Raw genomic sequence first — 144179 nt, 5'->3', positions numbered from 1 at the left:
TGGGACATTCGGTCTTTCATGTTGCATTAGTGGCTCTTTTACTCCACTTTTACTATATTTCAAACAAGTTTTACATTTTGAAACATAATCCTGAACATCTCGAGACAAACCAGGCCAATAGAAAAGTTTTCTTGTCCTAGCTTTAGACTTCTCAATACCAAAATGGCCTACGTGTAATTTTGATAACATTTTGTGACGTAACGTTTGTGGAACAACAAGTCGACAATCATGAAAAATTAAGCCTTTATGAACATACAAATTATCATCAAGATTGAAGAATGCTTTTATGTCTGGATATGTGATAGATTTTTTATCCTCTGGCCAACCATCACCACAAAAATCAATGATTTTAGATAAAACCAAATCTTTAGAAGAAGCATTTCTTAATTCAAGGAGTCGTTCCTTAGAGCTAGGTAAGTCAAGTTCAAGAGAATGTACAATCTCTTCCATTTCAGGATCATCTTTGACATTAGATTTGTTAAATGATCTAGATAAAAGATCAGCAATAAACATAAACTTTCCTGGAAGGTATTCTACAGTGAAGTTATACTTTAGCAGTTTTAGCTTCAGTCTTTGAAGCCTAGAAGGCACTTTGTAAATATCCTTATTATGGATGGCTACTAACGGTTTATGATCACTTTTTACAACAATATGCCTCCCAAATACAAAATGATGAAATGTTGATAAGCTGTATGATATAGCTAAATATTCTTTCTCAATCTGAGCCCAACGAGACTCAGTTTCTGTGAGACTTCTGGAACAAAATGCAATTGGTTTGCCTTGCTGCATAAGATAAGCACCAATGCCATTTTGACTAGCATCGGTTTGTATTTCTAAAGACAACTTAGGGTCAAATATAGACAAAGTAGTTATTTTCGATACTAAATTCTTGATTCTTGAAAATATAAGAGACAGATCTTTTGTACAGTTAAACTCTACATTATTTTTAATAAGGTTTCTTAATGGAAATAGTAGCTCAGACAACTTGGGTAACAATTTTGAGAGATAATTTAACATACCCAGTATCCTTAGGAGCTCTTTTTTGTTAGTTGTACTTTTGATCGTTGAACTTTATACCAAATTTTTTGGCTCTACTAATAACTTCCTTGAGGATTTTATCATGTTCTTTCTCATCTACTCCCCTAATTATAAAATCATCAAAATATATTCCTATTGGCAAATCACCAAAAATTTTCTCATTAATCCTTTAGAAAACTTCTGGACTGATATTAAGGCCAAATGGTAATCGATTGAAAACATATTTTCCAAAAGGAGTGATGAATGTACACAACTTTCTACTCTCCTTATCAAGAGGAACATGATAAAACCCTTCTTTTAAATCCAACACAGTAAAAATATTTTTATCTCTTAACTTTAAACTAAGTTCCTCAACAGTAGGGATCGGATGTCTTGTTCTATCTTGGAAATTATATCCCTGTTTTCAAGATCATCTAGGGCCTTCTTTAATTTTGGTTTTAATGTTTCTGGCACCCTTCTGCAGTTATTAGAATATAGAACTGCATTTTGTGTTAGTACTATCTTGTATTTGTATGGTACTTTTCCAGTACCCTCAAAAACCCCAGAATTTTTTGTTAAAAAATTATTTTTATTATTAACTTCAACAACTTGTTTTATTAATTCAAGCTTGAAACATGTGTTTAATGGCAAGATAGGCATACTGTCACAATCAACAACAATAAATTTAATTTTAGAAAATTTTCTTTTTACGTTACAATCTAATATTACATACCCCGTAGCTTTTATTTTATTACTACCATATGTATTCAACGATAGTCTATTTTTTACTATTTTATTCCCAGCTCCTATCTTCCTAACAAACTTTATGGGCAAACAGTTACAATTCGCACCCGTATCTATCTTAAAAGTGATGAACTCGTTATCTATTAATACATTCTCAGTCCAAATATCTATCTTTATTCTTATTCTTAAACTTCACCTGGTCAAGTGTCACTGAATCTAAATATGGTGTGTCTGATTCTCCATCGTTACTGCTATTCTCTGACCCACTCTTCTCAACCTCATACATTTTCTTCTTATTTCTAATCTTTTCCTTACGTTTAAATTGCTGCCTGCTTTTGCAGCCCACTGCGAAATGATTTGGCTTTTTACATACTAAACAGGTCTTCCCGAAGGCAGGACAGTTTCTGTGTTGTCTTGCATTTGAAGCATTCGTATGCACTGCTACTGCTATAAGATTGATGATGCTTCTTGATTGCATCCACTTGTGTTGCATTTCCTCTTATATTCTGAACTTGCTTCTGAGGATCTACATATGTTTTCTGCCTGACTAATAGTCAAATTTTTCACTCTGAAGAGCGTTTCTTGTACATCTGCATTTAATATACAAGCTACTATTCTATCTCTTACCAGAGAATCATGCAATGTTGCGAACTTGCATGGCTTTGCTAACTTTTTTATTGCCGTAAGAAAGTCATCAAAGCCTTCCCCTTCTTGCTGACAGCGTGTGTTAAACTTAAATCTATCAAATGTCTCATTTTCAAAGGGCATGCAGTGATTTTCAAACTTTTCTATGACCTTGTCATATTTTTCTTCATCTCCAACATTATCAAATTTAAAGGTTTGAAATACCTCTTGAGCATCTTCACCAGCAATATTCAATAATATAGCGAGCGATCTTCATTTCATCATGTTTACTGTCATAGCCAGATGCTTTCATGTATATTTTGAAACTATTTATAAAGTTTGTAAAATTTTGACTTGTATTTTGATCAAACACTAAAGCTTTTGGTGGCTTAAATGTTACATTTTCTTTATATAATTATTAAATTAATGCTCTACGTGAAATCTTCGCGTTTCTACACGGTCTCGGCAAGCTTCTATCAGGGTGTGGCAGAGTTCATTGACCTCTAGCTACTGTTATTCATTTGTGTCTTATTTTAGTATAGTCTTATTTCCACCTTTTATCTTCTTGGCGTGATTTCACCTGACACCATCTTACATGTTTTATAACTTGTTAAATTATAGTCAGGACTTTTTGAATGCTATTTTATTAAGGAAACATACATCATTTACAAGATGAAAGATAAGCACAGGAGTGCCACTGACGTTTCTACTTGACGTCCGTCCTGCTGTCACCTAATGTTCGTGTGTAGTTGATATAGGAGACCATACACTAGCCATCTAATGCTATCTTATGTAACATTGACAAAGTTTTAATATTTTTTCTTTTTCTTCTTTGTTCATGTGATCCGTTCTAATTTTATTAAGGTCTAATGGTGTATTGTATGAGTCAATATTATTTAGGTTACTTGAAATGATTCTGAAAAATCTAATGATATGGTACTGTCAGATTTATTTAATATTGTTGCTAGAGCATATCCATTTCTTGCAGTAGTAAGACATTGTGGAATTTCGCAGTTATAAAAATGATAAGGTACAATAATATCTCCATGAGTGACACTTGTTTTTATTTTAACTTATTGTGATCTAGAAGATACAGTTACAAGATTAAGGTCAACGTTAACTTCGTGATAATGTAGTTTTATTTTACTAGGAGTGATAAGAAATCCTTCTTGGAAATTTAGCTTGTAATATCTTTAAATTATCTAATCCAATAAGTCCATCGAAAACATTATGAAATTTTAATTTTATTGGATGAAATAATAAAGACAGTAATTTATATTTATATCATAAAACTTTGGTTTCAGAAATGTTGAAGTACCAAATATTCAGTGCTTCAGATATCCATTTTAGCCCAATTCGACGGTCTGATAAAATCATGTCATGAACTGCATCGATATTTTCACACACAGAAACTGGCCTTCCCGATTGGTCACCATCATCAACAGAAAATTTACCTCTTTTGAAGATTGCAGTCCAATTTTTCACGGTCGCATACGAAGGACATTGATCACCAAGGGTATATCTTCGTAAATCTGCCTACCTCTGAACCCTTTTAAATACAGGTACTTGATGATAGCTAGTGAGTCCAATTTTTTGATTTTCATAATTTCGGTGGTTATCTTTTTTCTTTTAATTTATTGCGTAACTCTGTTTTACTTTTTTGACGTCAAACTTTACACTGACACTTCTAATAAGTTATTGTTCGTTGTTATGGTAACGTAATATTTTGTTTATGCATGGAACTAGTCTAGGCTAACTAGATATCAATACATCCCCGTATATATCTTAATTACAAATATATATAAAATCACAATTTTTTTTTGGTATGCTATCCAACTAAGCTAAAATTTATACAAAATATACCCTTTTCGCAATCTTTTTCGGTATACCATCCAACTGAGCTAAAAATACTTTTATTAATTTTTATTAGGAACGCTTATAAAATTGTACCGCAACGTATTAAAATTGCCTCAACTTAAATCCTTTAACTATAAGTATATTTCAAAATTATTTACATAATTCAAATGAATATATCTTAATATGTTAATATAATGACAAAAAATGACTTGCTTGTGCATTTTTTAAGCCATAACAATTAAAAAGTTAATATACAATTTCAAATTTGACGAGAGAGCCATTTTTTCAGTCCTTCAATATCAACACTGCCATTTTTATGATATGCATAACTTTCTGCAATGTCCACTTGTAATGATAAGGCACCAAAGTCAAAATCTTCGTCGGAATCTCCCAATAGAGAAGCTTTTTTAACTTTTGGATCCACGGACTCTAGCTGACTTGATTTTGTGGTTCGGAGAGTATTTCTAAAAATATTTATATTTCAAATTTCAGAACATATGATAACTCGAAAAAAAAATTTTATGAATTATTTAATACCAAGCTCCTCGATGGATCATGTATTTCAAAAGTATTTAACCAGATTGGTTTGAGATTCATTCAAGAAAAAAATATAAGAAACTTGTCCTTCATATCTCTATTATAATATGAAGTTGCTTCTCAGTGTACCCTTGCTAATTATCGTCTCCCTTGGTTATATTGATGAGTCCACAGTTAATTTATCCACATAGACATCAGTGGGGAATCCACTGCATGCCTAAGAATAATACGTATTATGTTAAAAATCTACTTTTTATTTGTTTTCAATATTTTCTATTCATATAGGTAAATAACAAACTGAGCCACATAATCCCATAATCGGTATCAAAATACGGAAATACTTAATTTCAAATTACTGCATGCATGAGTATATGGGTAATTCTCATGAAATACCAAAATTCTTGTCCATGGAGTTTATATAAAAATCCAACAAAGAAATGGATGTTACTAATATTTTTATACAATCCACATAACTATACCTAGAATTTTCACATAAGATTTTAGAGCCGTATAAATAAATAAATAAAAATGCATAGCCATAATGTTTGTAGCATCATTCCCTCACTGTGTCTCAAGTACCAATTTATTTACTTTTATTTACGAAAAAAGCACAAAAATCATTCGAATCATATTCAAGTAGGTTGGATTGAAAATATTTTAAATTTATGAGAAAACCCGAAATTAACGTTATAAAGTAAAAAACGTGTTAAAAATATGAATATTTATATTATTGTATATGTTTCACAAAATAAATCATCTCCTGACACTATTACTGGCAGTTGAATTATGAACACATTTTAAATAAAATACGAACGCAACCATTAGTTTTTGAAAGTTGGCACTAATGTCAATTTATCAAAATGGCAAATTTTCTGTGATTGTGTTCGGGTGCGCTGCAAAAAGATTTTATTAATTTTATGGTTAATTTAAATTTTTGATCGTCATTTCTTCGCATTCTAAAGTTGCAATTGCGGATATTAGTGCAGGCATTCATGCTCAAAATGGTGTCAAACCCCGAATTCTTTAATGCAGCTCTGATTTTGCTGAAAATTTAGAATTCAGCTCATCTTACCTTCCATATCAAGATCTATATGGTCGCAAGGTGTGCAAATTGTTTTTAAGGTGTGAACACCACCCCTTATCGAAAAAAACCAATATTATAGTTTTTCCTACTTTTTTCAATCCAAATGTTTTTCGTTTAATAGGTAAAGCTGAAAATGACCTCTGCCTATACTGTAGCTCGGAGATAGATAATGCAGAGCACACAATTTTCAGATGTCCTGCGTGGGTGGATATTAGAAACTTGTCTGAAATAACAGTAAGAGCTGAGTTACGTCCAGAAAATATAGTGCAGATCATGATGGAAGCAGATTTTAAATGGAAAGCTGTTGAGAGTATGGTGGAAAAAATTCTAAAAAGAAAGGAACAGGACAGTAGACAAAGAGGTCCAAACACACAGCAACATTAGAAGATAATAGATAGACCCGAACTCCTCATCCCTGCATGCAGCAGGGGAAGGGAGACGTAGGGAGCAAAACAGAAAAGAAGGAATCACAAGAAAGGCAGCTCATCATTATGAAGAAATATTTGTTAATGGTGCCATAATGATTAATGAGCGGAGTTCAGATAATAGCAAAAAAAATGTTTTTCGTTTATGCAACATAAATATCTTAACATATTGTATAGTAGAAAATTTATATATTTTGAAGTATCAACCCTTAAAAATCTTTAAAAACTACCCTTTCTGATGAAAAAATCTTTTAACGATTTAGAACATTGGCATTTCATTTTACTGTGAAGAATTTATAGCATTTTAATAAAATTTAATTGGTTATTAATTTTTATTATTCAACCCTTAAAAACTACCCCTTTGCAGATAATGAAATAAAAATAAATCTAATGATTGCCTACTTTTAGATTTTGCATCATTCTTTTTGGTATTGAAGTTTCTTGTCTCTACTTAAAGTAATTTTTAATTGTCTATACCCTATCAACCCTAAGAACCACTCCTTTGATAAAAAATTTAATGACTGCTAATGTTTTGATTTTGAATACTTTCGGTATTCAAGTGTATTTTCCAAACACGAAGTGATTTTTCATTCAATTTTGACAGTTGTCTCCAGAGCAAGTTTCACATACAGCATTACAATATAAGCCAAGCTTCCTGCAGCCACATGAAGCTCCACAAGTCATTTCACACACACAGAAATTTCAAATTCTTATTTTTTATATAGCTCCATTAATTTTGAAGCTATCACATCCTTCAAAAAACCATTTTAAAGGTAATTTTCAGGGCTACAAGCCTATGTATGTTGGAAGGGCTTGAGACTCTCCACGTTTTATTAATAAAGAGTTAAAGGGCTGTAGATAAGCAATCCTCGCACTATAGTGACAGGTTAATTTGGTTACAAATATTTTATGCTACTAAAAAAATAAAAAAGCAAAATAATCCTCATAAAAAATGGTTTAATTTGACTGTCTTTTTAAGCTCTTTAAAAAGTGTTTTATGACTTTTTGTTGAAAAATGTACCCTTTTCCCGTTATTTGAGGTTAAATGCTCAATTACGTAAAGCAAACGCTATTCAAGTACTTATAATTTGCTTAGGTAGAACATTAAGATATTAAAATATAGCTTAATTTCTTTGTTTTTTTTTATAAGCTTAATTTTTGTTCATTACATTTTTTTACATAGTTATATGAAAAAAATATTGAAAAATGCGTTTTTTTGACGAAAAATCGTACTTTTAAATTGCGAATAACTCAAAAACATTTTATATTTGCTGATCTTTCGATTTCTGTGTTTAGTTTGGGTGAAAAATTTTCCATCTGCGGAAAGGGGTGGCATCCCTACCGGGGGAGTTGCACACTTCGGCACCATGTAGATCTTGCTTTTTGGATACACACCTATCATCTGTCAAAATTTCAAATAAATCGGTGCTGCATTAAAGAATTCGGAGGGGAAATGCTTGAATACCTGGCCTATATAGCTTTATTTGGGAGTGCAGCAGATGATAGAAAACGAACGGAATCTTTCGCAGCGTAAAAACTCCTGATGAACTCACACAAGAATTACGTAAAATAGGATTTTAGATTAGTCGCAGTGGGACGTATCTTCGTTTGATTCCCAGAAAATCTAATTATGCAGAGGAACGAAGATATATATCGACAGTCTCTGTTAAGCTCATTCGGACTCAAACTCAAACACCACAAGAGCCACTTAGATAGCAAGTTCGCTGAAACATCAATTCATTATTTAGAGAACATAGCATTCACACTTGGACCAGATCAAGTATTTTTCATCTCTCAAGATGATAAAGCTCGAGTCCCTATTGGCGTAACTGCGGCAAATGGCAAGCACCTCTTCTAATGCACATGGAATATAGAATCAAATTGCCTGACCGCGATTGGGTAATCGCTGAGCTTCATAAATTAATACCATCTGTTTATGCTGGTATCAAAATCACTTCCAGTATGCTAGTACAACCGCAAGCCGTTGGATATTCTGGACCAACATACATCGCTATTCGAAGTGGAAAGCATAGTTCATCTACTGCTAATACGGATGTCGATACGCTTCTCGAACTTGAAGAGTTTCGACCATTAGCTAAAACTGACCATAGTCTAGTAAAATAAGTGGTAATCATGACAATTGATGGAGGGCCAGATGAAAATCCGCTTTATCAAAAAGTCGTAGGGTTTGCTATACAACACTTTAAGGGACATGATCTCGATACATTGTTTTTAGCTACCAATGCTCCTGGAAGAAGTGCGTATAACAGAGTAGAGCGCAGAATGGCTTCTCTTAGTCGAGAACTGGCTGGTTTAATATTGTCTAATGACCATTTTGGGTCTCATTTCGAAGAACGTGGCATTACAATTGATGAACATTTAGAAAGATCTAATTTCGAATTTACAGGAAATGTATTATCTGAAGTGTGGTGTTCAATGGAGATTGATGGCTATAATGTTACTGTAAAATATGTTCGGGCTAGTGAACAAGATGTTCATGATTTTCCAGACATTAAATGGTATTCAGAACATGTGTGTGAAAGCCAATACTTGCTTCAAATTGTAAATTGTAGAAATACAGAATGCTGTCGTCCAAGAAATGGCCTATTCAAATTACTAGACAACAGGTTTCTTCCACCACCTGTAAAAATAAAACAAACAGTTGATGACTTGGTTTTGGATGAAGAAGAGCTCTACGCTAAGTGCTTCACTCAAAGATTTGCTGCAAATGCCCTACGATTATTTTTGTCGGTAAAATTGAGGCTATCAAGTCAAACATGCAAAACTTGTAGTCTTTAACATGCCTCCATCAAGTCACTAAATAAATAAAAAAGTAAACAAGCACACTGATGGGAAAGTTAGACCTGTAAGAGTCCTTACTCGTCGTGCTAATGAACTGATGTGCAATATTCAAAATTTAGAGCACCGTTATGTTGAATGGCTTGATGAGAACGACGTAGACATTCCAAAATCGGATGAAAGTGAGTAGACTCACAACACTGAGCAGCAATCCAATGTCATCGAAAACTTAGAATCATGGATTTGGGTTTTGTGGACTGAAGACTGTTAATCTGAATTTAATATGTGTACCAAAAATTTAAAATAAGTTTGTTATGTTCGTAAGATTGTAATATTTTTGTCCCTTACTCTATGTTGAATGCTGTATCAGTAAAATTTAATCTCTATCCTAAATCTATTTTCTTATTTTAAAAATTATAATTGTAACAGTATAATTATAATATAAAAAAAATACATTTATAATTGAAAAATATTTACGTAAACATGGGGGGAGGGGTAAGAGCTTTGCTTACTTTTGCTGACAAGGAGGAGGAAGGGGGGTTTAATAACTGTAATAAATCTGCTTACATAATATTTGAACGTTCCCTTACACCACATACAGGAGTATTATATTTATGTGAAAATGATACTGTAAAACCCTACACATTTTGTTCTCTTTCTGAAAATAATAGACACGATACAATGGCAGTATGGGCACACTTATTACCAGTTTTTGAGTGGCTTAGAAATCGCAATCCAAACATTCACATAATACACATACTAAGTGATAGTCCTGTCAACCAGTACAAGAACAAGTTGACGTTTCATCTAGTATACGAGTATCAATATTATTGATTTGTTTCCAGGTGCGACATTTTTTGCGTGGAATTATGCGGAACCAGGCCACGGCAAAGGTGCTCCTGATGGCGTCTATGGCACATTAAAAAGAACAGCTGATAAAGCAGTGGCTGAGGGCAAGGTTATCGTAAATTTGAAATCTCTCAAAGAAATTTTGTTAGCAAAATGTTCTGCAATAAAATTATTTGAAGTCAACCATCATTACTGCATTTTGTGGAGCCCAGAAAATTCAATTTGTCTTCAGTAATGATGTCTTAGAATTTAGAAGTCTTTCATGTTGTGAATGCGCAGAAAACTGTGAACATTATCACATGGGATATTACAAATCTTCAAAACGTTGCATTGAGAAACTGTCCTTTGAATTAAAAACACGAAACAAATCTTATTATGATGGACATTAGTCAAATAATGTTATTAGTACGAACAGTAATATCACTTATAATATTGGTGATTAGGTACTTTTATCAAATGGGATGAAAATATTATCACTTTCTGAGGAAGGCGCTTTAGTAAAATGTATGGAAATTAGAGATGAACAGTTGTTTGTCTGGCATGACATTCTGAGGAAGATTGAGTCTCCAAAATTAATCAGTAAGTGTTGTTATTTTATAAAATACTTAAACTAGTTTGAAATATCTGATTAAGACTTTATTTGTAACTTTGAGAGTGAATCGTTTAAGATTACAAATTTTAAAAGTAGGTAATTTCACTCTTGTAATAGTAATACTAAATAAGAAGTATTTTTTGTTTGAAGGAAAACCAGTTAAGTTATAAATTTTATTTTGTTAATGTTGATACTAAACATTTATTTTATCTATGAGACTAAAGTTTAAAATAAGAAGTTTTTCTGTTGTTAAAAATGCTGTTAGATGAATCTTAAGTTAGCAAGGATTTTTTTATCATTGTTATTTAATTAAGTGCCATAATAAATAAAAACGAGTTTAAAGCGTTTAAAGCGTTATGCCAAAGTGCTGCAATAATTTTGTGATTTGTTGGAATTACTCTTTGATCTTACTTATTGTTTAAGAACAAAATTTCATTTAATAAAAAGATTTCTTTGAAAGAAAACAAATTTTAATTAATATTTAAAAAACTTCATTGACTTGCCTTTAATAATCATTCCCTCACTTTGATTTTTTTAGTGTCCTCATAACTTTCTTAAAACATGATAATTTTTGGGACCAATACATAATTAAATTCTAGTAACAGTACTATCAAATTCACATAAAATAAATATCAAATAATTTCTATTTTTTTCATTTTAAGATAGCGGAATTTCGTGAAAATTACTCATACCTGTGTATTCAATCACAACAGATACGCGCAAAGAGAGCCTTGCGTTTGCTCTTCAGAAGTTATTCTGTTGGCCATGCATTTTGTTTTCGGATAAAATATCAGTCTGGAAGTCATTCAAGAAGGGATATTCAGATTTGAATAATTTGCATACCGCAGTACAATGTCATTCAAGTTCTGAATCACATTTACTGGCATGGTGAAAATTAGTCATTTGGCTCAACCCGCATAGATTCCAGTCTAAGCAAAGCACGTAAACTAGAAATTTCAAAACACGAAGAGAAGATGAAAAATAATATGGAGGTGCAAAAGCGATTAATTGCAATGGAACCGTATGTTTGCTTGGAAAGCAAGAGATTGGATTTCGGGGCCACGTTGAAAGTTCCAGCTAATGCAACCGGGGCAATTATATAAAAATGTTTAACACAATTGCTGAATTTGTCGAAAAGTTATACAATGACTTAGGAAAATGCAACAGTCTTTACGGATTTGTCAAGTAACATTCAAAACGACATGATTAAGTGCACTGGAGATACCATTTCAAATGAAATAAAAAATCGAATTAAGGAAGCAACTTTTGTTACGATTTCAATAGATAAGTTATCCGATGTTTCGAATTTGTCTCAGCTGTCAGTCGTTTTTCGGTAAGAAGCCTGTCAATTTAAATATAAATAGTCGTTTTATCTAGTGTGTTTTTGTTTTTTACAGATATATTCATAAAAATCACTGTTCCAAGACTTTTATTGGATTTTTCTATGTTAGATAGAACAGCAAATGTCTTATCAAAATTAGCAGTGGATATTCTAAAAGAGTTCGGCTGTTCGGAAAAACTGATTGCGCAAACATATGATGGGGCATCCGTTATGTCAGGACATCTTAATGGAGTACAGGCTAAGTTGAAGAATGAAGTTCCTGAAGTTCTTTTCATACATTGTTATAGTATAGACACAATTTGGTGTTGTCTCAGTCGGTCTCATATATCAAACAATTTAAAATATATTTTTTTACACTAAATGGACTTGTAACATTTTTTATTACGTCAACTGCATGAACCAGTTTGTTGGATACTATGGTTAAAAAACGACTGCCTAAAGCTGCTCCAACTCATTGGGAGTTACTCTACTCGCTTACTGGAAACCGTATTTCAACATTAAGAAGATTTAATAAGTTTATTTGAACATATTTTGGATGATGATGCAAACAATTGGGATCAAATAAAATTAAGCGAATCCTTTTTAAACAACACCAGATGTAGATTTTTTGAACATTTTTGGAAGTATTCATGTGAAACTAAAAAAGTCGATACTGTAGGGTGAAAACGGCGTAGAAACCACGATGACGATGAATTCAAAGTCTCATGTCAAAAGTTATTTTTTGAAGTAATAGATTGTTTGATTGTACAAATTAACGACAGGTTTCAAGATCTAAAGGCATTAATTTTCTTACAACTTGTGGAACAATCAAAATTTGAAGAGTTTGCAAAGTGTTGTCCAGACATTCGGCTAAACGGTCTGAAATTAGTTTATCAAAAGCATTTTGATTTTGTCCGCTTGAGTCAGTATTATATAAAACTAAAATTCTCAAATCTAATAAGATTCCCGAGCATTTGGGGGAACTAGGAGAAGACGAGTATAACATAAAAATGCCTGAAGTATATAAACTGTACAGTTAACTAACCTAACCATGACTCTACCATCTACTTCCGCCTCTGTCGAAAGAAGTTTCTCGGCTTTAAAGCGGATTATTACTTACGTACGCAATACCATGGGTGAAGATAGATTGCTAAATTTTGAGACAAAACTATAAGAATAGATTTTAATTTTAAATAAAACTTATTTTCATAGAGGGGGCTGTTTGTTTTTTAACGATTTTAAACGATATTTAAGTGAAAATTGGATCCACTGCCGAAGAAAAATGCGCCTCCTATGGGCTCGCGCTTTTATATATTATTATTACCTCGTAATGCATGCCTAAAGCAAAAATCCACGCAACGCTACTGATAGTCAAAATAAAACTATTGTTAAATCTCTAATAGTGCGTCCAATATATTAAAATATATAATTTTTTCTATCCATCTCTGAAATTATTTCGAACTTGAATAATTCGAAAATATCTTTCTGCCTTCCTTGAAATTCAACTCATTAATAATGACCCCAATATTAAGTATAAGAATTCAATGACTCATACTAATCCAATTGTGACAGAAAAAAAATATATAAAAAATAGGCTCATCGCTAAAAGCACAAATAAAAAAACTTGTTACCACGAATTGAACTCAATCACAGAAACCTAATCTGCAATGATAATCACTGTCTACCTATTCTTGCTATAATTGGATATTGTACGGACACATTCTATAATTGTGAAGAATATTAAGGGTCAATTTTTGCTAAATTTATTGTTAACATGGTTTTTCACGAGTAACAATGAGGGGATTCTAGAAAAGCTAAAAGCACATAATTTTGCTTTTCTTCTATAGTAACAGTTTTTGTTCTTTCGTGTTTTGCAACCTGCTGATACAGCACAAAATTAGACATTAATTTTTGAAACGTTCATGAATTTGGGTGTCTCCATTTCTCTTGTAACAAACCATTCGTATTTGTTGAGTAGGTAGAACAGATTTGAAAAAAAAGTAGCTTATGCTCCAACATAAAAAAACTGATTTTATATTTTTTTAAAATATAAACAAACAGGAAAATGTTCCATTCTACTCGTTCTGTTCCCCAAATAGATAGAAAATACAAATTTACTCGAAAAATACAAAATTGCTTGAAATAAAAGGAAATTGATAATTTATATAGCAAAGTTTAAAAGATATTTGAAAAACTTAGTAGCGAATAGAAAGGATCATATAATCATATCACCATAAATTTTACTAAATTTACTTATATTTGTTGTAGAATATAGACATGTAGAGGACGATTTAGAATAAATGCCGAGATTTTATTGAATTCTTCGTTGGAGTGGGATATCGACAACAAAATAATTTCCCGAATGTTAGAATTAAAATAGAAGTGACTATGAAGCCACAATTTCTCATACTTTCTACTGATTCTCAAACACACAAATCTCTTGAACAGTTAATATATATGATATATAATAATATAATAATATGACAACTTTTATTCATCCATAGTCTACCTGAAGTTTTGTACAATAGGGCAATTGTAATATTGTTGATATCACATTATTCTAGGATGTTACAATTATTGGGAGTTTTAATGGGGCAGTGTTTCAGTTATTAGTGAATAAGAATAATATTTTTATATTATTAGATAATAATAAATTATTTTTAATTTGAAAAATGTATTCATGGAATTTGAAGAAAATTAAAAAATATTTCATGACGTATCCAAAAAAACGTATGTTGGCTTTGTCATGGAGATATGAGCCACTCTGTAAATATCAGCATATTTTCCCAATAAGGAGCATGTTGTTGTCTATGATGTTATTAAAATGGTTTGGGATAATTCGGTAGTGGTACATTATTTTAGTTTTAACAGAGATTATTATTATGAAAAAGACTTATGCACTACTCAACTTAGAGCTATCATCATCTCCTGGATATAATATATCAAAAGGATTGGGCTTAGTTCAAGGTGTTTTTGGGTAATCCCAGTACTTAGCTAGTTTCTCCTGGTGTTTGTTGAGAATATTATGAATGATTGGTATAGCTAAGACCACGAGAAGAACTAAGTTGCCCTCAGTTTCTGGAAACAGTTTTGCCAACAATGTATAACAGCTTCTCTTTGGCTGCTATCCAGTCGACGCTTCTCTTGTGATTTTTGAAGGTGACTATAATGAGGACCAATACTTTTCTATCTTCTGTTTTGATGGTATAGGTTAATTGGTACTGTTCTCAGGTGTACCTCCAAGTTTACTGTATAGTAGTAGTAGAAGTTGCTTCCTTTTGGTGCACTTAATGTATCTCAATGAACTCTTGGATTTCACTTGCAGCTTCTGCTAAAGCACATTAACATACGTAGATGTTGTTAATGTTATGGATGTTTTGTGTGAATACCTAGTTTCTTAAATATTTTCCTAATGTAGTTTATCAAGCGTTTAGAGGGTTGTGCACAATACTTATACTCCGTTAGGCGTCCTAGCTCACTCCTTAAAGGTATCAATGGAACGTTCTAGGTGCTATTGGCTGCAGAGCTTTTGTTGATGTTATTGGTACAGATCTTTGTCATGTATATTTGCTGATTATGTAGATGAAATACTGCAATGGCTCCACGATAAATTAGTGAATAAAGCCACATGAGCATATTGTAGTCCTTGCAGAGACTTTCTATTAAAGAGTTTATTCCTGCAATGATATTGTTGTCAAAATCGGGAATAGTGTGATTGTCTGTAATAACTTCTTCCTCTTCTTTGACAGTGCCTGGAGATTATCTAGAAGGACTTCTCGTATCTGCTGCAAGAAAGGTGCAGGAAGAAAATTGTTCTTCACAATACTTCACATTTAACAGAGAATATTATAAAATACCAAAGTGTATCAATGTACTTCATCAGGGAAATGATTAATCGAGCATTGTGATATTACCCATTTTCTATAAAATATTAAGTTCATGTGATTTAACCCTTTCGCTGAGGCGCGCTCGAGGCGACGTTAATTCCCTCAGTGCTGCGTTAATATCCACACTAAAGTGTCAGTTTTTCAAAATTTTAATCTAATTTTTGTTTAGTCTTTATATTTTATTTAATTTGTATATATTTTTTTGTTAGTGTTATTCTATTTAATTAAATAAATTATTTAATAATTCATATATCACGATTACAACACTATCAAATCAAAACAATAATTACCTTTTATTTTAACACCATATTCACAAAATTATTTTATTTAGTTATTTTTACTACAGGTACCATGCACGACTATTGCCAAGTTCTGATATTATTATAAATACCCTTTCATCAGGTGCTAACAAACAAACTAATCATCCCTCGTTAGGTCTGGATACTATTTACCCAAAATAATCGTTTTATTGCTGCTTTGGCGCCGCCCAGTTACCTATCTTAATCTAAAAATTTGAAAATGGCAGTTGGGTCATATAGCGATTGGGTCATTCTCATCAAAAATAGTGTAAAAACCATTATTCTACAATATCCATCAACAGTAGCGAGATGTGGAAACCATTCGCATAAATGCGTCATCCTCAGAGGTGACATGTAAATAAAATCACACTTTTATGCATGCGGCACCCGCAGCGAAAGGGTTAAAAACAATCTTCAAAATGACAATAAACATAATATTGAGTTTATTGTATTTTGAATACAAATAATATTGACAAAATACAACTCAATATTTGCACTGTCATATTTCTTAATACAAATCACTAAGTAAAATTACACACTAGTTAAAAGATTTATTTTATAAATCTGAAAGTGTTTCTGATTCATATACTTACAATTCTTTTTCAAAAATTGATTTCACAGCTGATCCTCCTTTTGCAAATGTAAAGTCTTGTTTATTGCAGAGTATAAGTATATTTGGTTTATTCTTAACTATAACAGGATCAACGATGATATTGTACAAAAACTCAGCTGCATCTCTGATATCTTGAGTAATGGTATTAGAATCAACTACAAACACAATTCCTTTTGCAATGTCTTTGTATTGTGAAAAAAATCTATCCCTTAAACGTTCGTGGCCAGGAATATCAATAACTTTCAGAGCATCCTAGATTAAACCAAAGTTGAGGTAATGATAAATATTAGAAAATTCATTTTACTTACGCCATTGAAAATGTAATTTGATATATTTTCCTTTATAGAGGTATGCGTTTGTATATGCTTATTATGAATTAGTTGAGAAAATAATAAAGTTTTTCCACTATCGCAAATACCAGTTAAGAGAATTCCACGCCTTGTGCTCTTCCTTCTTTTATAAAGTGCAATAAGAACTAAAAATAGTGTTATCCCATTGAATTCAAGTACAAACTCAGTGCATATGTTTCTAATGACTTACCTAAAGTAATAACTATGACAAAAACAGCAATAAATATTTGTGTATAATCTGTGCCTCCTAATTTAACTGGTAGTTTGTCCACCATGATTTAAATTTGTTTTACACTATGTATGTGAAGAAAGAAAACTTCTAAGTGAAAAATAGTTAACAATAACCTCAAAATAATAAAATGTCAATATTATAGCATGTTGGCATCTTCAAGTAAACTAAGGTTAGTTTTGGCATTCCTTGTTAATATTTTCAAACGTATGTTCCCTATCATGAGATCATAAGACAGAGTTAAATTATAAATTGAATAAAGTGAAATAATTTATGTAAATTATAAATAGGTTACAGGGATAGAGTTCTTTTTAGTTTTAATAAATGGGTTGTAAAACAATATTATTGCGGATAAATTTGCATGATTGCGATATAATCTTAACGGAGGCACTACTCAAAATGTTATACTTCTTTAATTTTCATTAATTGAACGATATTATCTAATTTAAATTCTAAAATCAATCTATAAAACTGTTTAAAAGGATAACACTGTTTTTCAGTATTACAAAAGTGGAAACATATCTATGCATAAAAGTAAATTGCAAAATTTAGCTTATAGACTAAAATCGTTGAAGCATGACATAAATGAAAGTCTATTTCTTCACAATAGCTTGGGAATCTAGCTCAAAGAGTGAATTAATCTGATATCGAGACTTTTAGCCATCGAACTCGATAAATAAATGGAATTAACATGTCAATGCGCGAAGGCAAGCAAAAGTGTGTCCAAAAATGTAAGAGAGAAATCACATGATGTTAGGATCTCCGTATTTCTCTAGAGCGTTCTGGTGAAAGGCGTTATTTCCCAAGATTTCATACGATTTTGAATTTGTGAGGACTTTGAAGATTTATTAAACTGTATTGTATATACATAATTGCAATAATGTGCATGACACAAACAAGGTTCTTTCTTTCCATATGTAAGTCTGTTTTCAATATTGTTTGTCACAAATATTTCTAACCTTGAAAATGTTTCTGTAGTTTCCCTTTTGAACGTCCAGAAATTTTAAAACTTGATTGAAATCCTTTTTAACATACAAATTCTCACAGGATCAATTAGAGCTTTATTTCTCATGTATCCAATCGAGGGGTGTTTAGAATAATAATCCAAATTCACAATTTAAATGGTCGCTAAGGCAATAATTATTTCAAAATTCAATCAAAGCAAATTTAAGTGCAGATTGTTGCAAGTTTGGTCAATATTGAACTCTGGCGTTTGAATTTAGGTCAATTGAAAGAACCAATGTACAAAAAACCGACGATTTTGAAAAAAAAGAAGATATTAATATCATTAAATTTTTGGAAGTAGAAAATCTCTCGAATTTCAAGAAAATATATTTCAGGTTATATATTTCATACTTTAATATAAACATCCACGTGCAATGACTCTGTCACTATTTTCTTACATAGACAACAAAAAAATTTACGAATCATGTCTATAGTTCCTCTGCTGAAATCATAAAAAAATTACAAGTTTTGTAAATAGGGGAGGTTTGCTTCATGCTGCAAACATTGTTTTTAATATTATTAGTTTTTTCGAAAAACAATTTAGATCATTAATAAATAGGGGAGAGATATTTAAAAAAAAGGTATAAATTTAAAAAATATATTAGTAAATATAACTATCAAATACTTTTCATATAATATAGTCAGACTATTTATTCCAGTACACCCAATAAATTACCAATTTCTTTCAGAGGAACTACATGAAATTCAAATTGTTAGAAAAGTTACTCATACTTTTTTAAAATGTAGAATGCACCATTATTCCAAATTGTTGAATAATGAAATTCATGGAAAATCGTCTACCATTAGACAAAAAATGACAAATTAATTTTATTCCAAAATTGCTAAAACTTTTTTTTAACTAAGTTACTTTATGCAGTAAGTGGGACTTTGGATATATTAGACTAAAATTTCAAGGTAATTTTCAGTTGTATATGTAATTTTTATTTGAAATAAAATGCTTCAATTTCTTAAGGCCTTGTGTATTCAAATCATATATGATGCCTGTAATTCACCAATATATTATTTTTAAATACTTGTTCTTAATTACATGATTTGACTTTGTATACTTAATTACGTTATTTTTTCCAAATATACTTTTAAAAATTCCAAAATGTAGTTTTTATTATAGTAGCGACATAAAAGCAGGAAAGCCATTTTATTGAATTAACTATCAAGTGAATAAATAGTAGTAATAATATTTCTCATATGTGCTACTCAATTTATCATTTAGTTTTTAACCATTTTGAAATTTATATTAGAAACCATAGGTTTTCATGAGTTTTAAGAATCATTCCTTATCATTATGTTATGCTTGTCAAAAACTAGGCCATCTAGTTGGTTTCTGTAAAATTAAGTTAAGATATAATAAAAATAATGAAAACAAAACTAAAATTGGAGAAAAACCAAAAAGTAAACAAAAAGCATGCAAAATTTGTAGAAAGATAAATCACAATTTTTTCTTCAGAGATACAATAATGCATCTAAAGCTGGAAAATCTATAGAGAACAAAGTGTCATTTTTGGCAGAATACAGAGATTTTGATGATTTTGTGAAAAATTCATTCATAATGGATTTATGAAACACTTTACATATGACTAATAATATGCAAGAATATATGTATGCCATTGGTCAAAATGAAGAACAAAATTTATTTAAAAACAACAAACTGTATATCATGAAAGACAATAAAAAGGCCTAAAATGGCACGACAGGCCTATCCCAGCTAGCACGCTAACATCTGAAAGATGTCACATTTGAAATTACTTTTCTGACATTTTGACGATTTTTTGGCGTACGAATGACGTTCTTTTAACCTTATATTGTTAAGTTAAATGACGTCATGTTTAGACGTTTAATGGACGTCAGTTATATATTAGAATGACATTTTTATGATATCTAATAAAAAAACAATTATTAAGTTGAAAAATGTATTACAAAAAAACTTATACATAAAATATTTATAAAATATAAATAATTATATATAATATAATTATAAATTATATATAAAAAACTATATATATATATATATATATATATATATATATATATATATATATATATATATATATATATATATATATATATATATATATAATTGAAAAATCTTTCAGTATGATTGTATGATTTAAAATAAAGATTTGAGAAATATAAAATATTATCACAACAAAATACTTAAAAACAGCTTACACACATAACTTACAAACATTCCTTATACAGAACCAAATAGGATAATAATATGTAGGACATAAGTATTAAAAAGTACATTAAAAAAATTTACAATTCTTCAAGTATGATTTAAAAAAAACATGTATAAAATATAAAATATTATCAAAACCAAATACTTTAAAACATAACACAAAATATAAATCTTTGTGAGTATTCTAAACCTGATGAATAGAGACATGTTGAAATATTGAAAGTTTTCCAGCTGTTGTCAAAATCAGCTTTAAATAATAAAAGTTTATTGAAACTTTTTGTTTTGGTTGTCCAGCGCACACGCGTTTTGTGTAGCGTCAGCCATTTTTCCAACAGGACACTGATGCTTTTTTATTTTTAAAATTCAACGAGGCAATACATTCGGAAAATAAAATTCAAACCCACTTCCTTGTCTTAGTAACTACAAATTTTATATATAAAATATTTGTAAATTCTTTCACATATTTTTTACTTAAATTTAATAATTGAAATTTATCACTTATAAATGCTCATGAACCACACAACTAGGGGAGACCAGGGTTGGAAGTCACTCCAGTGAAACAAGAATTATACAAGCTATTTAAAAGAATGTGGATTAAATGTCTTGAAACCTGAATAATACATATAAAGAACAAGGAAGGAACACTCTAGCTATATATATAGACGATGCAATTTTGATATATGACAAAGAAAAATGGAAAAGATGTTGAAAACCTGATGAAAAATCTCAGAAACAAAAGTGAGATGATCGAAAGCAAAGAAGCAGGTGAATACCTTGAAATTAATATAACAAGAAATTCAGAATACTTGATGTTGAATAAAGCACCGTATACTCAGGCAGTATTCGAAAAATTTAACATGACAATTCTAAGCCAATGAAAACACCAATCCTAAGTGACAAAACTGGAGACACAACAAAAAATAAGGAATTTCTATATAGAGAAGTCTTAGGAAGTTTACTTTACCTGACTAATAAAAATAGAGCAGACCCTACACCTATGCTGTGAACAAGGAATATGGAAAACCTACCCATCTCGATCTAACAAATGTATAAATATAGAAGAAATTTTTCAATTCCATTGCAAAGTATTTAAACGCCTTTGCAAACTATGGACTGAAGTATAAACAATGGCGGTACCAGGGCTTTCACAAGGGGGGGGGGGTCATTAGTATTAGGACGAGTCCTCCCCCAAAGACATGGCATTTTAAGCCTTTTACTCACAAAATATCAGTTAATTACGTTGTTTTTGACATTCATATTAATTAGTTTATGTCAGATTCTTCTACTTCTTAGTCTTGAATTTCCTGAGCATTTTATTTTTGTTTTATTAGGTATTGTTTTGATATTCGAAATATCCACGGTGTAAAATAATTCGTACTTTTACATATTCCTACTTACGCCCTTTCATAAGAAACAAAAAACCAAGTTTAAGGGGGGGTCATGACCCCCCTGGATCCGCGCTTGAGTATAAAATAAATACAGATGTGAGAGTCAACTGCCTATTGCTCAGATTTTGCTGGTGATGCCAAAGATCGAGAGAGCACTAGCGGCTATGTAATATATTATTGTAAAGCCCCCGTACATTAATACTCTAGAAAGCTGCCAATAGTCGCAACGGGTTTTCTTTGATGATTCTGTCTCTGAGTGATGTTTTTTCTGCCGCGCTTTCCAGTACTATGTGGAGAGTTGAGAGATTTAGAATCACTTCTAGTACAGCTGCTGGGCAAGATTTGTCAGAATATGCTAGCACAGAAAATAATATTGCTGATTTATTTACAAAACTTCTCGATTGTAATAAATTCCAAAAATTTCGAGCAAGATGTACTGTCCTCATTAAATGTAAAATTTAAAAAAGAAGAACAAGTTGTTTTGACAAGATAAATGTCGTTTGTAAAATCGGCGAAAGAAAATTTAATACTAAGGTATTTTTATTCTGAAAAACCTAAAAATATTAAAACCTCTGTCACCTATCAATTACGCTACTCAAGAGAAATATAGTAGACCATATATTTGAATATTAAATATTTAGTAGACAGGCATTAGAGGGGAATGGATAAGTTATAAAAAAGACAAATGAAACAACTCGTCAGTTGATCATACTGATCCACCAGACTGGAGAGACCCAAGGAATCTCCACAGAGAAGAGGGTTGTCTACTTTCATGAGCCCTACACAATCCACTTTTGGGACGCCACAAATTACAGCAGTGTAGCCATCCTAGGAGAGCTTTCGTCTTGGTTTCATTGACAAGAGCAATAACATATTTGCCACTCCACAATTGAAGATAGCATTTTGCTGCTAAGTGTTTTTCTGTTATTGAATTATTTATTTGAATGTGTTTTATGTCCTATAGGGTGTGTGATCTTCTTCTTACAATATTCTATATTTTTTCCACAATTTAAGTATTACATACATATGTTCAAGATAAAATATTCCCTCATCTAAGTTGCTTGTCTGCTTTTTGTTACATTGACAAAATTGCTTCCAGTTATGTTTATCGAATACATTCCAGTAAATATTTCCGCAATCTTTTGAATTAATATATTGGTCGGCTTTAATTTTTTTGGTTCCGTTTCTCATGTTGCATATGTTTTCACAATTTTAAGAAGCACTCACATTTTATTTACCTTATAAAGTGAGATTTACATGAAAGAAACCACATTATTTATTGTCATGCTGTTTGTTCAAATTTGACTATAAAGTGTAATTTGTGACGTCAGATGACAGTCTGACAGATTTGGTTAAGTAGACTGTCCTATTTTCTGAGTAGATAGAAAAGACTGTCAGAATAATGATTAGTTTTATAGAAAAATCGTATATGGGTAGCTTTGTTTATATTTGTATTATTAAATAGTAAATACTAGAAAATAATTTGCACTCCCGGAAAGTGAAAAAAATTAGAAAAAAACGTGCTCTTGAAAACGTATACCTCTGGTAGAAAAATTGTATTTGATTAAAGCAAGAAGTACATAGTTTTATTTGAATTAGTATCATCTAATAATATTAAATTTTCTATCTGCACCCCTCTCAAAAGCGAGAAAAAAATGATTTTCTAAAGACGGATCAACATTAAAATATAATCTAGCATTCAATCAGATTCTTATTTTTTATAGCAAAATTGCAAAAGTGGTAACAATTGAATGAATATCTATAAATTTATACGTGAATGGAGAAAATTGATGAAATCAAATGTTCTGATAGCATAAAATAAAGCACAGTATTTAAGTTATTCAATATATCAATCAACTGCATAATTGTCTGATTATCTAATCATAATTTTTATTCATATCAAAAAGTGCTGCGGTGACAATAAAAGCCATTGTGAAATTGGTTATTGCAGTGTCCAAAATGATAGTCAAAAGATATTACTTGAGCTGAGTTAAAGATAAAGATTAGAAAAGAATAAACAATCAGGTCCATCAGCTCTACATTGTATTTCAACTCAATTTTACCAACTTTAGTTAATCATTTACTAATATAGTATATTTATTTAAGAATAAATACAATAAAGTAATGCAGTATCTCTAAAGAATCGGTCATTCATAGCTCCAGGAGTTCAATCACAGCTACAAAGAAACGCTATGAAGTAACCATTTGCTACTAAACATATATCCCTATCGTGATAATAAAGGTGAGGGTAGAAAAGTATAGCCACATTTAACTGTAGTAGCGTATTAAATATATTGTCAATAAATGACTTAATGAGCCGTCAATAATACCCTTTTTCAGAAATGTTTTTTCTTTATTTTTCAATTTCAATCGAAAAAAAACTTTACTTCCGCACCTTTCTGAGTTACATTTTTGATTTCATTATATAGTATAAAGTCTTATAAAGAAAACGGCTTAAAATCAGGTGCTAGTTTTTGCTGGTTTTAAAAATAAACGAGTTTGAAATTTTTTTGACAAAAATAGGAAAAAATCGGATTTTGTGTTAATATTATTTTTTTATTGTTATAGGTTCACCTGGCTGCTCGGGGGTGAAAATGTTGACTCGTAAATACCTCTTGGATTAATGAAAAAATTAAATATTTAGAAAATTATTTACTCGTGTGTTACGGGAACACAGAAGAACATAAAAATGTGATAAAAAATAAGTTTTCGTATTTTAAATGTGATTTGATAAAGAGGTGGTCTCGGGCGCACAGAATACTTGAAAACTTTTTGGCGGCCAATAATTCTTGGTTGGAAGGAACATTTGAGATCTCCGTAGACACGCATCAAAGGCCAGGATGACCTACCAAATCTTTTACCGAATCTAACGAAAGAACAAAGAGAAGAAAAACTGAAGATGTCCGCGCATCTTACGACGAAGTAATTGTTCACGTGGCACAAGTAATTTTACAAACAGAAGGAAAAAGAAACGCGTCTACTGTTTTAAAAGACATTACAAATTCTTCTGCTTCTGCCAGTGATTGTAAAAACAGACATTCAAAGTCTAAAGAAATAGAACCCCTTACTCCTCTGCAAGCACTGACAATGTTTGTTGAAGCCGATTTGACCAGAAGACAGTACGAAATTATTCGAGCAACGAACAAAAGAATCTATCCACATTATGAATTATTATTGGCCAAAGAAGATTGCTACCCACCCAAGGAGTCATTACGAGTGACGTCTACCTGCGCAGAAGAAAACCTACAATCTTTGTTGGATCACACTGTAACAAGATTATCCCTCTTCTTAGAAGAAGTCTTACTCACACTTGATACCGTTGAAAGGAACTCGTTACTGTTAATCTGCAAATGGGATTGTGACGGCTCTCAACAAGCCCAGTTTAAACAAAGACTCTCAAACAAAGATGAATCTGGTGCTAATATTTTTATAAGCTCATTTGTGCCCCTACGAATTGTTTGTGGTGAGGATAAAAGTAAAATCGTGTGGCAAAATCCAACTCCATCTTCACCTAGATATTACCGACCAATAAGATTTAGATTCGTAAAAGAATCTACGGACATCACAAAAGAAGAAATCAATTATGTAAAGAATAGTGTAAACTCATTAAACTTGACGAAAGTTGACCTCAATGGAGAAAATTTTTTTTTCAATATAGTTTTAAAATGATTATGGTTGACGGAAAAGTTTGCAATGCAGCTACAGACATCAAATCGACCAGCAGATGTTATATATGTGGAGCTACATCAAAAGATTTTAATGATTTAACAAAAAAAAAATGATGTATGCCCTGAAGCTCTTAAATTTGGCCTTTCCGTATTACATGCAAGAATCCGGATATTCGAAAGTGTGCTGCATTTAGCATATAAATTGCCCGTGAAAAATTTCGCGAGAGACGAACCGAAGAAGAAAAAAATCTAGAAAAGCAAAAAAAACTTGATATTCAGCAAAGATTTAGAGAGGAGACAGGTCTCTTAGTCGATATGCCAAAAAGTAACTTCGGAAACACAAACGATGGAAATACCAGCAGAAGATTCTTCGAGAACCCTGAATTGGCTGCAGAAATCACTGGGATAAGTTATGACTTGATTATTAGATTAAAAGTGATATTAGAAGCCATATCAAGCGGCCATACGATTGACGTAGCAAAATATGATAAATACGCCATGGAAACTGCGAAACTATATGTTGAGTTATATGGCTGGCATCCTATGACTCCAACGATGCATAAGGTCTTAATTCATGGAGCTTCATTAATAGAAAATTCGTTGTTGCCGATAGGGCAACTTTCGGAAGAAGCTGCTGAGACCCGCAATAAACATTTTAGGTCTTATCGCCTAAACTTTGCTCGAGGGAAGAATGCAACTTAGATATTTATCATAGGTTACTTTCAACATCCGACCCATTTATTAGTTCCATGAGAAAGACCAAAAAAACCGCTTCAAAATTATTTTTGCCTGAGACAATGCAGCTATTAATTCCTGCTGAGCCAAACCGACCAATGGAAATTGATGAAAGCGGCTAAAATTTAAATGTAGATGAATAAGTCTCCAATGTATGATTGATTATTTTTAGTGATTATCTATTTAGCTTATGTAACTTCAATATTGTATAACGAATGTAAAGATCCTTTTAATAATATAATATATTCACTTACTTATTAGAACAAAATAAACTTTGTTTTATTTAATAATACATACCTGAACGTATTACTAAAACGTAGACAGATGTCCCTCCTTAGGGAAAGCCATGATTATGTCATATGTATTTTCAATATAATATTAAAAAACACTTTGAAATCAACTACGATCTCGAATAAAATATTTTTTGATAAAAAATCACAAGTAGGTGCGCCTAACCACCGTGCACCAACAAATAATTTCGAGTTATTCCAAACACATAATTCTTTTTATGTAACTATTTTGTAATATAAATATCACATAAAATAATTTTGGCCGCCTAAATCCTGAAAAACGATCTATGTGCGCCGGTCAAGGATAAAGAATCAGATTAGTAGAAAAAAAATGATTATCAGAAATTCTCGAGCGCGTCAGATTAAGGTATGGTGAGTTAATAACATCCTAAAAAGTGTATATTCCACTAATCAGACAGTTTGGAATTTATGTAAAGAGAGGGGAGGGCGACAAAGTTGAAAAAAAAACGTCATCTCGACATTTTCAAGCGTAGTTCAATTTTTTTTTATTTTAAAGGAAATAAATTAAAGATGACGAAAAATATATAATCTGACGATTTCCACTAGTCGTAGTAATAAAAATTCATCGATAACGTTTAATACGCACAGCGGCGTGATGCCTATATTCCTCTTTCCTATTCCTATCTCACTTTTTCTCTATCCTATTACTCTCTAATTCTGTCCCCACTCTGTTTTCTGACCACACAGCTCATTCGTGACATAATATTATTTACAACAACTTTTTTGTTTATTTTGTTATTTAGATATAACTTATGTGCATTAAAGTTCAAAAATATTAACTATGAGTAATAATAGCATATTTGTGTATTTTGTTGTGAAACTACTTGGCAAAAAATAATTAAATTAATTTTAAAAATACTACAAAAATGTATAAATATCTTAGAATATTGTTGAAACAAACCGGTTTTCCGAAAATACCGGACAAAATAAGATAATCTCGAACTTTCGATAGAATCCTCATTAAATAGAGTATATCATGCACAGTGCTGGAAAATATTTACAGCTGTAAAAATACCACAAAACGTTAAGTATTTAGAACAGTAAAATATCATATAAGTAATATTCCTATATGAACAGTTGAATAAGTGTAAGGTGTTAAGGGGAGTTTACACAGTGCCAGTTGCTGGGCTGGTCAGTAAACAGTAGCTGTACTTGGCGAGTGGGGACCAAAATATGCAGTTGCTCACCCGTTTACACCTAGTTAAGTAGCTGTACGGTATCAAAATTCTGCGAGGCAGTGAGCTTGCGGGTCACAAACAAAATATGTCGAAAGTAAAAATTGCGATACGCAAGGTAATACAATCTTTTTCCTTAATTTTGTGCGATGAGTTGATTAAAGAAATGGAAAGTGATCTGAAAAGAAAAAGAAAAAGACGGATTTGGGTCAGAAATTGGTTGCAAAATAAATCCTCAGGAGCTACAAGCATGATTATGAAAGAGCTATATTATCAGGACCCTCGTGAATATCAAGCTGTTATGCGATTGACGCCTTCACAGTTCGAAATTCTTTTAAATTTAATTGCTACAGGTATTCAACGCAGTGACACATTTATGCGTAAAGCTATCCCAGCTAGAGTGAAACTAGAAATAACCTTGACTTTTCTGGCCTTTGGAATGACATTCAGGATGTTGTCAGTATTATATAGGGTATCGAAGGCATCCATATCGAAAATGATACCAGAAGTTTGCGATGCTATAAGTGATAGCTTAAAAGATTATATTAAGGTAAGTATAGGCTGTACTGTTTATGTTTATATATTTACTAAAAAAACAAAAGCTTACAAAAACGCAAATATTACAAAAATAACGTAGCTTCCATGAAACATTTTGGTTCCGATAAATATAACTATATGGAAAATGATTATTTAAACTTGTGACGAATTCTTGGTTTTAAGGAATATTAGCATTTAATATTGCTTGGGCTACCAAGTCATCAGTATCATTTGCCATTGATGACATCTCTTCCATAGTATTGCTTGTGTGTACTGTCTGATGTGAGTACTGTGAATATAAATGAGGAGGCGATTGAGAAGTACTGCAAAATGAGTGTTCGCTTGCAGTTGGTGTTGGTGTAGTACACGATGTGGAAGGTGTAGACGCATGTGGATTATATAGGTTTTTCAGTCTGGATTTTGTTAAGACTTGCTGCATTTCAGCATTCGCGTTTAGCATATCCGGCACAGATAGTTGCTTTAATTGAACCGCAATGTGTTTGCCTATTATGTCGCACTCGTTTTCCTTTTCTTCAAGTGGTAATCGTAAACTCTTATGAAGTCTTTCAGCTCGTTGATTGCTGCATGTATGGTACTTTCTTTTGGAACTACATTTCTCTTTATTCCTTTTTTTGGGGATAGGTTCCTCTTTTTTGCTGTTGGCGTTCTGGCAATGCCTATAGTATCATCCTTGTTTATGTCCTCATCAGTTTGTGACATATCCACGCTATCTTCAGTAAAATCATGGGTTTCCTGCAATGAAAATGTATTTCTATTTACAGATACCAAATCAAGACGAGTGGCAAGATATACAGCTAGGATTTAATGAAAGATGGGACTTTCCAGGGTGTTGTGGTGCCATAGATGGAAAACACATTATAATTCAAGCACCACCGAATTCTGGCAGTGAATACTATAATTACAAGGGAACTAATAGCTTCTTGCCCTAGTGGGTCATAATTACTGTTTTCCAAAACAGTTCTTTACATCCACTTTTAGAAAACGACTCATTACTACCCCAAGGGTCAGTATTGGTTGGAGATGATGCATTTCCACTCAAACCATACTTGTTAAAGCCCTATTCAAGTACGCCAACAATTGCGGAAAAAATATTTAATTACAGATTAAGCAGAGCGAGACGCATTGTGGAGAACGGATTTGGTATTCTGGCAGCTCGTTTCCGGATTTTGGGAAAACCAATTCAAGTCGACGAACAAACGGCAATAAAGATTGTCAAATCTACATGCACATTACACAACTAGTTACGAATGACTATACCAAATACTTATACACCTCCAGGAAGTGCAGATTACGAAGATAATATAAATTTGACTATAATTCAAGGACAGTGGAGATCAGAAATTAATGAATTACCAAGTATAAGACGTTCCCGAATAAATAACAGGTCGAAAGCAATTGCTGAGAAGTTGAGAAATAAATACAGAGATTATTTTAGTGGGGAAGGAGCAGTTGATTGGAAAACGTATATGATAAAATAAAAAAATATTGAAATAAAATAGTATGTATACCCACCAAATTGCTTGTTGTTTCTTTCTCCTTTAAATTAATAACTTTCATAATGTAGTCCATAATGTCGAACCATTTTATAGAAGGCTTATAAATGTCGTCTGTACCACTACCACTTTTCTTACTTTTCTCAATTTTTATGAGTTCTTGGTTATATGTTGAACGCAAATTTTTAATTTTTTTAGTTACATCTTTCTCAGTGAATCCTGGGATATTCATTTCTTTAGCAATATGCTGTAACGAAGTTCTCCGTGCATCTCTATTTTTATATTCCGAATCGAACAAATTCCATAAATTTTCTTGGTCTCGATACAGGTTAACGAATTTCACGTTTTCTTGGCCGCTCCAACGTTCCGCTATTTTAAGAAGTGAGGCGAGCGCGCCGTCGCGTCGCGTCTACTGTCTAGCAAGGTACTGTACTCGCCGTTTAAATTAAACGAATAGGATGCGAGCTACTGGCTTAATGTCTCGTGGGGGAAGGCAAGTGGCCAGTTAAATCAAAAAATCTTGGAGTTACTCGCATTCAGTAGCTGCCCATCCTTGAAGAGACAGTAGCTCGGCGGATCCATTTAAACGGTAACAATAGCTGGCATACAGTTACTTGCCGTCTCAACTGACCCGTTAGCTCGCACCGTGTAAACTCGCCTTTAGACTAAGTGAAACAAATCGTTCTCTATCTCCTCTGAGCGCTTCAGTTAGTTCTGCGCATCTTTTGCGCGCATGAAGCATGCGCAGTATAGATAAGTGTCCTGATCCAGGAAATAAATATTGTCGGCACCGTAACGTAGAGAGGCTTTTTCCCTTAGGAATGGTCTATATAGGAGTATTACATATATGTAAAATAGTGAAACGTACGTGACAATGCATTGGAAGTTTCCGTATATAGCTCATTTTTTTATACCTTTAAATCACATGCAACTGTTGATTCCACATCTATTGAGGCTGCTGGTACATCGACAGACGAGTAAGTGCTAATATGACTTCATAAAGTTACAGAAACGCAATCTCAGGATGAGTCAGAAGAGGATAATAGATGATTAATAGATCAATCAATTATATAAAATAATGTTTCATTGGCATTTTCTTCAAAATGATTTTATAATAAATACATGTATTCTACATGTATTTATTATATACAACCACTTTTTTATTTGTATGCTATTTCCTGAGCTTATTTTTTTAATTATCAGATTAGGCCAATCCCTCCAAATAATCGTCAGATTATGAGATAGCACGTCTAAGACATAAAGATAAGACACAAATATCTTAATCTGATGCGCTGGACTATTTCAAAATGGCGAATTTTTTAGGAATATTCTATAAACGGCCACGAGTTGTGTCACATCCAAATCGTCAGATTATTATTTGAGAGCTTTGTTTAAGTTCACTCAACATCCCCATATAAAATCTGACGTGGTCGATTAATTTTTTTCCTCATTTTCAACCCTTACGTATCACCACACCTATCATGAGAACGATCGGATTAACGTTATTAAAAATACATAGGATATGGATGCTATCAATATCCGACCCGTATGTCGATGCAACAGTTTTTTTTCACATTTTGAAAATCTGTAGCTACTCCTACCGCCGATGAAAAGGTATGTATACATTATATGACATTTTTTTCATTTTATTATCTGAGCTTCGCAACACATTAAGCCTCTATGACGATCGAGTAAATCCCCACTTTGATATTATTAGATGATACAAATTCAAATAAAACTATATACTTCTTGATATAATGCAAATTATGTAATAGTATTTTTCTAGTAGTACAAATAAAAACGAAACCATTGTGTGATTTTGAAATAAAATAAATCATTATTCTGCCAGGGTCTTTTCGGTGTCTACCAGTGTAGAAATGATCATATATGACATTCATATCATGATCGCGTTAACCCGCTCATAGTTTCCGAAAAGTCCTTTAGTAACACTTAATTTGACACATTTTGCTTTGTTTCTAGAGCTTACAGTTCCGCTACTTGTACCATTAAACACTGCAATTATTTTCTGTAAATTAATTCATTAAAATACCACCTAATTGTTTTATCACTTTTCTTCTTATTACCATACTAAAATAGGTAGAATATGTTTTAGAGAAATTTTTTTAATGTAAAGACTATAATTATAAAATTAATAATTTATATATTCTAAAATAATCAAACGTGATCTAGTGAGGCTGTGAAATTGACATTTATGGAGATCTTATTTGTGTTGCGACAATGTTTCTATATTTTCAAAGTATTTGACGCCATTGTACCTTTTTGAATAAGTAAGGTTTATAATTATATTTATAATACAAACATGGAAAATGCAGCAGATAGTGGTGAATCTGACCGAATATGTTTTCAAACGGATTTAAAAATAATTTTAGGTGGTGAATATTAATAATTGCTGATTAGGTATATTTACATAAAGAAATTTATTTTTAGATGGAACGAAGAAGATGATGGAGCTAATGGAAATAGAAAAAGACAAAATAACTGAATTAGAACAAGGTATTGCAAAAAATATTGATAGTTTGACTAGTACTCGCAATTTCATAAAAAATTTTAAAGAATTTATTAACAAAAACCTTGCTGATATTGGAAACAGAACCAATTTTTCAAATATATTTGAAGAATGTAAAACAAATATTATATCATCAGCTCAAATCCTCTATAAAATTGTTATGGACTTGAACTATGCTATATCTTCAGCAGAAGCTACAATTAGTGAGTTAGTTGATATAGCAAATGATAATGAGCAAGTATATAATTTAGAGGTTCAATGTTATAAGCATAAAGAGAAGCAATTAGCAACCGAGTTGGAAAAGATGAAACAAATTCATATTCTAGATACCAATGGTAAGGAAGCTCTAGCTAAAGAAAATATTTGCTTAAAATTAGAATTAGAGCAATTGAATCTTGAAGTGGAATCATATGAACAGAAATTAATGGATATTCCTAGGTTTGCAGAAAATAACATTGAACAAAATCAAGTAATTGACAAGTTAATTGAGGAATGTAACTGGTATGACAATGAAATATTAGGTCTTACTAGATCGCTTGATAGTATAATTTCTCAAAATAAAGAAAATGAGGTAAATGTTTCTACAAACATAGTAATTTGTAAAACAAAAATCGATGAATTAGAAAAGGAGTTACAGCATGTAGTAGAAGAACTGAAACAACTGAAAACAAATGAAAAAAACTCTAATAATGAAATTTCAACATATAAGGATTCCATAAAAAATTCTGAAATCAGTTTGGTAACTTTATCAAGTAAGTACGAAGAATTAAATGAAATGACAAAGGGAGTACAAGAAAGCTTTGATGAAAAAATGTTATCCTATAAAGAGACATTGAGCAAAAAAGAATATTTAATGAAGTGTAACCAAGAAATTGGGCTTAAATTGTCTCAAAAAATAGAAGCAAGAAAAGTTGAAATTGAACATTTCAACACAGAAATAAATATGTTTGAGGATATTCTTACCGGTTTAGTGGAAAAAGATATTTATAAACAAATAGAAGTAAAACAAGATAATTTGCATGAATTAAACTTGGAACTTGAGAAAGCAAAGGATACGTATAAACAATGTTTACTTGAAAAACAAGAGTTTTTGCAGGCCAAAATAATTGAAAATGAAAAAGAGAATAGTATATTGGCAAATTATACCACCAACATGGAAACAGAATTGAAAGAACTACAGGATAAAATAAAGCATTTAAAAGAAGAGAAACCTCAATGTCAAAAAATTTTGAGTGATTTAAAGAGTCAGTATGAAAAAAAGAGGGTCGGTAAAACAGAGGTACAGCCAAAGAAACGTAGGTGGGATAGTGATAGTACTATAGATGATGAAAATTGGATTTGTTAATATCATTTCTAATCATTCACTAAAGGACCTCTTCAATTTGTTTTTCTTTTGTTCTAATCAAACTTGTTTTTTTCAATGTAAGGAAAATTTCGAAAATCCATTTATCATTTAAATGTTAATTTATTAATAAATCTATTGGTTTTGTTATATAATTCAATGAAATCTCATTTAATTTATGAAGTTGCTACTTTACTCATTGTTAAGCATTCACTGCATTAATGCTGATTGATGATTATGAATAAAATTAAATATTGAAGTAAAAACTAATTAGGTACTAAGAAATATATTTCTATTACATCTTTTAATCTCTTTAAGTTACAATTATTGAAAAAACTAAATAATGATAAAACAATTTCTATGACATCCATAGAAAAAATCCTCAAGGTTCAGAACATGTATAAAAAACACCTTTTGAAAACTTAATGTTTAACATTATTATCATACCAAGTGACTCTTCTAAGTGTACCGTTTATTAAAATGTTTGATTTACTGGGATTATAGAAAAATAAAGCATTAGGGTTTACTACTGTTAACGAATTGTAATGATTTTTTTTAAGAATTAAGCACAAACCCTTTTACACTCGAATAATTGTAGTGTTTGAGACAGACTTGCCTTGGCAGCTGATTTCACAGGCTTGCACTTCTAAAAAGGAAGAAGTCCTGATACATTGACGTTCTGCGCGTCTGCAGGTAAACTCGATGCTCATGAGCCAAGTCTGTCTGTCGAGTAGATGCTGCAAAAACTGCTTTCGGTCAGATCGACGACCTTTGTGGTCAACTCTGGATCTCCTGTAAGTCAAATTGCTCTTTTCTACCTTGAGTCGAGCATCCTCAGGGTATGCTTGTGAGCCGAGCTCCAAATGTGCGGGTAATATTTCAAAGATGGAGGAATCTGGGCCTTGTAGAGGATTAAAGCTGTTGTGGGGTTTATAGCTTTTTGGTCTTCAGCTCCAAGTTTTCGTGCCTTAGCTAATTCGGCCACGTGACTATGCTAGGATATATTGCTCCCAACCTCAACACCCAGCAGGCGCATTTGCGGTCATGGTAATATTTCATGTTCAGACAGAACCAAATCCTGAAGTGCCAGCCTTCTTTGTAAAAACAGCAGCCTGGTCTGTGCTGCATTAAACTCAATCAGATTGTTTCCACCCTACTCTGGGACACTTCACACTGTTTATTAAGTTTATTGATATGCTTATTTTATTTGAATAATATAAAAGTAAAATTTTGAAGAAATCTATTCTCTACTGCGTAAGCCTTTGCTGGGTACTTTAACACTATGATGTAGAAGAGAACTTCAAGGATAATAGGTTTGCTAGAGGTAGGACGAGGGGAGGGTATACTAAAGAGAGTCACAGTAGTACTATTGATGGAACTGTTAAAAGAGGATGTTGACACAGGAATCACATCAGTCAAACATCAGAATATATGGTCAAACAGAAGTGATTGCATGATATCTACAGCGATTTGGCCAAGGATCAATGGGGAGATTACACAAAAGATAATAAGAATCATGGAATAGATAGGAAGGTGGTTAGCTAGTTAACTTAGTGCAAATTGTAGAAAATAAAGGGTTACACAAAGAGGCTCAGGCTTCCGAGTGAACCACAACCAATCTAGATCGAGTTTGCCTGTACTAACCTAAACCAACCTGGTATTATTTTAAAAATTTGAGAAAGAACAGAATCTATTGTTCTTTTAGACACTTTTGGTATGTGCTGCTGCTAGGAACAGATCTGTTGAATATTCTAGTTGTTTTCACACAAGACTTTAAATTGAGACTCTAAAGTGGCTTTTGTATGTTATACCACCTGAGTAGTAGTTTTTATAGTTTCTGGTCAAATATTATGATCAGGAGAACTACTACTCTGTAGTGTGGCTGGTTGGGGCTCAGATTTATAGTTTCCTTGTCAGGTGCTGTATTATTTTCTGTCTATCTCATTTTTTTGTAATTATTTCCTCCTTTTCTACATGTTTACCTCTACAATTCCTTATATTTGTTCCTAAAGTTCTAGATCCGGATTTAACTGTTTCCTCTATGGCGCGGTTGTGGTAATAATATACCAAAGTATCCTCTTTTTAATACATATTACGAGCTTTCGAATAAATATTTATAATCAGTGTGTCGTTTTTGTGGGTTACTTGGTCATAGAATCTTTTTTTCTTTCACTTCTATTCCTTCGTTGGCACGTATAAATTTATCACCAACAGATGTACTTATTCATTCTGTATTCTTATGTAGGAGAGTCTTCTACTAACAGCCTCGAATTCTTTGTTTCCCCGATGGCGATTTTCACTTATCAGAAGAGCAGTTTCTATTCTCTCGAGTAATAGAGAGCATATCTTTTTCCGTTTAATTTTTCCTCCTTTCTTCTATCTCGTTTCTTGAAATCCTTCAATCTCCATTTTGTATCTTGCTATTTGTCTCAATATTTCTTCCATTTATCCTGATGACAGCATTTTTCGGATATTAAAAGTGACCATCTTTTTCTCGTATGATTTCTAGAAGATTAATTGAAATTTATTATTTCAAGAGATCGCTTTGAATAATATAATTTGGTCGTTAAATTTTCATTCTAGTAATTAGTAGTTTTACTATAGTTCTGGATTCTAATATGAATATTTTTAATTAATGCTCTGGACATTTAATTACGTTTAATTTGGATGTTTATGATTAATAACTTGCAATAAATGTAGTGTTTTAAAGTGATGAGTGATTCTTTAAAAAAATCCAGATACATGTCACCATTTAAATGTCCAGGTAGAATGTGATTACTTATAACTTTTTACCTAAAGTTGCTGCCCAAATATTAACTTTAAATGAGTGTTGGTTACGTGGTTGGCTACCCTTTTGACTTGTGGATTCTAATCACACTAGTAGTGTGCATTATGGAAGCTAAACATAATTCGTCGCGGAAAGGTGACCCTGTTTCTAAAAAGAATAATTTAAAAAATGGATAGAGGGCTATCGTTTTTTGTAATGTTTGAAAAAAATCCACTCTAACCGGTATATCGTGCGGGAAGAGCTCTTGGACTGCTTTATAGTGATAAGGATGTAGCTCCTACTCTGTAAGTACTTGAAGAAGACGTATTTGTTTTTTTTAACATATTCTTTACTCTTAACTATTGAATCTTGATTAACTAACTCGAGTAATAGAGAGTATATCCTTTTCCGTTTATTTTTTCCCTCTTTCTTCTATCTTGTTTCTTGACCTTCTTCAATCTCCAATTTGTATCTTGCTAGTTCTCTCAATATTCCTTCCATTTCTCCTGCTGGCAGCATTTTTCGGATATTCAAGAGCCCATTTTTTTCTCGTTTGATTTCTAAAATATTAATTGAAATTTCTCTCTTTAAGAGATCGTTTTATATGGTAATTTAATTCGGTTGTTAAATTTTCATTCTAGTAATTTATGTGTGCGTTTTATTTTGATGTTAAAATTAATAACTTGCATTAAATTTAGTTTTTTAAAGTTTCAGTGCCACATTTTTTTCGGCGTGAATTTAAGTTTACATGTTTAGAGAATCATCGCTTAAGTATGAAATAGTCAAATCTCAGTTTCAAAGGTAAGTTGTTGGGTTGTGTACTGGGTGAGCAATTGAGACCGCCGTCGGCCATATCTTCAGGAAAAAAAAATTATAACAAAATGGGCCCCGAGAAACACGTGTAAACTATTTTTAGAATTTCATATATAAAATTCAAAAAGCAAATTTTTTGAAAATTTACACAATTAAGTGGCACTTATCTACGTATCCCGTACATTTTTTATTTCACAAGTTTTAGTCTCTTCAAATAAGATGTGGGGAGAGTGGGAACCTTTTTGTGAAAAAATGTAAGGCTGGTTCTGCTTAGTTGATTTTTATAAACTTGATGTTGTTGTTAATTCTATATAAATTCTAAGCAATTTAAGTAGCAATATGAACGCTAAAGGGCGTTATTTTATATAGAAAGAAAATAAATGGCGTGAATAATTAAGTAAATAAAACTATTCCCGAAGACAATTCTCCAAATTAATTCAAATTGCTTTAAACATTGAAAAAACTTTCTGCAATAATGTAGGTTATTTAAAAAAATGTAACCCCGTCATTAGGATAGATTTGAAACTCAAAAATAATTGGTGTTTGTTTGGTTAGGTAACTTAACGTAAAGATTCTGGTTAGATAAACAATCGAAAGTGTCCCATATCAATGGGTGAACGTGGAAGGAGAAGATTTGGTGGAAAATATTGAGAAGCCGGAGATTAGTAGTGTGAAGATTTTTCAACTGGCAATGATGGAATTTCTAAGAGAAGAACTGGCTTTATCGGGGATAGATGATGATTTGGTGTGATGTTTGAGTTGAACGGATTTGGGTATGACTTTATAGTCATGAAAAGCTTTGAGAAATGTGAGGTCATAGAGAAGACGGTGTTTACGAATTAGGAGTGTGTTTTATCTGCTTCCCCGTAGAGGCAGATAAAATGTTCGGAAAGATTTCCCCGGTCAGGATTATGAACAAAAGGACTAGGTTTACGGGTTGAACCGCGCTGGTATTTTAAAAATTCTCGACGTTTTGGCTCCCACTTTAGAGCCATTATCAAAAGAAGTGTGGGGATAGGGTGGTTATTCGTTCATTGGTAAGAAGTGATCCGATTCCGTGGTCTTAATCGACAACTCAAAGGTGCTCCCATGGAAACGAAACCATATATTTTAGGGGGTAAGGCATTGTAACTTTTCAATTTTTTGCATCTGATGGCGAAATAAAAAGTAGTTCTTCCCGAGATCGAATTAACTCATTATTTTGTTTTTGATAAGGATTCGTAGGGTCTTGTTTATTTTTTTAAGTTGTCTCATCATTTAATAATTTCATCATTTTATCATTATAATCTTCTGATTTCATAATAACCGTTTTATTAGATTTACATGTCCTCAAAATTTTGAAATTTCTCTTGTGATTGAAAAATTCTTTGGTTTTAGTTAAATTTTGAGGTTTGATATTGCTCTGTTGTTTGTTTTTCAATTTATTTTTAAAATTAGTGATAATATTACAAGTATCGGATCTTGTTTTATATTGAATTTCGTTATTTAGATGATTGATGTTACATTCAATATTACATAAGATATTTGTCACAGGTAATTCTTTATCACTAGAAATATTTTGTACAAAATTGGGACCTAAAGATAAAACTTCATTCACTTCATCTGGTATGAATTTATTTCATTTGTGTATTTATCAGTAGGTTGTTGTTTTAATATTAGGTTATCAATTTTCTTAATATATTTCTCTTTGCATTTATTAAAAGTGATTAAGACATTTGATTCTGTAATACATACTAGCAAGCGACTATTTGTAAATTTTATATGGGATGATTTTAAATTTAGAAATGTAGGTACCAACTTATCTTTTTTGCATTTGAGTAGAAAAATTCTTTAGTTTTCCTGTTTTGCAATTTTGTGAAGGATATTTTCGTTCTGTATGGCTTCACTTCTATATGCAAGTTCAATGTTATGGTACTTAGGCATTATTTCATCCATGCCGGTATAAGTTTCTTTAATTTCTTATTTCTTAGACCTTTATATGATAATTTATATTAAATTAATATTTATAAAATTAAAAAAAAATGATTCTAAAACAGAAGAGACCTAAAATCAAGACGATTTAGAAACATAAACATATACAAAAGGTATAAGAAATTAAAGAAATTTATACCGGCATGGATGAAATAATTCCTACCTACCATAACATTGAACTTGCATATGGAACTGAAACACGTGAAAATGCTAATGTAACCTTTAAGTATCACACGACTATGAGTCTTATCACCTTTAAGAGGGTATGGTTTTGAAAAATCTACACCGCACACGTTAAAAGGACACACTGGAGTAACCCTATAAGGTGGTAGAGATCCCATAAGCTGATTAATTGTGACAGGTTTCCTACGAAAACACGTTATGCACTTTCTAAGTACATATCTAACTTCGTTTCTACCGTTAAGAATCCAAAATTTTTCAATTATCTGGGAAAGCGTAAATTGGTTTCCACCATGTAAATATTACAAATGATAATTTTTTATAAGTAGAGTGGTAAATTTATGCTTCTAAGGTAAGATAATAGAATATTTCTGTCTGAAGCTCAGTTGTGAGTGCTTTAATCTGCCATTAAGCAACCCAACTTCATCTAACATTGCGTGTAATCTAAAAAGCTTACCAGATTTATGGCTTTGTCTACCTAACTTTAATACAGTAGGACAGTTTGAAAATTCCAATTCTTGATGCAATTTTCAAGCATTAAGATTCTTGCAAAATCTTAGAAGATAGGCGATTACTCTGATTAGCTAACTGTAGGTAGATTATAAATTAAAAATATAGCCACTTCTTACCTGTTTTACGAGGATACTCAATTTTCCCACCAATAAACCTTCTCTCGCGAAAATTAATTCCAATAGGAAAACTTCATAAGCGGGAATCTTCACATTTATTCCTTGATTACTAAACTACAGGAATAGGCCTTTTCTCCATATTTTTCTCACATTTAGCAATTTCAACGCTTCCAAATGCATCCAATTATTTTCCAAATTTGATGTTTTATCCTCAGGATAACCCAATAATTAATGTATTGTTGGCTTTTTAAAACCCACTCTATTAAATATTCCTTCCAATTCCTTTATATAAACAGGATTAAAAAGTACCAGAGCAAATTTTCTTTTTTTCAATTTTGAGTTTGGAAAAAAGGGTTTTCACATAGAGATTTCTTAAACCTATGGTGGTTAATGGTCTCGATGTTAAGTGGAAAGTGAATTGAATGATGTACCAGGAAATGGAGATTGGCCATCTTATGTTGGATACAATGGAAAAAAGGACTTACTGAGATCTAATAATTTGGGAGGTGATGTAATCGAATATTTACAGTTAACAAAAGAATGTATGCGACAAAACTATTTCCAGTACAACAACGAATTCTACAAACAAGATAAAGAAACAGCAATGAGAAACTGTCTATCCCCGCTTATGACTGAACTGTTCATGAATCATTTTGAAAAACTAATTAAGGCGGCTACAAACGTAACTGCAAGTTTGACAAGCATGCATGATCAAGCTTTTTGTGCAAGCAAATTTGAGCGTCTGAAGGAAAAATGTGCATAAAAGCTAATACCTGAACATGAATCAACTGAATGGCGGGTATGAAAGCAATTTACACAAATTCCCAATTTTTGTAATTCCGAGTTACGATCTTTTAATGGTAACGCTAGCAATTTAAAGCAAAGGTTGCATGTGAATTCATTTAACAGAATGTGCAAGCAACTTATGAAAACTGAGTTTTCTGTTTACGAGTATTGTCCATGCCCACATGGCTGTGTTTGCTGAGATGGATTTTTCGAAGCTGTTTAGTTTAATATTTATTATTTATTTTTTAAAAAAGTCATAAAATCCTGATAACTCGGTTCATCTTTTTTATTGTGTTCCAGCTGAACCGGCAGACTTCGTACTGCATCAATTAATAAATAAAAGACCTAAACTTTTGTATAAAATAAACTTAAAACAATCAAAAGGAATCACTTTTTTGTTAAAACAAATTCTCGGTATGAATGAAGTTTTATTATTATTTTCTATTAATTACAAATGATGTTGCTTACTTATAAAACAGAGTTTTCCTGATATACTGGTTATTTATAAGGTTTCAATTTGATATTGACAGTGACACACAGTTATGTTACACTCTGTTAATCAATTCAAAGCTTCCTTTCAAACTATATTTTTTGTTTTGTTTTTGCCTAAATAAACAAAGATGTCGGTTTTCCGTCCATGTGCGAAGTAAGGAAATTCCAAGATGATTCCGCACACTTCCGATTTATTTATGGTTACCGCTAAGGCCAGACTTACGGGAAATTGTAAACGTTTAAAATTGAATAGTAAATCCGTTGCAATCATCGGTATACGCGGGATCAAGACATTGTCTCCTTCGTATTTTCCTTTGTATTTATCACCTTTTTTACAACTAGTCTCGTTCCATTGCACAGTCGAGGTTGATTAATGTTACGCAGCATGATGACAAATGATCTTATTTTTAACTGCAAATTGTGAGGTGGTAATCCAGGCAATTCCGGTGAATTTAAAACTACGTCATCCTGGTTCATAACGGTGACGACTGACTTGAAGGAAACTAACTGTCCAGGAAAAAAATTCTGAATGGTCGCATTGAGATCCTCGACATCTTTATTTTTCGCCGCCCATATTTCTCGTTCACCAAGCCAATTATGGTTATTGAACTGTTAGGCTATATCTGGGAAAACACGCTGAATAAGCTCCTCTTTTGAGTCTGTGATGTGACAGAAAACTGTATGTGTTTGTGATGAATCCGGTCCACTGCGACTTTATTATTTCCAATTCTAACAACAGCTTCGCAAACACATTTGAAGTTTCATCTTGTTGCAAAAATAATCGCATGCTAGCAATAGTCTCACTATCACAAAATATCTACAAAAAAAGAGCACATAAATTGAAATGTCACTATCACAAAGGATCACCGAGGTAAAAAAATTTCTCGCGCATGTAGCGGTAATCATCACAAAGATAGAAGGATGCACTCTTTGTCTTAGGTATCGATCAACATAGATGATGGATCGACATATTAGTTGATTGTCAACTGTGAAATATTATGGTTGCGTCAGAAATTTAATTTGTGACAAAACATGAAGGAAAAACAAAATTTTATTTAATTCCGAGCATTTTCATATTTATTCACCTTTTAAATCTTCTCTGGACTTCTATTTGTAAGTAAATATAACAAAATTCTATCCCAATAATTTATTGAGTCATTGAAATTATCTAAAGCACGAATATTATGTGTACAAGGATTTATGAATTTTCTCAAAGAGTGACTGGATTCTTTAGACAAATTAAGGTAATCAAAAAGGTATTCCAAAGGATTGTGTCTCTATATTTTTTTTACATATCTTTCCTGTAAGGGTAACAGGGCAACATTATAATTGTCAGTTACATTCAAGGATTGCAAAATATCCGCTGCTCGACTTTTAAGATTTAACTGAAAAATCTTTTGAATTTTTGGTATGTTAGGATCAACATGCACTATTGATTTAAAAATCTGAAAAATGAAGAATGTGACTGAATTTTGAGAAAGTTTTCGCAATTCTTTGGCTTTTTCAAATTCATTTTCTTCAATAATGTCAACAACTTATCCATTTATCGAGAGCTTCACCTTCATTTGTTGTTAAATGTCTAAGGAAATTAACTTTTCAAGACGTGGAAAAGCAGTATTTAATTTACCTAACGTAAGTTTAAGTTCTGATATTGACCATTCTTCCCAATTAGTTTCTTACAATAAATTTTTTTAGTTTACTTATATTGTTTTTAAAACAGTAGGACTTCTGAACTACCATGACCTGTTTGGAAAACCAGAGTGTCGCCATTCTATCGATTGTTGCTTTGTTTCTGGATCGTAGAAATGTACCCAAGTCTCATCCATAGTAACAATTCGATTTAAGAAGTCTACATCGTTTTCAAATCGAGCACAGATCGAACGCGATGCTTCTACCCTTGCACGCTCTTGGTCAACATTCAATCATTTGGGGATCATTTTGCAGCATTTTTTGTCATGTCCAAATTGACGTGAATTATATGATGAACGCGTTCGTATGAAATATTCAGTGCTTCAGATATCCGTTTTAGCCCAATTGTTTTGAAGCTTGCAGTCCAATTTTCCACGGTCGCATACGAAGGACATTGATCACCAATGGTATTAAGGATATCTTCGTAAATCTGCTTACCTACTTGATGATGGCTAGTGAGTCCAATTTTTCGATTTTCACAATTTCGGTGGACATCTTTTTTCTTTTAAGTTATTGCGTAACTCTGGTTTACTTTTTTGACGTCAAACTTTACACTGACATTTCTAATAAGTTATTGTTCGTTGCTATGGTAACGCAATATTTTGTTTGTACATGGAATTGGTCTAGGCTAACTAGATATCAATACATCCTCGTTTGTGCGATATCCTCTCCTTTCTCTAATCTAAGCTACCCTTACCGGTAACGATCACGGAGAATTAGAGAGTGACCTTTCTTGTATTTATTGAGTTGGTTATAGCAATATGATTTTACGTATATGGGTTACGAATTTTGGGTTTTATTTTATTGATGGAGGCTTGTGCATCTCCTTCCAGATGAAAAATTTCAAAGAAATCAATACCAAATTGAGAGATGAAGTCTCGTTACTCATCAAGATGGTCGAGTGTGTTGCCTCTTTATTTCCAATATTCTATCAGCTCATCATCAATTATCCAGGTAATAAGGGAACAACGAGTTAGATGGTTGGGACACGTCTGGATAAAACACACAGTGGAACCTGTCTTTCTCCACTACGTCTAATCATTCTGGATGCATCTCTAGACTATGACACAAAAAATATTTAGCTCAATTCAATCATTGGCTCTCATACATACTATTATCAATTACCATCTTTAATTAAACAGTAATTAATGGAAATATAATAAATAATAAAATCTGAAAAACCCCGAAAGTATTCACTTTTCCCACTACCCTGGTTAAAAAGAATACAGTACTCGGACCAAGTTAATACCTATATTTTAATCCCCTTAAACGAGGAACTGAGTTTAATAAACTGAAAAAAAACTTACTTGAACATAAATAATTATAATAGTAAGACTGTTAGTTCTCACAGATAAATCCTTAAGTGTTACCAACAACGTCGTTGTTGTTGAGGGGAAGTGACTGTTGGCGATTGGAGACGAAAGCGTGAAGAAATCGAAACTTATGTTAACAAAAGTTTGAGTGAAGGTGGTGTCCCTAGACGAAAGACTTTGAAGAAAGGTGCCTACGAGCAGACGTCTGAATTCTTTTTTTGTGGTTTTCCCAGCTTCGAGGGATGGGCAGTCCTGTGAGTGGGACGATGCTACAGGCTAAGGCGCTTGAATTTCATAAAAACTTTAAAGACGGCGAGTGAAGGATGGCTGGACCGATGGAAGAAGATACATGGAGTAAGGCAGCTATATAATTAGTGGCGAGAAGCTATCACCAAACTCATCTGAAATCGCGGAATTTCAAAAGAAAATGGATCAAGGTAAGATTAACTTCTGATCAAATGTTTAAATCCGAAACGGGTCATAATTTTCGATGTCCAAGAACTGTGCAGTGGTGGTATTAAGGAAATCTTTCTCCCCCCTATTGTAACCTCGCTTATATAACCTCTAGATCAAGGGGTTCTAGAAACGATGAAGAGGATCTACTGCCGAAGGCTTCTCAAGTCACATTAAAAAATGTGTCATACTGGATTGCGTCAGCGTTCAAAAATCGAGGAAAAATTTATTTGGCATAGACGGACTATGCACGGGTCGAGATAACTCCCAAAATATACAGCGACAGACTGAAGGCAATCGACGCTGCTCTTGCTTTCATAGAGCAATAAGAAGAATGAACGCTACATGACTTCCTGTTTACTGCGTTGTCGCAACAATGCATCGTTTAAGTGAGGGAAGAGGTTATCTCAGAAGATGATCAGACTTTTTTAAAAAATTATCTGTTTCCACTTTTTTACAGGTATGTAATTGTGATTATTATATGTTTTTGCTTTCAATAAACCAGTTTTGTAACATTTCATGTCTTTTTTACCATAACTAAACTTAACCTTTGTATTTTCAGTTCTCCCGTATCCGAGGTGGTCTCGATCCCAATTACCTCTCATAATCAGAGTCTACTGTAGAAATGATTCAGACTTCATTATATTTTAAATTTGAAACATGTTCAGTACAAATTAATCTGAATTTTCACATTTTTACTATATCCTTTTTTCTCGAGATATATTGGTATTTGGTTTGAAACCCTTCCTCGGATACTAACGTAGTAATAAATGGATGTCCCCTAATAACATTTGAAGGAAAATCTTATGGCAGATACTACTAAAAACAGGGTGTACTTATCATTAGTCAATAGATATTGATTTTCAAATCGTATGGGGGTAGAAATGATAATCATGACAATCTTTAACGTTGTATTTGAATAATAGATTTCATACAAATCACAGTCGCTTTATAGAGTTAATTTGTTTAAAACTTATTTACATATAAGATTATATTTTATGATTTTTTCAATTTCAATAGTTACTAATTACGTAAGAATTATATACACACTGTTTAAAATATACAAAAAACTATGGAGAGTAAATCTCATCTGATATATTTATATCAACTAGGAGTTGATTTAGATTTTTTTCGCTGCTGTAAGTTTCAAGTTATAACTAAATACGTGAATTTTAGTTATTGTAGTGGAAAGAAATTTTCAATATTCTAAGTCGAACATTTCTCTAACTGCTTTTGACAAAAAACTATCTGAATGAACTATTTTTCCATATCATGTGAAAGTTTCTATAAAACATAAACAAACGCCAAAATTGTAAATAATGAAACAATTCATACTTCTATATAACAGGGTATAAAACTAATAAATAAAATATGGGTTGATGTAATGTAACATTTTGTATTTAAAGGTATCCATATTCAGTCGATATGCTCTGTAGCACAAAAGAGAAAAATAACGTAACAATACATTGAATTTTTTTATTGAATATGGTCACTTATGGGGACAATTTGGCTAGTCATAATCAACAATATAAAACATATGCACCAAGTGCCTAATAAATCCGAAACTAAATAATTGGAATCAAAAAATTACATTTCAAATGTGTGCCAAGCATCAGTGTTAAGAAAAATTACAAGGTGTACAAAAAATAATATTGTCTGAACCTTCTCATATTACGCAATTAAATAACATTTTACAATATAATAATTCAAAATTGAGCCATTTGGCAATTATTTCGGTTTCCCGTGGATTAATGACAATTGAAGTTAGTAAATACAATCATTATAGACACATTGAGTTTTCTGAGCTCAATAGTACAATTGTTTATTTTGAATTGGATCTAATTTAATTTAGATATTTATTAAATATAATGTAAATGATTGAGTTTATTTTAACAGACTAGTATTTAACAAGTTAACCTTACTTTTTGGAAAATTGTTTTAGTTAAATAATCAATGGGTGCATTTCACTAAGCACACACGATAATCACGTTTACGATTATGATCTTTCCCGCTCCACTTATAATTTGTAAGTTATTGAATTTTGACCTACGTGAACGTTAGTCATGACATCATAAGACTTTCTCTCCGCGACCACAACCATCGTAGTCGCTATTTGGAACGCCCAAAAGAATATTTCAAGTGCCGTGAATGCTTAGTGAAATGCACCGATTAGGTACGTTTCATTAATGCAATGACATATGTAATTACATCGAAAACAAGATCACTTAGTTTAGATAGTGAAGAAGTAACTAATGATTTGACAGTAAAGACCTAAAAAAGAAGATAACTACGAAATATTCGTTTTAGGGGATTGAATTCGGGAGTATTTCGTTTATTTTTTTCGTTCGATTTACAAAATATTATTAGTATTCACAATTTTATAATAGTATAATGTTTACATGTATGTTTGAGATGAAGCTATTGCTTCAATAGGTGCTCAAGAAATATCAAATTAAGCAGCAGCTTAATTATGTGGAAATCATACATCACAAATTTTTAATATAATCACATTCGTTTCTTGTAAATCATTACAGATTTTGTTATAGTAGCAATTGTATTAAAAAAATAGTTCACTTTTTGTTCCCATATATGGTTACTTGGTTATATGGTAATTGTATATGAAGAAGTATTAGAAAACTTTAAACGAGATAATAAATTACAATTTTTGAGAAAAAAACTAGTTGAGTAAGCTTTTCTGAGTATTTTTAAGAAATTATGTTAGGAAAATATATAAAAACATAATTATTAACGTGTAAAAATGTATTTAGGGGAGTTTGAGAATATAGAAAACGAATTAGAAGTAATTTGAAAATAAAATCACGGAAATCACCTCAATTTAAGAAACGAAAACATTTATTTGAGAGAAACATTAAAGCAAAATTACGTAGGTAATTACCGAAAAATGAAATACAAAAAATATTAAACTAACATGTCAGGAATATTGTCAGTTTGTTCACAAAAACTATTTTCTTGGTCTTCATCTTCCGTCACCGGAATTATCAATGGGCTTATTATGTTCGGATAATCTTTCCACTACCTGTTTGCAGTATTCCAGAACTTTTCACTCCTTGTCGTAGTGCTTGCCTAATAGGTTATCCACATTCCTTAGTTTTACTCCAATAGGAATTTGCTATTAATATATGACTGGCCTTTTCTGCACAGCTCGCCTCGGATAGTGATGAAGTTCTTTATACCACGCCGTATAATAAAACTTTTGCATTTATTAAATTCAAAATGTCACTTTGAAACTGGTTCCAGGATTTATTGACCTGCAGTTTTCCAATCACTGTTAGGAATATCGTAAATATTGAAAAGCTGTACGTTTGTTCAAGAACATTTAGATAATCTTTTGGCTTAACAAATTGGATCTTTTTTTTATTATTTCCTTTTCAATTTTTGCTAACATTCTATCCGGAGGAATGTATGAATGGCCCACCACAGGGAATACCAGCTCGATTGTTTCCACGTTTCTTATGTGGCAAGAGCTTAACCATTTAACAACACAGACAACAAAATAGTATTGATTAAGTGGATTTAGTGCTATGTGAAACTCAAATTAGATGTAGTAGGTGCAATTTGATTTTAAAGCTAATTTTTAAATATAATTTTACATTGGGTTTGGACCGTTATGCGGCCAAATAAATGAACAGGTCAATAGAAAGTATAAATTCCCACAGAATGGCGTTTTTAAGTTATTTTGACTGAAAATGGATTGGGTGGGCACTAGACAACTAAACTATAAACTATAAAAGATCAGTGGATGAAAAAGACCTGAATTTATTACATGTCGTAGACCTAGAAAGTTGAAAAATATATCGACACTACTATATAAAAATATTATATAAATTGCAACTGCAAAATTCATCAATATAATTACTCCATTACCATCATGATTGCTTAAAATTTCTTTCAACAACACAAAATGTAGATAAGTAGTAAATTTTAATTTATTATTTTCAAATTAACGAATCTAGTTGTTAATTTTTAAGTGATCTAACTAGATTTTTGATACGTCAATTTTTAAAGGACTAGCAGTAGGACTCGTTAGTGTAAATAGTATTTAATTTAATAATAAATATTAGTAAATAAATATTTACCAATATCTTTTCTAGTTTTCCCAGAATATATGACCACATTCAACATTTTTCCACACACATCTTTCTGTTTATAATATAGTTGTTGATAAATTAAAATATTGTGTTGCAGCCACTTTTCTTGGGAATAAAAAATATTTGATAACTAGATATTACGTTTTGGAAGGAAAACCTTAAAAAACGAGAGGATGGCTTGTCTGACACGCGTATTGATAACAAATTTATCGTTTCCAGAGATGGAAGATAAGCTCAAACTAAATGTTCTCAAAATAACCCCAGGTCTCTACTGGTTAGTAAATGAGGAGGAAAAGGATATGAATCAAATATAAATAAATTATAAAGTTGAAAAACTACACATAATTTTTTTGGTTTTTATTGATGATAAAAATAATTGAAATTTTTGTTCTATAGGAATCTCGAAGGATACGGTTATTTTTCAGTGAAATCGAACTAAAATAACTATGATATCAAAATTTGTTTCTAAAATTTTTAGAGATATGCAAATTGTAATATGACGAGTTTAGTGTAGGGTTCATTTCACTTAACGCTCACAACAATTGTAACTTTACAATCCATCTTGAATAAAATTTTATCCCAGTCAATACCAAATTTACCAAGTCACTTTATTTTTAGCCCGCAGGGCTCAAGATGTGTATTTCACCAACATCAATATAACGCTCACGGCTTTAAGAATTCAAAAAAATATAGTCACACACATAGGCATTCAGAACGTTAAGTGGAACAAGAATTTCAGCAGTCACAGACATCAGTATTGGGAACGATCAGTGGAATGTAATTCATGAATTACGTGTTTTACAGTAATTTTATTACACAAAATTTGTTCAGACTTTTGTAAATCATATAGTTTTATCGTTATTACTCATCAGACCACACATTGAGAACAGTTGTTCTTTTTAAAGGTTTGTAATTTGCTCTATGCATTTTTTAAAAAATAAAATGATTCCATAAAATCAATTGCGAGCATTGTTCTACGGAAACATGTTTAAGTAATAAAATCATTTGAATTTGAATCCAGGAGAACTTCCATATGAAAATTGATTAGATTTATTTTTGGAAACACTTCCACTATCATTAAATAGAAAATCGTCCGTATCTGTGGTTTCTTTCTTTTCCTCGACTAGATTTGACGTTTCTTCAAAAAATTCTTCATATTCTTTATAAATGGGTTGAATCTTCTTACCCGATCTAAAAAAAATAAATTTTTGAGTTTTTGAATTTAATAAAAACCAAATTATCAAACTTTATATAACAATAAGATCAAAAAATAAGAGGTTGATGGTATGTGAGAAACGGAACAATTTTTTATAGTATAGCTGAACATTGTTAGTTATGCCGAGTATCTAGGGTACACAGTTACTTTCTCTTTCTCTGATCCAAGGCAGCTATTTCGTTAAATTAGAAGTTGGTTAATCAGCTTACAGGATTAAAAAATGAAATATAGTCTAAAAAGGTTTAATAAATAAATGTTTTTTAACTAATTAATGAAAAACACAAACTGAAAAATAACTAATCATTTTTAACTGTCGTATTTCATTTTTTAACATAAATACAACCATACTTTATTTAGAAATAACATAGCTTCCTACACAGTCATTCAAAAAATAAAAATGAACATAAGACAATTCTTAAACTTTATCCTTATGTTTACTAACTAACATATAAACCTTTTCTTTTTTTCTTTCTAGCCTTCATTCTGGCAAAATCGTCAATGAATCAAATTATATTTTTTTCAGTCGTTTCATATTAGACGCTGAGTAACACCAAATGATTCAGTCTGTTTTCACCAGTAGTCGCAAGTAAGCGATTCTATATTAATGATAACTTGTTGAAGGCTTTTTCACCCGACGCTACAGTAACTGGTGGTGTGAATAGCGCATAACATAATAGCGACTGTAGTCCTATCTAAGCATATCAAGGACAGATGAAATGTGCCCACAAATAAAAAGTTTGGATTGCTTACAAACCTTAAAAAAATTTCTAGCTCTTTCCTCAGATCCTCCTTGCTAAGATCTGACGGGTATATAAATACAAGATCTTCAGCTAGTTTTATAGTTTGGTTCGTACTAGTAGACTCAGTGGGTCTTCTTTCAAGATTTCTACAACTGTTAAGACAGACGCCCCTGTACATGGATTTGTTGAAGCTGGTACACTCTCTGTTGGAAATATATCATCTGAACTCTCAATTTCGCGACTATTAATTGTTGCACACTGTATTTCTCATATTTTTTATATGTAGAACTCAATGTAGTCTGAGAAAATGTATAAATAAAAAAAAGGCTTCCTATGAGACCCTCCTGGGCCTGAGGAAATCTGTCTCCTTTGCCTCTCTCTTGGCGGCCCTGTTCCTTTTTACTGATATGCATTTAAAAAAAAAAACAAGAAAAGTTTTGATTATTTTCGTTCAAAACTCATAGCCGTAGCAACTTGTCTCCCAGATGGATCAGTGTAAGGGCTATTGACGTTTGATTTCGTTAACTGTATGTATTAATATCAGAAAAAAATGATTCATTTAAAATAATGCACAAACGAACATTCTACAAATGGTTATGGAGATAAAACACAGATAAAAATGAAAGTTGCTCGCTATTTCACGAAAAATGTCCAAATTTGCGGCCAATATCCCAAGGACTAATTAGCAAAATAGAAAAGCAATTTCCCGAGTTTGTTCATGTAAAACAGATAAAAAAAGTAGCTACCAATGCGGATTGGATATTATGTTGGAGTTTCAAGAAAACCGTCATAATTCTGGTCGAAAAGCTGCACTGTTCATTGTTAGCCACACATAAATTTTTCGAATATTAGAAGAAAATTAAATGCATCCCTATAAAACGATACCAACTCAAGACATGGAAGACGATTTCGAAAAGAAAACATATTTTTGTGAACAAATGATGGAAATGTTAGAAAATAATGTGATCCAATTAAAAGATGTTTTGTTTTCTGATGACAGTATATTTAAACTTTATCCTCATGTTAATCGTCAAAATTGCCGCTCTTGGTTTAAAGAGAATCATTACTGGATGAGAGAAGAGCATAGGCAATATCCTAAAAAAGTTAATGTTTGTACAGGAATAGTTGGAAATCATATAGTAAGTTCCTTTTTCCTTGATGGCAACTTGAATGAAATGAAATATGTAGAATTCCTACAAAAGAATGTCATGTTAACTATGATAAACTTATATCCTGATCCAGGCAACCCACAAGTTCCTGCGAATATGGTTTCAGCAAGTTGAAGTACTGCCCCACTATCAAATAAATATCTGGTAGTACCTAAACCAAATTTTTCCAAATCGGAGGATAGGGAGGCGCTTATCGATAGAATAACTAGCACGATCTCCTAATCTGACGCCATTTTTGTGGGGCATACAAAACTAAAACTCTCAAATTAAACTAATCATGCTTGCGACTATATCAGTCACGCTTGCGATTAGATCAGTTACGCCTGAGATGTTGAGTAACGTTAAAAGAAATTTCTATAGCAGATTAGCATGTTGCCAAAATAGAGCATTTTGAATATCTACTGTATTGAAAAAAATACATTATTTTTATCAGTATTACTTATTAATTTTTAGAGTAATGTAGCGAATTTGTGATATAAGATAATTCTCTTTTTTGAATATTAATTTGTATTGGTCACTGTCACATGACACCCTGTACATTTTTTTTTGAAAAAATGCTTATTTAAATATACAAATCTACGTGCCCAAACGTTTTTCCCAGCACGTCGTCAATTATTTATTAACGAATTTATTTCATGTGGCTGTTCCACACTGCATAATTCCTCCTAAATATGGATAAAACTTCAATTACAAGGTGATTTTGGATATTTTTTTCCCCTTTAATAAATATATATATATATATATATCTCTTACCTTTTTAAAATGAAAGGGTCGAATGGAAAAAAAGCATCTAAAACGTTATTAGACATGACAATACTGCCTTTTTCATCTTGATATATTGTAGGTAAAGTATTCCTTGTATTGTGTTCTATGATAGAATAACAATAGGCTATTTGATATTTCCTAGTGACCGCAGCAAAATTTTGAACAACAGCTGGTTGACAAACCCTTAATGGATTTAATCGTGAAGTTACAATTTTACCTAAGTTGAGACATTCCAAAAAGGTTATATCTGAAATAAAAATTCAAATTATTAACTATTTTCATTTATTGAGGAGGTTTTATTATCAAGGTGTAATATCCATGTTCTAACTTTGGAAACAATCGCTACAAATCCATTGTTATTTATTTGAAAAGTTATAATCACTAGCGTTGATAAACAAAATTTGCTCATAATCAAATTTTTACTGAAAACAACTTCGTCACGCTGGTAACAAGCATATGCGAAGCTTTTAAGCCAAGCCATTTCCCCAATATTCGCCTCCTAAAATCGACCTAGCAATTCATGTTCGATTGTTGTCAAGTATGAAAATCAAATGAGTAAATAAATTCTCATTGCCATATCTATATTATAGGATACCTTCAATGTTATGGTAAAAAATCAAATTCAATTTCTATTGTTAACATCTGGCTATAATTTTTATGGATTTCCTTTCATTGTTTACCAATAGACAGTTGACTAACACTGGATTTTCAATTAGGGGCTTGGAGGAAGAGGTTAACAAGCCACTAAGTCACATATTTGTAAATCGTAATTATTAATCATACACAAAATTTTTTCTGCAGTACTATATTTATACATAAATGTATCAAAATAATCAAACAAATCAAATAAACTATTACTAGGCAACAAAAAACTTTTTTGGAAAAAATGTGGCTTTTAACCTAATAGTTAGGCTCTATTAGAAAGTATCGTAAATAATGATTCTCTTAACATCACACAAAATAAACTGGAAAAAAAAACTATTCTCATTCGTCATCGTTAAGATCCATGATTCTATATTATCTTTGCATAATAAGTCGGTGGCCTCTAATTGAACATCTTCTATACCTATTGCGCGTAAAACCCATGAGAAATAGGAGGGACAAAAGGTAGTAATTCCTTGAGATTTTTCAGTTTATTTGGATTTATTTGAATAAAGGCTGAATATCTAAGAAGTTCTGAAAATGTTGGACAACTTGCCAGTTGAACACCTGGTTTTCCTAAATTTACATTTTTTTTTGTCTCTTATATTTGTTTTGCTTACATTTTTTTATATCTCCAAAGCAATAAAAATCTACCTGTGTCAAAACGGGTTTTTTATTTTTCATTCTTCAAGAGCGTTATGCCACTCATTTGGAGAGTATACTTGTTTCAGATATATTTTGTGCTTCTCATATTTTTTCATGTATCATCTATAGCCATAAACACCAGTTTTTGTTCTTTCCCCCACAGTTCTTCTGTTTGAGGGACAGTATGATCAATATATATTAAAATAACATTTGCTATTTCGTCGCTCCCACGCTTTGCTATGTGTTCTGGCAACATGAAATAAGGTAACAAGCCGCATAACCCATTACTAATGCATAAACATAAAGAAACCAATAGCTACGGTCACACTTAAAGAAAAAATCTACTGATTTTATTTTTCATCTTACTGAATAACGTCAAATTAAAAAAAATCTAGTAAAAAAATGAGGTGATAAGCCATGATTCACTTGAAAAAGTTACTACTGTCTTGCTTGAAAGCGACATGTTTTTATACATACTGTAATATCACTTTCTTCGTTAGATCCACTATCATAACTTTATTCCACATACACTTCATCCTTTACACTATCATCTGATCCGAAGTCCGATACAGAACTAGCAGAACTATCGCTGTTTCGGAGCACTTTACGCTTAACACCTGCTGAACTTATCGATACTATTTTAAATTATATGTGGCTTTTCTTCTTCTTGACCAATAAAACACAATTCAAATGGCTAGACTCAAGAACGAATCTTTTACGCTGCGTTGCCAAATATTGAAGGATTTGCGTGCAAATAGGTCTGGGGCTTGTTACCTCTATGAATAAATTTATTTCGTAGAATCTCAAGATTTTGTGAATTGTGGCTTGTTCTATATATATATATATATATATATATATATATATATATATAGAACTTTTACTATGTTTTTGTAAGACACTACCATGCATAAAATGTATATTGTATGGAAAATTCACTTACTTATATATATATATATATATATATATATATATATATATATATATATATATATATATATATATATATATATATTTAATGCAACTTTTACTATGTTTTTGTAAGACACTACCATGCATAAAATGTATATTGTATGGAAAATTCACTTACTTTTTTTTGAAGTAACAAAATCCTTATGCCTGAAGGCTATAACATAAAATAAAGCTTGACAAACACTGTAAAATACTGAATGAGCTCGAATATCTGAATTAACGTATTCTAAACCATCTTGTGCTAAAATATAACTGTGTATCCATTCGGCTAATTGCTGTAATGTACCCTTTAGCATGCTGCAATTGAAAGTAAAATAGAATAAATAAATCTCTCTCGACATAAAAAAACAATGGATTGTATCAACATTAATAAAAAGTAAAAAGATTTTATTTCAATTTAAGTGAAGTACAAATTTTTAAAGAGGAGATTATTATGGTTATCACCAAAGTTTTAATTTATTTAAATCCAACAAATAATGCTTAAAAACTATCACTGTAACCAAAAAGATGAGATAGGGAATTCTCCATATTGTATGACCAAGAAGCTCCTCAGATGAGAAAAAACCATTTCTTTTGAATTTATTATTAGGTAGAGCTCATGGGATTAAAAAAACAAAATAGCAGAATTCGAACAAGAAAAAGAGAAGAAATTAGCTAGAAAAACGATACAGATTCATGTTTAAGATACCGATTATAAGGAAGCTCTAATTAAAAAAAATACAGTTTCAAAATTAGAAACAGAACATTTGAAACTTGAACTGGAATCTTGTAACCAGAAATCGATTAATATTATCTCAATAACAATAAGCAAAAACAAGTAACTGATATCATTTTTTAAAATGAAGGAAATTTTGATAAATATTTTCAGATATAATATATGGTACAATAAAAATTAAAGAAATAGAAATTTTAGTATACAAATATTCGATAATAAATTCATTTGATAACTTCATCAAGTTAGTCTGAATTAATTGACAAAGAAAGATCAAGAAATTACTTTTAAATCGTCGCAGAAAAAAAATTAAAATTGAACATTTGAGTTCAGACATAGACATTTTGAATGCTATTGCTCAGAGAAAATATATTTGTAAACAAATGGAAGTAAAACACAAGATAATCTTTGACTGTGACACAAGTGACATAAAAAAATGAAGTACATGTAAATTAGAAACTCAACTAAAGACATTAAATAAGCAATATAGTGATCCTATAAATAAAAATTTTATTTATAATATTTATTTCTAAGTACCTACAATTTTTAACGACAATTTTTTTTGTTTTTCTTTTGTTTCAAACAAATTCGATGTATTTTCAATTAAAAAAAAATTTTAAGTAACCAACTTTTTTCATTCAAGCATGTTCATTCGAGCATTTTCAATAAAGATGTATTAATTAATAAATATATTTTTTTGTGGAGATTCTTAGCTTTTTACACAACTAAACATCATTCAATTACACAAATGTTTCCAAAATTTATGAAATGTATATTTTAGTAATAATACATATTCTATATTTTTTTTATAGTGGCAAAAGAAACAGTAGAGTAAATATCTATAAAAAAGAGCATTTCAATTTAATTTGTTAACAAGAATTGTACATTGTAGTCATAACATGTTAACAGTCATTAAATTTAATTTCAAAGAGAATATGGATGATTGACTAAGACAAAACAAAACAACATATTCACCTAAAAAATGCACAGCTGTAAGCCCTCATCAAATGATATCACATGATACTCGCCACACTTTGCCGCTTTGCTGACATCATGTGCTATTAACATTGGATGAACAAGATAGATTTTTCCAGATCAATAAAGTTGGGAGCAGAAGAGCAGAAAACCAAATTACTTTTAACATATTTGAAATATTGAAAACGAGATTTAGTACAAAAACAAAAATTATTTCGACTAAAACACAATACTCTTATATTTTGTCAAAAAATTCCAACAAATTTTATTAAAAAATAGTGAACTAAGGGCTGCTGACACGAAAATATAGCAATTCTTTGCCAAAGAGATGAATTTGTTAAACTATTATAATATTAATAAATCATTGTTAAGATATGAGCAAAGATATAGCCTTATTTTTTAAAATGAATTTTCTTTGATATTGTTTAAATCTTTCAGAAACCTTCATCAACTTAACCAGTCAAACATTGACATTTATTGAATCCTTAAGGATTCGAGACATAATAAGTTTATAAATGTCCAATTATTATCGTACAAAACGAATCAAGAAACTCCTATGACTCATATTATGAATAAGTTCTATGAATGTAGTTACCCAAGTTATTAAAATCTCCGAATTATACTATGAATTTCAAAAGCATGTTACATACATATGTTTATGTGACAACAGTTGTTGAATAAGTGCTAACTAGAATGTGGTAACATTTAGCATTGTGTTTAATTGGTATTGTTTGTCTGGCAAAAATATATTTACTGCACATGAAATATGTTACATAAAAGAATACTTACGCTAATGGGATGAAATTTCCTCTAGCTACCAGACTAGCAATATAGTTAACAGCGCTCTGTCTTAAAATCGGAGCTACGTTAAGATTACAAACTTTTTTCCATAAATAATTCAGAAATGCTTCCGATATACTATGTTTAAAACTACCCAATAAAAACATTGTAAATTGTAGGTGGTGCAAATTATAAGTGGGCAATATAATATCATCAAATATATGCAAGATATCAAAATACAACTTTTTTGTTTTTTCCCAATGCAAACCTTCACAATCATAGCATTCGGAAATTAAGTGATTGAAAATTTTATCCAAACATATGTCTAAAGTATGTGCTAATTCGTGTCTATTAACTTTAGTAAACCCTGTGGTTGTTGTCTTAACAGATTTTGAATCCTCATCCATTGCAAATATATCTTCTTCGGAATTAAGATATTTTTCTATATCCTCTTTTGGTGCATTAACATCCATTATAATTAATCTAAAAATATAAGAGATAATTGTATTAAAATATAGCTGTAATGTTATTAAATTCGGTCTATATAAGTGAATGAGTTAATCAAGAATTGAAATGAATATGTCGGATACGGAAGAATGTTGGCAAAAATTACAAAACGGTCACTCTTGATTTTAAAATGCCCATGTTCTACTTCCCAGTTGATAGGAATTATGTCACTTCAGAAGTTCACGTTTGTCACCTAAAGACAATTACCAAGTTTGTGGAGGAAACAGGAAACTTTAAATCGACCGACCAAATTAATTTAAACACCAAATTATAGTAAGTAAACTGATATATTTCTTTGAATTCTTAAATGGCAGTTTACTGCTAATTCCGAAAATTTTGCACATTTTGTTTTTGTGAACCCAAAGAGAAGTTAGAATTTGTATTTGTTTTTTAAATATTTTAAGGGCATTATGATTAATTCTCAAATCGGAACTAAGTTGCCTAAAACTAATAGTAGCGTCAATATGCAAAACAGTGAGTACACTCATTTTGTGAATCAACTTCTCTCGATTCCTCTGATTCTTCAAATGGATGTTTATCCAAGATTTAGATGGAACAGATACTACGCCATATTTATTTTAATAATGAGAAACTTTTTTTTTAATTATTAACAAAGGGATTATTTGATACTATTTGCTGTAAAGTACAACTCTGTCACTAATTGTATACACTGAAGCTATCACGGGAAAAAAATATTGACTAATTATTCTAATAGTTGCAATGCCATGAAATAAAAAAAAGATTGTGGCCACGAAATATAAAAAATCACATTAATAATCTAGCTTCAATATATAAACAATACCAAACTAAGTCTCTTGTATCGTTTTCAAATATTTTAATAGGAAACAATTTGCTTTAAAATGGTTAGGTTATTATTTTATGATAATATAAATTAGAACATGGGTATTTTAAAACAAAAATTGACTTGCTTTGTAATTTTTGCAAATATTCTTCGCTCTCCCAAATAATCAATTGGGTTAATAATTAAGACATTCAGGGTATAACACAATAAAAGCACATTGTTCTAAGGAACATTACTGAGGATGTGAGAAAAATTAGTAATTTTAAATAAATGACCTACACGGAAATGATATATTAAGAGAATTATAAATATAAAAATAAGATAAAAGATTTTTTCATGGTAGATTAAAAAAAATTCTGTATTTTCGATGGTGTAATTTATTACTTACTTGGAAAATATTAACCTTAAAATTTCAGGTCTTAGAGTTGGTTGATATTCTAGAATCCAAAGTAGATTATGAACATACACTTCATGAACATGAGTAGATCTATTATAATATGGGAATTGATTCGATATGGAAGACAGAAACAATTCTTTACACCTAAAATAAAGCACAAAATTATTATTCTATTAAACCTACTGAACATGATATGTAAATTAATACTAAATATGAATATTTCCATAAAATATTGCTGGTTTTTAGGCTCTCTAGATCTAATATTTTTGGATAGATCCGTCTCTGTCAGTTGGACTAGGCTTTTACTGTTGTTCTATCTTTAGTTTTTTCTTGTCAGCATTTCACTCTCACCCTGTGTAAGTCCTGTTTCACTTCCTTCCATTTTGAGATCAGTCTTCCTTGTCTTGTTGTTCCATCTGGCTTCCAATGTAGTATAAATTATGTAATGACTTTCTTGCCGCTTTTAAATATCCTCAAGTTTTATTCAACTTTAGATATTATCTCAGCTGAATATAGCAGAATTGGTCTAATCATTGTATTGTAAATTTCTGTTCTGAGACTTTTTTGTTTTTGTTTGTTTGTATTTAATAATTTTTTTTGGATTTCTTGCTATCTTATACCGAGATTTTAACAAGGTATCCAAGCTACTTTTCCAAATTGTCTTGTTCCTATTTTGTTCGTTCCAGTCATATTTTTGTTTTTCCTTTGATTATTTCGAGTCCCATCCTTTTAACATATTAAATATACTATTGTTTTGTTGTACTGAAACTAATGAGCAGAAATTGATTCTGTTTATTTTATTTTTAGTATATTAGCATACTTTATACATTTTTGCATAATTTACTGGAATTTCAGCACTCTAAATACATATAAGTGTGTTGGAACACATTCCGGCTAACATATTTATTGGCAAAAACTTTTTACTTGTATTTTGTGGTGGTACTTCTTCTACTTAGCCAAATTTAATGTTTCATATTACAAATGATTATCATATCATATCATAAGTATAAAAATATTTATAATGAGAGAGATTGGATTTGGCAAATATTGCACAATGTCGTTTAAATTGTAGTACCCTTAGATATAATTTCCAATATTATTATGCATTCATAACAAGCAAACTTATTAATTGATAAGAAATTCATTTTTTATTTCTCAGACCTATTTATATCAATTTTCTTATATTAATCAGCTCGAATTTAGCTTTAAATGTACTACGAAGCACAATTACCCATGGATCAACTCAACAATATTGAAATGTTTTACAGGCTGATAGAAACAATAGCTATCAATTCTATACAAATATAAAGAAAACTTGCTGCAACTCACATTGGGACTATAGCTAATAAGATATTGAACAAGGTATGGATGTGTAAATATTTCCCACAATCCTCATCTGTGGGCATTCCATCTGGCCAATCGGGTTCAACTGGACCTAAAAAATTATGAATAGTTCATACTCTAAGTGATTATAACATTAAAAAAATAATTTCTCAATAGCAAAGAGCCTTTATGATAATAGAGTATGAGGTGTGATCAAAAATATAATAAATTAAATTAAAAAAAGCAATTACTGTTTGTCAGTCTGCTACTGTAGTGAGGTTGTGTTGTATCATAATACATGGATCTTAAAAATGCATAACATCAAGCTTTGTTTCAAGTTAAATATGTTAAAATCAGTCTTTGGTGATAATACAGTGAATTTGAAAAATGGCCATAACCATTTTTCAAATGATTCAATTAAGAGTGATTTAAAAGTGTTAATGAGCCAGTCAAGGAGGAACAGTTGAGATGTCCTCCTTAAAAACACATTGGAATGTGTTTATCTTTGTACAGATTTGAATTGCACTGCCAAAAGATTTACCAAAGGTACTGAGTTCTCAATAGAAAATTTGTGACTCACTTTGCTTAAATGTTTAATAAATCGAAGTTAAGCCCCAAGGTCATTGTGTCTTCAATACTGAGGGCATATTGCAATCATTCAAAAGGAAAGAGCTGAAAACTTAGATTTTTACAGAGGGTACTGGAAGGTTTTCTTCATCATAACAATATTCTAAAAATTGCATTTGATTCTCGAGTTTTTGGCCTCTATAATCTTCTTGTCTCTTCACATCTTCCTTACTTGCCTGGTTCTTCCCAAAAATTAAAAAAAGTGATTTTATGCCATCCTTAACACTGAGGAGGCCACAACAAAACAGAGGAAAACAGTTTATAGAAGAGCTTTCTAGAAACGCTCCAGTCATGGATGCAACATTGGGATACATGCATTGCTAACAAAGAGCAGTGATTTGAAGAAGAATAATTCAGATTTTATAATACCTTTCTTTCAGGAAACAAACGATAGACATAACCGGAATTATTTTTTAAATGCTATATATTTACAAAACAACCTTATTCCCTTCAAAATATTCTCCATTACAAGTAATACACTTGTCCCAGCGGTGCTTCCACTGTTTGAAACATTGTTTGAACTCATCTTTAGAGATGGCTGCAAGCTCCTGTCTCGTTCTTTTCTTGATGTCTTCAATGTTTTCAAATCGCCCCTTTTCATGCGTGGAAACAAGAAAAAGTCGCACGGAACTAGATCAGGCGAGTAAGGTGCGTGAGGCAGCGGAACCATATTATTTTTAACCAAAAACTGGCTAACAGTGAGGGCTGAGTGTGCAGGTTCGTTGTCATGGTGGAATTACCAGTTACCTGTTTGCTGAACCGAGCTCCAAGATATTCCACTGATTTCAGACAGTTGATCAATTATCTGTCGACGGTCTGTGCGCACAAGCTCTCGAATTCTTTCAACATTTTCATCGATTCGGGCAGTTGATAGACGATAGAGCGAGGTTTGTCAACACTCGACATGTCGCCATTTTTAAATCGAGAAAACCACTCATTCACTTGAGTTTTCCCCATAGCATCATCTTTGTAAGCAGTTTTCAACATTAAAACAGTTACAGTAGCGTTTTCACCAAGTAGAAAACAAAATTTCACAACGGCACGTTGTTCACTTAAATTTGCCATCATAAAAAAACGAAGCAGCAGTGAAACAGCACTAGCAAAAACGGTCACTAGTGACGAACAGAACATGGCAGGTCAACGGCCCGCACGGCACTGAACTAGCGACGATTTGCGCTAGGCAGGTCCTAGCGGCAGAAATCAGTACTACAAAAGCTCCACCCATGGCAATGCTATTCCAGTTACTTTTGAGTACCTCCTCGTATACATATTAAGGAGATTAATAGAAAGTAAAATAGAACAGGGAGAAGAACAATCGATATGAAAGATTCATTCGACTCAATAGATAGAAAAACCGTATGGAATAGTATGAGAAAAATGGAAATCACTAGAAAAATAAAGAAAGACAACAAAAGGAATATATGAAAACGTAAGAGGGAAAGTTCAAATAAATGTAAGATCGACGGACTTTAGGATGAAGATTGGAGTAAAACAAGGGGATAGACAATCCTCTTCTATGTATACTTGTCATTGATAGGATGATAAAAACAATAAAGATAAGATATATGAACTGGAGACAATAATTGGCTACAGAAATCTAGAACTGGTAAAAATAGAAAGATTAGTATTTGTAAACTACTTATATAGTAATTGTAAATACATTCAAGTAAATGGAAGAAAAAGTACACATGGATAAAGACAATTGAAGACCGGAGAAGGAAGTAAATATCAAGAAATGCAAAATTGTAATAAATCAAAAAAGAAAACATGGGCAAGATTTAATAATGAAAGGACAACGAATAAATAGAGTGTCAACTTTTGAATATCTGGGAGTCATTTTCACAGAAGATGGTAAAATTTATATAGAGGTAGCAAACAGAGTACGAAAAGCAATGGGAAACATTGAAAGAAGGCAGAAACGTAGGTAGATCACCAATTTATACCATACTAAAAGACATTTCTAGTCCATCTGCATATGTTAAAAGGCAAATTATGTTTGGTTGTGCAAGTAGTGCATTCAATTTGATAATTGACAAAGGTATGCTGGAGTAGATAAAATCATGTACCAAAGTCAAAGCTTGTCAAGTTTTGAATAATAAAGAATGGATGGTTGAAAAATCAAAATTTTATATGCTAGAGGAGCATATGATCCGAAAAAATTTGAAGTGCTCATATTTGTGGTGTGCTAAGTGGGGTCCGGCTTTTTTTGTCTAGACAATGTCTAGAGATAAATTTATAGACATACTCCAATTCATACATATTATTTAAAAAAAAGAACGCAGACTGAAGACAGACAAATTTGCCTTGATTTCAAAAGTATGGGCAAAAGAATAGTCAGGCTTCTTATAAACCTGATAACCCATTGTGCTAAGTGTAATAGAAATGTTTGTGGAAAATGTGTTTTTTGTAACAAACTTCAGTAAAAATAGGTACCTATGTAATCAACATCCATAAATCTAGTGTTATTCAGATAATTTTTTTCTGAAAAAAAGAAATAAGAGAAGACTTAAAAACAAAAGTATGCAACTCGATAACTGTACCCATGTTAATATATGGAAGCAAAACTTGAGTAATGAACAAAAAGATTCAAGCAGCGGAAATGAAGGAACTGAGAAAAATAGCAGGAAAAATGAGGGTGGATAAGATAAGAAATGAGGTAATTTTAGAGAATCTCAAACAGGAACCAATAGGGAACAAATATGTTAAAACTGGTGCAGACAAATAAAGAGAGAAACATCACAAAGCCTAATAAGAAAAGTGACAGAAGCAGAAAGATGTAAGAAAAGCAGTAAAGGAAAACCCAGGAGAACATGGATACAAGTAGCACAGGAAGGGAGAAGACAAAAGGAAAAAATACAGCATATGAATGAAAACTAAAATCCCAATACTCTGACCCTTGAAAGGGCATAAAGAGTTCCAAAGATGATAATACCTTCCTACTTTGTTTTTAATAAAATAATTCAACATATGTTTTGATCATACTTCATACATAGGAATATCAGAAACCGACAAGAAAAATACATCACATTTTTATAATATATATAACTGTATGTTTTTTAATTGAAATTCTACTGCTAAAAAACGTGCAGAAAGCAAAAAAGATAATGCTGAAAATATGCTAATGTATAAAATTTTGCTACGATAATATGCTCTGAAAAAATTGTATAGTTAGTTAATTCAAAAAATGAAAGTTTTAATTGAAACTTACTTGGCCAAAATAGTCGAACTAGCTTTTCTATTACCATCTTGGAATGATAGTTATGAGCAGACAATAGATCAACAATAAATGTTTGATATTCTGAAACCACGGCAACACTTTTGGTTATCCATTCTATTGAAATAAGTGCTTCTACAAATAATCTCAATGTTTGATTCAGTAAAGATATACACTCTGACGCTTCTTTTAATAAAGCAGAAATATCCGAATCTGTGAGTTCGGCATCTCTAATCATGATGACTAACTGTTCATATTCACGAGAAACCCCATTCAATGAGAACTCTTCCAAAATAGACTTTACTTTTTCAGAGTGAGGCAACACAAATCTGACCTTTGTAGGTGTATTTTGTATTTCACTTAATCTACTTTTTAAAGTTTTTGATTTCTTAAGTATTGAAGAAGGTGTATTTGATCTGCTTAAACTTCGGCGAGATCCCTTTGAAGACATTTTTACTATCACTTTTTATAATAAATACTTACAAATTTGACAAGAATAGTATTTAAAGGGTTAATTTAAACGCAGATTATTGTTGGTTTTAGTATGGCAACTTAAAATTGAAAAAAATTATAAACTATTTTAACAACTTCACACGTGCTTAACTTGTTCAGTCTTGAATTTTAAACGTCAATTAATTACTCCATTTAGTACAAAAAGTCTTCTGTCAAATAGCTTTGTTCGCTGGTCGGTTTCACAGATCACTTACATTGTGGTGGTACGAGAGTGTAATTTCCCGACACGGCACTCTCCACTATTTACAATAACTGACATTGGTGTTGACACTTTTCGTTTAGCTAACCATTACAATTTACAATCATAGAAAAATTTTTGCGGTTACAATATAAGATATGTACAAGTATTATTAGGAGTATGGAGTGTAGAGAGGAGGAACATCTCTGGGTTAAAAAATGTGAGCTGATTTTTGATGGGTAAATAAGTGGCGCTGATTATAGAGGGTATTCGCTTGAATTTTACGCGCTGATTTGAAAATAACTGTATAGTAATGCTTTAAATAATGCACCGTGATAATGAAATTAGTAGTATTAAAATAATGAAACGATTAACAAAACAGAATCTCGTTAAATTAACTTTATTATTTAGCTATTTATTTGGTTAAGATAATACATATATTCTAATATGAAAAAAAAAGTAGAATCATGTAACAATAATGAAATAGTATAAAAAAAACATTTTGGTTGATTAAAATAAAATATTGAATTTTATCCGTAACTAATATAATAATTATAGCGATAATTTAAATAATTGTGGTGGGCCATTAATTTTTATAAATAAAAGATTGCTAGTGCGGGAAAGTAAAATTATGCAAATTTTGACCTTATTAGATAGTTTTTTACTTCTGAGATTATAACTATTGTTACTACAGGTAAATAAATATTTACGAAATAATCCCTTAATTAAAATTTAAACCTTTTCTAGCTTTTTGTAGCATTTTTAATTTTTTGAAAATATAAAATAATACAGATATTTTTTATATAACCATGTAATTGTTACTCAAACGTCAAAGTTGTTTAAAACGTCTTGGAAGTGACCGAATAAATGCAATCTTCTTCTAAATTAAACCACATTAAACCGAATCCGATACAATAATGTTAATGGATTCATCCGACGAAGAACTTCCCAAAGCCATTTTGAAGGCTGCAAATGAAACTAATTCCGAGCTGTTACCTGCCAAATGACTTAAAACCGTTGCCGTCATCGTCATCTTTATGCGACCTGCAACCGATGCCATCCTCATCGACGTCATCTACCTTCCAGTTGAAACCAAATAACTCCACTGGACCGGTAATTCTTACTAGTCTACAGAATACAACAAATTGTGTTTTCAATATTAATATTTATAATAATTAGTAGTTTTTAGTTAAAGTTTTGTATAATATTATGTTTGTTGGAATAAAATAATTTTAGAAAAATGGGTTGGTATACTTTTTTGTATATACGGTCGTAGAAAAAATAATGTTCCTATCACATGACCACTTGCCCGAACTCCGTTCCGCGTCGTTCGGGACAACTGCAGTCGCGTGCGGGAAAGTATCACTTTCCGCACTTGTTAGGAAAATAACTATTTTCTTAATGACGTTAACTGCGATTTTTTATCTTTACCGTAGTAAGAAACGGATGTGGAACTTTGAACAATATTCCTTTGAAATATTTACACCACGGGTTTTAGATACCCCTAAGTGCTGTATTTTGTTACAAAAAAAGCAACCTAATTTTTCGGATTCGGAAAGTAACCAAGGAAACCGTCTTTTCTTTTCTAACCACATTTCCGCACTCCAAATATTAGGCCACGAGACTTCGTCAGAATCGTTATCATTATAAGTACTTGTTGACGTTGACGTTGATGCTATGGCTGCAAGTTCAACAGATTCCAGTTGATCAGCGTTGAAGTTGGTGTTGGATAATTGGCTCAATATTGCATTTTCCTGGGTCATTGACTCATCTTCGCTGCTAGTTTTTAGTTTCTTTTTAAAAAAATCAGTGACGCTACTGTTTTTTCTTTTTTCACTTATGTTGAAATTACTAATAAAATAAATACTATTATTTAATAGGAAAAAAAACGGACATTTTTTTATTAATAATGAAAATGAAATATACTTCCACTTTAGGTTTATTAGGTTAAAGATTATAGAAAAATGCAACTACTACATACACGTAATCTTGTAGCGAGATGTTCTTAGAAATATGCGAAATTGACACTAAACCTTTCAATCGTCACTTTGACTTAGGTAGCGTAGGTAGTAGAATATTTTGCTAACAGTAGTACTTATTGATCTTATAAAGGTTTTAATGCATACGATAGTTTTCTGTGGCACTTATTCTCTAACTAAAACTTCCACTTTCTATAAATGTGCTGTCGCATAGATGGTTTGACACTGATTAAAAAAATGGTTTTAAATACTCAAATTCTTACACTAAGGGTGGGAAATGTAAAAACTACAAAGATGGGAATTTCCCAGCAATGCACATTTCAGATGAAAATCGTTGTTTGTCGGCAAGCAACATTTGGAAATTCTAGTTCACAACAAATGTATAATAAAAATTCTTAGCATTAGCCGCAGGCCCATTTGGGTATGGCAATAAACTATACCAGGGTTGTGTAACGAACGGTCCGTGGGCCGCTTGCATTAAAATTTATGTATGAAATTTTTTTTAAAATTTTATATTTTTTTCTTCTAATGTTTATTATAAATAAAGTTTTATTCCCGTTGAACCGGTTTGGTTCGAGTTCCTGTTCAGCAGAAAAAAAAACGTTCCGGACTTTGGTTCATGGTTCGGAAAAAGAAGCCGTTTCGTTCCTGTTTTTGTTCCGGTTCGGGTTCGATTCAAACCCTTGTTTATAATAATACATTTAAAAATTCGTCAAAAATTAAAAAAAAATCACCAATTCTTTTTAACTTTTTTTTCAATAAGTCAGCTAATTCTCGTTATCAGAAATTATCTTTAGTTCCGGAACGCGTTCCTGTCCAAAAAGGAAGTACCGGAACGACGCTCCGGAGCGTTCCGGCTCGACAACACCACTGGGTATCACCCTCTTTACAAAGCTTCATAACTCAATCAAATGATGATACTAGTTCAGACGATTCTGACTACCATGATTAAAGATACTTTGGAATTGAAATGTTTGTTTTATTTGCAAAGAATTTATTTTCCTTTAATGTTTTTGCTTTGGAATTTCAGTTTCCAGAAAAAAAACAAATAGGGTACAAAAAGAGCTCAGTTCATGCCTGGTACTCTGTTTAAACCAAACGTCCTTACAAACAGGTACATTTTACTCGTCTATTTACGTTTTATAATTAAATATTCAGTCGCAGTAAGTTAACGAAATATAATAATGATTCCAAGTAGGATTACAATTAAGTGCATCTGGCGTATAATGATATGAAAGATTTACATATTTTTGAAAGTATTTATAAAAATAATAACTTTATAAAATGAGGTATCTACGCCTATGGTAGATCAAACAAAATTGTTGGCAAGGGTTTTTATAATCTGTAATTGATATTGGAAGAACATACTAGTAAAAGTATGTTACTTGATTTACTGTTTACCTAACTTAGGTATTGTCTTAAAACATTTGCAAACAGAAACTACGGAAGATGATAATCAAAACGTCGCTTGCTCTTTGCTTATTCTTGAGTGTTCAATGAGACTGATGAAAGTAGGATCTTTTATTTTTAACTTCACTACAGATTGAAGTGATTATATAAAAAATAAAATAGCTGTAGAAGTTTTTTCCATTGCAATGAAAACAAAGCGAATCATGAGGGAATTTTGTTTAAATTGAAATAATTAGCTCTGTTCGCTTTATCAAATTCAGAATCAGCTTAGGACCGATCGCAAGAGCACTCTAGAAATTGTCGTTCGCGGGGGTGAAGTCATAGACTGGCGAACAATTTTGAAAGTGCACATGTTTTATACTGCACATTTAATATATATTATAATCATGGACCTATTAAACATAATCTTTAATAGGTCGATGATTATGATTGACAATTATTGAATAAATTGTAAACAAATAGTGTTCATTTGGTTCTTTCTTGCGATCTTATTATTCTTTGATTAAAATATAAAAACATCATTTGCACCTTCCGAAAATCGGAGTTCTGTAATTTTAGGCCACTTATCGGCTGCAGAGAAGTAAAACATTGTGAATTTGTATAAACAAATCTCAAATGATAAACCAGAGAAAAGGTGAATGCTTTTGTGTTTAAAATTGTTAAAACGTTGGGTAAGTCATCGAAAATAGTTGCTAGATCGACTGTGTTTCGAATTATAAAAGAATATAGAACCACTGGAATAATTCTTCTAACTCTTCTAACCATCGTGGAGGTTGTCCAGGAATTGTAAAAACCTTCGATGATACTACAAAAATTATAATTCGACGCATTTTTCATAGTATATTTTTCAAAAATGAAATACCAACTTTGATTAAAATTAAAATTCCCAAATTTATCACAAATTTCTCATTTATATTGTATAAAGTTATGAAAGAAATACATTTTGGGTAAGCCACAAATTATACTAATTTTTATATGAATTGAAAGCTACTTTATCTATTGTACCAGAAAATTACATTTTTTTGATACTTAAAAAGAAATAAAAAGAGTATTTTGGTAGAATGCAACGATATTGTATAGAGAAGAAATTACCTAATATCCATCAAACAATATAGGCGAGAACAGAGACCCATTTATTACCTTGCTGAACCTGGTTAAATGAAGATCATACAAATTCCAAATATGGAAAGATACATGTATTCGAGATAAAAGAGATGCTTCTATTAAAGGATTGTCTACAGGTTTGAAAAATCCATTTATAGGGTGGGCTCGGTAGCTCGGTTCTCGGAAATTTAATCGCAAAGGATCACTTCACTGGAGCGCAAAATGCATTCTGCATTAAACATTATTACAAAAATGGTGATTAGTGTACTGTTGTTTGGCGTTTGTTTCGACGTGAGTTTGGATTACATGACATAAATCAATGTCCGACGGAAAGTGTGATTCGATCGTGGGTCAGAAAGTTCGAAGCTACTGGTTCGGCTCTCAATCAAAAGCCTATAGGACGCCCAAGATCAACAAGAACATAAGACACAATTCAAAAAGTTAGAGCTTCATTTCAACGTAATCCTGGTCTATCGACTCACAAGCGATCAGCTGAACTTGAGGTATTAAGAAAATCTTTGCATCGCATTTTGTCTGATATGATCTGAAAATTTTAAGACGAGCTTTATTAGAATAATATTGGAATACTTTCAGAGTTTCAACCATATTCTGTTCTCTGACGAAGCCCATTTTCACTTAAATAGGCATCTCAATAGACAGAACTGCCGTTAGGTACTGGGCTGCAGAGAACCCACGTACAGAATATCAAAAGCCTCTACATTCGTTAAGAGTAACCATTTGGACGGCCATATCAACAGGGGCAATCTGTCACTGTAAATTCTGAACGATTAATAGCCAAGTTAAGGGATTTTTTCTTTCCGCAACTGCAACAATTTGAAGCCTATAATCGTGCGAAATGGTTTAAACAAGATGGCGCGACATGTCATACTTCTAATGCCTCTTTAGCGGTCATAAATCAGATGTTTTCTGGGAAACTGATATCTCGCCGAGGTGACATTGCATGGCCAGCTAGAAGTCCGGACCTAACACTACCGGATTTTATTATGTGGGGATACCTGAAAAGAAGAGTTTACTCCAATAACCCAACCACGCTTATTCAGTTGAAGACTAACATCCTAGAAGAAATAGCAGCTATTCTCCGCGCAATGTGCCAGCGAGTTTATACCAATTTGAGATCTAGATTCGAGGAATATTTTTATATTCCAAATAAAATAAAGAAATTGTATGTGGATTATATTTAGTTTTTTTATTATTTTTTTAAATTCGTAAAACTTTCTGGTCCACCCTGTAGAAAAGGCAAACATTTAATAATCCTTCATGCGGAATTTGAACATGGAATTGTTAAAGAATCATTGCTAATATTTGAATGTAAACAAACTGGAGATTATCATGAGGATATGAATGGATTGGTATTTGAAAACTTACCACAGCCATAAGGTAGAAAAAGTTCCAACAACATGTACATTAAAAAAATATATGAAAAAATTTTTACAATCTCATAATATACAATTTGTCAATTTGATAGGAATATGATCCAATCTGAACTTATATATATTTTATAACAACACAAAAATCAATTTAAATCATGTTACTATGAAATGGCACAACAAAATAATAAAATTGTACTTAGGCTGCACCATATCATTTTCAAATGAACGTTATAGAGAAAAAATACTACTTTTAATATAAAATATGTAAGGGTCTTCTAATGCACGCGTTGAGAAATGTGACAAACATTCACTTGCAAAATTGTGTTGCACATGTCATAAAAGAAGAAGATTAACTGTTCAAGTTAGATAAGATTGTGAATGATCTTATAGAACCAATAATCGTTTCTTTCCTAGTGATGACAGTGAGGCAGATTTTCAATGACTAAATTTTTTAACTTTAATAGGCAATGTAATTAATTGCTCCGATACACTGAAAAATGTTTATTATTTTCAAATAATGTTTAATAACAAATTATGCAAATAGTTCAATGATTAAACTGTTTTTGTACTACATCTGATTTCTAAATACTGAAATTACCGTTTTCAGAATAAGGATTAACTGCAATAGATTGTCTATTGAATAATAGGCCCTTTTTCATACTGTTTGTAAATTTTCTAAATAAAAAATCTATGGAAGAAGTGATGACCAATATAACATTCTGATAAGCTGTAGCACATACAGATATTTTTGATAATTTTTTTCTATTTTTAAATCAAATAAGTTCTTGTACTTGCAAGGGAACATTTTCCTAACCAATTTCAGACTTAATCAATTCTTTAATCAACCGATCTTCATTTCTCAATTTGAGTTTTTGAGTAATTATACATCATCAAAATCAAAGGTTTCACCTTTTGCTGGGAATTTAAATAAAATTAAAAGCAACACTGATCTTTCATATTCTTTAATGTAGTTTTTGAAAAATCATGGTCATACTATAACCTATTGCAGTTTTGTGTTGATGTTGCTAAGTTTTTATGGGGTCGAAAGTAGCGTTTACAGGAAACAGTTGAACAAGAAAAACCTGGGAATTAAATAAGGTCGAAAATACCCTAAAAATTTAATTTTGGCCGTATCAAATTTTATTTTCGAATTATATTGATATCGATTGGACCATTTTTTATTACAGATTTTGTTTCAATATTTGTGTTGACTTTTCACTTTGCGACACTTTATTCAATAAAAAATATAATGCTTGAAGCTCATTGATTAATCTCCTAAATTATCCTCAGACATTTATTTACCGAAAAACAAAATATATTTCCCAAAATCAACAGGGGAAACAGGAGTTGTCAAAATAAATATTTGTGTAAGGCATTCAGGAACAGTTTATTCGAGAAAAAAATTAAAAATACGTTTGAAGCTCATTTATTGTTTTCCCAAATCATCTTCTGACATTGCTTTATCAAAAAAAAATATAGCTTATAAAATTGACTTTTACAGGGGTTGTTTCAAAATAACTATCCAACTATAATAACTATTAAATACTCCTTATCTATGATTGATTCTCATGATCAGCGTAATTGGTATATTACTGACACTTGCGGTTTTTATATTTTTTGATAGTTCAACATAAAGATTTTTAGTGTAAATAATATTTACAAAAAATATTTATTATTATATTATTAATACAAAAAATATTTACAAAACGGAGATCTATTATACATATAACTGCAAAAAATATTATAAATAATATTCCAAATATTATGGAAAATTCATGCTCCAAACTGAAGTAACAAAAATGAAATGTTTTCGTAAGTTCAGTTTCAAATTTCCATTGAAAGCTACTTTTGGGAACTGATAAAAATTTCGTTCCCCTGGGAGGATCTTGGTTTCCGAAAAGGCCCGATTATGGGCAGCGTTGGCCCGAAAATAGTTGACATGACAATTTTGACGTTAAGATGACTGATTATGGAATAGTATTTTGGGTGGTTGTCATAAAGGTTATCCATTGTAGTTTAAGAAGGTATTCTACAGAAACTAAGAAAATTCAAAGGATATATTTATAGAGTTAATACTTTCATTTTCAAAAAATGTCTCATCAAACAGGAATTAAAGGTATTTTAATATATTTTTGCTCAACTACAAGTAATTCTATTTGTCATCATGATTAGATATATAAGTATTGGTAAATAAACTTTTATAGTCTTATTTAATTTACTTTTGTTTTATAAACTTTCATTTGTAGCTAATGAAGAATTGTTAACATTTTTCGCTAAATGTAGAGATGGTACTATACGACTTATAAAAGTCATAATTCATAATGGTAAGTTATATTCTGGTTATTTGAAAATAATACCAGAAAAAAGATTCCTCCTGCATAGGATTGATTGTAAATATGAATTAAGTTATAGGGTTTTCAGTATTCATTGTTGATATTTTGATTTCAATTCTATGATCATTTGAAATTCTAACATTGTTATTATTATAATTATGGTGTCAAAATTTTATTACAATAGATCATTATTTTTAGAACAACTGTGTTTGGATAATCATAAGAAGACACAGAATACTTGGGATAAGGATTTTGATCCATTCATTCAACCATTGATTGAAGAAAATCAACCATGTTACATACTATATAGGTCAAGTATATTTATTTCAGTTCTCTTAAAACTGTCAATACAAATAATTCTGTTAAATATTTATGTATTCTAGCATAAATAATCAACCATATATTTTTATCCAAATGTTGGATCAAACAAATTATTTAGCTACATTTGTACTTTTCTCCCAGGGTATGTATATGAGTTTTTCTCAGTGTGGATTCTAGGACTTTTTGGAAACGATGATTGAATTAATCAGATTATTATCTGAATGTTCGGGAACTAACCTGAATCACATTAATTTTTGTTCAGAAAATGGTTGTGTTAATTGGGCAGTAAGGTCCTTTCTACCCTGATGGCGTGTAGATAAATGTGATCAGCTGAAGGGTTGTTTCATTTGTCTATGGTTTTTTGAAAATTAAAAGTAATTTATTCCCCTTAAATGCCTGTCTTCTATTAATTCTAAGGATTGTAACCAATTAATAACAATTAATTACACATCTAGAATTTATTATGTGTACAACTAAATAAATATAATGGGAGAATTAAAGCTTAAAAGATAATAAAAATCGAATGTTCTTGTAGGTCTTGTTTTAAATTTGCATATTTTATAGAAAATTAACCATGACGTTCGGAAACTGTGATCTAAATCTTGTTCTGGGTTAGAATCCTCAATCAGCTGATAGGTGATCTACCTGAACTTGGGTTATAGTTTCAGAAAGGTCCTTATATCTTCTCTCATATTGCACTTTTTTCTTCTAATGCACTATTTCCACATTTTTGAAAATAATTTTAATATAGTGAAACTTTGTCAATCAATAATTAAAAATTTAACTCTTGTCATGTTTAAATGTACCTTTAGTTCTTTGCTAAATGAGTTGCTGCTAGGTTACTGTGAGGAAAAGTACGCATGTTCATCAGTGAAATCTAACTGGGAGGATAATGTCCTGGATACAGGGGCTTAAAAAAACCCAAGATCTTTACTACTTCTGTTTATATATCCTATTATTCTAAACAAGCACATATTGAAATATATTTGACAACAGATTATGCATTATTGTACAGCTAGTTAAATTCCAAATCAGAGTGTCATATGTTGAATTTCAGTTGTTGCAAGCCATTTGCAAAATTTAAATGTAAGCACTTTGCTTTTCATTACAATTGCCATTAAAAGTTTAGAGAGGTGTAAAAATAGGAGTAGAATGCTCTTGAAAAGATATAATAGTAGTTGATTGCTCAAATTTTTGTATTTCGTAGAATTTGAGAAGCTACTATTTTACTTGTTTCAGCAAGGATTGTATCCTTTAGCAACTCTTTTTGGGATGATTTGACAAATATCAATAGTCCAAGAATTAGACAAGCAATTCGAGCACATGATTCATCGACAGAAATTCGCACATGTCAATCTCAAATTATTGATTTGAATCATCGACATCACCAGGTTTTTTGTGAAAATATATGCATTGTCTATCAGTTTTGACAATCTTAATTACACATTTTCACATATTCATCAGTTTTCAACCAATTTAAAAATTTCAACATAGATATTTCATGTGAATCATAATTCATAAGCCTTAACTTCTCTCATGGCTTACATCATTATGAAAACTCCTAGGAATACATCCTCGAATTGAATTAAAGTCTGTTTTATAATATATCTTCAAATACACAATTTTCACAAGCTTGAATTTATAGTTTAATAAAGAGTTCTCATTTTTTTTGTTTTAACTAGTCAGCATATATATATATATATATATATATATATATATATATATATATATATACATATATATATATATATATATATATATATATATATATATATATATATATAGCTATATTTACTATTATACTATTTGAGTATTAATTTATTTTTTTTTCTCTCTAATTTCTTGGGTTCGTAGGTTGTTTGGATGAAATAATCAAACTTTGATGGCATATCACATTTTTATCTTAGATATGTATAACTTAAGGTTTCACTCCTTCCTTGAGAGCATTTTCAAAAGAATAATTAATATATAATGATTGAATATTTGTAGAATAGATAAAAATATATTAGTAGATATCTTAAAAACATAGTATTAGAATCAGTGTATTTATGTGGTAGTTTGAGCTATGATTTTTTTTTAAATCAAATTCATGATGTTCATTTTTTTCATGTTAGTGTAGGGCAGTCGATGCATTTTAGTGTATTTGTGACCATTTATTCTGTTCTCCAAGTATTGTGTAGTTATTCCTATATAATTTTTAGGACAATTCAGACATGGTATAGAATATATAATATTTGATTTCTTAGTTTCTTTAGTTTTCTTTTTAGTGTAATGAATAGTGGTGATAATGTGTTGTGCGATCTATGACTTATATTGATGTAAGGTTTCGATAAAATGTATTTCAATTTTCAATTTTCCTGATAGCTGGTTTGCATAAGGAATTGAATTACTTGAATTTACTTGGATTTTTATTGTTCTTATTGTGTAATTTATATGTGCATTGTCAGATGATTCTATTAATTTGATTTTCTGGATATTGATTATTTTTTAAAGTATTTTTGAGTGTTTTTATTACTTCCGGTGATATGCTGAAAAAGTTAATTTTAATGCTCATCTTTTAATCTTATCACAACGCTGTTTTTTGTGATTTGGGATGGCATGAATTATAATCAAGATATCTTCCAGACCATGTTTCCTTTGTATAATATTTAGTTTTTATTCTATTATTTATTTTAATAAGTGACATGTCTGAGAAATTCATTTTCTTGTTATTTTCAATTTCTAAAGTGATTTGGATAGTTAGGTTAACTTTATTAAAGTTATCAAGAAATGTATTGCATTTGTTACTAGAAATTACTGCTGAACAGTCGTGAAAGTATCTTTTGAATAACACTATATCAATATCCATATCATCTAGTATCTTCTCTTCTACATATTCCATAACAATTTGCGCTAGACTTGAGGAAATTGGAGATCCCATTGTACATCCATTTAGTTGTTTGGAAAAAGTTGTCTTTATATTGGAAATAATTATTAGTTTGTATAAGCATAATACCTTCTAAAAATTCGTCATAGCTGAGTGATGTATGTTGTTTGATTGAATCCCACCTATTTTTTTATATGTGTGTTATGAAATTATTAGGAATATTTGTGTACATTGAGACTACATCTAGAGATCTGATTTTGTAATAGTCAGGAATATGTACTGTATCTGAAAAATGCTTGAGCATAAATGAGTCTTTTATGTAAAAACAATATACAGTGCTTTTCAGATAAAAGTATCCACCTTTAATAACTTTTGTAATAATGGTATTTAGAAAAAATCCAAAAACACGTCAATTTATGTTGGAAGGGGCAAGCATTATGGCTTATTTAAACTTACTGGAAAAGCCACTCCCTCACCCCTAGCAGCATCCCCTTTATTTTTTTAAATTACTTTTCATATTTTTTATGTAAAATTTGGATACTCCTCTTTGAGCTGATTTCAAAAATGTATAATACTTGTAGGTTAAAGTGGTTAGTTTATGAGATAAACAATTTTTCTTTTAAGAGCACAAATTTTACTTATTATTTACTTTCACCTTATTTGCCTGTACTAAAATGGATTGTACAACAGTTCAAACTCTTTAATATTTTTAACTCTGCTATTTATTATGAAGTTACAATAAGTGTTCAAAATGAGTACCATTCACTTCCATACAATGGTATAATCTATTTTGAAATGCCTCTCTGACTGATTTAATTGTCGACATTCATTTTCTATCCTCTCTCGTAAATCATCCAGAGATTCTGGTTGGGTAGCATAAACTTTTGTTTTTAAATACCCCCATAAAAAGAAGTCTAGGGGTGTTAAATCCGGTGACCTAGGTGGCCACTCCATCATCTGCCCCCTTCTACCTATCCAACGAGCGGGGAATGTTTCGTTTAAAAATTGTCGGACAGGCATAGCATAGTGTGGGGGAGCTCCGTCTTGTTGAAATACCAGTAAATCTTCGGAAAGGTTATCATCATTTTCTATTATTGTTGTAATACGTGGGTCAACCCCTTCCCTGAGTAACTCAAGATATGATTCACCATTTAAATTTCTGTTGATGAAGAAAGGTCCGACAATGTGGTCACCTAGGATACCACACCAAACGTTTAACTTTTGGGGATGTTGTGTATGTAATTCACGCATAATATGTGGATCACTTTCAGCCCAATATCTACAATTATGCCTACTTACTAAGCCATTTAATGACCATGAGCATTCATCAGAAAAGCAAATATTGTTTAACAATTGTGGATTGTTATTGATAATTTGCGTCATTGATTCGCAAAACTCTAGACGACGATCAAAATCATCTTCATTCAACTCGTGCACCAACTTAACTTTGTATGGGTGGTACTTGAATTTATGTAGAACTCGGAAAACTGTAGAAGATGAAACACCGAACGCTCTACTTATTATTGACAACGATTGGGGTTGTTGAGCCTCTAAGCTGACTTGCCCTAAAATTGCCACTTGGATTGCTTCGTTATTTACGAGTCCCTCTCGCTTATGCACTTTATTGCAAACAGACCCTGTTGTGGTAAATTTCTCCATCAGTTGAATTACATACTTATGAGTTGCATGTCTTCCGTCATGTAATTCGTTAAATATTCTAGCAGCAGCTTTTGCACAATTATTATTTTGGTAGTATAAACCTACAATTTCAATTCTTTCTTGCAAAGAGTAAACCATTTCAGAGAAACAAAATAAATAGTGTATCAAATTACACTATCAATAGTGACTACAAATTCTAGTTGACAATGTCAAACTTTAATAAAAAGTAGAGTTTTTTGTTGTTTGGATTTTTTAAGTAGAATAAATAGCACAGTTAAAAAGATTAAAGAGTTTGAACTGTTGTACAACCCATTTTAGTACAGGCAAATAAGGTGAAAGTAAATAATAAGTAAAATTTGTGCTCTTAAAAGAAAAATTGTTTATCTCATAAACTAACCACTTTAACCTACAAGTATTATACATTTTTGAAATCAGCTCAAAGAGGAGTATCCAAATTTTACATAAAAAATATGAAAAGTAATTTAAAAAAATAAAGGGGATGCTGCTAGGGGTGAGGGAGTGGCTTTTCCAGTAAGTTTAAATAAGCCATAATGCTTGCCCCTTCCAACATAAATTGACGTGTTTTTGGATTTTTTCTAAATACCATTATTACAAAAGTTATTAAAGGTGGATACTTTTATCTGAAAAGCACTGTATATATATATATATATATATATATATATATATATATATATATTATATATATATATATTATATATATATATATATATATATATATATATATATATATATATATTATATTTTTGTGGATTATTCTGTTTTGATATATATATATTTCTTCAATTTCTTATTTCTTAGACCTTTTGATATATTAATGCAGGGATGGGGGAACTTTTTTCTTCGCGTGCCAATTTTTGCTAACGAAATATATGGCGGGCCAAGTTGAGGCATTATATTATTTACTAAAATAAAAATATTGCCATAATTTTTCTGAAATACTAATTGTTGGTCTGTTCTTTGTGGGAACATGTGACATGTGGAACTGTTTTTGTTTAAGCCGAAAAATTTGTGATGCTGAAATTTTAAACAAAGAAAAAGGAACCGAAAGTCTATTCAGAAGACAATTTTTTCATTATAAAATTCCAATTTGTTGGTGTTCAAAAATAGTTGCCTCAAATGGGTAGTGCATTCGACGACAGTCGGACTTACGGGTTTTATACCCGACGTGTACTTCCTTTACTGCCAATTCAGGAGAATGTAATTTCTAATAAAAAGAAAATTGAAGTAATGTCAGAAATCACATTGTATCCGGTGATTTTTTTTTTATTTCATTAAAATAAAAGTTATATCTCATACTATGGGTTTTATATTTCTTAATTCTTAACAGTATCTAAATTAAGAAAGTAACCTACAACTTAATTTTCACCTAGTTTTAACAAATAAATGTGGAATTAGTTTTTTGTTGGAATTGTATTATTTTTTCAGATTAGATAGTAAAGATTCCTTGGGCTATGAATGGTTGTTTATTAGTTGGTCTCCTGATATAGCTCCCATCAGACAGAAAATGCTTTATGCATCAACAAAAGCTACTCTTAAACAGGAGTTTGGAACCTCACATATCAAAGAGGAGATTCATGGAACAATAGCTGTAAGTTTATACCATGATCAGACATTAAGGGTGATTGTAGATGTGGATAATAAGCCCATGTCATCTATTAACAAAAATCGTTTTGGATAACTAGCAAATTGTGAGTTTACTCATAAGTAAAAAAAATCACTTCTATTCTCTTCTTATATGACATTCTGTAATAAAACATAGATAGAACAAGATAATGTGCAGTGAAGTGTCAAATGTTGTTTGTAAGCTACCTTCAAATTTTTCAGCTCTTAACGAGCCTATTGCTTTTCAATATTCCCTATATTAGCAGATTATGTAATGGCTTATATTTTGAATTTTATTATAAATGTTCTATCCGATTGCCGAAGCATTTTTTCTATTCCAACTGAGGTACTTCAAAAACACTGATCTGGCAATTAATTTTCGATTTGCGATTATGAGAAGAAATCATTATCATTGGGTGCCAAATAAGGACTGACCCATCACTTCGATGTTTCAACTGTTCTAAAACGTTTTTGTTTGAACTGATGTGTGAGAGCTTGTATTTTCTAGGTGAATAAAGATTCGTCGTCTGCGATTCAAGGGCGGATCCAGGGTTTTGACAAAGGGGGAGGTCATTAGTATTAGGACGAATCATCCTCTGAAGTCATTGCATTTTAAGCCTTTTACCCACAAAATATAAGTTAATTACGTTGTTTTTGACAGCATAATGACGAATTTTACGCAATTTTTACTTTAAACCTCAATTCCTCATCGACTTTGAATCATATATCATGTCAGTCAGTATGCTGTATATTGTTGTTTTGTCTAGGGTATTTCTCCTTTACAGTTGAATAACTGAGAAATAATGCGAAAGGTTTTTATTGAGTCTATTTTAACTTGTTAAATAATTATCATAACGTTTATCAATTCTAACTCAAAACTACATCTTATTAGGTATTCGAAGGTAGATGTAGTAAGGGGCTAAGGACTACAGACAATGACAATTTCACCAAAGTAATTTATTAAAAATTAAACTATGCTAATATGTACATACAGAAATGGATATTAATACAACTCCAACAACTATTACAAATTTATAATTCTTCCCTTCTCTCACTAATTCAACTTTCTCGTCTATCCTGAAAACCGACCGACTCTTCGAGTAAGTCGATTCTTAAGTTTACTAGTTCTTTTACGGACATTTGATTCTTTTGAGTAGACCAACTCCTAAGTCGTTTACCTATAGAGCCCTAGACCGACTGCCGTTTCATTTTCGATTAGTTAGATTTTATTCATATTAATTAGTTTATGTCAGATTCTTCTACTTCTTAGTCTTGAATTTCCTGAGCATTTTATTTTTGTGTCATTAGGTATTGTTTTGATATTCGAAATATTTTGGGGTATAGGCTCCCTTTATCCACGGTGTAAAATAATTCGTAATTTTACGTATTCCTACTTACGCCCTTTTATAAGAAACAAAAAACCAAGTTAATTAATCAGGATTCATGACCCCCCTGGATCCGCGCTTGCTGCGATTGACCGTTCTACTCTGCTCTAATGGTACGAAGTTATTCCGAAAAAAGACCCATTCAGTCGATTGTTGTTTACTTTCGGGTTCATATAAATATATTCATGATTCGTGGCCTGTCACGTTTTTATGGACTTCTTTTGAAGCACCGCAATTGAATTTTTTCAGAATTTCTTTTCATCTATCGACACAAGCTTTTTTTTTAAGCGTCAAATGTCAAATTATGCGGCATCCAACGCGAACAAATCTTTTTGACAGCAAAATGTTAATGAAATTTTGAATGTATGCAAAGGGAGCTAATGCCCAAATATGCCTAAATCTCACGGTATGTCACATGACCATCTTGCAATATCAGTTTACGCACAGTATCGATGTTTTCTGAACGATTTTCACCATATTCATCATGTCGCCAAGTGTAACCACGATACCACTAGCTAAACACGGTAGCTCGATATGGTGCTGGATCAGCAAATATTCAGGCGATTGATACTGTTGTTTGTTTGATCGAACTCTAAAGTCATAGAAAATCATCGCACGAAAATGTTCGTGCATTACATTACAACACCGTTCATTTTAGCTCCATAAAAGGTTATTATTTTTTTAAACTAAAAATAATCGAGCAATTTAGAACAAAATTAAAAAAATAATTTGCTCCAGGGGCGTAAAAAATAGGGGGATAAATTTGAGAAAAAAATTCAAATGCGTTCTTAATTTATGGCAAATTTTTTATTTTGATTTAAAATTTTGAACACCCTATATCTCAGCAACTAGTCCCGGTAAGTGTCGTATCTATATATCAAAATGAATCATTTATTGAGATCTCTCTGTGGTATAGCCTTGTCGGTCGAAGATAGAAACACCCTGTATAGTGGAATGTTGTGGTAATAACTTCTGCCTCTCTCATCATAGTTTCTTGTAGTATTTGTTAGGTTAGTTTGTAAACAACTGCCCGACTTTGCACCAGGACAACGCACCTGTCCATAACGCGCTATCTGTGAAGCAGTATTTGACCAGTAAGCGCACTTCAGTGCTTGAACACTCACCAGATCTGGCACCGTGCGATTTTTTTTGTTTCCGAAGATAAAATCTGCTTTGAAAGGGACCCGATTTGAGTCGATGGAAGCGGTAAAGCCAGACGTCGTAATAGTAGCAACACAGGATTTAGCACATAATAATTGTACCTTGATATTATTCGTTTGATACGCAGATAAATGCATGATCCATATGCCTTATCGCTCGCGTCGGAAAATCCGTGTAATTGAATTTTTTTAACATTTGTGGTAATAATTACGGTACATTGAAAGGACAATAAATTAAGAGCAGGTAATTGTTCACAATATATTAAAGTTTCGTCTCAATCTAGTTTGTAAATCCATAAATTTTGTAAAGTTATTTCAGCCAGTATGATAACTGGAGATAGTAATTCCAAGGAATCAATGATTTTGGCTACCTCGGATAAAATAGTTCTTTTGAAGACTCTCTTGGCTTGTATAGGCTTTACGGTAGAGGTGTGAGTCCCAGTATACAATGCGGTCCATATGCATGGAATAAATTCAATTTTAGCGTTATTTTACCATGTGAAAAAACCTTAAACGGGTCGATTTTTATTTTTAAATTGAAAATTAACAGTATGAAAATATGATCTCCCTCCACCTCCCTTATGAATTATAATCAACCTCTCGAAAATTTTAAATAAGAAAGAGGACGTGTTGTACCTTGTTGGAAAGGGATTTTAGTCCTATGTTCAGCAATATAAAGTTCTTCTAAATATGGTGCAATCATAATTGAGAAAATTGATTTTCAAGATGTAAAATTGTGATAATGTCTCTATTACAAAACTTTATGTAGAATGAAGGTAATAATGTCGCATAATATTTACTTTACAATTAAATTAAATGTTCAAAATAACCACCATTCATTTATTGATAATAACCGAGGCGATTTTGGAATTCTCGTACATTTTGTATGACCTCAGGGGTTATTTTGTTAATTTCTTCCGTTATCCTAACTTTAAATCAGCAGTATTGTCTGGTTTATTAAAAAATAATTTAAATTTTTAATAACCCCATAAGAAGTAATCGAAAGGAGTCTAATCTAACCTAACCATTCGATAATTCCACGTCTTCCAAACCACGTATTGGGAAAAACCTCGTTTAATTAATTTCTAACTGTACGTACCAAATGCGGTGGATCTCCGTCTTGTTGGTAAATAAATCTAGATAAACCTGACCATTAACTGGGCCCTTAAAAAAATATGGGCCAATTATTTTATTGTTAATGATACCAGCCCAAACGTTCACTTTTTTAAGATATTGAGTGTGAGCTTCACACATCCAGTGAGGATTTTCTCTGCTCCAATATTTACAGTTCCGTTTGTTAACGGGTCCGTTTAAATGAAACGTCGCTTCATCTATTTTGTTTATGATCTGCAAATCTGCGTTCAATCTGTCCATCATCAATTCACATAATTCTTGCCTTTTATCAGTATCATCTTCATGTAACTCCTGAACCAACTGAACTTTGTAAGGGTGGTATTTTTCTTTATGCAAAACTCTAAAAATAGATGATTTACTTACATTATTGTCGGCGGCGGCAAGTTCTCGAGTTAGCGGATTTTCATCAATATCTATAAGTACCACAACCAATCATAATTAAAATATCTATTCTTTGAGTCTCAGACAAATGAGCTATAATTAAATTTAATAAGCGCTCAAATATTATACTGACGTCTTTTAGTAACTTTAAATACCTAAAGCACCCTTATCAATTGTTTATTTGGTTTTTTAACTAATATTTTAGTATCCTCAAAGATTTTTTCCTGATGCAGAACAGGTAAGAAAATTCTTGATTATAAAGTATATTTCAATGCACCGACAATATAATCATTTGTTGTATGGTGAGTTTTACTAATGCCTTATTTTTAGCTCCCCTTATACAATATTAGTTTAATATACGACTCAAATTTAAAAGGATTTAAAATTAACTCGACGAAATTAACTAAATAAATTAATATATTAGAATCTTAATTATGATGATTGTTTGGAATATTTGACTTGAACGATATTGGATATTGAACGTTATGTTGGTTGCGAACGAAGAGCTCTCGGAAAGGGATTAAAAATGCCTGAGCAGAATTAGTCATAAATTTCAATTGAATGTGTTCGCATCTCATTACCGTTCACGTTTTAGAATCTGTACAAATTCTTTACAATGTGTTGACCACTATACGGTACAAAAAAATGTTTACTTAATAGTAGTTTACCAAGTCCCGAAAGTGGTCTTTTACTGGACGAGTGAGCAAAAACCACTTTCGGGACGTATTACGTACAATATTTTTTTTTAAAACGGGCATTGTTGTACCATAAACACAATCAAATGCATCATTTTGAACATCAATTTTATAATAAATGTCACGTTTTCAACTAAACGTCAAAATATGTCAAGTTATTTTATAGTTTTAAATAATGCAAAACTCGGTTACTATAGAAACCAATTGACACTATCTTAGACTATTTTATTATTTTTTTCTTTAAAGATAGGCCGGAAAGTAAATAAAAATGAGTCCGGTAAAAGCTTTTATATAATCTACATACTTTTTAATGAAGAATAGTTTGAAGGGGAAAACAGATATTACAAAATCCAAAATATAATCCATAACATTATCTGCTTGGTGTTCCAAAGATTTGTTATATAGAATTCGTTTCAAAAAATATGAAGAATGCGCATTTTTACAAACTTATTTGTTTCCTATACCAGTCGATTAAAATTTTATTTTCTTCGTTTCTAATAAATTTGGTGCCATGAAAAGGTAATGATTGTTCAGAATTCTCCTATAGTAAATTGTATATGAGGATCAAAACTATTGAAGTAAAATAGTAAATTATCAATTCCATCATATGGAAGGAATAAAACTATTTCATCTACATAGTTTTCGATGAAGAATAGCTTGAATGGTAAAAAAGATGTAATAACGTTCAATATATAATCCATAACATAATCTGTTGGAATAGAAGATATTAAAAAGCTCATTGGTGTTCCAAATGATTGTTGCTAATTTTTCTTGCCAGAAAAATTTGTGTTATTAAAAATAAATGTTATTAATTTTTATAGAGTGAATTATTAAGTTCGCAATTATTACCACTTGTGCTGTGCTGTGCTGTGCTGTGCTGTAGAGCTATTAGACATATATTGAAGTGAACATTACTAAGAAGTGATTACATCTAAAACTTAGAGAACATAATTTTGTTGAATATCATATCATTAAATATTTCATTAATTGTCAAGGAGTCTTGGTCATAAGATTTTTGTCAAAATTTCAGTTAAGAAAACAGTAATAGGTCCAATCGGAGTATGTATTGATACTAAATTATTCTAACTGATAATGTAGGTTCATTAATTTTTGGTAAACAGTATCCTAATTATTTATGAACCTTTACCTTATATAAAATCAGTTACTCCTGAACTTTCCAGAATCTTAAACAACATTGCTTACAGTCGAATATTCAATATTTAATCTATTTTTACTAAAATAAATGTTAAAAAACCAAGTAATAAATTGACTAACATAGTTTATGAAATTTCCTGCTTAAATTGTGATAAAAAATAGAATGTTTAATCTAAGACGTCGCTTACCAATTGGCGAAACTCTCACAAAAGTTACAGGAAATTATACCCAGATGGTTGCTTACCTCTCACGTTTTCGATGAAGGTTATTCTATTGATTATGAATTCATGCTATTCAAAATGACATTGCGTTTTGCAGCCTCTATCATGTTTTTATAAATTCAGATTGGTCATCTGTACTGTAGTCTGTAAATATTAGAAATTTCTCTTAATTGAGCCATATATTTTATTCTTCAATATTCACAAAATGATTCACATAAATTTTAGGCTGATATTACTCTGAATGGCTACATAAAATATAAAAAATCGGCCGCAGCTCCAGCTCCTTTATCAATGAGGGAAGAAGAATTACAAGAACTCAAAAGAACTGAAGTTAATACGGATATTAGCGTTGATACAAAGCAACAGACTCTTGGAGGTGTAGTTTTTCCAATAACGGAGCCAGCTAAACAAGCTATATTAGATATGGTGAGAGGATTATATGACTATTTACAATTTAGGATAGGTAAGAAAAATATTTTATCAATATCCGTTTTTTGGTATTTAGACTACATTGATATTTAATAAATCCTAGTTTATCTTTTCTTGAAAATGACATAGATGATATTATCAGATGTTCTCAAACATATGCTCTTAGAAAACTTGTTGATAATGCGTACTTATCAGTTTCTCTCTGAATTAGTAAAAAAGTTCCTATGTTAAGTGAAAAATCTTGTATGAATCATCTGTGTCTTATCAAAGAATGAAAAAGTTTCCTAACGAAGGTTCTATTGACCAATGCTTTAGCTGTAATATTTAACATCTGGAATATGATAGTGGTGGTATGCTCAAGTTTTTTATACCATGTAAACGTGATTTATAATTATTTCCACTTTCTTTTGATGATTCTTTCCAACCGATTAATTTATACTCCATAGTATTAATTTTTCATGCTTCCGGTTGACAAATGATTATTTTAATTAAGACTGAAAGTAGTCGATTCGTCAAATTTTTATCTGTCTTTCAAAAATTATGAAAGAAACTAATTTTAAAACAAAATAAACGATCCCTACTATTCACCTCCGTAATAATATAGAAATTTAATGTTTCAAAAATATATTCTGCCGATCTTCAAAGGAGAAAACAATTACTTTTCTGGTAATGCTTCGAGGAATATTGAATTACATCTCCTCGAAAGAGCGTGATTTTAATTGACGCTTTGTCGATATTAACATCCCCAATTGCTTGCAGTTGCACGGAGGGGTTTGTAACCACTGACTAATTTCGACTTTATTACGTCTCATCAGAGTGGTTTAACAAACCTCGTCCGGGCTCGAAACCCGGAATGAAGACAACGTTTTGGTTGATACAACTTCATTAAATTGTTGTAAAAAATAACTGAACGAAAGTTGGTCTTAAATATACTTTCATTTTTAATTATGGGGAATATGGGGCTTCATAAATGGAACAAAGACAGTTTTTTATTACATTCAAAAAAAAAAATACAAAATGAACGTATAGATAAAAGCATCTACGTACGTACGAGGATGTATCAATATCTAGTTAGCCTAGACTAGTTCCATGCATAAACAAAATATTGCGTTACCATAGCAACGAACAATAAATTATTAGAAGTGTCAGTGTAAAGTTTGACGTCAAAAAAGTAAATCAGAGTTACGCAATAAATTAAAAGAAAAAAGATGTCCACCGAAATTGTGAAAATCGAAAAATTGGAGTATCGAGCCATCATCAAGTACCTCTATTTAAAACGGTTAAGAGGTAAGCAAGTTTACGAAGATATGCTTAATACCGTTGGTGATCAATGTCCTTCGTATGTGACCGTGAAAAATTTGACTGAGGTAAAGAGGTAAATTTTCTATTGAAGATGATGACCGATCGGGAAGGCCAGTTTTTGTGTCAGTCCCCGAAAATATCGATGCAGTTCATGACATGATTTTATCAGATCGTCGAATTGGGCTAAAACGGATATCCGAAGTACTGAATATTTCTACGAATGCGTTCATCAAATGTTTGCATGTTGACCAAAAGCATGCAAGGGTAAACGCATCGCGTTCGATCTGTGCTCGATTTGAAAACGATGTAGACTTCTTAAACCGAATTGTTACTATGGGTGAAACTTGGGTACATTTCTACGATCCAGAAACAAAACAACAATCGATGGAATGGCCACACTCTGGTTCTCCTAGACCTAAGAAGTTTCGTGTCCAAAAATCTGCTGGATTGCATGATTGATTTTTTGGATAAGGGTAGAACAATAACTGGAGATTACTATTCGACATTACTGACCACTCTACGGAAAAAAATTAAAAAGAAAGACGCGGAAAGCTATACAAATGTGTTTGTTTTTGCAGGACCACGCCCCTGCATACAAATCTCATATTGCCATGCAAAAAATTCTTGATTTAGGATTTGAATTACTAGAACACCCCTCTTATTCACCAGATTTGGCTCCGACTATCTTCTCTTTCCTCAAGTGAAAAAGTTTAAAAGGTCGTAAATTTTTTTTCAACGAGGAGGTAATAAAAGCTGTGGAGGTCTGGTTTGCAGAGCAAGAAGAAACATTTTTTTTGAAAGGTCTAGAGACGTTGCAGGTTCGCTGTAATAAATGTATCCAATTAAGAGGAGAATATGTTGAGTAATAAAATATTTTGACATTGAAATTTTCCTTGGTTCTATGAATTTCTCAATATATCCTCGTATATATTAGAATATCATATAAATCGCAACTTAAATTATCTATTGTACCCTCCTTTATTGTTGCGATACTGGGGATCTTCAGTGCTTACAGCTAATCTATTCATTTCCCTTTTCGTGGGATGGCTCTAGCTGCCAGATATCTTCGTCCTCTATTTCATATGTCCCAGGTGTAGTGCTTTGGAGTTTCGTAGTGTTTTACATTTCGAGAGAATGTGGATAGAGGTTTCGTTCTCTGCGCAATACAATCTGCAGGCTGTATTTTTCGCTAAGTCTAACATCTTCAGGTGTTCATTGAGGCGACAGTGCCTTAGATAAATACATAATTATCATGAACCTACCACTATACGAGAGATCACCAAATTTTAATCTTTCATGTACACCTTTCAAAATTCTATTCATTTTTTTAAATAATTGAATAAAACTATATTTAATATAATATTTAACAAGTCAGTTTGCATTTCAAACGTATTATAATTATCGCAAAGAGGAATATCATTATTTTTACCCCTTAATTATTCTAAAACTATTTTTTAAAATTATATTTATGAATACTTGGAAGTATTTCTATTATTCTAATTGTTATTTGGTTGATGACAAATGTTATTACTGAAGGATTAACAAGATGTTGTCCCTCATACTGCTATAATCGCAAGTGTTCAGGTAATTCTTGTGATGAGGACTACAGAAGTTCCTCACAGGAAGTGCATGGATACTTTCGAAGAAAGCGTTTCGTTACTGCCCCGGCAATGTAGGAGGCAACTTACACTAGCACACTTCAACCTCAGGACATTCTATTTCCTCTTCTTAAAGCAATCGCTTAAACGATCCCAACAGCCCTGTTGATACATCTTTGTTGCAATTTGGCACATCACTGTGAGTGGAACTCAATCCATTGACTATAAGCACCTTATAAGCGTTAATAAACATGGAACAATTGGTATCCATGTGCATGACTTTTTATCTATGAGAAAAAATTTTTCCACCGGATCTTGGTTGAAGTATCTCCATTGAAAAATACTCCATAAAGGAAAGTAATTTTTTTCGCAGATAGAGGAAGTCACGCATAGTAGAAATCCAATTGTTTAAGGAAGGGGTTTGGGAACGGCTTGGATGTTTTATGTCTGCAATGTGTGACATTGAGGAGATTACAGGAAGAGATGATAGTCAAAAAGCTTTATGGCCTTATGATTTACTTACTACATTTTCCAGGAGGAGAATCCCGTTAACACTGTACAATAGGAGAGCAGTGTCAACTTCTTCAGGTTTAATGAACCCGCCCTGGTGTGTATAGCGCTAACAAGGGTGTAAATCAACACCTGTGAAGCATGTTTCACCTTCATTTTTCTGATTCTGGAATATAAAAGGTGGTCATCAGTTAGCTTGAAACATGGCACAAAAGTTCCTTGCATGCTGTGCGATAATGTAGAATTGAAAGATATGAGACTAAGACGCTACGCGATTACCGCCGTCCATTGAAAACCAAATGTCCTTACTTAGGAAGCCGTGCTGGATACCCTCCAATAAATGAGAAGGGTCATTAATGTCGACAATCTCCTGCTACCCTATTATAAACAGTATTAGAACTTCAAATTTACTTTTTTTAAAACTATTGGTGACAGCTACATTTGTAGACCCTTGGTCACATACTACAAGTTTCAATGCAATGGGACAAGTAGACTATTGAAGTTGTGTTTTGGTAAAACACTAGTTGCTTCCAGGAGGCTCACACGCCCTTGACTATAAACACGAGAGCATGGTAAGCAAATTGTATTCGTCTGCGCCTAGGCCCTAGATCCACCAGTCCTTCAATATAATCATAACACTGATTATATCGAAGCCGAGGGCGAAAGGAAATTTTATCAAACAGTAATATGCAGTTCTTGTACTCCCTCTGTAGTTTACCAACGGAAGACTTCGAATGTTCGAAAATTCGGGAAATGAAACCTGGGAAAAAGGTACTCTATTTAATACACCGGATAAAGACTTCTGACTTGGTAAGCTGAACAGAACTTCTACAGAAATCTGTATGTTCTTGCACTCCGTTTAAAAATAGTGAGTGAAAGGAGTTTATCGGCAAGACTAAAGCGCCGGCAGCGAGGCGACAACATAAAGTTGCGCAATTGCGTGCCCAAAATTTGTAAAAAAACTTTGTTTGAATTGTATAAATAATGTAATAAATTCCCTCTTTTCTCCAGTAATTTCATAATTGTGTTATTTATTCTACAATTACATTACTTATTTGAAATCTTTTCAATTATTTCGAAGGAATTATATTGTTATGGTATGAATAAGGAATGAGGAATAAATAATATTGAAGACATAAAGGAAATAATAAGAGATTTTGAAACGGCATTTTTACAATATTTCTGGGGGGAAAATACTCAATCAACCATCAGGGAACAATTATATTTCGGAAAGTTTGATGAAAATAGAAGCCATAGTTTGAACAATTATGCAATCCAACTACATGCGATGACACAATATCTGGAACCACCAATCCCTGAGGAGGAAATCGTTATGTTCATAGCAAGGCATTTCAAGGCAGAATTGGCTGAGACCATTGCAATACAAAATATGAGAAAATTGGATCAATTATCTATGTATCTACAAAGAGTAGAGAGAAATTTGATCAGACATGAAAATTCACAACAAAATATAAGAACAAATTATAGAAACAATGAAAATAATCAGAGAAACAACAATCAAAATAACAATTGGACAAATAATAGATTTAATAATAATAGAAATTATAATAATAATGCACAAATTAATAATAACAATAATTATAATAACAATAATTACAATAACAGAAACTACAATACTAATACAACAATAGAAACAACAATGATTCATACAGACAAAATAATTATAATGACAGGAACAATAGACAATATAGAGGACTGGAGAGTAGAAATTCTGAAGGAAATATGCAAAGAGGAAATGGAGATCAAGAGACAAGAAGAGTAAATTTTCAAAGAATCAATCAAGATAGAAGAAATAGATCAGAAAGCAGAGATGATGATGTAACAAATATAAATGAGACAAGATTACATACAGCACAAATATATAGGGAAAATACAAGACAGACAACTGAACAAAAAAATGACAATGAAAATTTTTAAATACGCACACATCAAATAAACAAAATCTATATATTTGTAAATATGAAAATCCAAATGAATTTATAAAAATAAATGAAAATATAGACACAGATGGGAATAATAGTTTGATTATTATAAATGGGCTAATTAACAATTTAGAAGCTAAATTACTTATTGATACTGGATCAGAAGCATCAATGATTAATAAAAATTTTGTTGATAAATTAAATATTCCTACAAATAAAATTATTAAAATCCCAAAAATAAATTTAATAGGTGCTAATTCAAAGAAAATATGTGAAATTAATAGATTAATAAATATAAACACTAATATTAAGGGAAAAGAATTTAATTTACAAGTATTAATTGCTCCAGATATTGAGACAGAAATAATAATAGGATATGATGAGCTAGAAAAACATAAAGCCATAATAGATATTGAAGAAAGAAGATTAAAATTGGATGGAACATGGATTAACTTTGAAATAATAGCTTTGAAGGAAGAAGGTAAAGTAGTTAATAATATGTACAAGGAAGAATTGAATAAAAATTATGATGATGAAGAAGAAGGGAAAGATTAAGTTATAATGGATTGTCCAGAGGACAGAAAAGAAGAAATAAAAATGTTAATGAATGAATATAATAATTTATTTTCAAAGGAAAATAGAATTGCGAAAGATTATGTACATAAAATAGAAGTCAATGAAGATATTAAGAATTTCAAAGCTAAAACTTATCCTATTCCATACAAGTATAAAGATCCCATTAGTGAGAGAATAAGAGGAATCTTCCATGTTAATCAGTTATATAGATTTTATACATAAAACGAAAGGACATGACTGATAAATTTATTGATATTTCATTAATACTAAAAAAATTATAACTGGGAATTTATCACAAAATAATTATTGGAATAAAAGACAATAACTGAGAACAACTTATAAAGAAGAATTAAAATTTGGTTTTCTTATTTCTTTTATAAATAAAATAAATCAAGAAAACAAATTTTGGGAATGTTGTTATGGTATGAATATATCCAAAATAAATTATTAAATAATAATAAGATATAAATAAAGCAATAAGTTCAGTTCTGTTATTCGGTTACTTAGAGCAGTTTATCACAATAAAATAAATAACATTCTTTATATTAATAACATTTAGAAATGACAATTTAGTAACTAACTTTTAAAATAAATATCATTGGTTAAAAGAAAAAAAAAAGTTTGTTTGAAAAAAAAAGAAAAACAATGAAGAAGAGAATCAACAACGAGAGAAATATTTTTTTTGCAAGAGAAAAAAGAGTAAAATAATTTTAATTGAAATTTAAAAAAATTAAAATCTTGATATAAAAGGCATAAAATATTCAAAGGATTGATAATTAATAATTGCATAAGTGTAGTAATAAGAAATTAGTGAAAACAATTAAATAAAGTGAAATAAGTGAGAATACTCACAAAGGGACAATTTCCAAGATAAAGAAGTTGTGAAAAGGAAAAGATCAGGAGTGGAACTACAGCGGAGTATCTGTTTATTCTGCAAGGCCGTAACAATTTCCAATTTAAAAAAAAAAAAAATTAAAAATACAACATAACAAACACTTAAGGTACTGTTCTATTAAGTTTAAGTATTTCTTTTAGTATATAATATTTGAGTTCACATTTCCATATAATTTAGTTTTATGAGTGTAATTATGAGTATGAATGAATGAATGAATGTTTGTAAAATAAAATAATTGTAATAGCTAGTTAAGAAATTGTATATTTTGAATATTTTATTCATTATAAAGAACAGACCCGGTCTTAAAACTATTATAATCTGACCTTATAACCATAACAATTTATCGCAATAAAATTTTTTAATTTGACCTCACAATATAATACCCTGAGAATAAAAAAAATAATAATAACATAATCAAATAAAGAAATTCAAATAATTAGTAATGGCGCCCAAATTAAAATCTGATTTTATTTAAAATAAAATTTATAAAAATAAATATTACACACTATAATACCATAACAATATATATATATATATATATATATATATATATATATATATATATATTATATATATATACATATATATATATATATATATATATATATATATATATATATATATATATATATATATATAATTGATATGAAAACTTGTGACGAAGAAGTTATAGACAAAATATTTGAATGCAATTAAAATAATATGGAAAAATTTGAAATTTTGATCTGCTTCAGTCTTTATCAAAATATGATTCGATATCGACAATCTGAATAATTATATTAATTAATAGATCACCTTCATCATGAATATGATCTACAATGACTACAAATATTATTAAAGATAGTTATATAGACTCTTATTGGCAACATCTTATAAGTACACCTATTATACCCACCTCTAATTTTTTCGGGTGTTGGAACGCTTTATTGAAGTGGTGCTTGTTGTGTAAACCAAAAGTTATCAGTGGAGTATCCAACAAGTGCGTTTAGTGTTTATGTATTTTTGAATATTAACAAAAATAAAAAAATACCTTACGGGAGGCATGGCACAGCACCCTTTACTAACTAACAAACCTTTGTCATCTTTTTTTAAACAGCTGAAATGCTTTGGATATATTTTTAAACTACCTATTATGTTGCCCATAAAACTAACTTTAAATAATTATCAATACTTTCCTTTCATATAAATAATATAGGACTATAGATAAAATATAAATTAGTAAATATTAATATCCTTATGTATTCAAACCACAATGTGACACTAAACACTTCTGCACACCCATTTCAGGTATCAAAATAACTGGATGTGATTTTAGGTCTCTTCTGTTTTAAAATTAGTTTTTTTTATAATTTTTGAAAGAGATAAAATTTTGACATTTCGACTACTTTCAGTCTTGATGAAAATATGATTTGACACTGACAATTCGCATATTTATATGAATCAATAGATCCTACATCATGAATATCAAAATAAAAATAAATTAAAATAGAAATCTGTTTTAACAAATCTGTGCTATGGGATCAATCCATCCATATCAAGTGTTATAGCACAATTAGTAACAGAAGATCTTGAGGAAGCTGTCTCAAGAAAACTCACGTTACATAAAATTAACAATAACATAAGTACAGAGTGGTTTTCGAAACCAACTTGGTCTTCAAGATATTTAAACTTCAATTCGTGTCATCCTATGTCACAAAAAAGGTCAGTGATAATAAGTTTGGCTGATAGATCTATATCAACTATCAGATACTGAATTTAGATGCTTAGATATTAAAAACTACATTCAATGAAAATAATTATCCTTAAAAAACGCTAAGGTTGAGTGAAATTTAATAAAAAATAATAATCGTAGTATTAAATTTTCTCATTTTTACTGAACAATAACACCATAAATAAGTACACTACAACTAGTGTTCTGGTACAAGAATAATCGAATTCTAAAAACCATATTTCAAATTCCAAATAATTTTTTGAATTAAAAATATTTTAATTATATTTTCAGACATCGAAGAAGAAATTATTCACTTAGTATGCGCAGAAAATATTACTTTACAAAAATTGCCCTCTAAAGTTCCTATTGATAGCGGAAGGTATCATTTATATAAATTCAAGCATACCCATGAAGGTGATTATATGGAGAATTTTGGTAAGATATATTTAACAGTCACTGATGCTTTAAAAAATGTCGATAAAGATTTTTCTATGCATATAACTAAATGTTTGGAAATGGAAGAATAAAATGTAGAAATTTAAATATTCCTATTGATTATTCACGTTCAATTTACGTTTTTTAAATTTGGTTTTCCTTTCAATTTAATATATGCCTACATTGAAACTTTCCTTTAGTGTAATAACATGATTAAAGTGACTATTTCCTTCGAAAAATTTAATCCAACCAAAAAGCTGTAATATTTTATGTTTACCTAGCAACGATCAAATTTCAGCGATAATACTGCACTAGTGCAATTTATCGATAATTTGCACTAGTGCCAAATTTTCGTCTAGGATTAATAAACATCATTTGGTTTTAATTTTATATTTTAAGAAAAGGAACAATTATTGAAAATGTAATTAGAATATACAACTTTACTGGAGGCCGACGATGGTGTTTCTATGCTGCTTCCACCACTTCTTATTGTTACTTCGCTACTGTCATTTCGCACTTTTTGTACAATTTCCTCGTGGTGTTCACTATTTACTTGGAGGTAACTCTTTATCGAGGCCTGATTTGAGTGTCCGGTAACCTTCATAATTTGATTTTCTGAAACCCCAACCTTGGCAAGCTGAGTAAATGCCGCAGCACGGTTCGAGTGATTTGTCACTTTTATTCTTTTCGTGTCAATTCCTATAGCTTCCGCTGCATCTCTTGTCCACTTTGAAACTTCATTTCGTCCTACTGGACAATTTTTAAAAAAACCTTTTGATGTTTCTTTCATCCATGATGGGTTTACAGTTAAGAAAAGACGATCGACCGTAATATGTTTTCCTCTTTTTTCTTTCAACATTTTAAAAAGCCTGCAAAATTATAATGATAGATTGTTTGATATCATGCTTTACATTAAATACCTTATTGGGCATTTATTAGGCTCGGTGGTGTTTTGGACTAACCATCTTTTTTCTGTTAACCTATGACTCCCTCCTTGCGCTGTCTTAGAAAAAATAGGATTATAAGCTATGCGTCCTGTAGGGTTGCCGTAGTTGTCAAATTCTTCAAAGTAACTCAAAAGGCAATTACATGCTTCTCCTCCTCTCCACGCCAGTTCATATGAAGCAATATGAAAGAACTTGAGTTGAAGTCCGTCCGGAGTCGACTCGTCCCAAATGGCACACATTTTATCAATATCTTGTCCTGATAAGCTAGATGCACTTGTTTTTCTTTTTTTAGGACACTTTTGCAACTGCTTCCTTTTTGCGGCGCATTCAAACGTTACATCTTTAAAAGGATCGAAAATAATGTTAAACTCTTCATAACATTTTTGTTGCAAAATTTTCGCTACTGTATTCCAAAGTGTTTTGACAACACCTTCTTTATATTCTTCCCCATCACTACGTCTCATGTTGAAAGCGAAATCTCTTAGAATTACGGCCAGCTGTGCGACAGAAGTTTCCTTGTTCAAAGTGTATTTTCGTTCATCACAAAATTGTTGAAACTGTCGCCACGCAGAATCTCTCGACTTTTTCGTATTCAGTGGAGTTAGTTTATCCACTGCGGCGTCTATTACTTGCGTGGAATTCTGCCCAAAACGTAAACTCATTTTGAAATATTTTTTCACCTTCAAATAAATACAAAGTAAATGTACAAAGGTAGATGTGAACATTTATATTGCACATAATTAAAATATATCACTAAGTGTCTGTATCTTAAGTGGGCATAAATACCGTACTGAACGATTCACTATTCCTGCAATGGTAAGAATTTTTGCAAGTCTTGAGACACTATGGGAGAGCTGCTGGATTCGACCTAGAGGTCATTTGCATGGAGGCTGGTTACAATGTTTGATTAGTACAAGGGCTCCAGCCCTAACCATTATTAATAATGGTTTTGTTGGATCCTCCTATTAATATTGAATGTGTCCTTAAGAAATATATTCTCGTATGAAACGTGTTGATACATAGTTGGATGTCTTGGGGCGGTGATAATCTATTTGATGGAGTTTATACAAGATCAGCATCAGGAAATGAGGTTAAAGGGTGACCAATCAAACAATGTGAAGGTGTGAGGGGTTTTAGAGCGTTGGAGTTGGTGGGTTGAGAATAAAACGGGCGTAAATTAAAAATTCCTTCAATCTGTACCAAAACAGAATAAAATTCTTCATATATAAATTGTTTGTTATACAATATGCGTTGTAAATGATGTTTAGTGCTTTTTACAGCTGTTTCCCAAAGGCAACCAAAATTTGGTATGTAAGGGCGTATAAAATGCCACCTATATTATCTTTGATTGATTGATTGTTGATATGATCTTGATTATTATGAAAGAAGACGCACAATAAAGCCTAACCTAACCAATAAAGGTAGTACCGTGGTCTGAAAAAACGTCAGGTGATATTCCAAGATAAGAAAGATTCAGTTGTTAGATTGAATGACAATTCTAAATGAATTTATTTTGTGCAGAAACAGACAAAAACGCAAACCTAGCATTTTAATATTTTGTATCCTCGTCCTAGCTTATCTTTTAATGGAAATTGATTTGCACAGTCAAATCCAGTAAATGAAAAGGTAATGCTGGTTTTACTCTATGACCAGGTGGATTGGACATTAGGTATGTAGCAAATGTTGGGTTAAATTTAAAACAAGTTATACATTCTTTGTGTACTTTCCTCGCCAAGTTGCGTCCATCCATCCTCATGGATGGCAACAATAATTGAGGACCTGGATGTAATAATATGTGATGCTTATGTATAAATTGTAGTTTTGTGAAAATGTGTTTGGAAGAAAATAATATCGGTTGTTTTGTATGAATAGATATTGATGTAAATCTTAATCTACCTCGTACACGTAATATATTATTTTCTTCAAGAAATGGTGCAATGGTGGTCACTGTATTGAGTTGGTATGTTGAAAAGTCCTCAATTGGGTTGTCTCTCCAAATTTCTAAATGAAGTTGTTTCTGATCATTATGTACTAACATTTTCCTGTACATTTTTGACACGTCAGCTGAAAAGACACATTTGTAGAGTCTGAATCTGATTAGTATATCAAAGATGTTATTTTGAATTTTAGGGCCTACTAACTGTAAGTCATTGAGAGACCATCCCGAACTGGTTATACATAATCCTTCAAAAACTACTCTTTGTTTTGTTGTAATACTTGTTTCTTTAAAAACGTCATGATGGGGAAAATAGTAATTTAGGCTGATAATTGATTTCGTTAATTTTCACATGTGACCTAACTGTATATATACATTAATGAAATTCTCGTAAATGAAATTCTGGATTTGATCCAAATTTCTCTTCTTCTTTCAATAGCTGTTTACCTAATATTTCAGGTGGCTTTTTTAATGGAAGTTCGACAACAAATTGACTGTTAGGATGATGTGGTTTCTTTGAATATAGTTTCACGAAGGTCATCTTTACACATTTTTATTCACTTGAAATTAACCCGGAAATGATATAGTCTAACTTTGTATTATGTAAAATAGGACGATTTTTACCTAGAGTGATTTTGCCTTCTAATAAAAGGTCCGAAAGAGAGTGACCCCAATAATCATGTCGATTTGATTAGGCAAATTAAATTCGGGTTCGACTAGATTAATGTTATCTGGAATATTGATTGCGAAAATATCAAGTTGTTCTGTTGGTGTGGTTGATAATATCATTGAAAAGATATAACGGAAGTTAATACTATGAAAATTATTATAATTCGAGTATATGGAAATAGAAGTTTTGTTGTAAAGGTAGATATAGTTTGATTGATTTTCATGATTGACAAATTGATAGGGATCAATGTTAGGTTTAAACGCTTGCAATAAGATTCAGTGATTAGATTGGATGGAGCTTCAGAGTCTAATAACTCTTGAAAATTGCCTTGACTATTTACTTCGAAAAATTTAAGCCAACCAAAAAGCTGTAATATTTTATGTTTACCTAGCAACGATCAAATTTCAGCGATAATACTGCACTAGTGCAAATTATCGATAATTTGCACTAGTGCCAAATTTTCGTCTAGGATGTAAACTCATTTTGAAATATTTTTTCACGAACAAAACTGTTGTCAATAAGTTACCGTAGATACCAATTCAATGCCAATATGATGATCGTCAACTACGGTATAATTTAAAGAATAACAAATTTTAAACACAGAATTAAGTTTATTTTAAATTAAATTTTTCTCAGGAAATAGTCTGCCAAAATGCCCTCTCGTGCATGTCAAATTGTCTCATAATTTCCTCGAGTGCGCATTCGCCCCTATAACACCACAAATTCCGCAAAACAGCACCAAACGCAACTACGAGCAAATAATTACGCCTCCACCTCAAACAGAAGGAATTATGCCAGAGAACCCCAAGAAACCTTCTTTCCCCAAACAAATAGGACAAGTAAAAAGCCTAAAAATAAACCAGACATTCCTACAGAAATTCTCATGAAACCAATTAGAAAAGTCATTTCAGAACAGAATCCTCCTTTCATATTGGACCACAACCAGATATCTTACCTTTTTGAAAATGTCTACGGTTCATCAGATCCAATTAGTATTATAAAGAACTACACAAACGATTTTACTTTAATAGACATGATAATAAAAATTTACCCTTTCTTTGAGCACTGATCTTACAAAAGCAGATGCACTAAACTCAAGAAGAAACTGTTGTCTCACCTACAAATGAACATACCAGAAACAGACCTCTCAGAAACAGAAAATATTTTTTTTCCTTTTCTTCTATTTTTCTCCCCGTATTTTCATGGACTTTACATCTATACTACAATGGAATATCAATGGCTTTTATAACAACTTACCAATGTTGTAAACCATCCTATACAAACAGAAATGTGAAGATGTTTGTTGAACCAATTTCAAATACAATAACAACGAACCGCTCATGCAATTTAACAGCTTCTACAAGGACAGGACAGGGTTCACGTATTAACCTTACTATCTGTGACCCAACTTTGACTCCAGCTTTTTCCTGGGATCGGCTGGACTATACCTACACTATCCAATCGTCATTCATAATAATAGAAAACCAAATCACAATCACGACAGATATAGACGAAAATTTAGAAAACCTCATTAGTATTTTTCAGCGAGCAGCAAACATATCAATCGGAAGAACTACACGTCTGAAACGACCGTCTGTGCCGTGGTAGAATAGCGACTGCGAATCAGTAATTAAGACCAACAAAAAAGGTTTCAATAGATATAAAAGACACAATACATCAGCAAACAAAATCGAATTTATGAAAACCCGAGCCGAAGCTAGATGTACATAAAAACTGCTAAACGCAAATCCTGGACAGAATACGTCTCTACAATAAATTCTGAAACACCCATGACGGAGGTATGGGAAAGAGTGAGAAAAATATCAGGACTTTACAAGCACCATAATATATAAATGCTAGAGAAAGACGGACGCACAACCACAGATAACTCCAAAATAGTTTCAATACTAGCTACCACTTACAAAAACCGCTCCATCACACGCAATTACGATGATACTGTTATTACCCTTGAGAGAGAAGTAAAGGATGAGATAATGATACAGTTCGATGAATACCAACCCATCAATTTACCCATTACCACCCAAGAATATTATGAAGCTCTTTCAAGCCTAAAATAAACGTCACCAGGACCAGATGAAATACCAGTTGCCTTCTTGAAACATCTCCCCTTAATTGCTCACGAATACATCCTTAACCTGTTCAATACCATCTGGCTGCAGCATAACTTTCCTGAAAAGTGGCGTGAATCCATAATAATTCCTATACTGAAACCACAAACTATTAGAACCCATCCTGAATCCTATAGACCTATATCACTCACATGTGCTATGTGCAAACTAATGGAAAAAATTATAAACAACAGACTGCTCTGGACTCTAGAAAAAAGAAACCTTATTATACCGGAACAAAGCGGATTTAGACAACATAGATCAGCCCTGGATAACATAATAGACTTGGAAAGTGAAATCAACGAAGCATTTGCCTTAAAAAACAGCTGTCTAGCTATTTTCTTTGACATTAACCGAGCTTTTGACACTGCAAGGGATTACACCATAAAAAAATTCAACATACATAGTCACTGCCTGGATTTTACCAAAAACTTCTTGAGAAATCGAACATTTAAAGTTAAAACCAACGGCACCACCTCCGAAAAAACATATTTTAATAATGGTATACCCCAAGGATCAATCATAAGTCCCACATTCTTTATCATCGCAATCAACGACATTTGATAACAGGTGCATTCAAAACAACGCCAGTGGAAAGTCTGTACTGCGAATCAGGGGAATCATCCTTGGGAGACAGAAGAATATATTTGAGCCTTACATATGCAGCCAAACTAAAATCCAATCCTTCCAATATGATCCTCCAAAACTGCTTCTCCAAGACATTCCCAAATCTTTTTGCAAATAAACCCAGAACCCCCAAACCTTTCTATGCTAGAATTCGATCATATCTAAGCGAATTAAATTTCTTTATTCCTGAATGCCTTTCTATCAAATCTTCTCAAACTCCACAATGGACAATAGAAAGCACCAAATTCATTACCCATCTCACCTCTTTCGACAAACACCACACCAACCATAAGCTAATCGAAGGACACTTAAATAACATACTCAATGAGTACAAAGACTTTGTACATATTTACACAGACGCATCAATATCTCAAGACGGTACGGGGATCGCAATCATTACACCATCCTCCAAATATATGATAAAAGCTCCTCAAACCCTATCCAATTTCACTGCTTCATCAAACGAACTTAATCATGTCATACTCACAGACTCCCTTATCTCAATCTAAAGTCTTCAAAAAATTCACACCACAAATCCATTAGTAATCAAAATCAAGCAACAACTGCAATGCATACAAGACAACAACAAAAAAATAGTATTCTGTTGGATCCCCTCACACATTGGAATAAAAGGAAACGAAGAAGCATACCTGACCGCTAAGAAAGCTGTAATTAGTGATAGTGCGGAGTGCGTGAACTTTTTAACTATTACCGATATTAAAGCAATCCTAAAGAGTAAAATGTTTAATGAATGGGAGAACAAATGGTCAACATCCACACATAAACTTTGTGAAGTGAAAGACTCAGTAAAACCATGGTCAATACTACCGAAAAATCGCAGAGATAAAGTTCTTCTAACACGTCTGTGTTTAGGCCATACGCGACAGACCCATAGCGACTTATTTGATGCGAAACCTGAACCAAAATGTAGCAACTGCAATTGCAAATTGACTATAAAACACATAATCGCAGAATGTCCATCTCTTAACTCAGAAAGATCATCATCAAATCTACCACTCGGAACAATACGTGAAATTTTAGGACGAAAATACAATATTCCTTACCTTAAAAATTACCTTAAACAGATCTCTATCATAAATTTAATTTAACAAATATTCATATATAAAATCTTAATCTTTACTAAATCGCTAATAACCAGTATACGGTTGATGTGAATTTTGTAATAAAAAAAAAGTTTCTGACAAATGGACAATAAAAAATATTTCCATATGGTGCACACTTTTAGGAACTAACAGTTAATACATTGTCAATAGCTTTGCAGTATTTTATTACTTGAACTACTAATATAATAAATAAAAAAATATTTATATTGAATTTTTCAGTTTTCCCTGCCTTTGTACCCAATTACATGGGATTATCATTCTCTCCGTCTATTGAAAGCGTGATTGATCTGTGATTAGATATCTGGGTCTGCTTTTATTTGAATATGGTCTATATGGCTACACTATTTCACTGCGACCCCTTTTGTAGAGAGAAAATTTTTCTCATCATATCTAACTCATATTAATTTGTTTTATAATTAAAAAAAAATACTTTTCGTATAACATAAAAATCAGTAAATTGGCCTTTGATAAGATGTATGTGGCTGCAAGTTTACAATTATCTCATCGATGTTTGGATATATGTTGCTAATTGCAATCCGCATATCATCTTCAAGGTTTAAACGAAAGCTGTATTTAGATTTTATTGAAACTAGTTTGCTAAATCTAGTTTCACATAAATATGTTGATGCGAATTTTATTAAAATCCTGATGGCATTGTGGCTTAAAACGCGATATTGCTTTTTGACGGTTAGCCAGTTTTTGACAAGGCTGAGTCGTAAATTTATTTCAAAGAGTAAAATCGCTAATTAAATCTATCAATTGCTCTTTCTCACTAATTTGAAGAGTTGAACTGCATATGTCGTAGGAAAATGGATCATGAATACAACCAAGTTCGTTTTTAGGAAAATCCTCGAATCTTCTCAAAAAAAATTTTTTTTAACTTTTCAGTGTTATTCGAAATGATGTTTTCAAACATCAGAAAGCATTACGAGTTTCTTTAGAAGTGTCTTATCTAATAGGAAAAACAATAAAAACCCATACAATTGGAAAATCACTTATCCTTCTGCAGCAATTATGCATGGCAATAAATATGGATATGAACTAAAAACATTATCATTATCAAGAGATACCTTGTCTCGGTTAATTATTTATGTTAAGATTTTAATGAAGATATAACAGAAACGTTTTTATGTTGCGAAAGTTTGGAGGGAAAAACAACTGGAGAAAAAATATTAGAATTTATAAATGAATATTTTGAAGCGAAACCCCTTACCTAGGCAAACTTTGTTGCGGTTTGGACTGATTTAGAAAATAGACTATAAGAGGTCATCAATACGATAAAAAAAATAGAACTGCATTAACGAACCATGAAATATCAGAAAAACATAAATTGAATTTATAAAGATTCAAAAATTCTTTGAAACGGAATCTAATGCACGAAAAAGGGAATTTTTTTAAAATGGTTCACATTCATAAGAACGAAAAACCTATAAATTATATAAAAGATCTAAGTAATTTAAGTTAAATTTATAGTTCTGTTTTGTAAATTCTAATAAAACTACAAATCATTTAATTGATTACTGCTATATATTTGAGATGTAGGGACCAAGAAAAAATGAATTTTTCTTATTAGAACAAAGTTCTAAGTTGATTTTATCCTTATTTTGATATTCATGATGAAGATGATCTATAGATCAATATAAATAAGCAAATTGTCAATGTCAATATCATATTTTGATAAAGACTTAAAGAAAAGTCGAAACGTCAAAATTTATCTTTTAAAAATTATCAAAAAAAAACTAATTTTAAAACAGAAGAGACCTAAAATCAAGAACATTTAGATGCATTAATATATCAAGAGGTCTAAGAAATAAGAAATTAAAGAAATTTATACCGGCATGGATGAAATAATGCCTACCTACCGTAACGTTGAACGTACTAGGTGTCCCAATAAGAATGGCTCTCGGCCATATCTCGGGAACCTTTTATAGTACAGTTTCGGGAAAAAAAATTATAACAAAAGTGACCTCGAGAAAAACCTGGAAATTATTTACTGAGTTATAGGTCCACCGCTAGAGGGCGTAATTGAATACCAAAAATTGTAAAATGAATAATTTACAAATTTTGCCTATTTAAGATGCATTTAAACTATGATTATCGTATTCTTCAAGAAATTCAGCACATCAAAAACAGCCGGATTAAGATTTATAAGGCCCGGGGCAAAAATTATGATGGGGCCCCCTTAAGGAATTCGGAAACCCGGAAAAATTCACAAAATAATATCAAATCGTTAGATTTGTGGTATCAACACATGAAAAAATACAGAATGTTTTCCAAATGATGGCCCCTCTTGGACCTGGGGCCCAGTGCTATAGCCCCTCCAAGCCACTAGCTTAATCCGGCCCTGATCCAAAACCACTCATCGTTTTTCTATTTAAATTAAGATATGACAATTGACAAAATATGACAAAATTTTTAATTCGTCCTTGATCAAGGATTTCGAGATTTGCAAAATTATATAGAAATTAGATGATCTGGTATTAATGCCTGCTTCAAATGGAAACCGCAAATAATTAAATACAAAAGAATTCAATGAATACGTTTTGCCATGAAACTTCGTTGGATAGTAGAGTAGACACATGGTGTGATAAAACAAAAAAATCGACTTTGAGATCATAGATTTGAAAATAAAATGATTCATAAAATTGGAAAAATCGCAGTTCGAAAACTCGTTACTGAAAATAGTCATTAAAATAATCGATTCTATGAAATAGCGGAGAATATAGAAGACCTTCAAAGAATTACAGAAGAGGTAAAAAGGGGCAGCGAGTAATATGAGCTACACATGAATTTAAATAAAACTTAATACATGTACTTCTCGAAAATGCAAAATCAGAATGCACAGTTACAAATTGGAAATAACCACATTTACAAGTACAGAAATACAAATATCTAGGGACTTGGATTAATTAGAGAAATGGTAGCACTAAACAGATAAAAGTAGTCATTGAAATTGCTCCCAGTGCATTTTATAAAAACTTATTTCGATGTAAAAACTTGAATAACGAATTGAGAAAGTGAATGATAAAATGTTACATAGACTCGATCCTTCTGTACGGAATGGAAGCAACTACTTTAAACAAGGTAAAAATGAAAAAACTGGAAGCCTTTGAAATATGGATATTGAAAAGAATACTACGAACATCATGGACAGATAGAATCACAAATGATGAAGTTTTACGCAAAATGGCAACACAAGCAAATATTGACTACCATAAAAGCCCGCAAATTAGAGTACTTCGGTCATGTAATGAGAGGACAAAGATTCGAATTCCAGAGATTGATTATGCAGGGAAGCATAGAGGGAAAGAGAGGTATAGGACGGCGAAGAATATCATGGCTGCGAAACTTAAGGGAGTGGTTTAACTGCACATCAAACCATTTGTTTAGAGCAGCTGTGAATAAAATACAAATTGTCATGATGGTCGCCAACCTTCGTCCGAAGATGGTACTCGATGAAACTCAAATAAAATTATTATTTACTGGATCATATCAATACAACCAAGCAATCGCCTATCTAGCAGAAATATTTAACTCCGACGATACGCTAAGCTTAAATTTCATTAAAGACCAATTGAACATTTGAAAACTACACGTGAGATCACGATATATAACACGAAAGTCATATGTTTTGTACAATATATTTAACGTAGGAACGATTGTAATGGAATAACTTGTTATTTTTATGAATGTCCGAATGAACGTCGCATAGTTGAATATTTCTCCAATTAGCTAAGAGAATTTATTACTTACAATAGTAAATGTAGGCTATCGGTACTTCTGCTAAACTCTTCATACATACAATGAATCATAAAAAAAAGAAAAAGTTGTAGCACTGAAAATATGCCAAAGAAAAGGTTGTGCGTATTCAGAGAGGAATGGATTAAACAAGAAGAGTCGCTTAAACCATGTACAAGTAATGTTCACAAGGCCTCATGCAAATATTGCAATAGATTTTTCTATCGTTCATGGAGGCCGTAGTGATTTAATCAACATTCACAAAGTGAAGAACACAAAATAAATAAAGTCACAGTTGCTTCGGGTTCTTCGATAAGAAATTTTTTTGCAACTAAAACATCTGATAGTGACAGGCTGTCTTTGGCAGTGTTAACCTCTGTATTTCATACACTTAAACATAATTTATCTTATATGTCAATGGATTCAGTCACAAGCTTTTACCTAAACTAAATGATGACTCAAAAGTGGCCTCACACTTTCTTTTGGAAGAACTAAAGCAGAAGCTATTGTAAAATATGTACCCAATGTTTACAAAATTATTAGGGACAGTTGCTTTTCTCTTTCTCTAACAGACTCATCGAATAAAAGAAATAGGAAGTTCCATCCAGTGTGCGTGCAATATTTCACTGAAGAAAAGGGCATTTGCACCAAACTGCTTGATTTTACAGAAATATAACATTGTTAATCGTGTTATGACTTGCTTGACAAAAAATAATCTAAGTTTAAACTAAGTTTCAGCTTTTTCTGCTGTGAATACAAATGCAAACATGGGTAAGAACTGGTCAGCATCCACTTTGTTGAAAGATGAAAATCCAAACTTGTTGTTAAAAGCAGGCTGCTTTTATCCATGATATTCATAATGCTTTCCGCAATGCTATTGGCACGTTAGAAGTTGATATTGAAGCAGTAGTTCTAAAAATGTATTTTTATTCATCTGCTGTTAAGCGAGATTCTATGAAAGACTTATTTGAATATATTGTTGAAGAGTACATCTATAAGGATCTGCTTAGGAATATTATCACAAGGTGGTTAAGTTTGGCACCTGCTGTTGATAGAATTATTAGAAACTGGCCAGCTTTGATGGCATATTTCTTTTCAGAACATCTCCCAAAAATATTGAAAAATGCTTTATTTTCTTTAGAAGACAACTCTATTGAAAGTATTGAACTAAATGAACTTACAATAGTTCTACACTTTATCAGTACATTATGTGTCCATGGTCTTTGAAGCTGCCAGCAAAAAACTGCAAAATGAAGGAACAACAGCGGGTGAAATTTATAATTTAATCGTTAAATTGGTCAAGCTGCTGTAAAACAGGGTAAATGATAAGTTTTATAGATCCTTTGAATCAAAAACTCTAAAGAAGCTCAGTGATAGCAATATATCATAAGACCAATGAGCTTAAACCACGATTTGAATTTTAATGATTTAACTAGAATTATGGATCAGCTTCATATTGAAAATGACATAGTAGTTGGAAATATGTATCAGGAATTTTCCATTGGAAGGGACGATCTTAAATATTTAATAGAACAGAAAGAAATCGATGTTGGTTCTAGGTAGAAGATGTTAATTGAGAACAGCACGGCCGATCTACCAAATATATTTAAGATTGTTTCTTATTGTCTAAGTATACCTCTTTCAAATGTCTTTGTTGAAAGAATATTCTCATACATGAACTTAAAATGGACAATTTTTAGAAACAGATGTACACTTGAATCAAGGCGAAGCTAATTGTAGCAATTAATTCATCTGATAAGAGCTGTTCGGATTTTTTTCAAAATATTAGAGTTAATAGTAGAGTTTTCACTTTTCAGCCGAGATCCACTCGGATGCCTTGGGCCCATTGTGATGCCCTTGCTGACTTTTCAGTCAGCACCATTTCACTCCCCTTCCCTATCTCTTCCGTTGCCAGGTCCTTGCCCCCTTCCCAAATTTTTCCAGTTTGCAATGAAGTGATTCAGGTCCTTAACACCCAGCTTCGCTGCTGCTTCCAAACATTCCAATATTTCACTTCCCATGCATTGTAGTCGTTTCGACGCCAATGCTGTCCAGTGACACATTAGGTGTTCCATTGTCTCTTCCTCTTCACTGCCTTCTGCACAAAGATCGTCGGTTTTGATACCCATTTTCCTGAGTCTAGATCCTACTGTGCAGTGATCGATAATCACTGCTACTACCCTTCGGATCGAGGCTTTCCTATAGCCTAGCAGTTCTGTTGTCTTCCTCATCTGTAGCACCAGCCACAAGTAGCGTGAGATGACACAGTCTTCTCTATTACTCCATCTCTTGCAGTGCTCTCCTTCTAATGTTCTATCTATTATGTCTCTCAGTAATTTGATCGGTGGTAGTGGCAAGCCCACTGCTTCGTCACCGCTCCTGGTCGTTCCCAATTTGGCTAGTTTGTCTGCCATTTAATTACTGTGTCCAGGTATCCAGCAGAGTCTAACCTTTCGGTCACGAATCCATGACAGGGCTTCGCAACAGCTCACCACTGACCTAGATCTCACTGCCGTAGACGATAGTGATCTCAGAGCCGCTTGGCTATCCGTGTAGATTGTGATGTCACGCACCGTTTCATCTCTGCATCGAATTAGTTCCGCGGCTCGTTCTATTTCCCGCAGCTCGGCCTGCAGTATGTTGCAGCCATTTCTAAACCTCAAGCATTCCCTTATTCCCAGAACTTCAAAGTATACTCCCGCTCCTGTCCGTTCGCCCTTTATGGACCCGTCCGAGAAGATCGAGTTACTTACTGTTCCTGGGTTCTCTTCCCAGTCTTCTCTCGTTGGTATGAGGATGTTCAGTTCTATATCAAAAGTCAGTCTGGCAGTAGTGTAGACGGTGCGTTGTTTCAACACACCTTTGACTACTGTATCCGCCATATTCTCCCATAGATGGATTGTTTCCACAGCCCAGTTTCCCCAGTCTGAGGGCACTTTTAGCTCCTAATCCTTTTATATGCAGATCCAGTGTGGCCTGTGGTGCGCTTCTTTGTGCTCCTGTTATGCCTATGGCTAGCCTTGGCACCTTAGCGAGTTTTTCCGCATATGTCTTCTTATTCATGGCCTCCCGCCAGACTACGGCTCTGTAAGTTATAATGTGTCTTACAACCTCTGTATACAGCCAGTGTGTGTGTATAAGCTTTGGTTGTAGCCCCCATTTTCTTCCAAACATCTTCCTACAAATATAGAAAGCGTTGATTCCCTTTTTCATCCTATCCTCCACATTCCTTTCCCAAGAAAGCTTTGTGTCTAGGATTAATCCCAGATATTTCGCCTCCAGTGAGAAAGTCAGAGTTTGTGCCTTAAATTTTGGTAGCTGAAAATTAGGTATATTTTTCGTTTCTTTTTTTATATTTTAATAATTTGATTAAAATGTGGTTAAGAAATGAATATTAATTATATTAATATTAAGCTCCAGATAATAAATTTTAGAAAACATACGTTTTAGAGGTTATTTATTAACCTTATGTTTCTTTATTTCCATGAAGATTTTTTCGCTCTTGCTTTTCGAGAGAGGGAGTAGATTGTCCCGTATTCAGCAACCAAAGATCTGGCAACCCAGATTGGAACGGTATAAATCCCATATTCTTGGTGCAGCTGAAAAACAGTTTCAATTATTTAAAATAGACAATATTACAGTCTCAATTGAGGAAGATATGATTGTGTTTATTATATTATTATTAATACTATATGATATATTTGTCAAATATATTTTCAAAACATTTCAAAAAATTAAAATAATACTTGCATAGTTTCACTATGATAGATCAAAATTAATATAAATGTAAAAATTTTTAAATGAAAATTTCTTAAAGACCCATTTCGTTTTGATGTCCCTCTTATCTCATATAAATAGTTATAATAATTTTTTTAATACTGTTCTACCCTCTCAAAGATTTTGAAAAAAATATATGCTAGGAAGCATAGTGACGTTCATTCGTAAAAAAAGTGATGCTAGTGTCTCTTAAAATACGTAAAAGTCTTATGTTTGAAAATGTTCAATTTATGATATCACTGGATAATACTGCTTTAGCGCATCTAATGTTTGCAAAAAAATAATAGTAAAATTTTATGTTGTAAAAGAAAAAAATATTTTCTCTCAAATTCTATCAATTATTTTATTTTAAAAACTAATGCACGCTGGGGTCTATATATTTGGGAAATGTTTCTCTTAAGGTGATTTCAATGTAAAAACATCAACATAACTTTAACGAGGGGCATCTGGACTTCAGTGTTATAAATGAAATTTTACCCTTCACAATTGTTCATATATCCAATGTTACTATCCTAATAATGTTCGTATCTATTTTATTTGTTTTTTAGTTTGTTCTTGTCATCATCTCAGACCATTCTTTTTGAAATGTCTTTTCACGATTCGTTTTTTGTGTCGATTTTGACATCTGTTTTTTACATTTTTATCTGTCTTCTTTAAGATATGTGAGTGATCCATTTCATAACTCTTGTACTTTTAGCTTGTCTATAAAATATCATTTGTTTATTCCAATTGCGTACTCTTGCAATCTCCATATTTGTAATATTTTTTTCCGATCCATTTTGAATTCTATTCACAATGTTTTTAATTTCAAGGGGATCATAGTCTGCGTCTTTAAGGTCGAGTGTGAATAATATATTATTTTTCTTTTCGTCTTTTCTAAGTAAAATGTCCTTCATTAAATTAGATATTACAAAAAATTATGAAAAAAATACATTTCATGTTACTGACGCATTTATATTACGCATACTGTGCCCTATTAATTTAATCAACTATTTCTCTCAACATTTCTTATATGAAGTGTTGCAATAAAAAATCCACCTTATAATTAACTAATTGGGGATTTTCTTTTTTAGTGTTTATATATTCAATGCCAGGATATAGCTGTCCAATTAAAGAGAGGATGTTGTATTCTAGCTGTAAAAATCCTTTTACAGATACTGTATCCAGTTTAGGATTAGAAATAGCAAAGAAGGTTGGTAAATTGAACATGAACAAAAAATGCCTATATGACACGACCTATAACCAGGGAAGTAAATTTTTCTTCTAAATTGTTGAAAATTGATCCAAACTGGCCAAGTAATATTATTTTATACTTTCCTATAATGAAATAATGTGGCTAAAGGCTCATTAGTGCTATTGTAAAAAATGTAGCTAATGCTAATCTATGTCGTTTACGAGGTTTATGAAATTTTCTGCTAAGGTTTACATAGTGAGGATTTCAATGAGTTCATAAAGTAACTTACTCGTACGTTTTTGCTTAGGCTTTAATAATATTTTTGAGAAAAAAGTTTCTCAAATAACTCAAGCCATTTGTAATCAATAAGAAGTATACTGTAACATTTTTCTTATTTATTTACACTCCTATTCGTGGGGTGACTTAATAAACACTGTCTCTGACGTTATTTATTTACACACTAGAAAATACACTTATAATAATTTACTTATAAATATCACTTAAATAATTTCTGCGATCACTTTTAGTCGATATTTTCACTACGACTATTTATTTAAAACTGCGCTACATAAACTTCTGTCCAATTGGAAACCATGAAGATTCATTATGTCCATTCCCATAATCACGTTATCTTCAATTTCAGCTACAATTACCTTATGTGTAAACTGTACCAATTGACAATTGTATTTGTATTTCTCAATGAACGTCGGTACTCTTACTTGTGACGGCTCGTAATCCAGTATCATCCAGCAGTGTATATTTTTTTCTATTTCTATTCTCCATCCACATATACACACACCACACCACTCGTCTTACCGTCGAACGTTGGGGCCTTGGCTCCTGTAAAACTGCCGATCTCATCTGTTTTGAGTGGTGCTTGTATATTGTATGCTCGATCTCCTTTTCTTCTATTAGGATATGTCACTCTTCGTGGTCGAAATCGTCTTGATATTAGCCGTAATATTATTTTTCATTTTTGAAACTTTCTCGTCAATATTAGCCTATCCCTAAGTGACAGATCTTTCAATAAATTCACTCTTCTTGTCGGATGTTTCCTGCTCAAGATTCTCCAGTTCGGCTTTCAGTTCCATCACTTTCAGATGACTTAGTTTCCTGGCCATGTTTAAGTCACTATTTATTTACAGTACTCCACACCTGACACCAATGTAACGTTTTTCGTATTTATTTACATTCTTTCTATTCGTGGGGTGAATAAATAAACAGACTTTTGTAGAAATTAGACCATAATATATACTGATGGATCTAAGACGAGGGTTGGAGTTGGATGTGGAGTGTACATTCAAAATACAAAACAATTTATACGAATCAAATTACCCGATATTTGCAGCATATATACTGCGGAGCTCTATGCTATCTTACAGGGGCTTTCCTGATTGAAATCAAATAAAAAAGATGGAGGTGTGATTTTATCTGACTCTAGATCAGCACTGTGTATTTGAATAAGTGGTAATGAAGCAGCTAATCGATTAGCCCAAGATTCAGTACTAAATGGAGTTTTTTGTAACGTATATATAGGAAGAGATGCGATCAATTCGATAAAAGATAAAATGTACGTATCCTGGCAGAAACACTGGGATACTGCCTCACGAATCTCAAATAACACCTCTTTTCAAATTTATTCTACTTTACCTTCACCCCCGAGCTATATATTTAAATATACAACTTTGAAATTTTACTCAGCAATTATCCTTAGAATGAAGACTGGTCATGGGAGATATCCCGCCCATCTTGCCAGGCTAGGTATTATACAATCATTAGTCTGTACCTGCGATGATAATTCTTGTGCTGATTTCAATCACATTTTTTTCGGTTTCATAAAACAAACAATTTGTTGCAGTTACTTGTTAAACAAAACTACTCCCTACCTCTGAATCTCACACACCTTTTGAGCGTGGATAGCCGACGGACTTTGGATCTATTGGTAAATTTTATCAAAGATACTAAAATTAATTTTTAAGTAGTACCATCGAATAATTCTTTTATAAAAAACAGATGGAAAGCGCCGCGCGAATTCGCCAAATTTTGAAATTCCATTGTACCTGGACAAGACCGGCTTAAGGACCCATTTCGCGAGCTTGTTCGTAATAATACTGATGCTAATTTTTGAAACTTTAGAATATTGATTGAACAGGAAATAATAACGGTTCTTATGATGAGATAATGAGTGATTTGTAAAAAAAACCGTGACTTTTACGACAATAAGAAATGCATGTAACATTTTAACGACATTTGGTTTCAGCAGGATGTTGCATTACCACATTTTCTTGTTTCTTTTCAAAATTATTTAAATGAAGTTTTCTAAAACAGATTCATTGAAGAAGGGGCACAATAGAGTAGTTAGCCACCCACAGCACTGTAGTATTAGACCAAACTTGATGGACTGAAGAATAGATTACTGGTAACAGCCTGTCAAATATCAAATCAGCAATTATTTAATTACATATCATGTTTTTATAATAGATCATTTGAACATCTAATTAAATAAGAAGTTATTTGTTACTTTTAATTATTTTGTCAAACATTAGCAATAACTGTAGAACAAATAAAATTGAAATTATGTGGTCTTAACAGTTGTGTTTGTAATTTAATAGATTCTGAAAAACTGAATTTGATTATAGGATGTAGATAAATTTTAAAAATATGTTAACAAGTTATTTTGGAATAATGATGTACCTGAATCATATCAGATGGCTTGAATTATTTGAAAAAACTAGAATAATTTTTTGGAGCTGAACAGAAATGGGAATATTAGCAAGTTACATTAATTCATAAATATACTGTTCAATAATTCACTTTATCAATGAGCCATAGCAAGTTTAGTTTTTGAAAGTGGAAACACATGTCCTTCTCATTCATTATATGCATGGTCTAATGAAATATTGGAAATGACTATACGTATTATTCAGAAATGTAAATGAATGTACTCACCAGTAAAAAATCCAGTTTCTTTTATATTTCTACTACTTCGTTTTTGATTGTGAAAAATTTATTGTTTATTTTTTGTATCGAAACGACTTCTATAAACCACAGCAAAACGAAGCTACGACATCTTGAAAGAACGATTATCTATACTGGAAAGATCTGTGTTTGCCATAAACTGCCATACTGAATACAATTTGACAGATTGCTTAATATATCAATTTTTTAGCTGGTATTCTATTGAGATGAAAATTTATCCATACTTTGAAAAAATATATATTTAAGTTGTATTAGAAATGTGTTGATTCCATATAATATTTTGATATAATGCCAAAATTAACCGAAATAATGGAAAATATTTTTCAAGAAACACGATATTTGATAAAGTAAAACAAAATAAAAACAATTTAAAAAAAAATATATTAAATTGTCTAAAAAATAAAATATTGATGAAATAATAACTTTTTCAGTTGGAGATTGATTCAGGAGATGAACTAATAGAAAAATATTTATATGATGAACTCCATCCAACCAACACATTACATAGACCCCAATTCGCCAGGCCCAAAGGTCCACCAAATAGAGGTCCAAAACGTATGACAAAAAGTAATGATCATTGACCATAAAGGAAAAATAGTTTTTATAATGTCTTTCTATTTCTATGTTTGATCTTTGAACAAATTCTTCAAGGTTTTGTCAAGTGTTTGCAACAAAGATGTTATTTATAGTCGGACTATATTGTAAGATGATTATTATGAAATTATAATATTTAAATATTGAAATTACTTAAAGTATTACATAATTATATATTTTATATAAACCAAACTTTATAAAAACTAAAAATAAACTTGCTGTCACCATCTGGTCTAGTTTCTAAGGCGATAAGATCGATTTAGCACAGAGAGTTTAGATTATTTGAAAGAATTGGTTTTGTTCCGTTTTAGCTAATAGCGCAAGTTTTAATTAACAATTTCCTGTGTTAACGTTATAATACTTTTCATTTAATCATTTAGTTTATGTTTGAAGACCTCAATGCTCGGTTTCCTGGTAGGCAGCTTTAATGGCATGAAATTCACTCGATTCTCTGTAAATCAAACTTATTTTTCACATAATAATCACTCTTGATAGTGTTACTGTCGTTAGGTTCAATTTCATTGTAATCATATTCAATAATTGTGAATTTTAGAACTTATGCTGGTAAACTTTCAAATTTTTGCTCTTGATTAGTTTTTTAACAACCAAATTCTAAAAAAGACCAGCAGAAAGCAATAATACGCAATACTATACTTTTCTAATAAATTAACTGTTGCATGTTTTGGCACCAAACTGACGGTACAAGGTACAGTAATGGTGCTGTCAACAGTGTAATAATTGATAATTTTTGCAACAATTTTTTCGCTGTCACCAGTGTGATAATTATGGATGAGCTCAAAGGTTCTGTGAAGCTGCCTTAGGTAATTCGGCCACGTAACTTACATCCTTGTATACTGTATAACAACATGAATTGAATGTCTTAGTAAGCAAAATTGACGTAACTCACTTTTTACCTCAGATAGTAATTATTTGTTTAATGATCAGAACTTTTCTATATTGCATATGAACGCTACCTAAAACTTACCACTGTATACATTTAATTTTTTAATTATTTCTCTACACTGTTTACAAAAGAATATATATAAATATAAATTTTTTAAATTTCTTATTTCTTAGACCTTTTGATATGTTTATGTTTTTAAATGTTCTTGTCAATATTCATCTTTATTTTAAAAGATTATTATTAAAAAACTTTTGAAACATAAGAGACCTAATATCAAGAACATTTAGAAATATAAGGATACTATTAAGATTTACCAGCTCATAAACATTCAATTTTCAATTCTTTCTCCAAACTAGTTACTCAGTAGGGATACTACTTAAAATTTAGCCGTTCATAAACATGGCCGTATTACAATATATAGCTCTGTATCAAAAGTATTATTTCAAAATAAAATCTTGTGCATTTGCCTGTTGCCAAGTTTTGTTAAGCTTGGCATCTCTACGGAAAAATAAATCGGCAAAACACAAAACAAAAATTTTAGAGGTCTTCGCTTACCTCGCTGCGAAATACACCGAAATGCTCTGGATCGTGCAGCGCCTCTACTAGAGCGCGAAACTGATTCTCAGCTGGTCGGGAACTTTCCATTTTTTAGGAGATCCTTTTGCTAATTGAGATCACTCCTGTTTTTTTTGTGGAATAAAATAAATACATAAACATCATATGGTAAATTGTATGATAACAATCGTTACTTTGTTGTATATTTTTACCCGACTGTCAGGAACGGTTATGTTTTTAACGCGAATTATATTTTTCGGTAATCAAATTTTATTTTTAAAAATTTATTTGATACCAAAATTACAATTGTTGAATGGTTACAATTAATCTCTCAAGCGAATTAACTATTGTTAATTGTTTACAATAATTCATATTTATAATAAAATAAATGCTGATGAAGTGTTTACGATATTTAATACAATTGCGTTTTATAAAAATGTCCTAGAATTTTCTTCATGTAACTTGCGTATCGTATCTTGTATGTATGTATGTAATATTCTTTATTACCTTGTATCTCCAGAACCGCTAAACGGATTTTCACATTTGAGGTATCGTTAGATTCGTTTCATTAGCCCAAGTGTTCTTAGATAGGAGACATTTAAAAAAAACTAAAATGGCGGATTTTGGACGCCATATTGTGAGGTAAAAAAATTTTTTGTAACACCAAGCATATCGAGTTGGGTATCAAAATGAAGGATTTTAAACACTGATTGTAAATATGTATATATCTTGCAGTTTTAATATTAAATGGAACGATAAAAAATAGCTAATTAAAATAATTTAGAACTGTGCGAATAGATGGTACCACTAGGTTTTTAAAACGCGGTATCGTTGTGTTTTCTTAATATTACTTATTATGAAGCATCGGTCAGCACGCAACAAAAAATTCGGATAGATGGCGCCACTAGGTTTTTAAAACGCGGTATCGTTGTGATTTCTAGTTATTATAGAGACTAATATATTTACTATGAGGACGGATGTACGTTGTTATTATAATTATAATTGTCTTGTGCGATTTAAATATCTTCATTATTTGGTAGTAAGTTATAATATAATAAATTATTATAGGTTCACTAAGACCTTGTACTTAGTTTTGTATTTTATTCGCATTCGTTTGATTGAATTAGTTTAAGTTGTAAAATGTAAATACTTATCGAGTTAGGTTAGGTTTAGTTTTGAATTTTACTTCGCGAGTGAGCGTTATACAAATTCTAGTTAGGTACTGACTACTAATAGGATTAATTAAGTTAAGGTGAGCTGAGCTTTGTCTTAAAAATTAAATTGATTGTATTTGTTGTTAATTTGTGTTGTAAAATCGAACTTATTTCGCTAAAATGGCTTTATCTCGCAAGACTAAACGAGCTAAGGCTGCAAAAGAGAAAACTGAAACAGAATCTCCTAATTCATGTAAAATACGCCTTGATAAAATGAAAGATAGAATGAAGTTAGCATATAGTGCTCTTTCTCAAGAGAAAAAGAAAAATTGTCTGAAGAAAATAACGTCCGAAAAGCAATCAGGCAACGAAAGAAAACTCAAATTGAGAGACAGCTAAGTCTACACTCTATGAGAGAGTATAATTCTCGAAAGCGGCAAAACGAATATCCATCTCGTCAGGCTAGACTAGATTCTATGAAAGAGTATAATTCACAAAGTCGGCAAAACGAATCTCCCTCTACTCGTGAAGCCAGACTAAAGTCTATTAGAGAATATATTTCTCAATGTCGAGAAGACGAATCCCCTACTTCTCGGTTAACTAGACTACGTCAAATATCTCAAACTTACGCTCAGTTGTCTCCTGTTTCGCGTGAAGATAGACTGTCTGCCATGAGAAATAGATCTCGTGCACGAAGACAGCTGTTTAATGAATTTGAGGCCGAAATTTCGCAAATAGCTGTAGTACCATGCTATGTTTGTTCAAAATTACTGTATCCAAAACAATGTCGTAATATCAATGTTACTGAAAGTTTGACAATACTACCTTCTAATACAACTCAACGCATAACATGTGGCAGATGCGCAAGTAAAATAACAAAGAATCAGTGCCCCACAAATGCAATTTGGAACGATATGACCGTTCCTCCAATTCCAGAGGAACTTGTTTGTCTTTCTGAAATTGAAATTGGAATTAATCCGGTTACGTAATCTTAACTTATTTGATCCTTGAGGGTTACCACAGTGGTTTTTGTACTGTAGTACGGCTTCATTCGTTTCGGCTTTGTTGTTCCGGGCACAGTACGGCCGTCCAGACAAGGCGTTGACTTTCTAGTGACACACAGTAGTGGGAGGCGAGCTTCTGATCCTGGTTCCGTGCTGCCCACTTGCAGGCGACACGTTCTTGTTTTCCCTGTGACTGGACTTTGTTGTTTGTGGATGTACTGGGACGATTAAATGATCTGCGTGCATGTCCTGTCTTACCACAATTCAGACGTTTGCTCTTTCTCAGCTTCTTGTTAAGCATACCTTGCAACAAGTTGACGATCTAGTCCAATTTATCCTTGTCACCTTCTTCTTGTATGGTTGTATTCCCGTTATATTCTGAAGCCTTCGTTGTTGCATTGTATTCAATAGCATCAGTCAGGCCATTTACTAAGTCTCTACACAGTCTCACAATAATCAGGTTCATAAACTATAGAGTTGAAACTTCCAAAGCCAAAAGTAAAAAACAGTTACAGTATTATAAATAATATTTACATTTATTTGGCATTTATTGGAACTAATCAAGATTTCATCCCAAATATTTATTAATAACTGTCACTATTTATAATTGGAACAAGAAAATGAATTTGTAATAGTCATATGTTACATTCGCAAGTTGAAAAATGATGAGATAAAATAATAACATGATAATATCATATGGGGTAACATATCTTTATGCGATTTTGAGAATTCAATTATAATTATCTAGACCACCTCCAACTATCCAGCCTCTAGGCCCCATATTGAATTGCAAATGCATTTTGTAACTTCCTCTAAAATGACAATAAACTTCTATACATATTTATATAGGTACTGGTGCATACTTGTAATTACCTTTGTATCTAAGTAATTTTCAAAAGATGTTGCTTCATTGCTTCTCATAAATTCTAAATAAGCAGATCTACTATTAATAACCCCTCCATAAATGGCTCCTATGAAAAAAATCATTGCAGCAACTTTTAATATTGAGGCTACTTCATATATTCAATAATATATGAATGGTATTTTGGAATATTTTTCAAAGAAGTGGAAAACATCTAAGTTCAAATTGAAATAAGATTTTAAATATTTGAGAATATTACAATACATTTAGTTGACAAAGAACATATAAATAAGACTGAAATGATTGATATTAATTACTGTTATTAATTGTTTAATGTTAATGCCTTGAATGATAGACTTAGTGTACCCTATGTTATCCGAATTAACACTAGTTACCAGTTATGAAACTACATATTTGTTTATAAGAAACCAGTGCTTTTCCTAGAGCTACTAGAAGAATTGAATCAAAACAAAAATCTTGTTATCCTTTCAGTGGATAAAGCTCAACTGTATTAAACAATTCAATTTTTCTCAAAATTCAACATTTTAATGAGGTTTCACATAATATCTTTATTCATCAATATTCCAATGGATGAAACATATCATTTCTTACTTGTTAAAAATAGCCTTTTGTCATAAATGGGTGTTGACCTATATGGGTATTGAGAAGGGAATGTTTGATAGGCATTTATAAGCCTTGTCTCATTTCCAATTATTAACAATTTGAGAAATTTATTACATTTAAATATTTTTCACAGAAATATCAACAAATTCAAATTAAAAATATCGCCAATGTTGTATAATAATTAATATTAGAACTTACAAGCATAATTTTCTTCAATTTCAACTGAATTTAATTATACTATTTAATAATATTTAAATATGTGTACAGTTTCACTTACTCTGCTTCAAACATTTTTCTCTCTCTCTCTCCCATCCCGTTTCTTTCAAAGTCTTTTCAGTATTTTGTTCGGTTTTAGTAACATTTTGCACCTTATCTGCGTCAAATAAACCAATAACGGGAAGAATACAATATTTTCCGATTTTATTTAAGATTGAAACTATTATTTTGATTCAATTCAACATAAATTTTTTAACATTTTCGAATTCTAAAGGTTAGATTTTGTATTATATCACTTACAGAAATCCTCTATTTTTTACTATTCATTTGGACCTCGACCTTATAATACGTCACCGACCGTGAGACAATAATATAATAAATGGAAACTAAAATATTAATTCAAAAATAATAGCTATCTGGAGAAAGTCATCGAAATAGAAAAACTTTGCTGTATATGGCAGAATAGTTACATAGGTCTATTTGTAAAAGTGGTCTAAACCACGATCTAAAGGGGGCTTTACACGCTACGATAAATCGTAGCAATTTATCGTAACGATCAGATTGTTACAATTTATCGTTGCGTGTAAATGGGAGATTGTAGCAATTTATTGGGATTGGAGTTGGAGTGGATGGTTGAAGCCGGCCGGCATCAATTTCTGGAAATCGTAACGATGTGTTGGAACGTGTAAACATTTGCACCAAATTATCGGTACGATTTTACTCAGTGTCCAATCTGCTTTTGAGCTGTAAAGTTGTTTCGTGACAGTGTTGTTGTGTTCGGCCGGCAATCATGGAAAATGCAAGTAGACAAACACCTCTCTGTTTGTGGCTCGTTAAGAGCAAAGAATACTCCGACAGGAAAAAAAAGACCTAGCATATATTGAGTTAGTCAAAAAGTTCAAGGAGTTTGATCCGTTGGCAGATAGGAACACTGTGGTAAAAAAAATTAACGTGTTGCGTACGGTGTACAAGAAAGAACTTTTGAAAGTCAAGTGTTCGGAGAAATCGGGGGCTGGTACGGATGAAATCTACAAACCTAGTTTGTAGTATTTCGACTGTCTTCATTTCTTGAACGACCAGGACTTTGTGAGACCGAGTAGGAATATGATGAGTGATGTGGATGCAGTAACACAACAAGACGTAAGTAAAAATTCATTTTATTTATAGCATAAGTAGTGTCATAAAGGTTTAGTTGAATTGTTACATCGTTACGTTTCAGAAATCAATTGGTCTACATTAATTACTTAAATGAGTATGATTGAATAAATGACAAATATACTTAGGGGTTACAAAAATTTTTCCTTGTAAATGCTGATTTTTCAACGGGATGTAAAAAAACCGTTTCTAACAAAAATGTTTCTGAGAAAAATGTACCTTTGTACATTATTTTCCTAACAAGTGCGGAAAGTGATACTTTCCCGCACGCGACTGCAGTTGGCAAGCGGTCAAGTGCGGGAAAGACACTTTACGCATGAGTTAGGAACATTATTTTTTCTACGACCGTATATACATAAAAGTATACCAACCCATTTTTCAAAAATTATTTTATTCCAACAAACATAATAATATACAAAATTTTAACTAAAAACTATTAATTATTATAAATATTAATATTGAAAACACAATTTGTTGTATTCTGTAGACTAGTAAGAATTGCCGGCCCAGTGGAGTTATTTGGTTTCAACTGGAAGGTAGATGACGTCGGTGAAGATGGCATCGGTTGCAGGTCGCATAAAGATGACGATGACGGTGACGGCAACGGTTTTAAGTCATTTGTAGTACAGAGAAACTTTTTACCATCGAATAGCGGGACCATAATGTATTAGATTTCAAAACCTTACTTAGGTCTGAAAAATACGCCAGAAATACCTCTTCCTTATAAGTTTTGGCCCCTTTCTCCTTACACCATGTAACAAAATGGTCGTATTGCTTCTCATACTTTAGTCTGGATTTGGCAGGTAACAGCTCGGAATTAGCTTCATTTGCAGCCTTCAAAACGGCTTCGGGAAGTTATTCGTCGGATGAATCCATTAATATGATTGTATCGGATTCGGTTTAATGTGGTTTAATTTAAAAGAAGATTGTTCTTATTCGGTCACTTCCAAGACGTTTTGAACAACTTTGACGTTTTAGTAACAATTACACGCTTGGGTTGTCATAGCAACTGATATCAAACCAGTTTTGATATTTGTTTCTCCTTTGAAGAATGTCACTTTCCCAGCACTAGTGCGGGAAAGTGACACTTTCAAAACTAAAATGCGTGCGGGAAAGTGGGTTAAAACGCACGGTCGTAGAAAAACAAATTATTCAAACTAGTGTTAGCATAATATGCTTAACTTTATAACTGTTAATTTCAAGCGTTAAGTGCAAATTGTTCTTGCCAAGGAAGTGATCCCTCCCCACGTACAGAACTTTTCTCGATCAGTTTTTGCGTGTTGTATAACTTGACCTCCTGAACGACGTTGTGTAGCAAATCGGGATGAGGCCTTGCACCTAGATGAATAGTACCATCGATAATATTTTCATGATCAAAACTATCAGGAGGGGTGTAGGTGGCTGATTTTTGTCGCAAAAATTTGAGCAAGGCACAGCACGCATGAACCACTGATTCAACGGTTTCAACATCTAAATTAATTGCGGTGTGAAAAATGCGGAATCGTGAAGCTAAAATTCCAAAATTGTTTTCAACCACTCGCCGTGCCCTCGATATGCGATAGTTGCAAATTTTTCTCTCATTGTTAAGGGAATCCTGGCTGCATGGCTTAATAAGATCAGGTCGCAATACAAAGGCGTCGTCCCCCACAAATACATATTCCAGATCAAGATCGAAGGTAACTGGTTCAGGTTCGGGAATGTTCAGTTGCTTATTTACATGTTTTTCATAGAAAAGAGTGTTGTTTATGACGCCTCCATCAGATATTCTACCGTTCGTCCCTACATCACAATATATAAATTCACAGTGAGCGTTTGCTATAGCCATGAAGACTATGCTGTGTGTCTTTTTGTAATTGAAGTAGTAGGAACCGCTATCCTTGGGTTGAACAATACGGACATGCTTTCCATTGATCGCGCCCAAACAGTGAGGAAATTGCAATTTCTCATCAAACTCGGAAGGGATTTTCAACCACTCATTTGCTGTTTTAGGAAACTGAAACAAAAAAAACTATACTTAATAGTTTTATTGTCTAATTGAGTCTTTGAGCCAGGGCCGAAAAATGGTATGGTTTGTAGATTTTTATGTTACGCCACTACTCTCAGTTGTTGCTTTCGTATTCTATAAGTTAAGTTTTTTTACAACCCATATATTTCCTCGGGCCTGGCTAAAGAATTTTTTCTGTAATCTGCTATATACAGGTGTCCAAGAATAAAATATACAAATGTCAGAATTAGATACTACAACTGCTTAGTTTTCCTAAAATCTTTGGAAGTGACTGCTACTTAGAATTATTTTTGTACTATGTATAAAAAAAGGTCCGACTGTGTGTCAGATGTCACTCATGTTGACATTTTACTCTTTAACACTTATTCTTGAACACCCTGTATATCTGTCCAGACGTTTTGTAGAAACTAACAATACGTGCTTTTTTTTTCGAACAGGAAGATTCAGAACCTTCTGATCTAGACCATTTCCAACGACGAGAGATGAACACACCGGCTCCTCCAACATCAGGGGATGATGGATCAGTGCATCAACAAGTGTGGCAGCTTCAACAATGTTTTCACGGCCGAAACGAAAAAAGAACCTGTCTCAAACAGATGCAGTGTTACACCTCGCGGAAGAGCAGTTAAAAGGTCTTCGTCCTGATGATGAATTCGAAGCCTTCGGAAAGTATATAGCCCCTAAGTTACGTTCCCTTAAAGGAAACCAGTCTGTATTCGCACGAAAACTCATAAATGATGTGATTTTTGAGGGAGAGCTTGAAGCACTTACCAAAGATTTCAAAGTAACGGAAAGTCACCTTCCATCGTACCTTCAACAACCCCACCCTCCACCGTACATTTCTCAAATTTCAAATTATCAATTCTCACACTCTCCTATACCCTACCCTCAACAGTACAGCCATACTTCTAGTAATGAAGTTCTACAGCAATTCTCAAACAGAATACTCCCAAAATTCCAAGCATAACACTCTTAATGCCTCTAACAAGATACCGTCAAACACTGAATTAATAAACACTGGACAAGCCAATTCTCAACAATACAATGCAACAAGTCAACTCTTAACAAACCAATACCACAACCTCAACAACCCACTGATTCAAACTACACGTCACTTTCAGCTAGTAAGATAAATTCCAACCAATCAATGGGTACCAATATTCCGTCCTTTTTTTCGAACGTCTCTGAGTAGCAGGACATTTTCATCTTCTATGATTATTCACTTTATTGTATTGTATTACACTTGATTATATTGTATTAGAATTTATTTTATTGTTTTAGTAATAAACTGTTCTTAACATACCTGTATGTATTGTTTTAATACTTTGTAGATCGCCTCACATGTTTCCGGGACTAATTTGCTTGGAGCTGGTCTAGAATGGCAGTTGAATATTCCATGTCCTTCAAACTTCTTCCAGTGGCAAGGAATCGTAAGGTAGCTGAGAGTCTTTCGTGGGGAGATACCGCTTTCCTCATAACAGTATCACTTGTCGCAATGAACGGAGAGACTATACTTAGCAGTTCATCAGTCATTTGGTTCATTTTGTAATTCTTTCAATAAGTTAAGATGAGAGAAATCCTTTCTCTTTAGCAACCACTCACGGCTCCACTGTGTTCTTGGTTTTCGCGACTTCTTCACCTTTCTCACTAAACAACCGATGTACAGCGACAGCAACACTACTTCCTCCATGGTAAAGCTTTACTGGGGTCGATAGCGGCAGGTAGTGACATTTGACAAGAAATCGTTACAATTTATCGTAGTGTGTGTATGGAGTATATTACAGTACTCTATTTTGTTAGTTAATCAGAAGTTATTTTGTCTGTTCTTCTCAACTAAGACCTAGCAGATTTGTACATGTACTAACATGTAATCCAGCTCTCTCAAATGCACAAATTTCTTTTAAAACTAAAGCAACTTCTTGGTCTTATCAAGATTCATGGTTTTCTTCTAGACATTGTGATTCAGTAGATAGCATCATTAATTATCTTGTAAATTCTCAAGAGCCACAAGTTTATTAAATTTGAGGAATGTATTCTGGTGTCAAATTTTAGTTATACTATATACTCTAATATCAATATATTCTCACTGAATCTTATTGCCTTTGTAGTCTATAGCTTGTGATGTGGATTTGTTTTCGATGGATCTACAATGTTACAATGTTACACAAGAACTTTTTACCAACATCTCTGAAACTGTATCAGCTTATCAATTACTAATCTATTACCATTATGATGTATTTATTTCTGACAACAAGTCTAGAAAAGGAAAGTACCTGATGGTTTTGCTTTTTGTAAGGAGATAAAGAACAAAAGAATTTTTAGCCTCGAATTACTTTTCGCTACCCCAATATGTTCAATATGATATCAAATTGTTTACTGACTCGGTCAGGCTGTTAGAGAAACCTTCTATATATTTTTTTACTTGCCACAATCTTCAATTTCTTGGAAATCTCTAATTTGCCGCAAGGAAATAAAAATGTCTTCTTAGAAATTGTTTCAATAAAAACCTTTACAGTATAAGGTGAACAAGTCACAATAATATAAAGAAATAACCGCCAGGTTTAAATAGGTAGGTATACAATAAAGTAGGTCCAATATCCCTTCCGGACGGCGCCTATACAAAGAAAGAGAAGGAAATCCTGGAAGTCATGCTTCAAACATCCTTTCTGGGATCTACTTAAATACAGATCACTTGTTGGAGCCCAGATTCATACGGATTACAACACGACCATAATGAAATAGATTTAGTGACATGCACTGACCTTTCCTCCCTACAACATCATGTAGAGACTACATATATCCATGTCTACTTCAACAAACATTGGAAAAACTTGCTCCTCACTTGGTAAGGACTCTTAAATTCTGCCTTGCTTGCTTCCTAGATAGTGGAGAGGTTAAAGTAGTGTTTATTCCGAAACTGGTGGAACAATTGGACTGAGCCTGAAGGAATTATGAAAAGAAGTGTGTTTTCCATTTTTGATAATGAAACAATAAACATCTTTACTGCAGTTCTCAAAACCTTTTTTTGCAATAAGTGGCTGTAAATAAAAGTTTGGGTGAAATTCACAACTGTTTCTTGCATTTATTTGCAATTTGAATCGATTCAAAATCACCGAAAATCTTAATTATTTCCCAGGCGATGAATAAGATCTCATGGAATTCAAAATTCAATATTCAAATTGACTTTGATAGAAATATTGATTAATTGAAATATTTATTGTGGTTACTATAGGAATTTTTATTAATTTTTATAGATTAGATAAGGATAAATTTTTGTGAATGATGTTTAAAATTGATTGGTAAATTTATGGATAACATTAAATTTCAATAGGTTAGGTCGTTATTAGTGAAGTTGAAATTTATAGGTTAGGTGAGGTTAGTTGGTTGTTAATGTCGTTGAATTTATATAGAATTTGTTTTTTCGAAATCTAAAAGATATGCATACATTACACTAAGGTTATTTAAATCAGTTTTCTTATTAATGCATTGATCATTTTGAGCAATATATGTATTAAAACTTTGGCAGATTCATAATTCATCCTTCCTGTTTCAAGTTTGAAAATGATCTCTCTCAATTTAAAAACCAAATAATTGATACAACAAATGAATTCACTTTTGAAATTTTTTCGAGCAGACAAGTTTTTATAATAAATTATTTCATAAAATTAAAAACAAACAAAAGAATAAACTTAATAATCTTATTAACAAAAAAATCAATTCAGATCTTAAAACCTAAGATAATTGGATTGAAAATATTTCAAATACATATATACCTAAGGATATTTTACAGTTTTTATCGTTAGGACCTAAATTCAGTATTGAACCTATAATTACTAAAGATATTTCAATCAAAACTATGTTAGCCAATATTGATTACATATCCTCTTTCATACAAAATAAACAAGAAAGAAATGTCGTTACAGCGAAAGCAACCAACATTTTAACTAACCACATTCATGAATCGAAACAATCTTCTGTTTTTAGAGATTTATTATATAAAACGAAAAATTTTCTAAAAATCCAAATTTAATAGTCATTCCATCTGACAAAAGTAATGTCACAGTCATTATGGAGAAACAACACTATTTAGATTTATCCAAAGAACTTATCTACAGTAATACATCATACAAAGAACTTAATAATGATCCAACTCTGAAAACATCTAATAATTGTAACAAATTAATAAAAAAAGTTTTTAACAAAAAACAAATTGACAAAGAAACCCAGAAGAAATTCATAAATCTACACTATCAGCTAGTCCTATTGTAGCATCAATTAACACTCCCATCGAACCCCTTACTAATTAGTTAACTAAAATTTTGACTAAATCTTATGATTATTATATAAAAGACTCGTTTAAAATAAAAAAAAAATTAATAATATATTACCACCGAATTATGTAAGGATAGAATGTAATATCTCTATTTAGTAATGTACTCTTAAATATATGCCTTACAGCTCTACAACATAAATGGAACGATATAAGTAGAAATTGCAAACTTAATAAAGAAACTCTATTAGAATTAATAACATTCATTTTTAACAATACATATTTCTCTTATAATAATAAAAATTACCAACAAATTTTTGGAACACCAATGGGGTCTTCAATATCCCCTATATTAGCAGATTATGTAATGGATTATATCTTGGATTATATTCAAAGTATAAGAGACGCTAGGTGTATAAATGCTACAGCTTACAATTTCGAAAAAAAACTGTGTATTTAGCGCACTACTTACTAAAATGTATTTATATAATAAATCTTATAAACTTATCAAAAGTACGTGAATCATAACTAAATTTAAACTTAGAAGCCACCTTTATAGTAAAGACAAACAAAATAGAATAAAACATTTTTGAAAATATTTCAAACTTATACATAAACACAACTAACCAAGAACTGAACTTTAATATTTCACAAAAATTGAAATAGTATTTCAATTTTAAATAAATAGTATAATTTTTTGTTATTTTTTTATGTTTATGAACTAAGCACATAATAATAAGGTAGTGTGTCTTTGTGTTTATATTTGGAAATTATCCTGTCAATGAGGCAAAAAATTCACCTGTTCAAATGTATATAGATTGTTTTTTTTATCACATATTATAATATGGTTATAATACTATATTCTATGCCATAACAGATTGACAAAATAGTAACAATTAGGGAGAAAATTGTAATATCCTCCATTCTCAAGTTATACATGCAAATTATGCTTTTGTTTTATCCAGCATAGAATGTTTGAATGAAATAATATCAAATACTAGTTTAATTTGTATACAAATTTACTATAGACATGTACCAACAAATCTTCGATACGACGTTTCGTGCATTCACGAGGCAAACATATAGGTTTTTAATGAGAATATGCTTATTTATTATAATTATTAGTCAATTTTAGCAATATAGCACACTTTTATTTCGAATAACTAACATCAGTAATGATTATTCTTAAATACATTTCTGTCGTAGATACTCGTTTTGATTTTGTCAAAAAATGTACTGAGATCTTTACTTTAAACATTACCTCGTGTTTTCGATATAAAAAAGAACTTTAACGTTTAACCAATATAATGTCCCTCCATAATATAATCACCATTTTTGTCCTCGTATCTATTAAGGGTAAGAATATAGTAATGCCATATACCATCTTACGATTGTTGAATACTTTCAATAAAAATGAATTTTAGTTTCAATTTTATAATATATATTGCAAAAAACACATTTAACAAGAAATAATTTTATTTGCTAGTAAGTACTCGCTTTTATGACAATACATACTTGGTTCAGATAAGTATACCTTTTGCTTGCTTTTATTATACCATTACAGACATTACAAACAGATGGTTTTTTAAGCATTTATGGTCTCGTTGTAAAATATAATTTCTGAAAGTTGAAGGTAGCAACAAGCTCCTCAAGTACATTTTTCCAGTCGTACATTATGAATTAATTTATCATCCCAACAAATATTGAGGTTAGTTATTTATTTCACGATTTACCTAGCCATAACTACCTACAGTGATAATAGAAACAGCCTATTTAACACTATAGAACAAATTAATTATTTTTAAAAAATCTTTCATATAAAAAATCCTGGATAAGAGCAATTTATATTTTCAACTGTATTAGTTGGTGTCTTTTTTGTAACGTTATAACTATATTAAATATGACGTCTTGGATATATTTTTAATGGTATATACTTTTTGTATTGCACTTTAATAGGTTATAATTTCAAAAATATATGATAGATTTGTGAATAAAATCATTTTGTTAAATTAGTACCAGTAGTAATATAAATATATTTAACTCAACAATGAGCTCAGTTTTAACATTTCTATATTATTTTGTGGTCAATCCAAAAAGTATAAATAGATAATACAATAAATAATATTTCATTTTCTGATAGTGTGTATGATGTTGCTTGGAACCTACTATTAGAGAGGTTTAACAATACTTCTTTGTTGGTTAATAATAACTTAAAATGTTTGGTTAATTTGCCAGAAATACAAAAGGAAAATGCTGTTGATGTTCGGAAAATGTTGGATATTTTAGTTATAAATCTTAGATCGCTTAACTCATTGGGGGTGAATACAGAACACTGGAATATAATGGTTATATTTTTAGCATGTTCAAAACTTGATTCACATACAAAAAGAGAGTGGGACTAAAGAAAAAATAAAGCTGCATTACCTACCCTTGACGAGTTTAAAAGTTTCCTAAAAGGTAAAGCCGATCTATTAGAATGCTTAGGGATGAATAACTCTGTAAGTATCATTAAAGAAAAAGGGTTATATAGAGCAAAGCAAAAATCCTACGTTTCTGTTAATCAAAAATGCTCCTTTTGTAATGCTGAACATTTTATTCAAAATTGTAAATCATTTTTCGAATTAAACACTTATACTAGGTTTTAAAAGGCCTTACACCTTAAGGTTTGTTTAAATTATCTAAGACCTGGGCATATGAGTAAAGATTGTTACCAGAGAGGGTGTAAAAAATGTGGGTCTAAACATAATGTTCTTTTACACTATGATAATAATAAAAATAATAGCATCCTCTCGGGCAGCTCAAATGGCAGTGTTGGCTCTGCAATATGTGAGTCTGGTTTGGTGAAGTCAAAGGAGCAGCTTCATTAGATGAACCGAAGAATTCTGTGCCTACAACTTCTAATTTTTGGTCTTCGTATTGTAATTCAAATAATATAACAGATGTTTTATTGTCAAAGGCTTTAGTGCAAGCAATGGACATTAATGGTAAATATCAAACATGTAGGGTTCTCTTGGATAGTGGGTCCCAGTCCAATTTAATCTCGGAAAAAATGTTTAAGACCTTGGGTTTAGAATCTATTGATGTAAATATATCTATGGCAGGAGTTAATCAGTTGGTTTCAAATATTAAGTCAAAGTGCAATGTGAAAATTGTTTCTTTTCATAATAATTTTGAGGCAAGCATATCATGCTTAGTGGTTTCAAAAATTGGTGATAATGTTCCTAATCGGCCTTTAGATATATTGCATTTAAAAATACCAAAGCATCTAAAATGGGCTGACCCATCTTTAGCTGAGCCAGGAGACATTGACATCTTATTAGGAGCTGAAAACTTCTATAGTCTTCTTTGTATTGGGCAAATAAGTCTTGGCGAAAAGCAACAAGTCATGCAAAAAACTAAGCTTGGATGGGTGTTGTCTGTCAGCATTGTAGTTCCACAAGCTACAATTAAATTATGCAACTTTGTCAAAACAACACCATGTATTGAGCACCAGTTAGAGAAATTCTGGCAGGTTGAGGAGCCTCCATCAATTGTAACCTCAACAATGTCAAAGGAAAATCTTTTTTGTGAAGATATGTTTGATAAAACCACATATAGATGTACTGATGATGGGAAGTTTGTTGTACAGCTTCCACTTTGTGAATTCTATAGACAAGCTGGGTGACTTCAGAAGTCATGCTTTGGGTAGGTTTTACTCATTGGAAAGGAGGTTAAATAAAAGCCCCATTTTAAAGGACATGTACTTCTCTTTTATGAATTAATATGAGCAAATGGGTCATATGACACTTTGTGATGAGACTTCGATTGATGGCATATCATATTTCCTTCCACACCATGGTGTATTAAACGAGCAAAGTCAAACAACTAAACTTAGAGTTGTCTTTAATGGGTCTTCTTCTACTGATACTGGTGTGTCACTGAATGATATCCTACATACTGGGTCGATCATTCAGGATGACTTATTGGATATTCTGCTTAGGTTTAGGCAGTTTAATGAGGTTGTTTGTGCGGACATTGAAAAAATGTATCGTATGATCTGGGTGGCTTCAGAACAAAGATGTCTTCAAAAAATCTTATGGAGAAGAAAACCTGATGAAGATGTTCAGGAGTATACTTTAAATACTATTACCTATGGTACCAGGTCAGCAGCGTACTTGGCCATACGCTGTTTGAAGCAGTTAGGATTGGACAATCTTGAACGACAAGTTATATGTTTGGATCCAGTGGAGATCCAATTACACGGATTTTGTGAGGCCAGTATGGAAGCCTATGGTTCTTGCGTGTATATAAGAAGTGTCGATAAGAATGGTTCTGTTAAGATTTCATTAATTTCTGGGAAATCAAAAGTGGTACCACTTAAATCATTGACCATTCCTTGACTAGAGCTAAGCGGAGTTTTAGTGTAAATCTTGTTGAAAGAATTAAAACTTGTATGTCTGTCAAGTTTGATGCTGTTTTTCTATGGTGTGACTCGACAGTGGTTCTAAATTGGATTTTATGTAAAGTCTGAGCAAAATCCTGCTGACATCTTGTCTCGTTGATGCGAGCCATCTAAGCTGATGGAGCTAGATCTGTGGTGGAAGGGTCCTTCCTGGCTACATTCTTGGGATAAGATGCAAATACCAATTATGTCTGAAATAAAACGAAAAATTGATGTTTGTAATTTTGAAAATATTGTCGTTTTAACGTGTTTTTAACGTAACGTTTTAACGTTGTTTTAACGTTTCAACGTTGTTTTAACGTTTTATCGTTGTTTCAACGTTTTAACGTTGTTTCAACGTTTTAACGTTGTTTTAATGTTTTAACATTTTAACCCTGTTTCAATGTTGTTTTAACGTTTCAACATTGTTTTAACGTTTTAACGTTGTTTCAACGTTTTAACTTTGTTTGAACGTATCAACGTTGTATTAACGTTTTATCGTTGTTTACAACGTTTTAATGTTTTAACGTTTTAACCCTGTTTTAACGTTTTAGCGTTGTTTTAACGTTTTAACATTGTTTTAACGTTGTTTTAACGTTTCAACGTTTTAACGTTGTTTGAACGTTTTAACGTTGTTTTAACGTTTTAAGGTTTTATTAACGTTGTTTTAACCTTTTAATGTTGTTTAAACGTTTTAACTTTGTTTTAACGATTTAACGTTTTAACATTGTTTTAACGTTTTAACTTTGTTTTAACGATTTAACGTTTTAACATTGTTTTAACATTTTAACATTGTATTAATGTTTTAACTTTGATTTAACGATTTAACGTTGTTTCAACGTTTTAACGTTGTTTCAACGTTTTAACGTTGTTTCAACGTTTTAACGTTGTTTCAATGTTTCAACGTTTTAACGTTGTTTTAACGTATCAACGTTGCTTTAACGTATCAACGATGTTTTAACGTATCAATGTTTATTAACGTTTTATCGTTGTTTCAACGTTTTAACGTTGTTTTAACGTTTCAACGTTGCTTTAACGTTCTAAAGTTTTATTAACGTTGTTTTAACCTTTTAACATTATTTAAACGTTTTAACGTTGTTTCAACGTTTTAACGTTGTTTCAACGTTTTAACGTTGTTTCAATGTTTCAACGTTGTTTCAACTTTCAACGTTTTAACGTTGTTTTAACGTTTCAACGTTGTTTTAACGTATCAACGTTGTTTCAACGTTTCAACTTTGTTTTGACGTTTTAACGTTGTTTCAACGTTTTAACTTTGTTTTAACGATTTAACGTTGTTTTAACGATTTAACGTTTTAACTTTGATTTAACGATGTTTCAACGTTTTAACGTTGTTTCAACGTTTTAACGTTGTTTCAATGTTTCAACGTTTCAACGTTTTAACGTTGTTTTAACGTATCAACGTTGCTTTAACGTATCAACGATGTTTTAACGTATCAATGTTTATTAACGTTTTATCGTTGTTTCAACGTTTTAACGTTGTTTTAATGTTTCAACGTTGTTTCAACTTTCAACGTTTTAACGTTGTTTTAACGTTTCAACGTTGTTTTAACGTATCAACGTTGTTTCAACGTTTCAACTTTGTTTTGACGTTTTAACGTTGTTTCAACATTTTAACGTTGTTTCAACGTTCTAACGTTTCACCGTTTTTTAACGTCTTAACGTTGTTTTAACGTTTTAACGTCTCAATGTTTTAACGTGAAAACGTTATTTTTAAGGTTATAATGACATGATAACGTTAAAAATTTTTGAAAATCTGTTGGGAAGGAGCTAGGATGAAAATCAAGTTTTCGAGTTTATATGAATAATGTTTTATTAATTGTATTTAAAAACAATACATATTACATTAGAGACAAAACGAAAACATTACATATTACAGTACTCAATATATTCAGTTATACAGATCAGAAAGATAGACTGAAATTAGTAGGGTAAAATGTGGGACTTGCAATTAAATTTCTAGCTCCTCGTTTGCCATACCACGTTCGAACTATTTTCACTATCCGATGTTTACGCAAATTTTGCATCATTTTCTTGAATATTCATGGACATTATACAAATTTTTTTCAAAATTATTTTTTACATGGGATCCCATCAAAGTATTTAAATCTATATAAGGCTTCAACCAACAACTGTTGAAGCTGACATTTTAATACCCTACGAACTTTCTTAAACAATAATCCATGAGCTAAAACTTACTCCAAAATTTTATAATGTATAATAAACTTTTTTTTTTCATTATAAAGAGTAATCATTAATTTCTTTTGTTTAGAATTTGGTAGTGAAATATGTTCTGCACAGAATGATAGATCTTTGTGTAGATTGTGTTTATTTTTTGGATAGACTAAATCAGTGTTTCTCAACCTTTTTGGACCAAACGCCCCCTTTGTAAGACCCGTTTGTTAATTCGCCCCCCTATAAATTTTAACAGATAAAAATTTTCGATAATCCCCAATATAAGGTAGATTTGGCAAAGTTTAATAATATTGGGTTCTAATTTTCAAAATTCTTCTAAAGTACTATGTTCAAATGAATGTTCCGCTTCTACATTTGCCTGCAAATCTATTAATATTTCTTGAATGTGCGAAGGAGCATTAGTAGGATCAGCAGTAAATGGATTAATAACCCAATCAGGGATATGAATATTTTCAACATCTTTAAACCGAAGTCTTATATCTAGAATTAGGCTTTCCAAATGCTAATAATAAATTGCAATATTTTCATCCTGTACAATTATATTACTTAAACAGGGAAATAAAGAAAAATCTTTTCTACCATGTGTTTTTATAGAGACTTAATTTATTTATAAAACCAATAATTAAAATTTTCACTTTTCATGGCAAAGTTGCCGAAATAATCTATCATTAAGTGGGTGTGCTTTTATTTTGTTAATTATTGATTTTACTAAATTCATTGTTTGATGTAATCTCCCGCCAATGGATTTGGCAACCAAGTGTTGCCTATGAATTATTCAATGAATTGTAAAGATATTTGGATTTTCTTCCTTCAACATGGTTATAAAACCACGATGCGTCCTACCATCGAAGGGGCACCATCCGTTGCACAGGCTAATATATTTTTCAAAGGACTTTTTTTTCATCAAAATACGTTTTAAAACATTCATATATTGATGTGCCTTTCGTATCAGTGACTAAATGTCTGCAGAATAACATTTTTTCGATGATTTTTGAATCCTTTATATACCTAATATATACCAATAATATTGCATCACTATCCCGCTATTGCATCACACTATTCTCATCCAACTGTATATTAGTGAGCTCTCGTGTTTGGAGATCCGCAGTTAGTTTTATTTTCAACATCATTGGCCATTTCATTAATCCTTCTTAATATGGTATCATTACCTAATGGAATCAGTAACAAAATATTGGCTGGATCTGCTGAAGTCACGGTAAGAACTTCCTTTATAACCGGTAATAATAATTTCTCTCCAATATTATGAGGTTTCGCATTTTGAGCTATTATACGTGAAATCTTATATGACACCTCCATTCCCTTATTTATATTTGTGATTGCTGTTTTGAATACATTGATTATTGTATTTCTTTTGGTAAACATCGTTTTTAAATTTTCGAAACATTCAATGTCTTTGTCCTGCTTGTCGGGATGTTTTCTTTTTAAATGTTCAATAATCCGGGATGGTTTTATTGCTTTATTAGAAAATACCTAATTGCACAGCAAACACATTGGAAGTTGGTTATTTTGTGACGAAGAAATAAAACCAAACTTTACATATTCAACAGAATATTGCCGGCATTTCTTTTTCTGGGACATTTTTAGAGGTTGATCTATAATTCAAATTTTAAAAAAATCAGTTTTAAATATATAAAAAATAAGTAAAATTGAAAATATTTATTTAATCAATGGGTAGAGAACTGCCATATGCGTACCACTTAATTTCAAATGTGATTTATTTATTATTTAGTAATAATTTATAGGAATATTATAATTTGAAACCAATCTATAACTACAGAAGTTGCTAATTGACCACAATTTTTTAATTATTATCGATAAATGTTTGTGATATAATCATTTTTCCAAGACAATGCATACAGTATGCTTTCGGATACCGGTATCCTAAAGCTTATCTATATGAAAATAGTACTTCTTGAATAAGTTTATATGTAAGTAAACCATTTTATTCACAAAAATATATCTTATAAAGAAAGCTCAGAAAACTCACCTGATTTCGGTTTCACTTCTTTCACAACGCAATATAAAATGCAGTGACCCATCAGTAAAAGCGGGTATTCAAAATGATTTCGCCCACGAATTAGATTATTACGATGATATTTTGGATCGAGTCCGGCTCTGGCAACCGTAACTCTTAACAGTGAAAGTGTCAGTTCCTATAAAAATAACTCTTTTTCGATAGTTATCACAGTCCTAAAATCTATGAAACTATATATAGAATCTTTTAGAATTGTTAAGTTGGAGTTAAGACTCAGAGACATATTACTGTAACATCTCATACATTCATACTAAAACAGTGAATTTGTTACACACTGTGCTATCAATTTTACACCGCACTGGTTTGGAAGAAGAATTCACAAAAAAAACAAACTTGATATGAAGTGGCCTGTCCCAAAACAGGACGAATCAAAGCGGAAATATTTGTAACATTAATGATGCAAAATACAAATGTTGGGACTTCTGACTACAGAAGCTCTCAGAATATAAACCCTACAAAAACATACTCATCTATACTTAGTCAACCACAATTTCCTACAAAACATCAAGCAATTGTTTTTCCAGCTGTTGATAACCTGAAAATTCAAGATTACCTGATATCACTTGGAGAACTAATCGGTCCAAAAAATATACTATTCACATCGAGGCTGTCAAACAATAGAATATTGTGTACCTCGTAAATGAAGATACTGTAGACCGCTTCATGACCTTTCATAATCAACAACATTATCAACAACACTTCGATCCAAGCCCGAAAGCTTATAATACCTTCCGAAAGATTGATACTCTCAAATTTATGCCCCACCATACCAACCAAAATAGGTCTCAATACACTCTCACCAATGTCTTTCCTCAAAATTAACTCCACAATTCCGGAATATAACCACATCTACAGCTTCAGAAGACAAATCATTATTTCACCATCCACAATCCAAATACCCGACTGTCTAATAATTACACACGAGAACACCAGCTACAGAATTTACCTATCCAAGACCGTCTACTATGTTTTACATGCAAGAAACCAGGTCAAGCTGCAGCAAACTGTAAAAACTCCCAATAACAAACTTATGAAGAACCCCAAATATCTGAACTACCACAAAACCCCACCTAACCTTCCCAGCAGCCCCAAAATACCGAAGCCTCCACAAGCACACACCAAGATCTCATAAGAAGCCCCTATAACCCCTCACTTCCAGAATGTATAAACACCCATAAACATAATCGAAATTCCGCAAAACAGCACAAACGCAACTACGAGCAAATAATTACGCCTCCACCTCAAACAGAAGGAATTATGCCTGAGAACCCCAAGAAACCTTTCCCCAAACCAAATAGGCCAAGTAAAAAACCTAAAAATAAACCAGACATCTCTACAGAAATTCTCATGGAACCAATTGGAAAAGTCATTTCAGAACATAATCCTCCTTTCATATTGGACCACAACCAGATATCTGACCTTTTTGAAAATGTCTACGGTTCATCTGATGCATTTAGTATTAAAAGAACTACACAAATGATTTTACTGGATTAATAGACATGCTCACAAAAATTTGCCCTTTCTTTCAGCACAGATCTATCAAAAGCAGATGCACTAAACTCAAGAAGAAAGTGTTTTCTCACCTACAAATGAACATACCAGCAACAGACCTCTCAAAAACAGAAAGTGAATCATCTCAAACAAATATTAACTAAATGAACCAATAATTTACTTTAATATTTTTTTCCATTTCTTCTATTTTTCTCCCCGTATTCTCATGGACTTTACATCTATACTACAATGGAATATCAATGGCTTTTATAACAACTTACCAATGTTGCAAACCATCCTATCCAAACAGAAATGTGAAGTTATTTGTCTTCAAGAAACCAATTTCAAATACAATAACAACGAACCGCTCAGGCAATTTAACAGCTTCAACAAGAACCGAATAAATACTGAAATAGCTAGCGGAGGAGTAGCAATATTTGTGGAAAAATCTCTTCACGCTGCAGAAATCACGAGCCTCACAAACCTTGAAGCCGTAGCTATCGAACTACATATTAATCCAAAAGTAAATATCTGCAATGTATATATCCCTCCAGCATATCAAGTAGATGCTAAAGAATTAAATAAATTATTGGAACAAATTCCTCAACCTAGAATAATAGTCGGAGACTTCAATGCCCATAACAGCATGTGGGGATCAACATCTATAAACCACAGAGGTCGCTTACTAGGGGATATTCTTGAGGACGCAAATCTCTCCATCTTAAATGATGAAAAGTCAACTAGATTTAACATACAATCAGGACAGGGTTCATGTATTGACCTTACTATCTGTGACCCAACTTTGACTCCAGCTCTTTCCTGGGATCGGCTGGACTATACCTACACTATCCAATCATCATTCATAACAATAGAAAATCAAATCATAATCACGACTTACATCCAAAATGGAACTTAAAAAAAGCAGACTGGGCTCTTTTCAAAACAATTATCTCAAAAAGTTTGATAACTTACACAATTACAACAGATATAGACGAAGCTTTACAAAACCTTATTAGTACTTTTCAGCGAGCAGCAAACATATTAATCGGAAGATCTACACGTCTGAAACGACGCAATCATGTGCCGTGGTGGAATAGCGACTGCGAATCAGTAATTAAGAGCAACAAAAAAGCTTTCAATAGATATAAAAGACACAATACATCGGCAAAAAAAATCGAATTCTTGAAAACCCGAGCTGAAGCTAGACGTACAATAAAAACTGCTAAATGCAAATCCTGGACAGAATATGTCTCTACAATAAATTCTGAAACACCCATGACGGAGGTATGGGAAAGAGTGAGAAAAAATATCAGGACTTTGCAAGCACTATAATATATGCTAGAGAAAGATGGACGCACAACCACAGATAACTCCAAAATAGTCTCAATACTAGCTACCACCTACAAAAACCGCTCCATCACATGCAATTACGATGATACTATCCATGATATTACCCATGAGAGAGAAGAAAAAGATGAGATAATGATACAGTTCGATGAAAATGAAACCATCATTTTACCCATTACCACCCAAGAATATGATGAAGCTCTCTCAAGCCTGAAAGAAACGTCACCAGGACTAGATGAAATATACTGAAACCACAAACCATTAGAACCCATCCTGAATCCTATCACTCATATGTGCTATGTGCAAACTAATGGAAAAAATTATAAAAAAAAACTGCTCTGGACTCCAAAAAAGAAATCTTATTATACTGGTACAAAGCGAATTTAGACAACATAGATCAGCCCTGGATAACATAATAGACTTGGAAAGTGAAATCAACGAAGCATTTGCCCTAAAAAACAGCTGTCTAGCTATTTTCTTTGACATGAACCGAGCTTTTGACACTACAAGGCATGATTACATGATAAAAAATTATACGAATTTAACATTCATGGTCACTACCTGGATTTTATCAAAAACTTCCTGAGAAATCGAACATTTAAAGTTAAAATAAATGGTACCCCCTCCGAAAAAACATATTTTAATAATGGTATACCCCAAGGATCAATCATAAGTCCCACACTCTTTATCATCGCAATCAACGACATCCTGAAAAACTTAAAGTTACCAGTAAAACTCGACTATACGCAGATGTCTTGGTTGTTTACTGTAAAGGAAAAAATATTAAAAACCTCTTCTCACAAAGTTAGGCTTTTATCCATAACTTAGAACTGTGGTCACAAAAAACTGGTTTTAATTTTTCAACTACAAAGACTCGCTATATTCTTTTCTCAAGACAAAAGAACATACCAAACATACCGGTACTGAAACTTATAATGAAGACATAAAAATGGAAACATCAATAAAATTTCTTGGTATACTATTCGACCACACACTAAGCTGGAACTATCTTATTAGAAATCTTCTCCTAGTTTGCAACAAACTGAACTTACTGAAAACGCTAACGAACAGAGAATGGGGTGCAGATCGACAAACATTACTTACATTGTACCGAACATTTATTCGATCAAAACTAGATTATGGATCAATTGTATATTCAACAGAAAACAAATCGCTTCTGAAAAAACTCGACAGCTTTCACAACTCAACCTTACGTTTGATAACAGGTGCATTCAAAACAAAACCAGTGGAAAGTCTGTACTGCAAATCAGGGGAACCGTCCTTGGGAGACAGAAGAATATATTTGAGCCTTACATATGCAGCCAAACTAAAATCCAGTCCGACCCTCCAAAACTGCTTCTCCAAGAAATTCCCAAATCTTTTTTCAAATAAACCCAGAACTCCCAAACCTCTCTTATGCTAGAATTCGATTATATCTAAGTGAATTAAATTTCTTTATTCCTGAATGCCTTCCTATCGAATCTTCTCAAACTCCACCATGGACAATAGAAAGCACCAAATTCATTACCCATCTCACCTCTTTCGACAAACACCACACCAACCATAAGCTAATCGAAGGACACTTGTACTCAATGAGTACAAAGACTTTGTACATATTTACACAGACGCATCAATATCTCAAAACGGTACGGGGATCGCAATCATTACACCAACCTCCAAATATATGATAAAAGCTCCTCAAACCCTATCCACTTTGACTGCTGAATTATATGCAATATATTGAGCTACCCAACTCGCCGCTTCATGAAACGAACCTAATCATGTCATACTCATAGACTCCCTTAGCTCAATCCAAAGTCTTCAAAAAATTCACACCACAAATCCATTAGTAATAAAAATCAAGCAACAACTGCAATACACAAAAAAATAGTATTCTGTTGGATCCCCTCACACATTGGAATAAAAGGAAACGAAGAGGCAGACCTGACCGCTAAGGAACCTGTAATTAGTGATAGTGCGGAGTGCGTGAACTTTTTAACTAAAGACTAAAGTGTTTAATGAATGGAATAACAAATGGTCAACATCCACAAATAAACTTCGTGAAGTGATAGATTCAGTAAAACCATGGTCAATACTACCGAAAAATCGCAGAGATGAAGTTCTTCTAACACGTCTGCGTTTAGGCCATACGCGACTGACCCATAGCGACTTATTTGATGCGAAACCTGAACCAAAATGTAGCAACTGCAATTGCAAATTGACTATAAAACACATAATCGCAGAATGTCCATCTCTTAACTTAGAAAGATCATCATCAAATCTACCACTCGGAACAATACGTGAAATTTTAGGACGAAAATACAATATTCCTTACCTTAAAAATTACCTTAAACAGATCTCAATCATAAATTTAGTTTAACAAATATTTATAGATAAAATACTTAATCTTCACTAAATCGCTAATAACCAGTATATGATTGATGAGAATTTTGTAATAAAAAAAAAGTTAAAAATTTTTAGCCTTCTATAGAACCAAACAAAATTTCAATCTCAAAATATTTTATTACTCAACATATTCTCTAACTTATAATAAATTTGTGATGAAATGATTCTTTATATTTGCTGCCCCGCAGCAGTCAGGGTTGAGTACAGCTGAAATCGAGAAATCTTCCTAGTTGAGGGCTACAACCATCACGGCTTTCCGTAAATAAGTTCCTATGTTTATTTCTGATATATTCGAATTATTAACAGGATATATTGAAAAATTTTTAGCCTTCTATAGAACCAAACAAAATTTCAATCTCAAAATATTTTATTACTCAACATATTCTCTAACTTATAATAAATTTGTGATGAAATGATTCTTTATATTTGCTGCCCCGCAGCAGTCAGGGTTGAGTACAGCTGAAATCGAGAAATCTTCCTAGTTGAGGGCTACAACCATCACGGCTTTCCGTAAATAAGTTCCGATGTTTATTTCTGATATATTCGAATTATTAACAGGATATATTGAAAAATTTTTAGCCTTCTATAGAACCAAACAAACAAACAAAATTTCAATGTCAAAATTTTATTACTCAACATATTCTCCAAGAGATGATTGTCGGACGGAGCCAAATCTGGAGAAAAAGGGGGCTGTTCTAGTGATTCAAACCTTAAATCACTAATTTTTTGCATGGCAACATGTGGTGTGGCCATTCCATCGATTGTTGCTTTGTTTCTGGATCGTAGAAATGTACCCCAGTCTCATCCATAGTAACAATTCGGTTTAAGAAGTCTACATCGTTTTCAAATCGAGCACAGATCGAACGCGATGCTTTTACCCTTGCGCGCTTTTGGTCAACATGCAAACCTTTGGGGATCTATTTTGCAGCAATTTTTCTGTCCAAATGACGTGAACTATATGAAATATTCAGTGCTTCAGATATCCGTTTTAGCCCAATTCGACGGTCTGATAAAATCATGTCATGAACTGTATCGATATTTTCGGGGACTGACACAGAAACTGGCCTTCCCGATCAGTCATCATCTTCAATGGAAAATTTGCCCCTTTTGAAGCTTGCAGTCCAACTTTTCACGATCGCACGAAGGATATTGATCACCAAGAGTATTAAGCATATCTTGGTAAATCTGCTCACCTTTTAACCCTTTTAAATACAGATACTTGAAGATAGCTCGATACTCCAATTTTTCGATTTTCACAATTTCGGTGGACATCTTTTTTCTTTTAATTTAATTGCGTAAATCTGGTTTAATTTTTTGACGTCAAACTTTCCAGTGACACTTTTAATAAGTTATTATTCGTTGCTATGATAACGCAATATTTTGTTTATGCATGGAACTGGTCTAGGCTAACTAGATATCAATACATCCTCGTAGTAATTTTCAAAATACGAGTATTATGCTTAGGTTGTATAATATGTTGTATACCGACTTACCGTTTGTTTTGTGAACTGCTGCATGATAGTTGATCATGAGCACGTCAGAATTATTTGATTCCAATGCTTCTATTGAGAACCTTGAGGATCAAAGCAACTGGTCGCATTGGAAAAGGCAAATTACCTTACTACTGGGGTACACACAGGAGAAGAGTGTGGATTTTGACCAAACCTTCAGCTCTGATGCTCGATTTGAAACAGTGAGAGCTCGGTTGAATCTGGCTGCTCATGAACGATACGGTTTCATGCGCTTTTCTGTATGTTGATCTAGAAGAGGATGTGGTCGTGAATCAATCAGCATGTAAACTCAAGCACAGTATTTATGGACTGAATCAGTCACCCCGATGCTGGAACCGAGGATTTGTTCAGTTTATGGAATATCAAAACATGGAGGCAAGTGTTGCAGATCACTGTCTTTTCGTCAAGAAGTGCACCAATTGCCGAAAACTGATGGTTGTCATCTATGTTGATGATGGGATTCTGGTTGGGGATAGACCTGAGAAGATAATATGATATGGTTATGAATATTTTATATTGTCTTAGGTATAGATTGTCTATCTGAGAGAATGTAAATGTGCTTTCAGAGAAGTTTCTATCCACCCACTCCTGAGCACTTTTGTTTATTGCTAGCAACTCTACCTGAAGAATGGTGAGTGATGTTCTTAGAGGAATCGAGAGCTTGCATTGTGGTCCAGAAATATCCAGTTCAGCTTCTTGCGATAGCTTCGAATTGTCTATGTACCAAAGAGATATATTTTGAGTTTGCGGAAGATTTTTATTGACCCATAATTGACTGTCGTCAATTACCACTTCGAATGGAGCATCTTTGTCCAACATGCTATGCATTTGGTCCATTGGTTTTTTACGGCCTCTAGCTTTGTTAGTTCTAGAATTCTTACGTTCTTGAGTTCAAATTATTTTAATTATAGCGAAATAGGAATTGAGCTTCAAGGTTGTGCCTCGATGAAATGGGGAGGGTGGTATATAATTTAAATTGTGTGTGTGTTTTAATTTATCTGAATCCACAGTATTTTTCGTCCTTCTGTCTTTATACACGGAAATGTTCTAGTATTTGTGTTTGGCGTTTTAA

At 31.8% G+C, this 144179-nt stretch overlaps 5 protein-coding genes and 2 pseudogenes across 7 annotated transcripts; 5 read left to right on the top strand and 2 right to left on the bottom strand.

Moving 5' to 3' along the window:
• Positions 1-4365: 4365 nt before the first annotated feature.
• Positions 4366-17757, bottom strand: LOC130895229 (signal recognition particle receptor subunit beta). The gene is made up of 4 exons (XM_057802429.1): positions 17189-17757; positions 16957-17123; positions 16629-16900; positions 4366-4706 (listed from the first exon to the last, which is right to left on the bottom strand). The coding sequence occupies exons 1-4, from the start codon at positions 17271-17273 to the stop codon at positions 4502-4504; spliced, it is 729 nt and encodes a 242-aa protein (XP_057658412.1). The 5' UTR covers positions 17274-17757; the 3' UTR covers positions 4366-4501.
• Positions 17758-27872: 10115 nt separating this feature from the next.
• LOC130895303 (uncharacterized) lies at positions 27873-29505 on the top strand (annotated as a pseudogene).
• A 2224-nt stretch (positions 29506-31729) lies between these two features.
• On the top strand, positions 31730-33896 carry LOC130895226 (uncharacterized protein MCAP_0864-like). Its single transcript, XM_057802422.1, has 2 exons — positions 31730-32147; positions 32206-33896. The coding sequence occupies exons 1-2, from the start codon at positions 32078-32080 to the stop codon at positions 33627-33629; spliced, it is 1494 nt and encodes a 497-aa protein (XP_057658405.1). The 5' UTR covers positions 31730-32077; the 3' UTR covers positions 33630-33896.
• An 11721-nt stretch (positions 33897-45617) lies between these two features.
• LOC130895223 (RNA polymerase I-specific transcription initiation factor RRN3) lies at positions 45618-65073 on the bottom strand. 2 transcript variants are annotated; one of them, XM_057802416.1, is made up of 8 exons: positions 64306-64973; positions 60477-60582; positions 59139-59291; positions 57451-57924; positions 55093-55271; positions 52707-52965; positions 50799-50987; positions 45618-50019 (listed from the first exon to the last, which is right to left on the bottom strand). In XM_057802416.1, the coding sequence occupies exons 1-8, from the start codon at positions 64760-64762 to the stop codon at positions 49830-49832; spliced, it is 2007 nt and encodes a 668-aa protein (XP_057658399.1). In that variant the 5' UTR covers positions 64763-64973; the 3' UTR covers positions 45618-49829. The 2 variants fall into 2 exon arrangements, with proteins under 2 accessions (XP_057658399.1, XP_057658400.1); XM_057802417.1 differs by lacking the exon at positions 50799-50987 and having other exon boundaries at positions 64306-65073.
• A 7753-nt stretch (positions 65074-72826) lies between these two features.
• LOC130895228 (twinfilin) lies at positions 72827-115975 on the top strand. Of its 2 annotated transcripts, XM_057802427.1 has the most exons (8): positions 72827-73002; positions 73133-73210; positions 73418-73529; positions 79512-79674; positions 86045-86282; positions 95075-95218; positions 111240-111358; positions 114751-115975. In XM_057802427.1, the coding sequence occupies exons 1-8, from the start codon at positions 72978-72980 to the stop codon at positions 114898-114900; spliced, it is 1029 nt and encodes a 342-aa protein (XP_057658410.1). In that variant the 5' UTR covers positions 72827-72977; the 3' UTR covers positions 114901-115975. The 2 variants fall into 2 exon arrangements, with proteins under 2 accessions (XP_057658410.1, XP_057658411.1); XM_057802428.1 differs by lacking the exon at positions 95075-95218 and having other exon boundaries at positions 72852-73002.
• A 5047-nt stretch (positions 115976-121022) lies between these two features.
• Positions 121023-126023, top strand: LOC130895302 (uncharacterized; annotated as a pseudogene).
• Positions 126024-131432: 5409 nt separating this feature from the next.
• Positions 131433-132041, top strand: LOC130895297 (uncharacterized). Its single transcript, XM_057802521.1, has one exon. The coding sequence runs from the start codon at positions 131433-131435 to the stop codon at positions 132039-132041; it is 609 nt and encodes a 202-aa protein (XP_057658504.1).
• Positions 132042-144179: the final 12138 nt, after the last annotated feature.

The sequence above is a fragment of the Diorhabda carinulata genome, chromosome 6 (genome assembly GCF_026250575.1).
Source record: "Diorhabda carinulata isolate Delta chromosome 6, icDioCari1.1, whole genome shotgun sequence".
Classification (NCBI taxonomy): Eukaryota; Metazoa; Arthropoda; class Insecta; order Coleoptera; family Chrysomelidae; genus Diorhabda; species Diorhabda carinulata.
This window is presented reverse-complemented; position numbering and strand designations above follow the sequence as displayed.

Coding starts and splice junctions, on each gene's coding strand:
- LOC130895229 (XM_057802429.1), bottom strand. CDS start 17,273: ATGGTGGACAAACTACCAGTTAAATTAGGAGGCACAGATTATACACAA. Junction 17,124..17,188: donor TGTCATAGTTATTACTTTAG/GTAAGTCATTAG, acceptor CACTATTTTTAG/TTCTTATTGCACTTTATAAA. Junction 4,707..16,628: donor TCAATTTTTGAAAAAGAATT/GTAAGTATATGA, acceptor AAATATTTTTAG/AAATACTCTCCGAACCACAA.
- LOC130895228 (XM_057802427.1), top strand. CDS start 72,978: ATGTCTCATCAAACAGGAATTAAAG. Junction 73,211..73,417: donor AAAAGTCATAATTCATAATG/GTAAGTTATATT, acceptor CATTATTTTTAG/AACAACTGTGTTTGGATAAT. Junction 86,283..95,074: donor CTATTTACAATTTAGGATAG/GTAAGAAAAATA, acceptor TTATATTTTCAG/ACATCGAAGAAGAAATTATT.
- LOC130895297 (XM_057802521.1), top strand. CDS start 131,433: ATGGGTCATATGACACTTTGTGATGAGACTTCGATTGATGGCATATCA.
- LOC130895226 (XM_057802422.1), top strand. CDS start 32,078: ATGGAAAATGCAGCAGATAGTGGTGAATCTGACCGAATATGTTTTCAA. Junction 32,148..32,205: donor GGATTTAAAAATAATTTTAG/GTGGTGAATATT, acceptor ATTTATTTTTAG/ATGGAACGAAGAAGATGATG.
- LOC130895223 (XM_057802416.1), bottom strand. CDS start 64,762: ATGTCTTCAAAGGGATCTCGCCGAAGTTTAAGCAGATCAAATACACCT. Junction 59,292..60,476: donor TTATTAGCTATAGTCCCAAT/GTGAGTTGCAGC, acceptor GCTTTATTTTAG/GTGTAAAGAATTGTTTCTGT. Junction 57,925..59,138: donor TTAAGGTTAATATTTTCCAA/GTAAGTAATAAA, acceptor TTATATTTTTAG/ATTAATTATAATGGATGTTA.